The sequence below is a fragment of the Rhineura floridana genome, chromosome 3 (assembly GCF_030035675.1).
Source record: "Rhineura floridana isolate rRhiFlo1 chromosome 3, rRhiFlo1.hap2, whole genome shotgun sequence".
Lineage (NCBI taxonomy): Eukaryota > Metazoa > Chordata > Lepidosauria > Squamata > Rhineuridae > Rhineura > Rhineura floridana.
The window spans coordinates 221,204,567-221,317,840 of NC_084482.1; the positions used below are offsets into that span (position 1 = coordinate 221,204,567).

The 113,274-nt window shown below is 43.8% G+C and overlaps 3 protein-coding genes and 1 long non-coding RNA gene across 5 annotated transcripts; all 4 read left to right on the forward strand.

Moving 5' to 3' along the window:
* The first annotated feature begins 22,531 nt into the window (after positions 1–22,531).
* On the forward strand, positions 22,532–53,244 carry LOC133381716 (zinc finger protein 208-like). Its single transcript, XM_061621123.1, has 4 exons — positions 22,532–22,894; positions 27,083–29,494; positions 41,254–41,262; positions 50,146–53,244. Exons 1-4 carry the CDS (start codon positions 22,813–22,815, stop codon positions 52,206–52,208), a joined length of 4,566 nt encoding a protein of 1,521 aa, XP_061477107.1. The 5' UTR covers positions 22,532–22,812; the 3' UTR covers positions 52,209–53,244.
* A 573-nt stretch (positions 53,245–53,817) lies between these two features.
* LOC133381734 (uncharacterized) lies at positions 53,818–59,203 on the forward strand. 2 transcript variants are annotated; one of them, XR_009761720.1, is made up of 5 exons: positions 53,818–53,973; positions 54,512–54,673; positions 55,636–55,681; positions 55,925–56,024; positions 59,050–59,203. It is a non-coding gene; the product is annotated as an uncharacterized LOC133381734 (long non-coding RNA). The 2 variants fall into 2 exon arrangements; XR_009761721.1 differs by lacking the exons at positions 53,818–53,973; positions 54,512–54,673 and adding an exon at positions 55,344–55,395.
* A 191-nt stretch (positions 59,204–59,394) lies between these two features.
* LOC133379022 (zinc finger protein OZF-like) lies at positions 59,395–69,403 on the forward strand. Its single transcript, XM_061613633.1, has 5 exons — positions 59,395–59,418; positions 60,212–60,356; positions 64,795–64,872; positions 65,503–66,170; positions 68,026–69,403. The coding sequence occupies exons 1-5, from the start codon at positions 59,395–59,397 to the stop codon at positions 68,716–68,718; spliced, it is 1,608 nt and encodes a 535-aa protein (XP_061469617.1). The 3' UTR covers positions 68,719–69,403.
* A 4,628-nt stretch (positions 69,404–74,031) lies between these two features.
* Positions 74,032–85,233, forward strand: LOC133381706 (zinc finger protein 75A-like). The gene is made up of 4 exons (XM_061621110.1): positions 74,032–74,078; positions 80,037–80,207; positions 81,286–81,430; positions 84,471–85,233. Exons 2-4 carry the CDS (start codon positions 80,064–80,066, stop codon positions 84,617–84,619), a joined length of 438 nt encoding a protein of 145 aa, XP_061477094.1. The 5' UTR covers positions 74,032–74,078; positions 80,037–80,063; the 3' UTR covers positions 84,620–85,233.
* The last annotated feature ends 28,041 nt before the right edge of the window (positions 85,234–113,274 follow it).

The window sequence follows — 113,274 nt, forward strand, 5'->3', positions numbered from 1 at the left end:
GAGGCAGCACATAGCCCACCCCAAAAGCCTGCCTGAAGAGCCCGGTCTTCAAGGCCCGGCAGAAGCTCATCATAGAAGGGGCATGGCGGAGATCATTTGGGAGAGAGTTCCACAGGGTGGGGGCCACAATTGAAAAAGCCCTCTCTCCCGTTCTCACCAGTTTGGCTGTTTTGACTGATGGGATGGAGAGAAGGTCTTTTGAGGCTGATCTTGTTGGGCGGCATAGCTGATGTTGCTGGAGGCGCTCCTTTAGATAGACTGGGCCAAAACCGTATAGGGTTTTAAAGGTCAAAACTAACACCTTGAATTGGGCCTGGTAAGCAACTGGTAACCAGTGCAGCTCCTTTAGCACTGGAGTGATATGATCTCGCCAGCAGCTGCCTTTAATCAGGCGCGCCGCAGCGTTCTGTACCAGTTTTGCCATATTTACTCTTCATTATTTTAGCTGGGAAAGACATGCATCTCATAGAGTACACCATCTTTTTTCCTGGGGTATATGATCTGTCCTGGCCCAGAGCAGATTTTGGGGCATGTACCCCCAGTTACTTATTTTTTCCTGTATGTTTTTGTCTGCTTCGGTTTTGGATAGATGCCCTCTTACGTGCCCTGCGCCCAGCAGAAGCTCTGGGCCAGGCGGGACACAGTGGCATCTGGTAGGGGACACCCTCCCCTTTCCTGGAGTATATGATTTGTCCTGGCCCAGAGCAGATTTTGGGGCGTGTACCCCCAGTTACTTATTTTTTCCTGTATGTTTTTGTCTGCTTTGGTTTTGGATAGATGCCCTCCCACATGCCCTGCGCCCAGCAAAAGCTCTGGGCCAGGCGGGACGCAGTGGCATCTCGTAGGGGACACCCTCCCCTTTCCTGGGGCATGTGATTTGTCTGGTCCCAGAGCAGATTTTGGGGTGTGTACCCCCAGTTACTTATTTTTTTCTGCGTGTTTTTGTCCAGTTTGATTTTGCATAGATGCCCTCGTGAGTGCCTGGTGCCCAGCAGAAGCTCTGGGCCAGACAGGACACAGTGGCATCTCGTAGGGGACACCCTCCCCTTTCCTGGGGTATATGATTTTTCCTGGCCCAGAGCAGATTTTGGGGCGTGTACCCCCAGTTACTTATTTTTTCCTGTATGTTTTTGTCTGCTTTGGTTTCGGATAGATGCCCTCCCACGTGCCCTGCGCCCAGCAGAAGCTCTGGGCCGGACGGGACGCAGTGTCATCTCGTAGGAGACACCCTCCCCTCTCCTGGTGTATATGATTTGTCCTGGCCAGAGCAGATTTTGGGGCATGTACCCCCAGTTACTTATTTTTTCCTGTATGTTTTTGTCTGCTTTGGTTTTGGATAGATGCACTGCCATGCGCCCTGCACCCAGCAGAAGCTCTGGGCCAGGCGGGACGCAGTGGCATCTCGTAGGGGACATCCTCCCCTTTCCTGGAGTATATGATTTGTCCTGGCCCAGAGCAGAGTTTGGGGTGTGTACCCCCAGTTACTTATTTTTTTCTGCATGTTTTTGTCCAGTTTGATTTTGAATACATACCCTCGTGAGTGCCTGGTGCCCAGCAGAGGCTCTGGGCAAGGCGGGACACAGTGGCATCTTGTAGGGGACACCCTCCCCTTTCCTGGGGTGTATGATTTGTCCTGGCCCAGAGCAGATTTTGGGGCGTGTACCCCCAGTTACTTATTTTTTTCTGTGTGTTTTTGTCCAGTTTGATTTTGCATAGATGCCCACGTGAGTGCCTGGTGCCCAACAGAGGCTCTGGGCAAGGCGGGACACAGTGGCATCTCGTAGGGGACACCCTCCCCTTTCCTAGGGTATATGATTTGTCCTGGTCCAGAGCAGATTTTGGGGTGTGTACCCCCAGTTACTTATGATTTATGATTTTATGACATCATTATGTATTTATAATATTGGAATCCTGATGATTTTGATTGTATAAATTTATTGTCAGTCTTGACGGGGAGAGTCTCCTGATTACAGCGATATATCATACAGGGTACCCCATTATTCATTTTGGGGTTCAGGGGCATTTTAAATTTGGCTTGATGTTGCTGTAGCTGTCAACTTTTCTTCTTTGTTACTGACTGAAATTTCACACAAATAAGGAACTGGGATAACGGGGGGGGGGGTAGAGGAGGAGAGTGGTGAGAGAGGGAGGGAGACTCGGTCCTCCAGTGGGTAAAGGAACCGACTTCAGGTTCCTAGAGAGGCAGGAAGTGTGTTGGTGGAGAGAATAATGAATGGGGGGAAAGGGGAGACAGGTCTCTATGCTTAATCTGGGAGGAGAAATAGGCCACTAGGAGGAAGAGAAATAATAGAGGTGCAACATGATTGGGGGGTGGGGGAAAAAGGGGCGGCCTTTCTTTTGGGAATCCATAGAAAGGGTGTGGGGGGGCTGATCCATGTATTGTGTCTCCCACCCACCCTTTTGTGATTAAGAGTTCCTGCTGCCGATGGAGGAAGGAGGGAAAATCGGAGGGGGGGGAGGAGTTGCATTTGTACCCCTCCCCCAACAGACAGAAGGGGAAGAGAAAATTTTTGGCTAACAGCGTGGCTTTTGAACGGGGACATTTGAGGTCTGCTGGCCTGTCTGACGCTGTTATTGACATTATATTGGCCTCCAGACAACCATCTACCACTTGTATATATCAACATATTTGGGAGGCATTCTCCAGGTGGTGTCAGTCCCAGCACCTCGATCCTTCCCAGGCCACAATACAACAGGTGCTGCAATTCCTTCATAGGGGCCTCATGATGGGGCTTAGACCCAACACGTCCACTCTGTCGTCCATTCTCTCAGTGTCCTCCGCTGGTGCTACTATTGCCTCGCATCCGTTCATCAAACGTTTTCTGAGGGGAACCGCTCTACGCTCACCGGCTGTATTCCACCGCTTTCCCTCATGGAGTTTGTCGCAGGTCCTGCAGGCTTTACAACGCCCTCCGTTCGAACCCCTTAGGACTGTGCCTTTACGTCTGTTGTCATTCAAGGTCCTGTTCCTGATCGCGATCACCTCTGCGAGATGAGTTTCGGAACTGGGCGCATTGTCTTCTGCCCGCCATCTCTGTGTTTTTCACAAGGACTCTGTTGTGCTGAAGACTGATCCTTCCTTCCGTCCCAAGGTCAATTCAGTTTTCCATTGCAACCAGGACATTGCTCTTCCTTCCTTTTGCCCGAATCCTACCCATCCTCTAGAGAAGGTTTGGCATTCGTTGGATGTTCAGACCCAGGATATACGACGAACTGAGTCTTTCTTTGTATCCTTTCATCCACGTTCTATGGGGCATAAAGTAGCTAATTCCACCTTATCCCGCTGGTTGCGCGCATGTATTACCTTAGCTTATGAGTCCCTTAAGCTTCCTGTTCCATCTAAAATAACGGCTCATTCCACTAGATCAGCGGCCACTACGGCTGCTTTTGCTACCAACGCTCCTGCTGCTGATATTTGCAGAGCTGCTGTTTGGTCTACCCCACATTCGTTTATAAGGCATTACAAAATAGATCGTTATGCCTCTGCCGATGCCTCTTTTGGCAGGCGCGTTTTGCAACAGGTTCTTAATGATGATTAGGATGTGGGTGGTCCCTCCCTGTTATGGGCTGCTTTGGTACATCCCGCTTGATGGCAGTCCTCCTGTGGAAAATGGACCATTGGTCTCACCTGAAGGGTGATTTTCATAGGAGGACTGCCATCACGACCCTCCCAGTTGGAGGATACCCAGATATTTTTCTGGAGTTTTTATATATTCCTGTTACGCTGTTATATTTAACATAGCTCCACCTATCGTCCAAAGGCAAGAATGTTTTGAAGTCAAGACTAGGGGCATCAGGCCCCTCCCACTCTCCAGTTCATTCGCGGTGATGGTTCAGAGAGGAGGAAGCTGGAGCATGCAGAGGACAAAGAGGTGTAATGGGGGGGATTTGGTATTTTTGTTGGGGGGGGTGGGGAAAAGGAGGGAAGAGCCCCCCCTTTCCCTTTGGGGGTCCCTGGTGCATGCAATCCATTTGCAAAGGAGGTCCGAAGTGCCACGGGGTTGGCCTTGTAAGGCTCTCTTGGAAGCCAGAGCCCGGGCAAGGGGATGCAGCTTTGCAGGGGGGCACTTGGGGGGCAGCTGTATGTTGGGGGGTGATGTCCTGTGTTGGTTTTGAGTGCCACAGCTGGGGGAGGGGAGCTGCCTTTGCAATTCCTGGGCCTGATGGGACTGGTGGTGGGAGGGAAAAGAAGGAAGATTTGCTTTGTGGGAGGAGGAGGGGGTTGATGGAAGAGGCCCCCTTCCCTCTGGGAATCCATAGAAAGTGGGGGGAGGCTGATCCACGCAGTCCAACTGCAAAGTGTGGCCAAAACTGTTTCCACTGGAGCTGCCCCCTCCCACATACCCCTTTTGCAGGTCAGCCCAGTCTCCCTAGGGATGAAAGGCAGCTCAGGCAGGGGGGAGCTCTTGATGCAGAGGAAACAACCGTGGAGGGGAGGGTATGCTGGGCTGCTTTTCTGCCCCAGAGCTGGAGGAAGAGCCCCTTTTGGATTTCCTCTACTGGAACAGGGGCTGGCCAGTTTCTCTCCTGCCAGGCAAGGAAAATGGAGGGATGGAGAGAGGAATCTGAAACTGACCAGGCTCTGAATGGGCTTCTAGAAGCTTTCGAGGGAGAGGATGGAGAAAATGGGTGAATAAATGCCCCCTCCTCAGCTGGACTGGAGGGAAAGGGGCTTCTCCAGACATCCCCTTGGGATGGTGTTGGAAGGGAAGATTGAAGCCCCCTTGGAGTGGATCTCAGCTTCTCTTGCAGGATTGGCCCATCTGCGGGGGTGCTGGGGAGCTGTCTCACCTGGCGCAGCCAGCCTCCCCCCCCCGTCCAAAGCACAATAGCTGGGCAGTGGTTGCAACATCCCTGTAAGGTGGTCCAGGATGAGAGCCTGTGGCTAATGTAGTGGTTAGGGAATATTCTTCAACCCAAGGGCCACATTTACGCACAAGCAGCCTTCCAAGGGCCAATTTCCAGTCAACGGCCAGAGTGGGTGGAGCTATGGGTGTGTCACTGACATTTGTATAGTAGAGTCTCTTGTAGCCAGGAACAAGTCAGACATTTCTTCAACACAATTAATTAATTATTAGATTTATATCCTGCCCTTTCTCCCAGTAGGAGCCCAGGAGAGCAATACAGAGCTCTCTAAGGAGCGGGGTCAGAGCACGGGGGGGGGGGGTGGAGAAAAAAACTGCTTTCCCTCCCAAATTTTCCACTTTTGTTATGGGCCTTCACATCTCTACAATAGTTCAGTGGCAAATTCAGAAGTGCAGGGTCCCCTCATGATAGCCATGCCCCCTCCCATCCTGTTTTTTTTCCCTGCTGGGTTGAGAATGTGATTCTTGTTAATGCCTTCTCTTATGACTAGGAGCCAAAAAGCATGGAAGGGCAGAGTGTTACCTACTAAGAAGAGTCTTCTCAGTGGCTGACTCACCTCCTTTCACTCTGGTTCACTCTAATTAGCAGGAAAGAACCATGAAGTATGTTAGAAGACTCTTCTCAGTGGCTAATACACTCTCCTTTCTTGCTGATTGGCTCATACATTGCTGGAGACATGGGGACTCAGCTGAGATACTGCTCCCAAAAAAGTAAGGGGTCTAAGACTTCCCCCTCCCAGAGCTATGCAGGTCCCTGGGTAACCCTGGGCCAGTGACTACTTTTGTTCAGCCCAGCTCACCTCACTGGATGGTTGTGAGGATAAACAGTGCAGAATTTTTATGTGCCACTCTAGATTCAAGACATCCACTCTGTGTGGGACCTTCAACTTCTGTGCAAGTGTGTGTGTCTGTTGTATTGTTGCAATCATAGTTTAATGCTATGTCCACAGGGACCCAGATTCAAATCCCTGCTCAGGAGTGAAATTCAGGTCGTGTCCTGGGCCCAGTGACAGTGTTGCTGTGAATACAAAAGGTGGGGGACAAATTATGTTTCCCATTGTGAGCTCATTAGAGGAAAGCCTGCATAGAAATATAAAAACATATTGAAATGTTTGGATAAACATATAATAAGTAAATCAAGTTATTACCCCAGTTGCTCAACCCTGTGTGGTAAGTGAGTTTCCTGTTAAGCTTTCCACCTTGTGCATCCCATCTGCTGTCTCTCCCCTCCAGGCACTTGAGAGCTACTCCCTACGTGAGAGTCCCAGAGCTGGCCTAGTTTATGTCTCCCTCTCGGGCAGCGCCATGGCCTCAGAGGCACCGTCCGGATTGTCTCTTCTCTGGGATAGAGTGGAAAGAGCAGCTGGGCAGCCCAATCAGGTAAGGGAAGGATCATTGGGGGAAGACAGAGGGGACAGCTGGGGTGGATCTCCCTGTGAGTAGTGGGGAGCGCTCTGGGAGAATACTACCTCTGAGGCTGCATAAGGAGAGCCTGCCGGATCAGACCAATAGCCCGTCTGTTCCAGCAGCCGGTTCTTGCAGTGGCCGACCAGCTGCCTGTGGGAAGCCTGCAAGCAGGACCTGAACATTAGAGCACTCTCTAATGATTGGTGATTTGGTGACACGTGTCTGGCAGAATTTGTGTGTACACACGTGACTCTTAAAATACACTCTTGGAGAGGTGGGATCTTTTTTGACAGTCAGTCAAGCACTGCCCTGAAATTCTGAGCAGTCTAAAATCCAGAAATAATTATCTGCATAATAGCTAAATAAAGAGTAACTATATTAAGGAAATGCAAAGAGAAAGAGGGTGGAACTGGTCCAGTGGCGTGAAACCAAAGTGAAACCGTTTCTGGGATTAAACTTGTCATGAAACGAGAGGGGGTCAATTACGGAGTCATCCCAGTGTGCCCCACTGGTGAGGCTATGAATGAAAGTGTAGCTGCCAAGTGTCCTGCTCTGTTGCCATTCCCAGCATACTGCCTCTGGCAGTGGAGGGAATGCATTGCCATTGTGGCTCGTAGCCACTGATGTCCTGATCCTCCATGGATTTGTCCAATCCTCTTTGAAAGCTGTTCACTTTTTAGGCTGAGCAAATGGTACATGTTGGAGAAACTGCCTCTTCTTCTTTTTCCAGGATCTGTTGCCCTTCCAGGGTCTGGTGACCTTTGAGGAGGTGGCCGTGTATTTCACGGAGGAGGAATGGGCCCTGCTGGATCCCGGCCAAAGAGCTCTGCACAGGGAAGTCATGGAGGAGAATTATGAGACGGTGGCCTCTCTCGGTAAGGGCACTTTTCCCCCTTGACTGATGAATGTTGAAGGTATGGATTTAGCACCTGTGCTATTTAACCTTCCACTGCAGGGATGCTGGCGTGGAAATGGGTGCCTGGGCCCTGGATATTTGGGGAGGGACTGTGTGATGCGTCCTTCCCTGGCTCTCCCTGTCAGGTTCCTACCTGCGCGTGGCTACTGCCTGTCACTAGGCACCACCAGGGACTCCACCAGTCCGGACCGCACTCTCTTATGGTTTACCTATCCACTCTAGCACAGATCTCAACAGATCCCACTGCTAGGCAACCACCAGTAACGTCCTAATACTCGTATTCCCAGAGACTCTGAATACTGGTATTGTTATTCTCTTCACCGCTGCCACCATTTGTTACAGTTCCCCTTCAGCCTTGGTCATTACCTTACCCTCCCTTCTGGTCTGTGAAACCCCAGCCAAGGATCAGGCCTTTGGTAAACCAAATTAAGTATTTATTAAAGATAACAAAGCTAACAAGATTAACAAGATTTCTTCTTAAGGCACATAAGCATATGGTTTTACTCAATACTAATCCGAACTCCACCCCCCTCCTTCTTCACTCTCTCCTGGTAAACAACTCTCTAAACCCCACCAAGCAATCCACTCTTTCTCTTCTCCCCCCAGATTCCACAATTCACCACCTCACATTCACCCAGATTTACCTGTCATCCTTTCATTTATACTGTCAGCCATTTTAAACATTCAGCCAATCATCAAGCATTCTATTGCCCATTCACTCCCCCTCCTCTTTCACTACTTACCATGTATCTTCTAAACAACCAACACTTACCATATATACATTAATATAGGAACATCACATTTCCCCCCCCTTAAACAACGGCAGAGTATTATTTCTGTTCCAGGATTTATACGTCGCGTTAACAATATAAACAAGTCTCTATGGGGAAAATGTCTTTCTTTGTTCCTCCGTCTGGTCACGTCACTGCAGTCCCAGCCACTTGCCTCGAAAGTCCATCGGCCAGTACATTGTCCTTGCCTTTTATGAACTGGAAGTCCACTTGATAGTCCTGTAGGGCCCAGGACCACCTCTGCAGCATAGTGTTATGGTTTTTCATAGTCTGCAACCATAACAAGGCCCGATGATCCGTAGTCACTGTGAATCTTCGTCCCCACACGTACGGGCGCAACTTGTTCAGTCCCCACACGACCGCTAGACACTCCTTCTGGACCGACGAATAGTTTTTCTCCCTCGGCGTCAGCTTGCGACTCAGGTACACCACTGGATGTCTGGTGCCTTCTCTCTCCTGTAGCAAGACGACTCCCAGCGCCAGGTCCGACGCATCTGTAGCCACGATGAATGGTTTCTCATAGTCTGGTGCTATTAATATGGGTCCTTGGCACAAGGCTTGCTTCAGTAGATCAAAAGCCTTCTGACATTCATCCGTCCATACCACACGCTCAGAACACTTCTTCTTTGTTAATTCATGCAAGGGGTTTGCTATTTCCCCAAAATTTCTCACAAACTTCCTATAAAATCCAGCCACACCCAGAAATGCCCTTACTTGTTTTTTGGTTAAGGGGATCGGCCACGCTTGTATTGCCTCCACCTTGCTCCATAAGGGGGTGATTTTCCCACTCCCCACCTTATGTCCTAAATAGATTACTTCCTTTAGTCCAAACTGGCATTTCTTAGCTTTTATTGTGAGGCCTGCTTTTCTTAAGGCCTCCAATACTGTTGTCATGTGTTGGACATGCTCAGGCACCGACTTGCTAAAAATGGCCACGTCATCGATATAGGCCACTGCAAAATCTGACCTGCCTCGCAACACAGTATTGATTAGTCTCTGAAATGAACTTGGTGAGTTCCTTAGTCCCATGGGTAAGGTCACAAACTCATATAACCCATCTGGTGTACTGAAGGCAGTTTTGGCTCTGGATTGCTCGTCTAGTTCCATTTGCCAAAATTCTTTACAGAGATCTAGTGTAGAGATAATGGTTGCTGCCCCCAATAACTCTAACATTGCGTCTACCCTAGGCATAGGATACGCATCTGGGACAGTAATTTTATTGATTAGCCGATAATCAATGCAAAACCAGGTCGTTCCATCTTTTTTCGGAACCAGGACAATACTTGAGGCCCAGGGACTGATGGATTCCCTGATCACTCCTAATTCCAGCATATCTTCCACCTCCTTTTTGATCTCATTCAAAACTTTCCCATTCACACGGTACGGAACAGATCTGATTGGGGCATGATCTCCAGTATCAATGGAATGTATAACTATACTGGTTTGGCCAGGTTTGTTGCTAAAGAGATTCCTATAGGTTTTCAAAACTCTCAGAATCTCTTCTTTTACTTCCTCCTTCACCTCCTCTGACCATTCCACTTGATCTACCCCTCCTTTGTCTTTGCTTTCCTGTACCAAATCTGGAAGTTCAGGCCCACTTCCCTCAGGGAATAAGGTAACTTGCAACACCTGTGCATCCCTGGTATGGTAAGGCTTCAACATATTTACATGAACCACTTTGCTTTTGTTTAATTGGACTGTGGTGATTACATACGTCACTGTGTCAAGCCTTTCTCTGATGGTATATGGTCCTTCCCAGTTAGCCTGTAATTTGTCATGTTTCCTGAGTATGAACGCCATAACCATATCTCCCACATCATACACACGTTCCCTGGCTGTTCTGTCATACCAGTAACGTTGCTTCTCCTGTGCTTGACTCAAATTCTTTTTCACCACCTCCATCATTTGTTTCACTGGTTCACATTCATCCTTTCTCTCAGCAGGCATCCACAGTCTATATAAAATCCCATTCTCACACACAACTTGATTCCTCAGTTTGTCAGTGAAAGGAATCTGTTGGGTCAGAGCTTGTTCCTTTATCTGCTTCAAACTTACAATTGTTATGCAGCTCTTCCCTGAATTGCTCTGCTTCTTTCGTATCAGAGACCACCTGATACAGTTTGTCTCCTTCAGCAGGCCTGCTAGTGGTTGCTATGGTGACCTGAGGCTGGTTAACAGATTCCACCCTGTTTGTTTCAGCCCCCCTTAATATGGCTTCTTTTTCTCTGCCAATTTGCTGTCTGGTCACTACATAGATCTTTCCTTGGGCGCCCATTACATCCCTTCCCAGTATTACTGGTTCCTGTTGCTGGGCATTAATGCCTACTTTATATCGGCCCTCTCGGCCTCTCCAAGTCATTTCCACCAGGGCCACAGGCAAACTTTCTGGTTGACCCCTCACTCCTTGGATAGTCACTGTTTCCTGAGGTAATATTACCTCAGATTTTATTAAATCTGGCCTCAGTAATGTCTGAGCGGCACCAGTATCAAGCAATGCCCAATAATTTGCCCCTTGTACACTCACTTCCTCTCTCAGACTTGAATCAAGGTCTGTTACTTCTGTCCAGTTTATCTGGCAGAACTGAACCTTTTTCGCTGTTTCTAAAGCCTTGGGCTCTGTTTTCACTGCCCTTGTCTGAGCAGGATTACTAATGGGGTTGGCAACCTCACATTGAAAACGTAGGTGCCCCGGTCTACCACATTTGTAGCATAATTTCTCCTCACTTTTAGGGTACACAAATCCACTCTGGGGTGTTCTGTGCCCTTCAGATTTTACTGGAGGACTCACTCGCTGTGGTACCACATCCCTTCTGCCAGCATTATATGGTCTGGGTTTAAAATCTCTTGATGTTTTCCCCACCCAGCCAGTTCTGTTGGAGGCGAAGTGATCCGCCATCTCTGTGGCCTCCTGCACCGATGTAGGGGAACGGTCTTTGACCAGGAGCCTTATTTCTGGTGGTAACTGATGGTATAATTGATCCAATATCATGAGGTTTTTCACCTCCTCCACAGACTGAGCTTTTGCACTTGTCAGCCATTTCCCAAATATGTCCATCAGTTTTGCCCCCAGCTCCACGAAAGACCTCCCTGTCTGTATCTGGCAGTTTCTGCAAAGCTTTCTAAAATAATCAGGCCCCAGTCTGAATCTTCTGTAGACTGCCTCTTTAAACTCAGCATAGGTGACGGGCCTGTCTGAGGGGAAATATTGGTATACCTCTGCCAATTCCCCTTTGATCAGGTTTGATAAATACTGCATGTATTTATCTTCAGGTAGCCCCCACAACTGAGCTGCTTTTTCAAAGGTGCTGAGGTAAATTTGAGGATCTTGACCAGGCTCATAGACAGCAAAGTCCTTTGGAGTAATTTTTATTTTTGCTCCATCTCTGTCTTTCCTTGTCTCATCAGAATGAAACTTCTCTCTATCCAATTTTAATCTTTCTCCTTGTATCTCCGCATCCACTCTCATTCTCTCAGTTTCCATCCTCAATCTCTCAGCCTCCATCCTCAACTTCTCAGTTTCTAACTATCGCTGTTTGTCTTTCCCATCAGCTTCCATCCTCATTTTCTCAGTTTCCATCCTCAACTTTTCTCTCAAATACTCTATATAAGCGGGATTGCTTAAATATCCTTCTGGGGTCTCTTCCCTGACAGGTTCTTTTTGCTGGGCAGTAGCAAATCCTATAAGTGCTACCCTCAATTCATCTACCCCTTTACCTTTGTGAGGTAAATTGAATGTTATGCACTTCTCCACCAGCTCCTCTCTTTTCATTTTTATGTATTCAGCCATGGTGTTTGAGTTCACTCACTCTTTGCCACACACTCTTTGCCAGTCACTCTCACAAGTAATCTTGTTTTGTTATTTCCGCTTGCCACACAACTATTAGGGATTCTCCAGTATGCGTACCACCGCTACAGCCAACACCTGTGATGTAGTCTCCTTTGTTCGTATCTGGATTCTCTGTTGTTCGTATCCCACCGCTACTGCCACCACATGTGATGCGTCCTTCCCTGGCTCTCCCTGTCAGGTTCCTACCTGCGCGTGGCTACTGCCTGTCACTAGGCACCACCAGGGACTCCACCAGTCCGGACCGCACTCTCTTATGGTTTACCTATCCGCTCTAGCACAGATCTCAACAGATCCCACTGCTAGGCAACCACCAGTAACGTCCTAATACTAGTATTCCCAGAGACTCTGAATACTGGTATTGTTATTCTCTTCACCGCTGCCACCATTTGTTACAGTTCCCCTTCAGCCTTGGTCATTACCTTACCCTACCTTCTGGTCTGTGAAACCCCAGTCAAGGATCAGGCCTTTGGTAAACCAAATTAAGTATTTATTAAAGATAACAAAGCTAACAAGATTAACAAGATTTCTTCTTAAGGCACATAAGCATATGGTTTTACTCAATACTAATCCGAACTCCACCCCCTCCTTCTTCACTCTCTCCTGGCAAAACAACTCTCTCAAACCCCACCAAGCAATCCACTCTTTCTCTACTCCCCCCCAGATTCACCACAATTCACCCCCCAGATTTACCTGTCATCCTTTCATTTATACTGTCAGCCATTTTAAACCTTCATTCAATCATCAAGCATTCTATTGCCCATTCACTCCCCCTCCTCTTTCACTACTTACCATGTATCTTCTAAACAACCAACACTTACCATATATACATTAATATAGGAACATCACAGACTGAAGCTCAGAAGGGGAACACCTGCTTTGCATGTAGAAGGTCCGAGGTTTAGTCCCTGGCAGCTCCAAGAGGGGTGAAAGGATCCGGTAGGAGGTGCTGGGAAAGGTCTTTCTCTGCCTGACATCCACAGCTAGTTGCTGTAAGCAGGTGGGACTAGATGGACCAATTCTCTGATCTGGTGGAATGCAACTTCCTCTGTTCTTGGGGCTTTTTGATCATTCAGTGTGAAAAGTGCCCCTCCCTGCCACCTTCCGCTGCCCCATGATGAAAAATCTTACCTTGCAGCAGGAGAAGGAGAGGGCAGGAGCTCCCAAACTCCAGCAGAGCATCTTCTCCTGCATCCTCAACAGATGATTGACACTCTGTGACTTGTACTCTAAACCCCCAGTGGGAAGACAAGCTAGATTAACTAAGCACATAGAAGAACAAGCCTTGCTGAAGCAGAGCCAGCATGGCTTCTGCAAGGGAAAGTCCTGTCTCAGTAACCTATTAGAATTCTTTGAGAGTGTCAACAAGCATATAGATAGAGGTGATCCAGTGGACATAGTGTACTTAGACTTTCAAAAAGCGTTTGACAAGGTACCTCACCAAAGGCTTCTGAGGAAGCTTAGCAGTCATGGAATAAGAGGAGAGGTCCTCTTGTGGATAAGGAATTGGTTAAGAAGCAGAAAGCAGAGAGTAGGAATAAACGGACAGTTTTCCCAATGGAGGGCTGTAGAAAGTGGAGTCCCTCAAGGATCGGTATTGGGACCTGTACTTTTCAACTTGTTCATTAACGACCTAGAATTAGGAGTGAGCAGTGAAGTGGCCAAGTTTGCTGATGACACTAAATTGTTCAGGGTTGTTAAAACAAAAAGGATTGCGAAGAGCTCCAAAAAGACCTCTCCAAACTGAGTGAATGGGCAGAAAAATGGCAAATGCAATTCAATATAAACAAGTGTAAAATTATGCATATTGGAGCAAAAAATCTGAATTTCACATATATGCTCATGGGGTGTGAACTGGCGGTGACCGACCAGGAGAGAGATCTCGGGGTTGTAGTGGACAGCACGATGAAAATGTCGACCCAGTGTGCGGCAGCTGTGAAAAAGGCAAATTCCATGCTAGCGATCATTAGGAAAGGTATTGAAAATAAAACAGCCGATATCATAATGCCATTGTATAAATCTATGGTGCGGCCGCATTTGGAATACTGTGTACAGTTCTGGTCACCTCATCTCAAAAAGGATATTATAGAGTTGGAAAAGGTTCAGAAGAGGGCAACCAGAATGATCAAGGGGATGGAGCGACTCCCTTACGAGGAAAGGTTGCAGCATTTGGGGCTTTTTAGTTTAGAGAAAAGGCGGGTCAGAGGAGACATGATAGAAGTGTATAAAATGATGCATGGCATTGAGAAAGTGGATAGAGAAAAGTTCTTCTCCCTCTCTCATAATACTAGAACTCGTGGACATTCCAAGAAGCTGAATGTTGGAAGATTCAGGACAGACAAAAGGAAGTACTTCTTTACTCAGTGCATAGTTAAACTATGGAATTTGCTCCCACAAGATGCAGTAATGGCCACCAGCTTGGACGGCTTTAAAAGAAGATTAGACAAATTCATGGAGGACAGGGCTATCAATGGCTACTAGCCATGATGGCTGTGCTCTGCCACCCTAGTCAGAGGCAGCATGCTTCTGAAAACCAGTTGCCGGAAGCCTCAGGAGGGGAGAGTGTTCTTGCACTCGGGTCCTGCTTGCGGGCTTCCCCCAGGCACCTGGTTGGCCACTGTGAGAACAGGATGCTGGACTAGATGGGCCACTGGCCTGATCTAGCAGGCTCTTCTTATGTTCTTATGTTCTTATGTTCGTAAGAGATGCTCCCGGGAGCACCTCCTGCCTCCTCCCTCTTCCTTCCTCTGCCCAAAGGTCAGCTTTTGTCTTTGAAGCAGGAAGAAGCGGCAGTGGCAGTTTGGAGAAGAGGAAGCAGAGGTGGAGGCTACAATGTGTAGGGAATGACCTCCAGAAGACAGGACAGAGAGCAAGATTTAGCTTTGCCAGCCCTGGTGGGAAGTCTGGAAGCAGAACTGGAGCACAGAGACTCTTTGACTCAGGCAGGGAAACAGCAAAGGCAGCAGGCAAGAGGGACCCTGAGAAAGGCTCCCTGCCAGGTGGAACAAGTGCCATTCCCTCAGCTAGCAGACATCCCAGGAAAGCTGGAATTGCAGCAGCGCCCTTGACGGGACCTTTGCTGCAGCAGGAAAGGTTCCAGAGAAGGCAGGAACCTGCGGTGATGAATGAAAAGCAGGGGAGGGTGATGGAGTCAGACCCCAGTTGACATCTGGGGCTAAGAGAGATTTCAAGCAGCAAAAGGAACCGCACAAACTGGAACCCAGAGTGGGACCTGTCATGAATCCCTACCGTCAAGGCACAGGGATCATGCGTCAGACTCAGACCCCCACCCTTAGGGAAATGAGACTGGAACCAAAAGACTATTACTTCACCCTTGCCAAGGCTGTGTACGCTCACAACAACCCTGCAAGGTAGAAGGTAGGCTGCCACCACCCCTGTTTACTGGTCCACTCAGAGCCAGGGGATCTCTGAGCCCAGAAGATAGGTAAAACCAAGGTCCTATGGGGCAAGAGTCACAGTTACACTCCTTGCCTGGCACCTCTGGTTCTTACTTCAAATTCAAGCTTTTAACTTCTTAACCCTCTTTGGTAGTTAGTGACTGAGAATGGTCAAGGTACTGAAACCAGAGCCACCCCTTCTCTCAATGAACACACCAGGTTAAATATAAGTAGCTTTATTAAGATATATAAGTGCACATCAAATATAGCAGCAAGTAATCCTTTAAGACCATACACCCAAACAGGGGTTTAGGTACTCATAAGAGAATTCATACACACAACAAGAAAATAACAAACTAGCTTACCTAACTAATTACACAGGGGGTAGTTGGTTGCAGTGGCATCTCTCCTAAGAGAGATGGATGTTCAACATAAAGCAATGGAACCAGGCATAGGTTACCTTCCCATAAGCAACCCCTTGGAACCATAAAAGGTAGAAGGCTTTGGAACTCTGGTGCCAAGGCAGCATAGATCAGAGAACAAAGGCTATGGGTCTCTTGCCCTATACTTAAAGGAAAAGGATCCTAACGGTCCAAGATTAATTGACCAATCAGGAATTGGCTGATGTAACTTTCTTCTCGATGTTTCTCACATTTTCGCGCCTTGCAGGCCCCCCACCCAACTGTGTTTCCCACTGTACAGGCCAAGGATGACCTTGGGTACCAGGCACTTGCTAATCAGCAGAGATAACCAGGTGCAGCTTGTTAAGGCTTCTTCTAACCGTCCTCAGATGAAAAATGCTGCAGTTAGGTCTGACCAGGTGAACCAAGTGGCCAGAGATCCCAGCCAAGAATCTGTTGGAAGCATAAGTAGTGCAGACCTAGTTGCAGAAAGTATAAGTAGCCCTGTAGCCCAGTTGTAGCAATAAGAAGACACCAGATAGACTGCCACAGCTTTATTAAGGAGAAGCTTTACTTGAGACACACGAATAAAGTTCTCTGGATACACAAGATCATACACGAACATAACAGCACCTTCACCATACGACTCCTTCATCCCCCACACATTGCTGCAGCCACCCCCTTTCTTTTATGGGCCATTCCTTAATTACTCTAAGGTCCTGCAGCTGTGAATCTGATGCAACCGGCTCTTTGTTAATCATGGCCTTTAACTCTTTGCTTCCCTGTATAACCTGCCATCTATTGGAAGCACAATAAAATGCAAGTCATGATGACTGCTAACAGAATCTTTTTAGGTCTAGGAATATCGAATGGCCGATCAAGAAAGGAAATCTTTATCAGTGTCTATGTATAATTAACACATCTAATTTGCTATACTTTGTGGACATAGCCACATATCAGAACATAGGTCTTACACAGCACATACAAAGGGGATGTACGCTAACGTGTTGCATTTCAAAGGACAGCATAGGTCACATTGATTTCCATCTGAAAAGGAGTGATCTCACCTTTGCTGCGTGTGGACCTTAACACTCAGAGCAGGTGGTTCTTTCTTCGACCAGTGTCACGGACAACTGGTAAAAATCCCCAAGGCTGTCTGTCTTTTATAGCTCTAGTTTGTATCTATCTAGACCAGGGTTTCCCGACCTTTGAGCCACAGATGTTGTGGGACTACAACTCCCATCAGCCCCATCCAGCATGGCCAATGGTCAGGAATTATGGGAACTGTAGTCCAGCAACATCTGTGGACCAAAGGTTGGGAAACCCTGATCTAGACTCTGTCAGTTCATGCTCATATTACTACTATACTCTTGTTTCCATCATTTGAACTCTCATCCTAACCTGCATCTTGATGCTGATGTTGTATTCTAATAAGTTCTCCGGACTCACCCCTGTACAGCTTCAGCCATATATAGACATGATCATTGGCTGAATGCCCGGACTCCTTATAAAATGTTGATACTTTACGGGAAAGAATTTATTTTGGAACTACTGTAAACAAAACTCAAAGGAAAAAAGACACTTTAACTGGCAGCTTGTCTTTTTACTCATGTTTTGGCTTGTATTGTTTGCGCTACTTTTCCACACATAATTTTATGTAAATCAATTATAAAGAATTGGAGATGGCCAATTTCTATAAATACAGATGGCCTGTGACACAGTGAATTGCATCCACTGTTGCTGACTTTACTAGGTTCTGCCCTAGTAGTTTGCAGCCTACTAAGAAACTGGCTTTACTAGGTTCACCCCCAACATGAAATTAGTTGGTCACTAGCCTTCCACATCTCCTTCTTTCTTGGAAAGTGTCTGTCCTGATTACATAGGTTGTTTTCAAAGTGCACATTTGTTCGACTTTTTGAGATTAAACTTTGTGGTTTCTATCTCCTTTTGGTTATGCTTTTTGTAACCTTCGAGACTTTCTAAACCTCAAATATCAATCATTGGTGACCCAAAGTGACCTGCTCTTTTAAAGCTTTTCCCTAACAAATACTGATGCCATTTTATGATTAATTGAAACCTATAGAAACCCTGAAGTTATAATTTCTGTTTAATCAGTACCTCTATATTGGCATTATAATTGCATTTAAAGCATCTTCCTTTCTTGCATGTGCGTCCCAGGTTACCTTCCTCAGTTTATCCAGGATGTCTCCCTTTCATCTCTGAAATTAGTTGGTCACTAGCCTTCCACATCACCTTCTTTCCAGGTTACCTTCCTCAGTTTAGCTTTCTTGGAGCAAACCAGGATGTCTCCCTTTGCATCCTCCAGCTTGCTACTGTGCTTTGCATAGAGACATTTAAAATTTCTTGTAACGAATTCACTCTTGCTTGCATTCATTTGTAAAATATCCCCTATATATGATGAAGCTTCATCTCCTTTGAAACTAGATTTTATAGAGTTTAAATGATTTGAACATTGACATGAAATCGAGCCTTCAGTGTCATCGGCCCAGTTCTCTGGAAATCTCTGCCAACAGAGGTTCAGCAGGCGTGTTCTGTTTTAACTTCGAAGCGCCTGCTGAAAACCTTTCTGTGCCGCCAGGCAGGCAATTAAGAGCATGCTCTTTTCACAACACTTGACCTTTGTTTTTATTGTATATTTGATGTTTTTAATTTATGGTGGTTGCCTTTTTTTAACGTGTTGTAAACTGCTTTGACGTTTCTAATGAAATAGCGGTATACAAAGAGCCTATAAATGAATAAATAGATGTGATATCTCTGGAATCAGAAAAACAGCTGGAGCAATCAATCAATCAATCAATCTTTATTGATACGGTCATAGACCAAAAGACATTTATAAATAAAACTACATACATTTATAATAAAAGGTTACAAAGTTGCAGTCATGTTAAAACAGTAAAACAATAAAACAACAAGGAAAACAGTTACAGTTGGGTGGCGGAAGCTTCTGAAAGGATAGATGCCTTCCGAATTGATTGAGCCGCAAAAATAAATTTAGCAACTGACAAGATAGTATCCTTATTAGCTGCTGACAAAAGATGTAAAAGTAAACAGTTAAGCGGTTTGTAGGGGTATTTATTTATGATGGGGGTTATGAATTTGGAGCGAATATCGTCATATAGGGCGCACTCAAAGATGACATGAGAGAGAGTTTCTATGGCGCTGACACCACAAAGGCATAATCGGTTTGCATACGGGATACGTTTAAATCTCCCTTCAAGTAAGGCAGAGATAAGACAGTTAAATCTAGCCTTTGTAAAGGCTAGACGATATTTGGGGATCGTAAGAGTTTCCAGATAAGGGGCACTGAGCATAGGCACAAAGCTCAGACCAAAGTGTATAGGAGAGCAGGTCGAGGTGGCTGCAGTTATGGAGCGTTGGAAGTCCATATCGGTGATACGAGTCCGGATAGAATGTTTAACTGTCTCTGGAGCGAGGGACATCAGATGTTCAATTGAGAGGCCAATACTTGCAAGGTAATTTGTAAACGTACGGGCCCATTTCGAGGTAAAAGAGTCTTCCCAGAGTAAAGGGAGATAGCCAGTAGATTTTTCATAAGACATTTTAAACCAGAAATTTAGGGCAGCCAACCACGCTTGAGACTCAAGTGAGACTAGGCCAGATTCTAACCTAAGGACCGCCGCAGGAACGCACCTGGGAACGCCAAAAATTTGTCTGAGAAACAAGGAGAGAACTGCCTCCACAGAAGAGTTGAAGGCACCAATCCATAAAGGTACCCCGTAGAGAAGTTGAGAAATAGTTTTGGATCTAAAAACCTTTAGGGCTGCCGGAATGTATTGTCCTCCTTTAGTGAAGAAGAACCTTCGAATACCACTGGCTGAGTTGCGAGCAGTAGAAATAGCCCCTCGGATATGGGGATTCCAGGACAGAGAGGAATGAAAAAGTATACCAAGGTATTTGAAATGAGAAACCTGTTCTATTTTATGGGTATTAATTGTCCATGCGTGAGCAGGAGAGTGCTTGGCAAAAGCTAAGATCTTAGTTTTGGAAAAGTTTATAGATAGTTTGTTATCATGACAGAAACTCATAAAAGCTTTAGTTAGGCGTTTGAGTCCTACTTTAGAAACAGAAAGGAGAACAGCGTCATCTGCATACAATAACAAGGGACAATGCAGGTTTGCTAACTTAGGGGGGTGGAAGTCCGGGGATTGACAATAAAGGGACAGATCATTCATGAAAAAATTAAATAAAAGTGGGGCTAGTATGCAGCCTTGTCTAACTCCTTTTGTTGTAGTAATGGGGTTTGTGAGATGACCTTCACGACTACATCTAACACGAAAGGATGTGTGGTGGTGCAGACGGCTAATTAAGAAGAGGAGTCTCTTGTCGATCGTAGATTTTGCGAGTTTCGCCCATAGTATCTCCCTAGGGATGGAATCAAAAGCCGATTTCAAGTCGACAAAGGCAACAAACAGGCCGTTACCCCAGCGGTTCTTGTATTTTTCAGCTAAGTGATTTAAAATCACACAGTGTTCTATCCCAGACCTACCTTTCCGGAAAGCTGCCTGCTCCCTCCCAAGGATATTATCCTCCTCCAACCAAGATGAGAGTCTCTCTTTTAAGTAGCAGGCATATAGTTTGCCAATAATGGAAAGGAGGCTAATTGGGCGGTAATTTGCTGGGTCCTCTTTGTTCCCTTTTTTAAATATAGGGATAACTATGGATTCAAGCCAAGACTCAGGGAAGCATCCGGAATTATTGATCAGAGTAAAGAAATTTGCTAGAAGAGGGGCCCACCAAGCTTGGTGCGCCTTCAACATTTCAGAAAGTATGTTATCAGGTCCAGGAGCTTTGCCGGATTTCAAGCTAGCAATCAAATCAATAATTTCTTTTTGGGTTACAGGTGGCCAAGTGGGAAGATTTGTTAAATTAGCAATAAAGGAAACAGCATTTACAGTCTCGTTGTTTGCAGAAAAATATTTCTCCCAGAGGTATGGGGAAATGTGGCAAGGGGCCGGATTTAGTGGGCTCATAGAACCAGAAATCAGCTCCCAAAAACACTTCGAATTATTTGATCTGGAGGCTTGAATTAAGGCTTCCCAATCTTCATGCATCACCTGCCTTTTTTTGATGACTATCATATGCTTGTAGTATTTTTTGATAATAAAATACTCAGGGGGGAGGGTGGTTAAATTTTGGTGTCGATATTGAAGGTATAGCCGTCTCAGCTGTTTCTTAGCATCAAGACAGTCCTTATCAAACCATCTGGGAAAACCAGTGGTAGGAGGAGCCCTGAGGGAAGAAGATGGTGGGATAATAGAGGCTTTAAGTTTAGTAATTAAGGAGTTATACGCTATTGACGCTAAATATGAATCAGAAGCATGCATGATCTCCCTCTGTAAGGACAGGGCAGAGGGGGAAGTGAGAAATAAGGCCACATTAGAGGCTACTGTGGGAGTCCAAAATGACCTTTTATGGGTAGGGTGGATTAGATTTGCCATTGGTTTATGGGTAAGGAGCAAGTGACCGCGTTCTGGTAGATAAAAGGAAAAGGTAAGGGGAAGGTGATCACTATCCTGTCTGGAGCCGACAGAAAAGTCCAAAATAAACCTGAACAGGGAATGCGAGATCAAGGCATAATCGATGACACTGCACCTGAGGCCAGAGATGTAGGTAAATTCCGCACATGAATCTATCTGCTTATGACCGTTCAACATTATTAGGCTGTGTCTAGCAAGGAATCGGTATAAACATATTCCACCATAATTTATCTTGGGGTCCTTGGAAGTCCTAGCATAGCCTGGGAGGTATGGGGCGGTGTCCTCGCCCCCCCAGAGGTTTGAAGCAAATAGCGCATCATTGTGGGGGCCAGACCTGGCGTTGAAATCACCCATAACAATGAGAGGCGCTTTGGGGAATTTAGCCTCGAGTGATGTTAGATAATTGGTAAGAACGTCCCAGTCACAGTCAATTTGTGCCCGAGAGGCATGAGGGGGAATATAAACATTTACTAACAGAAGAGAAAATGTGCTAAAAGATAATAAAACAGCCTGTGCAATGTTTTTACAAGGGGTTAAACTTACAGAGCGAGCTGTTACAGAAGTAGAAATGAGTATGGCTAGGCCTCCTTTGGGTCTGCCTTTGGAACTGGGTTGGGAATAGGTCGCTGGTAAACATGAACAAGAGAAACCATCCACTATTAATTTAAGGGTACACCACGTCTCCTGTAAGAAAATTAAGTCAAATTTGTTCAGAAAAGTAATAAAGTCAGGAATTTTTTGTTTGGCATTCCACCCTGCAATGTTCCAGGAGAGAAGGTGGAATGTAAAATTAGGTGAGAGAACAGAAACCTGGCATGCATTAATAATTGGATTCGTAGGATGAGAAATTTCCTTTGCTGTATAAGATTTGCAGAGTGAGTGCTGTGATGTCCTGAAATGAGGGTTTACCATTTTTTCAGGAGATTCACAGGATAGAATCGGGTTTTTAGAATTTAATAAGGGTTGTCAAGTCAGTTCAGGAACCTCATGTACTATCACATCACATATTGTGCTAGGTCTACAAACATTTGAGTAACAATGTGGCAGTACCTTTAAGGGAACTTTCAGAGGAGAAACTTGAATGCTGGATGGTGAGTTCAGTTCATAGTCCTCCAAGTATCTGGAACATGTCCTTTTTGCCCTTAGATTGTTTAACAGATTCTGCATTTTGTTTATGACCTCACTTTGTTCATTCTCAGTGAATGTATGGAAACTATTTAATAGTTCCTCCTCTCCCTCACAAGCAAAGTCAAATGCAAGATCTTGATTTTCCTTACTGTTTACCAGAGAAGGAGGTGACTGTAACGGAACGAAAATGGGAGCTGGTGGTGGGGAGGAGCTTACTTCATCCAAAATAATAAGATCAGAGTTTATGGAGTTAAGTGTTTCAAAGTTTAATGTTTCTTGTGCTGGGGGAGTCAAAGGGGATAAATTCTTTTCCAGCATAGTTGGTCCTAATGATAGAGAAGAGCAGTTCATGTTTAATGTGCTTTTAAGAGGAAGCTGTTCCAGGAATGGATCCAAGTTTCCAGAGTTTGATATATTTTTGCTGCTGTTCGAGGAAAACTTCCTCCTCTCATGTGAAGAGATAAGGTTTGTTGTTGGAGTTCTCTTTGTGAACAAGGAAATTGGACTAGCCAGGTTTGTGAAATGTCTCTGAACGGATATTCCATGGTAGCTGAGAAGGGATTTATTTGCAATTATCCATGCTGTTGTCTCAGCCGATTTAAAGGTAAGTAAAGCAGACGTTTTTGTTGAGGGGTTGTAAAGGAATTCCACATACGAGATATCGTCAGGCCGTAAATCCATTACACCTAACGACTGGAGGGCGTAACACACTCTTTGCTTCCTGATGTTTACTATTTCTTTGATGTTAAGAAGAGGAAGATTCAGCAGTGCAAGTTTGTTTGAATTATATTTGAGAAGCCAATTCCCATTTGTATTCTCTCGTCGTGAAATCTTGTTATTGGTAGAGCATATTCCGCTATAGGACCTCGGGTTGGGGTGAGTAAGTAGCTCTGGGAGATTTGGACTTTTTTTGCTTTCTGGTAAGGCTTTGCAATAAGATCTAGGGGGTGTTCTTGCTGTAGATGAAGCAGATAAATTCTTTGTTTGCGAAGCTGTTTGCTGTTGAGCTTTAAGTACTTTAAAAAGTTTCTGAAAGTTCATCTTCTTACTCCTTGGCGGTTTGTAATTTTTTATGTTTTTGGATTTTTTCTCCTTAGGTGCAATACGAGGTTTCTTTATGTTTGCACACTTCAGTGTTGTTGTTGTTTTGTGGGGGGGAAGAGTGTAGTTTAGGCTCAAATATAGTTTGGATAGTTCTTCCATAAATGATTTTAGAAGGTTGTTTGTTTCTTCCAAAAAAGCTTTGATGTTTTCAGTCTCTTTTGCCACAATGGCTAATTGTAACTGCAGACATTTTTGGCCAGTTAGAAGTAGTTTTTGGCCAATTTGTGCCAGTTCCGTGGTTTCAGTAACTTCTGTAGAGCAGGCAGAAGATGGCTGTGATTGAGTAAAAATGGGAGTCTGGCTGTCGATGTCTGTAGCATGCACAGTAGACAGAATGTCTAAGGGGGAATGTAAGTCAGTGTCCTTGTACAGAGAGGAAGATGGCGTCTCCTTGCTTTCAGGTACCTGCAGCAGAGAGTTGATCAGACTAGGTGTATGCGTCTGCCCAAAAAGGGGATCTGTGGATGTTCCATACACCAGGCTTTGTATAATTTCTGGGTCATCCCTTGCCTGGAATTCCTCACTCAAGCAGGAACAGAATTGATCTGTTTCGATTTGGGAAGGGGTTTTCTCAATAGATCGTGACGCATTTCTCTTTGTCTTATCCGCTTTGGTTGGTAAAAAGAAGTTTGTAATTTTAAGCTGTTGATCCCCATTCCCAGATTCTTCCAAAACCTGGTCTGATTTATGGTCATGTTCATAACATCTTTTCCTTGTTTGAACCATTTTAAAAACTATAAGGTTTGCCTTTTAAACTCTAAGATGAACGGAGGTATAATTATAAATTGTCGACTCCAAGGCTAAGTAGTTTTATCTTAGGAATCCTTAGATTTTGTTATGGTAAATTATATTCCTTGAGTTAGTAATGCGAAGCAGAGTTGTGACTCACCGGCTGATAAAGAGTCTGTTTTCTTGCTGATAAAATGGTTCCATAGCCTTCAAAAAAATAGGTGTTGTTGATGCTGTTAGGTTCCAGAATAAAAATTTCCAAAGAATATCTCTAAAGATAGCAAAAAAAGAGGCGAGGTGGGTATGAGCTCCAGAGCTCGCTAGTGGACCTGCCTGCCAGCAGCCATCTTCCCCCCGACTCCTCCAACAGCTGGAGCTAAGTGATGCCTTCACGTGCTCCCTGTAGACTTCCCATCTGCATCCACTTTGGCACTGTGAGGATGCTGGAATAGATAGGCCTGTGGTCTGATCCAGCCAGGCTGTTCATATAAGGAGGGGGAATGGCATCCAGGTTGAAGTTTCCTTCCCATCTGCTGAGAAATCCCCCAAATTAAGATAGCTGGATTGGTTTCCACAGTGTCACTGAATTGAGGTTTTTGAACAGTTTCTTGTCCACAAGAGACATTTGGATCTACATGTCCCTGTGCTATTCATCTCCAGGAGATCTAAGATCGTTCTTTGTTTTGGAGAGAGGAGAATAATTTCAGTTCAGAACTAACTAGCTTATAAGTATCTTTGAAAGAAATGTAAAACCTGGGCTTAGTCTCTTGGCTGGAAGAACAAGATCTAATTGTACAGGGCTTTGATGAAGGGGAGAGATCAGTCGGGCATTCCTCTTACAGTTCAGAGCATCATTGCAAACTCGTGTAGTGTTGGTCTTTGGCCATCCCTGTCTTAGCTCAGCAAAGTTTAATCCCTTGAATCTTCAGGTGGAATTTAGAAGTGTCTTTATCTGAAAACCTGCCAGCTTCCCCCACATAGGTGTAGGGTTGGCAATAGCGTGTGCTTTGTGCCTTTGAAGCACTCTCTATTTTCAGCAGTAATCAAAAGTGTGACATCAAATATAAATGCTTTCTTAAAAGAGAAAAGAGGAAAATTACAAGCATGCACATTCACTGACCGGCTCTTTTGACTGCAGTCAAATTATTAAGAATCAAGGAGAAGTGAGCTGTGCCCAGTTTGTCCTGTTCTGCAGTCTCGCTGCCCTTCTCTTCCCCCACACCCCACTTTTCATTGCATATTATTTTAGAAATATATATCACAGTTGTATGGCAGTAGGAGGAAACCCAGACAAATCTGGGCTTATTGACATCAAGTGTTATATGGACCTGAAAGGAATTTATGTTGCTGTGTGAGACTGTAGGATATTCAGGTAACCTTGCTTTCATCTGGCCATGCAAAGATAACGTAAAATCTTTATTACGGTCCAAGACCAGCGGTATAATTACGGATCCTCTGAATATTAGGGTGGAGATAGAATAGAATACAGTATCATTGCAGTGAGAAAGCTAAAAAGCTAAAACCGGGTCCACATAGTAATCTAGCTAAAACCTTGATCTAATAGACATCGCATTAGGTCCCTCCTGCGAGCCATAGCAGCTGTGCAGAACGAGGCGACCTCAGAGTGATCCGTGATTTTGAATCTGCCATTAAATATTGTAAAATCATAGCTTCTGGGCTCAGAGGAAGATTAGATAAAAGTGGGGAGATGAACTTAAGGCGGAGATCTGAATAAAAAGGGCAGCAAAGTAGTACAAGGTTCACTGTCTCCACCGCATCTGCTCCACAGGGGCAAGTTCGATCATAATAATCGACTCCCCTGTATCTACCCTCCATTAGTGCCGAGGGCAGAACATTAAATCGTGCCAGGGTAAAAGCTCTCCTGAGTTTTGGGGTAGATAAACTTGAAATGTAAGTGGCCAAGTTACAGGAATTTACATTAATACTGCATTGTGGATAAGCGGCAACTAGGCTCATGTTGTTCTGATACTCAACATCTTTGAGGCGTTGGATGATTGTTGTTTTAGCGGTTGTATGGCCTAGGGCACCAATCGCTGGGAGCGAAAAACCGAGAGTTCCGAGTTTGTGAATCATTACCCGTTGCCATTGAGATTGGAAGGAATCTTCCAAAGTTAATGGGGGCAATCCAGTGGGTAAAAATAGCAGCTTCATCCAGTAGTTAAATTTTAATATCCAAGCGTGGGTCTCAATCAGAAGGGCACCTAATTCCAAGCGTAAGGTCACATTGGGGACACATCTCGGAGGGCCCAAAACGGACCTCATGAATTTAGATTGTACCATCTCCAACAATGCGTAATTGCCTCCACTACAAATTTGGGTCCCGTAAAGAAGTTGAGGAAGCACCTTGGCATTGAATACCTGGACTGCTGCCGGAATGTACTGACCGCCCTTTGTATAAAAGAAGGTCAGTAAAGCTCTGGCTGATTTCTGTGTGGTCGTAGCAGACTGGACAAAATGCGCATTCCAAGAACCTAAGGGATGGAATGCAATGCCAAGGTAACTGAAGGCGTTGACTTGGTCAATAATATGGTTGTCAATTTTCCAGCGGTGTTTATGTCTACTTTGGCGAAAACTAAAACCTTGCATTTTGCATAGTTAATTCTCAAAAGTTCATCCACACAAAAGGAGGCAAGTTCTCTTAAGTGATGACGTAAGCCCACCTGCGTTTGGCATAACAGGGCAATGTCGTCGGCATATAGAAGACAGGTTAAGTGTCTCCTTGCCAAGACAGGAGGGTGAGAGTTTACTGCCAACAGGCGTTTTGTCAGCGAGTTTATATAGATATTGAATAGGGAGGGAGGGCCATGCAAAGATAAAAGGGGGAGAATTATGGAGATGTAAAAATAGAGAAGCAGATAATTGGGCTTCATCTGTGATGAAATGCTTTGTTTTTGCCTTGAAATTCCAATGTGTTTTTTTCAACCCTCTTCCCCCTCAGCAGGTGACCGGCAGAATGAGAATTATAGAAAACCACAGATGGTGCCACTGGTAATAGCCAAGACTGAGAGTCAAAAAGAGATATTTGGAAATCACAGGGGACCAAAATCGTCTGAAAGAAAGCAGCCAAAGAATGGGAGCAAGAAATCCTCTACTTGTCATAGTTTTCATCAAAGAACACACACCGGAGAAAAACCATTTAAATGCATGGAATGTGGAAAGAGCTTCAGTGTAAAAAATAGCCTTACTTCACATCACAGAACCCACACAGGGGAGAAACCATTTAAATGCAGGGAATGTGGAAAAAGCTTTACTCAGAACGATCATCTTACTTCACATAAAAGAACCCACACAGGAGAGAAACCTTTTAAATGCAGAGAGTGTGGAAAGAGCTTCAGTCCAAGCAGTAGCCTTAAATTACATCACCTTAAACACACAGGGGAGAAACCATTTAAATGCATGGTGTGTGGAAAGAGCTTCAGTCAGAGCAGTGAGCTTACTTTGCATCAAAGAACCCACACAGGGGAGAAGCCATTTAAATGCAGAGAGTGTGGAAAGAGCTTCAGTCAGAGCAGTCACCTTACTTCGCATCAAAGAACACACACAGGGGAGAAACCATTTAAATGCATGGAGTGTGGAAAGAGCTTCAGTCAGAGCGGTCAGCTTACTTTGCATCAAAGAACCCATACAGGGGAGAAGCCATTTAAATGCAGGGAGTGTGGAAAGAGCTTCAGTCAGAGCAGTGAGCTTACTTTGCATCAAAGAACCCACACAGGGGAGAAGCCATTTACATGCAAAGAGTGTGGAAAGAGCTTCAGTCAGAGCAGTCACCTTACTTCGCATCAAAGAACCCATACAGGGGAGAAACCATTTAAATGCAGGGAGTGCGGAAAGAGCTTCAGTGTAAGCAGTAGCCTGAAATTACATCACCGAACACACACAGGGGAGCAACCATTTAAATGCATGGAGTGTGGACAGGGCTTTTGTCAGAGAAGTAAGCTTACTTCACATCAAAGAACACATACAGGGGAGAAACCATTAAAATGCATGGAGTGTGGACAGGGCTTTAGTCAGAGAAGTAAGCTTACTTCACATCAAAGAACCCACACAGGGGAGAAGCCATTTAAATGTAAGGAGTGTGGAAAGAGCTTCAGTCAGAGCGCTCACCTTACTTCGCATCAAAGAACCCATACAGGGGAGAAACCATTTAAATGCATGGAGTGTGGAAAGAGCTTCCGTCAGAGCGGTCACCTTACTTTGCATCAAGGAACCCATACAGGGGAGAAGCCATTTAAATGCAGGGAGTGTGGAAACAGCTTCAGTCAGAGCAGTGAGCTTACTTTGCATCAAAGAACCCACACAGGGGAGAAGCCATTTACATGCAAAGAGTGTGGAAAGAGCTTCAGTCAGAGCAGTCACCTTATTTCGCATCAAAGAACCCATACAGGGGAGAAACCATTTAAATGCAGTGAGTGTGGAAAAAGCTTCAGTGTAAGCAGTAGCCTGAAATTACATCACCGAACACACACAGGGGAGAAACCATTTAAATGCATGGAGTGTGGACAAGGCTTTAGACAGAGAAGTAAGCTTACTTTACATCAAAGAACCCACACAGGGGAGAAGCCATTTAAATGTAAGGAGTGTGGAAAGAGCTTCAGTCAGAGCGCTCACCTTACTTCGCATCAAAGAACCCATACAGGGGAGAAACCATTTAAATGCAGGGAGTGTGGAAAGAGCTTCAGTCAGAGAAATAAGCTTACTTTGCATCAAAGAACCCATACAGGGGATAAACAATTTAAATGCAGGGAGTGTGGAAAGAGCTTCAGTCAGAGCAGTGACCTTACTTTGCATCAAAGAACCCACACAGGGGAGAAGCCATTTAAATGCAAAGAGTGTGGAAAGAGCTTCAGTCAGAGTGGTAGCCTTAGATTACATGAAAGAACACACACAGGGAAGAAACCGTTTGAATGCAATGAGTGCGGAAAGAGCTTCAGTGTACGCATTAGCCTGAAATTACATCACCAAACACACACAGGGGAGAAACTATTTAAATGCAAGGAGTGTGGACAGGGCTTTAGTCAGAGCAGTAACCTTACTTCACATCAAAGAACCCACACAGGGGAGAAACCATTTAAATGTAACGAGTGTGGAAAGAGCTTCAGTCAGAGCGGTCACCTTACTTCACATCAAAGAACCCACACAGGGGAGAAACCATTTAAATGCAGGGAGTGTGGAAAAAGCTTCAGTGTAAGCAGTAGCCTTACTGTACATGAAAGAACCCACACAGGTGAGAAACCATTTAAATGCAGGGAGTGTGGAAAGAGCTTCAGTCAGAGCAGTAGCCTTTCTGTACATGAAAGAACCCATACAGGGGAGAAGCCATTTAAATGCAGGGAGTGTGGAAAAAGCTTCAGTGTAAGCAGTAGCCTTGTTTTACATCACGGAACCCACACGGGAGAAACCATTTAAATGTCGTGAGTGGAAAGAGGTTCAGTCAGAGCACACTTTGCATGAAAAAACACTGTGGAGTAACTTTTTTAATGTACGGAGTATGGAAAGAGATTCAATGAAAGCAGTAGGCTTACATCACAGAAGATACACAGGAGAAACAATTGAAATGTAGGGAGTATGGAAAGAACTTCAATGGGAGCTTTATTCTTCATCTTGCAGGCTACATAGATTAAAGCCCTATACAGGTTGGGGCCAGGATGCTTAAAAAATTATCTCACCTATTATATATGCAGCCCATCACTGAAACCTGCAGAGGATGGCCTCTTACGCATACCATCTCATTAGGAAGTCCACTGTGCATGATAGAGAAACCTGGCCTTTTGTGTGGTGGCATCTACTTTTTTGAACTTCCTCCTGATACATATCAGACAGGTGTTTTTTGTGTGTGGTGCCTATAGAAGACCTTCCTTTTTCAACAAACCTTTTAAGGGCAGAGCTTTATTACTGTTTCTGTGGGATTTTGAAAGGTAAAGGTGTCCCAACACTTATAGTGCGAGTCGTTTCCGACTAATAGGGTGACGTCTTGCGACGTTTACTAGGCAGACCGTATATATGAGGTGGGACTGCCAGTTCCTTCCCCGGTCTTTCTTTACCCCCCAGCATATGCCGGGCACTCATTGTACTGACCACGGATGGATGGGAAGCTGAGTGGACCTCGACCCCTTTTACCGGAGATTCGACTTCCTCCTTCCGTTGGAATCGACCTCCGGCCGTGAGCAGAGCTTCGGCTGCATTACTGCCGCTTACCACTCTGCGTCATGGAGGGTCTGTGTGGGATTTTAAGATGTTTTTAATTGGTTTGCATATGAAATGTTTTTTTTATTGTTGGTATTTTTGAGATACTTTCTGGGAAGTGATTTCTAAATGAAAATAAAATAATACTAGTCCTTGTTTCTAATGGTCTCCTTACTCAGTGTTTTCATATAGTTTAGCATACCTTTAACTGTTGATTTTATTCATTTTTTAGTGTTTGTTAAATGTTGATTTTTATTGATCATTTTAATGTACATTTTATATTCTTTATAAATTTCTTCTGCAGTGTACACATTTTATTAATATAAATAAAATGTATTTTTGTGTATCACATGGTTTTTATTTTGCTTGGATATTTTTTGTATTGGCTATTCTAACATCTTTCATAAAGTAACATGAATTCACTAGTTTTCTGCTGATGTATTTTAAATACATTTTCCAAACTGATTTCACTCCGCAGTCGCATCTGGTCTCAGTGCTATTTCCTAGCAGGCAAATGAAGGACCATACTTTCATTTGGTGCTCACCAAGAAAAGGAGTGAGAATTGTGTTTTGTCAGCGGTCACATAGCCAGAATGGCTTCTCTAGGGCAGAAAGGGGTCTTTAGGAAAGGCAGCAAAGCTGCAGAAAATCTGTGCTTAAGTTATTGTAGTAGGCAGTTTGTTGGGATAGATAGTTCGGGCCAGATATATGAATGGTCTGGTAACTTCAAACTAATCCATGTTGTGTAACTAATCCATGTTATGCAATTGTTAATGATGCTTCCCTGTAGTTTCTCTCTGGGAAGCAGTATGCCTCTGAATGCTATTTGCTGGGAATCACAAGTGTGAAAATTACTGACTGGGAGGTCAGTTGCACAACTGCTGATCTTGGGGACCAGGTTTCTTGAAGGACACCCCGTTCCTGTCCCCTCCTGCCTCTTTCTTGGGATCTAGCCAGTAAAAGTGATTAGACTGGTGAGCTGGTGTTATTGTTGTTGTTCCCAATGTAAATAACAGGTGCACGTCAGGACCCCACTAGGGATCAACTGCCCTGCACCTTCAATTTAGTGTTGCAAAGCTCATCGTGCAATTGTTTGTTGGATGATTGGTATCTCCTCTAGTTTGGCCCTCAGACTGGCAGTGGCTGTCCAAGGTCCTGTTCTCCAGCCTTCTTGCCTGAGAGCCTTTTGACTGGAAAGTTCTTCTGCGTCCACCTCATGCACTCTGCCCAATGAGTAGGAGTCCCTCCCACAGGTTCCAGACTTTAATAACCTTGATTTTGAAAGTAGTTGTGTCAGAAACTCATTTCACAGAAAGCAAACTGGTGAGGTTTGGCCCAGAACTTGAATACAAGGCAGAGGTGGAGTTTGAGCCCAAGCACACAAGAGCACTTCTTTGAACCCAGTATTTTTCCTGTGATAGCACATCTATTTCACTGAAGGCAAACTCTATTTCTCTCCCCCTTCTGCCAGCCGACTTGCCCCTCCAATCTCTCTTTCTCCCTCCCCAATTCACCAGCCATTCGCAACCTGGTAGCAGCACCAATAGTGCTGCTTAGTGGACCTACAAACAGCAAAAAAGGGTATTGCTGATTACCCCAGAGGTTTCCCAACACAAGGAGAGGCAGCAACATGTGTGGTTGGTGAATTTTGGTAGGTCTGGCTGATTGGGAAGTTTCTGTTCTGGGCTGGATTACGTAAAAATGTATTATAGCCCGGAATGGGTATCGGAACGTGGTTTGCATGGACGTTTTGTGTCTTATTGCATGCATCCCATGTAGTCATGTGGGACTGGTGAATTTGGTGGGTCTGGCTCGCTGGGAAGTCGCCGTTCGGGGCTGTTCATTCCGTTCCGGAGGGCATTTTGGTTGTTAAAGGGTTAATAAAAATGCTATCGGAATGGTTTTTGTTCCTAAATGTTGTTCTCATGTGTCTCTAACACATCCTAGTGTTTTTGGCATCAATTTCTTTTCTAAAGAGCCCATTCCGGCGTGTTCCGTTCCAGCTTTTACACCGTCCCTCCTGAACACTTTACTTTTTACACACAAACGTGTATATTGTATATATCACACAGCACACACACCTATCTTGCTGCTGCTTCTGCAGGAGGCAAGAGAGGAAGATGAGCTGCAATATTGGGACAGAAGGCAGGGAGGAAAATGTTGGCAGTGGGGGGGCAGAAGCAGCTCTTGCCACTTAGTCCTCCGATGGGTTAAGGCAAGGAGTTCTGGTTCCTAGAGAGGCAGGAAGTCTTAATCACATGGAGGGGGGAGAGCATATTGAAGGGGAAGTAGGAGGGCTGTCTTCATTGGTATTCAAGGTAAAGAAAGTATTAGGCCCAGAGAGGAGGAAGCGGGAGCGTGCAGAGGGCAAAGAGGTGCAAGGGGGGGGATTTGGTATTTTTGTCGGGGGGTGAGGGAAAAGGAGGGAAGAGCCCCACTCCCCTGCTGCATGCAATCCATTTGCAGAGGGGGGTCCGAAGTGCCGCGGGGTTGGCCTTTCGAGGCCCTCTTGGAAGCCATCGCCCAGGCAAAGGGATGCAGCTGTTGGGGGTTGATGTCCTGTGTTGGTTTTGAGGGCCACCGCTGGGGGAGGGGAGCTGCCTTTGCAATTCCTGGGCCTGACAGGGGACTGGTGGGGGGAGGGGAGAGAGAAGGAAGGTTTGCTTTTGGGAGGGGGAGGGGGTTGATGGAAGTGGCCCCTCTTCCCTCTGGAAATCCCTAGAAAGTGCCCCAGAGCTGGAGGAAGAGCCCCTTTTGGATTTCCTAAACTGGAAGAGGGACTGGTCAGTTTCCTTCCTGCCAGGCAAGACAAATGGAGGGATGGAGAGAGGAATCTGAACCTGACCAGGCTCTGAATTGGCTTCTAGAAGCTTTCAAGGCAAAGGATTGAGGAAATGGGTGAATAAATGCCCCCTCCTCAGCTGGGCTCCAGGGGAAGGGCTTCTCCAGACATCCCCTTGGGAGTGTATTGGAGGGGAAGACTCTAGAGGAGTGGACCTCAGCTTCTCTTGCAGAATTGGTCCATCTGTGGCGTTGCTGGGGGCAGAGTTTGGAAAAGTTACTGTTTTAAACTACAACTCCCATCAGCCCCAGCCAGCATGGCCACTGGACTGGGCTGATGGGAGTTGTAGTTTAAAAAAGTAACTTTTCCAAGCTCTGACTGGGGGTCTGTGTCTCCTGGCGTGGCCAGCCTCCCCCCTGTCCAAAGCACAATATGTTGGCAGTGGTCGCAACAGCCCTGTAATGTGGTGCAGGTTGAGAGCCTGCGGCTAATGTAGTGGTCCAGGATGAGAGCCTGCGGCTAATGTAGTGGTTAGGGAATATTCTTCAACCCAACGGCCACATTTACACACAAGCAGCCTTCCAAGGGCCAATTTCCAGTCAAGGGCCAGAGAGGGTGGAGGTATGGAAGTGTCACTGACATGTGTATAGTAGAGTCTCTTGTAGACAGGAACAAGTCAGACATTTCTTCAGTGCAATTAATTAATTATTAGATTTATATCCTGCCCTTCCTCCCAGTAGGTGCCCAGGGCAGCAATGCAGAGCACTCTAAGGAGCGGGGTCAGAGCACGTGGGGGGGGGGGAAGAAAAAAAAACTGCTTTCCCTCCAAATTTTTCCACTTTTGTTATGGGCCTTCACATCTCTACAGTAGTGTAGTGGCAAATTCGGAAGTGCAGGGTCCCTTCATGATAGCCATGCCCCCTCCCATCCTGTTCCTGCTGGGTTGAGAATGAGATGCATGTTAATGCCTTCTCCCACAGCTAGGAGCCAAAAAGCATGGAAGGGCAAAGTGTTGCCTCCTGAGAAGAGTCTCAGTGGCTGACTTCACCTCCTTTCACTCTGATTCACTCTAATTATCAGGAAAGAACAAGGAAGCATGTTAGAAGACTCTTCTCAGTGGCTAATACACTCTCCTTTCTTGCTGATTGGCTCACAGGTTGCTGGAGACATGGGGACTCTGCTGAGAGCCTGCTCCTGAAAAAGTAAGGGGTCTAAGATCTCCCCCCCCCAGATCTATGCAGGTCCATGGGTGACCCTGGAGCAGTGACCACTTTTGTTCAGCCCAGCCCACCTCACTGGATTGTTGTGAGGATAAACTGTGCAGAATTTTTATGTGCCATTCCAGATTTTGGACATCCACTCTGTGTGGGACCTTCAACGTCTGTGCAGGTGTGTGTGTCTGTTGTATTATTGGAATCATAGTTTAATGCTATGTCCACAGGGACCCAGATTCAAATCCCTCCTCAGGAGTGAAATTCAGGTGGTGTCCTGGGCCCAGTGACAGTGTCGTTGTGAAGACAAAAGGAGGGGGACAAATCATGGTGAGCTCATTAGAGGAAGGCCTGCATAGAAATATAAAAATATAATAAAATGTATCGGTAATAATAATAATAATTAAATCAACTTATTGCCTCAGTTGTTCAACCCTATACAGTAGATGAGTTTGCTGTTCAGCTTTCCACCTCGTGCATCACCTGCTCAACTTGGAGCAGCGTTCTGTAACCTGGTGCCCTCCAGGTATTATTAGACTGCATCTCCCATCAGCCCCAGACAACATGGCCAAATGCCAGGGAAGATGGGGGTTGTAGTCCAGAAATGTCTAAAGGTTAACTTGGATTATACAAGTGGATGGTACTAACAAGGCATCCTGCTGATTTTGACATGGATGTATTGCAAGTAGTTCTTCATATGCTTTTCATTGCCCAGTGAGCTGAACCAGACTGAATGTATCTCACTGTTCCTCTCCGCATATTTCTGATGGAAAGACTGGAGGTGTTTTGCATCCCCAGGAAGCTCCAAGATGGAGTCATTTGACCAAATTCACGCCCAGTATTTCTTTACAATGTGTGCAAAACCTATTTTTATGCCAAGTGTCAGGGGCATGACATGGAATTAATACCTGTGCAGACTAAGTTTTTCATAAGAACATAAGAAGAGCCTGCTGGATCAGGCCAGTGGCCCATCTAGTCCAGCATCCTGTTCTCACAGTGGCCAACCAGGTGCCTGGGGGAAGCCCGCAAGCAGGACCCGAGTGCAAGAACACTCTCCCCTCCTGAGGCTTCCGGCAACTGGTTTTCAGAAGCATGCTGCCTCTGACTAGGGTGGTAGAGCACAGCCATCATGGCTAGTAGCCATTGATAGCCCTGTCCTCCATGAATTTGTCCAATCTTCTTTTAAAGCCATCCAAGCTGGTGGTCATTACTGCGTCTTGTGGGAGCAAATTCCATAGTTTAACTATGCGCGGGGTAAAGAAGTACTTCCTTTTGTCTGTCCTGAATCTTCCAACATTCAGCTTCTTTGAATGTCCACAAGTTCTAGTATTATGAGAGAGGGAGAAGAACTTTTCTCTATCCACTTTCTCAATGCCATGCATCATTTTATACACTTCTATCACGTCTCCTCTGACCCGCCTTTTCTCTAAACTACAAAGCCCCAAATGCTGCAACCTTGCCTCATAAGGGAGTCGCTCTATTCCGTTGATCATTCTGGTTGCCGAGGTCTCTCTACTGGTCGGTCACCGCCAGTTCAGACCCCATGAGCGTATATGTGAAATTCAGATTTTTTGCTCCAATATGCATAATTTTACACTTGTTTATATTGAATTGCATTTGCCATTTTTCCGCCCACTCACTCAGTTTGGAGAGGTCTATTTGGAGTCCTTCGCAATCCCTCTTTGTTTTAACAACCCTGAACAATTTAGTGTCGTCAGCAAACTTGGCCACTTCACTGCTCACTCCTAATTCTAGGTCATTAATGAACAAGTTGAAAAGTACAGGTCCCAATACCGATCCTTGAGGGACTCCACTTTCTACAGCCCTCCTGTGCTGTAATATCTCTTTAAGGTCTTGGAATTGTCAGTTGAGTTCAGTTGGTGTTTCAGCTGAGATGGGTTAAGCACAGCATAAGCAGATGTAAAGACTGTGCCCTGTGGAATGGTGATTAAAGTATACTATTCTTATGTTAAAGAATCAAGATGTGTTTATTGTGAAAAAAAAACACATTATATGGTGTCAGAAGTCCAAAATGGACTCATTCTGGCCTCCACCTCCTCTGGTATTGCAAGGTAATCTGGCTGAGACATGTAAGTGATGGGAGCAAGCTTTTATTTTATATCTTTCTGCAGCTGGAGTTGATAATGTTGCTAAGAATTGACAAATTGCTATTTTGTTACATTGTGTTGGAGAGGAAGCATTGGCAGTTTACAATACTTTTGATTTGCCTGAAGGGGGGCCACAAGATATAGAGGAAGTTCTTGAACAATTTAGGATATATTGTACTCCTCATAAGAATGTGATATTTGAACACCTTGCCTCTGGTATCCATAACTCTGCTGAATCCATAACTTGACAAAGAATCTGATCATGCTGCTCTGAGGTTGCTGCTGCAATAATCATATCATCAGCTATCATATAAACCCCTCTTATATGACCAAAAACTTCCTCATTTTTCTGTTGAAACACTTCACTAGAAGACTTAAGCCCAAATGGCAAACGATTAAAACAATATCGTACCCAAGGAGTATTAAATGTACATAACCATGAAGAATGTGCATCTAGCTTGACTTGCCAATAACCATCCTTTTCATCTAAAATAGTAAAAAACTTCATTCCTGCTAAACGGCTCAAAACATCCTCTGTTGTAGGAATTGTATAATGTTGTCGACGAACTGCTTTATTCAAATCCCGAGGATCAAGTCATATCTGTAACTTTCCATTCTTCTTCTCTGTAATAACAAGACTACTGACCCACTCCGTAGGACCTATAACCCTGAATATCACTCCAGCATTTCTCATTTGTCCCAAAGTCTCTTTCAGTTTATTCAATATGGCAAAAGGAATTTTTCTACATCCATGAATAACAGGAGCCACAGTAGGATCAAGATGTATATGGTGGACACCTTCAAATTCACCAAGCCCATCAAACACATCAGAATATTTCTTAAGTAGCTGTTCTTGCGTTAATGATTGAACTGTAATCACATTATCAGTTTGACGAACTAAATCCAGAGTCTCACAAGCTGCTCGTCCAAGCAATGGAAGAGAGGATCCATCTGTTACGTAAAACATCAGCCTTGCTGCCCCTCTGGAAGTACGACAATCAAGAACAATAGCTCCCACAGGCTTTATACGAGTTCCACCATAAGAGACAAGACAAACATCAGTTTTAAACAACACCTTCTTGTCTGGTAACTCATGAAATATTTGTAGAGGCAAAACATTTGCCTCTGCTCCAAATGAAGAAAATAAAAAAGAACACAAACTCTGGCAAAAGAAATGCAAGAAGACAATAAGGGATGCTAAAAAAGAATTTGAGGAGCACATTGCTAAGAACATAAAAACCAACAACAAAAAATTCTATAAATACATTCAAAGCAGGAGACCATCTAGGGAGACAATTGGACCCTTGGATGATAAGGGAGTCAAAGGTGTACTAAAGAACGATAAGGAGATTGCAGAGAAGCTAAATGAATTCTTTGCATCTGTCTTCACAGTGGAAGATATAGGGCAGATCCCTGAACCTGAACTAACATTTGCAGGAAGGGATTCTGAGGAACTAAGACAAATAGTGGTAACGAGAGAGGAAGTTCTAAGCTTAATGGACAATATAAAAACTGACAAATCACCGGGCCCGGATGGCATCCACCCGAGAGTTCTCAAAGAACTCAAAGGTGAAATTGCTGATCTGCTAACTAAAATATGTAACTTGTCCCTCGGGTCCTCCTCCGTGCCTGAGGACTGGAAAGTGGCAAATGTAACGCCAATCTTCAAAAAGGGATCCAGAGGGGATCCCGGAAATTACAGGCCAGTTAGCTTAACTTCTGTCCCTGGAAAACTGGTAGAAAGTATGATTAAAGCTAGATTAACTAAGCACATAGAAGAACAAGCCTTGCTGAAGCAGAGCCAGCATGGCTTCTGCAAGGGAAAGTCCTGTCTCAGTAACCTATTAGAATTCTTTGAGAGTGTCAACAAGCATATAGATAGAGGTGATCCAGTGGACATAGTGTACTTAGACTTTCAAAAAGCGTTTGACAAGGTACCTCACCAAAGGCTTCTGAGGAAGCTTAGCAGTCATGGAATAAGAGGAGAGGTCCTCTTGTGGATAAGGAATTGGTTAAGAAGCAGAAAGCAGAGAGTAGGAATAAACGGACAGTTCTCCCAATGGAGGGCTGTAGAAAGTGGAGTCCCTCAAGGATCGGTATTGGGACCTGTACTTTTCAACTTGTTCATTAATGACCTAGAATTAGGAGTGAGCAGTGAAGTGGCCAAGTTTTCTGACGACACTAAATTGTTCAGGGTTGTTAAAACAAAAAGGGATTGCAAAGAGCTCCAAAAAGATCTCTCCAAACTGAGTGAATGGGCAGAAAAATGGCAAATGCAATTCAATATAAACAAGTGTAAAATTATGCATATTGGAGCAAAAAATCTGAATTTCACATATATGCTCATGGGGTCTGAACTGGCGGTGACCGACCAGGAGAGAGACCTCGGGGTTGTGGTGGACAGCACGATGAAAATGTCAACCCAGTGTGCGGCAGCTGTGAAAAAGGCAAATTCCATGCTAGCAATAATTAGGAAAGGTATTGAAAATAAAACAGCCGATATCATAATGCCGTTGTATAAATCTATGGTGCGGCCGCATTTGGAATACTGTGTACAGTTCTGGTCGCCTCATCTCAGAAAGGATATTATAGAGTTGGAAAAGGTTCAGAAGAGGGCAACCAGAATGATCAAGGGGATGGAGCGACTCCCTTACGAGGAAAGGTTGTAGCATTTGGGGCTTTTTAGTTTAGAGAAAAGGCGGGTCAGAGGAGACATGATAGAAGTGTATAAAATTATGCATGGCATTGCGAAAGTGGATAAAGAAAAGTTCTTCTCCCTCTCTCATAATACTAGAACTCATGGACATTCCAAGAAGCTGAATGTTGGAAGATTCAGGACAGACAAAAGGAAGTACTTCTTTACTCAGCACATAGTTAAACTATGGAATTTGCTCCCACAAGATGCAGTAATGGCCACCAGCTTGGACGGCTTTAAAAGAAGATTAGACAAATTCATGGAGGACAGGGCTATCAATGGCTACTAGCCATGATGGCTGTGCTCTGCCACCCTAGTCAGAGGCAGCATGCTTCTGAAAACCAGTTGCCGGAAGCATCAGGAGGGGAGAGTGTTCTTGCACTCGGGTCCTGCTTGCAGGCTTCCCCCAGGCACCTGGTAGGCCACTGTGAGAACAGGATGCTGGACTAGATGGGCCACTGGCCTGATCCAGCAGGCTCTTCTTATGTTCTTATGTTCTTATGTTCCTGTATCCAACTTAAACCTTACTGAGAGTCCTTGCAGAACTATATCAACATACCATCCACTCACCAAATCTTCACCAGCTTCATGAGTTAATTCTCCTATAAACAAACTGTTTAAATCTAGCTCATGCATCGAATAATTCTGTTGCCCCTTTTTGGCACTGAGTGAATTTACTTTGCATACTCTAGCAAAATGATTTTTCATATGACATTTATAACAGGTTTTTCCAAACGCTGGACAATTTCGAGGTGGATGCACAGTACCACAACAGGAGCATCTACTATATTTAATCTGCTCATATTTATCTTTAGATTGAAACTAAATTCAATTCTCTGATCTGGTAGAATGCAACTTCCTCTTTTCTTGGGGCTTTTTGATCATTCAGTGCGAAAAGTGCCCCTCCCTGCCACCTTCTGCTGCCCCATGATGAAAAATCTTACCTTGCAGCAGGAGGAGGAGAGGTCAGGAGCTTCCAAACTCCAGCAGAGCATCTTCTCCTGCATCCTCAGCAGATGATTGACACTGTGCCTTATACTCTAAAACTCCCAGTGGGAAGAGATGCTCCCGGGAGCACCTCCTGCCTCCTCCCTCTTCCTTCCTCTGCCCAAAGGTCAGCTTTTGTCTTTGAAGCAGGAAGAAGCGGCAGTTTGGAGAAGAGGAAGCGGAGGTGGAGGCTACAATTTGTAGGGAATGACCTCCAGAAGACAGGACAGAGAGCAAGATTTAGCTTTGCCAGCCCTGGTGGGAAGTCTGGAAGCAGAACTGGAGCACGGAGACTCTTTGACTCAGGCAGGGACACAGCGAAGACAGGAGGCAAGAGGGACCCCGAGAAAGGCTCCTTGGCAGCTAGAACAAGGGCCGTTCCCTCAGCTAGCAGAGATCCCGGGAAAGCAGGAATTGCAGCAGCGCCCTTGACGGGAACTTTGCTCCAGCAGGAAAGGGTCCAGAGAAGGCAGGAAGCTGCGGTGGTGAATGAAAAGCAGGGGAGAGTGATGGAGTCAGACCCCAGTTGACATGTGGGGCTAAGATAGATTTCAAGCAGCAAAAGGAACTGCACAAACTGGAACCCAGAGTGGGACCAGGAGTTCAGTTTTATCCACTTTTGGGAAAGGTTTCAAAGCAGATTCCCACATTGGTTAGCTGAGGGAGTTCTCTCTCCTGACCAGGTCATGTCCTGTGCATACGACTTGCAATGTCATCTCAGCTGAGAAGACCAATTGTACTCCTTAGGCTACTTTTACCCATCAGGCCTCTTTGTTTCTGTTGGAAAGTGACCCATATAGAAGCCATTTTTAAAGCTCATATTGGCAATATTGAGCTGGAGGGTCTCCCAGGCTCATAAAGTAGTAGCCAGCCAACATCACCTTCACCTGTATGAATCTCCCGTGCTTTAAGATCAGCAGATGAGGCCTTCCTGGTGGTCCCTACACGGGATGAGGTACATGGTGATTTTTCAGTAAAGGCTCCTCGACATGGAACATTCTCCCTACGTTGGGCCTCGTTTCTTTATATTTCCATGCCGTCGGTGAAGACATCTTTTTGGGAAGGTGTTCGGAGGAAGACAGACCCGAAATTCCTGCTGCTTCTAATAGTTGTCATTCAGTGTTTTATTGTGTGTTTGGATAGACTGTGGGAGTTTTTTGGGATGTTTATATATTCTTATCTACTTCTTCTTTATTATAAACTGTCCTGTCCAAAAAGGTGACGTATAATTCACCTACATGACAATGAATAAGTAAATATCCACTAATAGCAGAGCTGTAAAAAAATGGAAGAAAATAACGAACTGATAACAGAAACCAGCAATGCGCAATATTGCACCTCATCTTCCTCTCTTCCCTCCTGCAGTAGCAGAAGCAAGACAGGCGTGTGCGTGTGTGATATACATAATAGTTTTTGCCGGCAGTTAGGTCTGACCAGTTGAACCAAGTGGCCAGAGATCCCAGCCAAGAATCTTTTTAGGTCTAGGAATATCTAATGGCCGATCAAGAAAGGAAATCTTTATCAGTGTCTATGTATAATTAAGACGTCTAATTTACTATACTTTGTGGACATAGCCACATATCAGAACATAGGTCTTACACAGCACATACAAAGGGGATGTACGCTAACGTGTTGCATTTCAAAGGACAGCATAGGTCACATTGATTTCCATCTGAAAAGGAGTGATCTCACCTCAGCTGCGTGTGGACCTTAACACTCAGAGCAGGTGGTTCTTTCTTCGACCAGTGTCACGGACAACTGGTAAAAATCCCCAAGGCTGTCTGTCTTTTATAGCTCTAGTTTGTATCTATCTAGACCAGGGTTTCCCGACCTTTGAGCCACAGATGTTGTGGGACTACAACTCCCATCAGCCCCATCCAGCATGGCCAATGGTCAGGAATTATGGGAACTGTAGTCCAGCAACATCTGTGGACCAAAGGTTGGGAAACCCTGATCTAGACTCCGTCAGTTCATGCTCATATTACTACTATACTCTTGTTTCCATCATTTGAACTCTCATCCTAACCTGCATCTTGATGCTGATGTTGTATTCTAATAAGTTCTCCTGACTCACCCCTGTACAGCTTCAGCCATATATAGACATGATCATTGGCTGAATGCCCGGACTCCTTATAAAATGTTGATACTTTACGGGAAAGAATTTATTTTGGAACTATATAAAGAAAACTCAAAGGAAAAAAGACACTTTAACTGGCAGCTTGTCTTTTTACTCATGTTTTGGCTTGTATTGTTTGCGCTACTTTTCCACACATAATTTTATGTAAATCAATTATAAAGAATTGGAGATGGCCAATTTCTATAAATACAGGTGGCCTGTGACACAGTGAATTGCATCCACTGTTGCTGACTTTACTAGGTTCTGCCCTAGTAGTTTGCAGCCTACTAAGAAACTGGCTTTACTAGGTTCACCCCCAACAGGCATTTCAAGATGAGCTTCATGCCCAGTGGACGCATGTTCACAAGTGCCAGACTGACCCTACTTGGTCCACACAACTCTGTTCTATTCACCGAGAGCAGGACTTACCAGATCAAAATTATACCTTTTCTTATCTATAAAAATCTCTGTTTGTAAGGGCTGAATATTTTCTGGTCAAAAGTAACTAGTCTTGTCTATTTCCTTCAAAGAGTCGGACCTCCATTCGTGTTGGGAAGAAAGAAAAGATCCCTTTATCCAATATCCCAAAGATGCGACATCAACAGGTAGATGTTCAGCTGTGTTGAGGCCCCATTTTGGTTTGGAAATTGTAGGATTTTTCTGTTCCTGTGTAATATGATTTGTTGCAGATTAATTGACCCATCAGGGTGTGAGTTCTCCTGGAGAACATCGTTGATGTCTTTAAGAAGAGCCTGCTGGATCAGGCCAATGGCAGCATGCCTATAGGAAGCAAGCAAGCAGGACCTGAGTGCAACCCTTGCCCCGTTGGGAGCACAGTGACTGTCTTAGAGCTGCAAAGTGCTCTCTGAAGCACCCTTCCCTCTGCTTTCATTGAGCAGGGGGGGAGGGAAAAAAGGTGCCTTTCGGATGGGCTGCCTGCCAGAGAAGTCCCATGCACAGCCGATCTTTCTAGAAAGCAGTGGCTTCCGAAAGGGAACAGGCACCCACAGCCAAGCTGAGCCCTTGGCTCGCTACCCCACACTGTTTCTTTCAACTTCAGGAGGTGAATGGGGCTGCTTCACAGAGCAGCGCTGGGAGGGAGAAGTGATTTCCATTCATTGGAAACAGCTTCCCCTACCTTGAGCAAAGACTCATTCAACCACTGATCAGCTGACTGGCAGGTGCAAGTGCACCCCAGTCCAGCAAAGGAGCAATTGGCAACCCATTTCAAGGTCCTGGTGGTTCTTTTGAAGCCTCACCTTTATCTGCCGTACATCTTATGTCAGATCGGAGGGTGGTGCCTTTATGTCCTCCCTATAGACTTCCCATTCGCATCTGATCAGGCACTGTGAGGATGCTGGACTAGATATTTATTTTATTTTATTTATTTATTTAATTTAATTTATATACCGCCCTAAGCCAAAAAGGCTCTCTGGGTGGTGTACATAAGAGATAAAACAAGCACAATATATAAATACAATAAGTATAACAAAATCAAAGATCAAAACAAACAATAACAAAGAACCAACAATGTCAAAATACAACAATAATGAAAATACTGATAAAATACACTATAAAATACAATTTAAAATACACTTTAAAATGCCTGGGAGTATAAAAAGGTTTTCACCTGGTGCCGAAAGGATAGCAGCGTCGGCGCCAGGCGTACCTCATCGGGGAGACTATTCCACAGTTCGGGGGCCACTACCGAAAAGGCCCTAGTTCTAGTCACAACCCTCCAGGCTTCTCGATGGGATGGCACCCGGAGGAGGGCCTTAGATGTTGAGCGCAGTGTACGGGTAGGTTCATATTGGGAGAGGCGTTCCACCAGGTATTGCGGTCCCATGCCGTGTAGGGCTTTATAGGTCAAAACCAGCACTTTGAATTTAGCCCGGAAAAAAATAGGAAGCCAGTGCAGATGAGCCAGAAGAGGTGTTATATGAGCAGACCTTCGGGTCCACGTGAGTAATCTGGCCGCTGCATTCTGGACTAGCTGTGGTTTCCAAACTATCTTCAAGGGCAGCCCAACGTAGAGCGCATTGCAGTAGTCCAGCCTAGATGTTACCAGAGCGTGAACAACTGAGGCGAGGTCATCACTGTCCAGATAGGGACGTAGCTGGGCTACCAGTCGAAGATGGTAGAAAGCATTCCGTGCCACCGAGGCCACCTGGGCCTCAAGAGACAAGGAAGGATCAAAAAGAACCCCCAAGCTACGCACCTGTTCCTTCAAGGGGAGTGTAACCCCATCAAGAACAGGATGAACATCCTCCATCTGGACAATGAAGGCACTCACCAACAGCGTCTCGGTCTTGTCAGGATTGAGCTTCAGTTTGTTAGCCCCCATCCAGTCCATTATCACGGCCAGGCAGCGGTTTAGCACGTTAACAGCCTCACCTGAAGAGGATGAAAAGGAGAAATAGAGTTGTGTGTCATCAGCATACTGATGACAACGCACCCCAAAACTCCTGTTGACCGCACCCAGCGGCTGCATGTAGATGTTGAAAAGCATGTGGGACAGTACCGATCCCTGCAGAACTCCACAACGGAGAGTCCAGGGTGTCGAGCAATGTTCCCCAAGCACTACCTTCTGGTGACGACCCACCAAGTAGGAGCAGAGCCACTGCCAAGCAGTACCCCCAACTCCCAACTCCGTGAGTCTTCCCAGAAGGATACCATGGTCGATGGTATCAAAAGCAGCTGAGAGATCAAGGAGAATCAACAGAGTCACACTCCCCCTGTCCCTCTCCCGACAGAGGTCATCGTACAGGGCGACCAAGGCTGTTTCGGTGCCATAACCGGGCCTAAAACCGGATTGAAATGGATCAAGATAATCAGTGTCATCCAAGAGTGTCTGGAGCTGGCCGGCAACCACCCGCTCCAGGATCTTGCCCAGGAACGGAACATTCGCCACAGGTCTATAGTTGTTCAAGTTATCTGGGTCCAAGGAGGATTTCTTCAGGAGTGGTCTCACCACCGCCTCTTTTAGGCAGTCAGGGACCACTCCCTCTCTTAAAGAGGCATTTATTACCTCCTTGGCCCAGCCGGCGGTTCCGGTCCTGCCAGCTTTCACCAGCCAAGAGGGGCAAGGATCCAATACAGACGTGGTCGCCCGCACCAGTCCAAGGATCCTGTGAACATCCTCAAGCTGCACAGACTGAAACTCATCCAATAAATGAGGACAAGACCGTGATCTGGATACTTCATTAGGTCCAACTGCTATAATATTGGAGTCTAAGTCCCGGCGAATGCATGCGATCTTATCTTGGAAGTGCTCGGCGAACTCATCACAGCGGGCTACAGATGAATCTATAATATCCCGAGGACCAGAATGTAAAAGCCCTCGCACAATTTTAAAGAGCTCCGCTGGGCGGGAGAGTGATGACTTAATAGTATCAGCAAAATATCTCTTTTTTGCTGCCCTCACCGCTACTATATACTGCTTAGAACAAGCACTTACCAAGGTGTAATTGCATTCATCGGGAGTTCGCCTCCATCTGCACTCAAGCCTCCTCCTCTCTTGCTTCATCGCTCTCAGCTCCAAGGTATACCATGGAGCTGTATGAGCTCTGCATAGGAGGGGGCGCATGGGAGCGATCGTGTCAACCGCCCGGGTCATTTCCGTATTCCACAGTTCAACCAGGGCTTCGACAGGAGCGCCAGTCTTCTCAGTCGGAAAAACCCCCAGAGCCCTTTGGAAACCCTCAGGATCCATTAGTCTCCGGGGGCGGACCAATTTAATTGGTCCCCCGCCTTTGCAGAGGGAAAGGGCTGCTGTGAGCCTAAACTTCAGCAAGCGGTGATCTGTCCATGACAAAGGAATAGATGATAAATCCCCAACCTCCAGATCACCATCTCCATGTCCAGTGACGAAGATCAAATCAAGGGTATGTCCCGACACATGCGTCGGGCCAGAAACAAATTGAGACAGCCCCATGGTTGTCATGGAAACCATGAAGTCCTGAGCCGCCCCAGATAAAGCAGATAGGCCTGTGGTCTGATTCCACAGGGCTGTTCTGAGGAAGAGCCGCTAGGTTGAAGTTCCTTTTCTACCTGCTGAGGAATCCCCCAAATTAAGATGGCTGGATTGGTTTCCACAGAGCCCCTGAGTGGAGATTTATGTACACCTCCAGGCAACTGGTCAGGAGGATAACTTGGGTCCCTGTACTAATCAGTTCCAGATCTAAAATCTTGGTTTGCTTTGGGGAGGAGAGGATAATTTGGGAATGTCAAAACTAGGCTTCACCTCTTGGCTGGAAGAGCATGATCCAGTTGTATGTGGCTCTGATGAAAGGGAGAGATCAGTAGGTATGGACTTGAAAGATGACTCAGGGAAGCCGTAGAAGGATTTCACAACACTGAATCTTGGTGGTCTCCAGGAACCCAGAGGGAGTACCCCAACACCTCAAATACCCCACGCTTCCCCCACATAGGTGTAGGGTTGGCAATAGCGTGTGCTATGTGCCTTTGAAGCACTCTCTATTTTCAGCCGTAATCAAAAGTGTGACATCAAATATAAATGCTTTCTTAAAAGAGGAAAGAGGAAAATTACAAGCATGCACATTCACTCTCAAATCAGCAAAGCTTCTCCAATGGATCCTTAGCAGCAATGAAGTAGCTTGTAGGCATGAAAGATCTTCCTTACTCTGTGAGTTGAGGAACTCAACAGAGGGGCACCCCCATGCTCCAAAAGCAATGCCCAGGCTGCTGGGACTAAGTGGTAGCTCAGAGAACATAGGATCCACCTCTGGATGGTCAGGGAGTGATGACGTGTTCTTTATATACCCTCACGGATGTTCCCCCCTCTTACTTAAAGATGTTTTAATGTCAAATCTCTGAAATTAGTTGGTCACTAGCCTGCCACATCTCCTTCTTTCCTGGAAAGTGTCTGCCCCTGACTACATAGGTTGTTTTCAAAGTGCACGCTTGTTCGACTTTTTGAAATTAAACTTTGTGGTTTCTGTCTCCTTTTGGTTCTCCTTTTTGTGACCTTCGAGACTTTCTAAACCTCAAATGTCAATCATTGGTGACCCAAAGTGACCTGCTCTTTTAAAGCTTTTCCCTAACAAATACTGATGCCATTTTATGATTAATTGAAACCTATAGAAACCCTAAAGTTATAATCTCTGTTTAATCAGTACCTCTATATTGGCATTATATTTATTTATTTATTTATTTATTTTATTACATTTTTAGACCGCCCTATAGCAATAAGCTCCCAGGGCGGTGCACAGCATAATAAAACAGGTTAAAATACAAAAACACAATAAAACATAATTAAAAATTTTCAATTTTAAATTCAAATTTTAAAATTTTTAAAATGCCTGGGCGAAGAGATAGGTCTTTACCTGGCGCCGAAAAGATAGCAAAGAAGGCGCCAGGCGTATCTCATCAGGGAGGGCGTTCCATAGTTCGGGGGCCACCACCGAGAAGGCCCTAGCTCTAGTTATCGTTCTCCGTGCCTCCCTATGCGTTGGGACACGGAGAAGGGCCTTTAAATGCTAGTATATTAGCATTTAAAGCATCTTCCTTTCTTGCACGTGCGTCCCAGGTTACCTTCCTCAGTTTATCCAGGATGTCTCCCTTTCATCTCTGAAATTAGTTGGTCACTAGCCTTCCACATCACCTTCTTTCCAGGTTACCTTCCTCAGTTTAGCTTTCTTGGAGCAAACCAGGATGTCTCCCTTTGCATCCTCCAGCTTGCTACTGTGCTTTGCGTAGAGACATTTAAAATTTCTTGTAACGAATTCACTCTTGCTTGCATTCGTTTGTAAAATATCCCCTATATATGATGAAGCTTCATCTCCTTTGAAACTAGATTTTATAGAGTTTAAATGATTTGAACATTGACATGAAATCGAGCCTTCAGTGTCATCGGCCCAGTTCTCTGGAAAGCTCTGCCAACAGAGGTTCAGCAGGCGTCTTCTGTTTAAACTTCGAAGCGCCTGCTGAAAACCGTTCTGTTGCACCAGGCAGGCAATTAAGAGCATGCTCTTTTCACAACACTTGACCTTTGTTTTTATTGTATATTTGATGTTTTTAATTTATGGTGGTTGCCTTTTCTTAACGTGTTGTAAACTGCTTTGACGTTTCTAATGAAATAGCGGTATACAAAGAGCCTATAAATGAATAAATAGATGTGATATCTCTGGAATCAGAAAAACAGCTGGAGCTAAGTGATGCCTTCATGTGCTCCCTGTAGACTTCCCATCTGCATCCACTTTGGCACTGTGAGGATGCTGGAATAGATAGGCCTGTGGTCTGATCCAGCCAGGCTGTTCATATAAGGAGGGGGAATGGCATCCAGGTTGAAGTTTCCTTCCCATCTGCTGAGAAATCCCCCAAATTAAGATAGCTGGATTGGTTTCCACAGTGTCACTGAATTGAGGTTTTTGAACAGTTTCTTGTCCACAACAGACATTTGGATCTACATGTCCCTGTGCTATTCATCTCCAGGAGATCTAAGATCGTTCTTTGTTTTGGAGAGAGGAGAATAATTTCAGTTCAGAACTAACTAGCTTATCTGTATCTTTGAAAGAAATGTCAAACCTGGGCTTAGTCTCTTGGCTGGAAGAACAAGATCTAATTGTACAGGGCTTTGATGAAGGGGAGAGATCAGTCGGGCATTCCCCTTACGCTTCAGAGCATCATTGCAAACTCGTGTAGTGTTGGTCTTTGGCCATCCCTGTCTTAGCTCAGCTACGTTTAATCCCTTGAATCTTCAGGTGGAATTTAGAAGTGTCTTTATCTGAAAACCTGCACCGCAGCTGCCAGCCAGTATTGACAGTACTGAGCTCGAGGAACCAGGGTCTGATTCAGTATATCACAACTTCATTTGTTCCTATATTCCTGTCTGACCGGCTCTTTTGACTGCAGTCAAATTATTAAGAATCAAGGAGAAGTGAGCTGTGCCCAGTTTGTCCTGTTCTGCAGTCTTGCTGCCCTTCTCTTCCCCCACACCCCACTTTTCATTGCATACTATTTTAGAAATATATGTCACAGTTGTATGGCAGTAGGAGGAAACCCAGACAAATCTGGGCTTAGTGACATCAAGTGTTATATGGACCTGAAAGGAATTTGTGTTGCTGTGTGAGACTGTAGGATATTCAGGTAACCTTGCTTTCATCTGGCCATGCAAAGATAACGCAAAATCTTTATTATGGTCCAAGACCATCGGTATAATTACGGATCCTCTGAATATCAGAGTGGAGATAGAATAGAATACAGTATCAGTGCAGTGAGAAAGCTAAAAAGCTAAAACCGGGTCCACATAGTAATCTAGCTAAAACCTTCATCTAATAGACATCGCATTAGGTCCCTCCTGCGAGCCATAGCAGCTGTGCAGAACGAGGCGACCTCAGAGTGATCCGTGATTCTGAATCTGCCATTAAATATTGTAAAATCATAGCTTCTGGGCTCAGAGGAAGATTAGATAAATGTGGGGAGATGAACTTAAGGCGGAGATCTGAATAAAAAGGGCAGCAAAGTAGTACAAGGTTCACTGTCTCCACCGCATCTGCTCCACAGGGGCAAGTTCGATCATAACAATCGACTCCCCTGTATCTACCCTCCAATAATGGAGATGTAAAAATAGAGAAGCAGATAATTGGGCTTCATTTGTGATGAAATGCTTTGTTTTTGCCTTGAAATTCCAGTGTGTTTTTTTCAACCCTCTTCCCCCTCAGCAGGTGACCGGCAGAATGAGAATTATAGAAAACCACAGATGGTGCCACTGGTAATAGCCAAGACTGAGAGTCAAAAAGAGATATTTGGAAATCACAGGGGACCAAAAACGTCTGAAAGAAAGCAGCCAAAGAATGGGAGCAAGAAATCCTCTACTTGTCATAGTTTTCATCAAAGAACATACACCGGAGAAAAACCATTTAAATGCATGGAATGTGGAAAGAGCTTCAGTGTAAAAGATAGCCTTACTTCACATCACAGAACCCACACAGGGGAGAAACCATTTAAATGCAGGGAATGTGGAAAAAGCTTTACTCAGAATGATCATCTTACTTTACATCAAAGAACCCACACAGGAGAGAAACCTTTTAAATGCAGAGAGTGTGGAAAGAGCTTCAGTCTAAGCAGTAGCCTTAAATTACATCACCATAAACACACAGGGGAGAAACCATTTAAATGCATGGTGTGTGGAAAGAGCTTCAGTCAGAGAAGTGAGCTTACTTTGCATCAAAGAACCCACACAGGGGAGAAGCCATTTAAATGCAGAGAGTGTGGAAAGAGCTTCAGTCAGAGCAGTCACCTTACTTCGCATCAAAGAACACACACAGGGGAGAAACCATTTAAATGCATGGAGTGTGGAAAGAGCTTCAGTCAGAGCGGTCAGCTTACTTTGCATCAAAGAACACATACAGGGGAGAAGCCATTTAAATGCAGGGAGTGTGGAAAGAGCTTCAGTCAGAGCAGTGAGCTTACTTTGCATCAAAGAACCCATACAGGGGAGCAACCATTAAAATGCATGGAGTGTGGACAGGGCTTTAGTCAGAGAAGTAAGCTTACTTCACATCAAAGAACCCACACAGGGGAGAAGCCATTTAAATGTAAGGAGTGTGGAAAGAGCTTCAGTCAGAGCGCTCACCTTACTTCGCATCAAAGAACCCACACAGGGGAGAAACCATTTAAATGCATGGAGTGTGGAAAGAGCTTCAGTCAGAGCGGTCACCTTACTTTGCATCAAGGAACCCATACAGGGGAGAAGCCATTTAAATGCAGGGAGTGTGGAAAGAGCTTCAGTCAGAGCAATGAGCTTACTTTGCATCAAAGAACCCACACAGGGGAGAAGCCATTTACATGCAAAGAGTGTGGAAAGAGCTTCAGTCAGAGCAGTCACCTTATTTCGCATCAAAGAACCCATACAGGGGAGAAACCATTTAAATGCAGTGAGTGTGGAAAGAGCTTCAGTGTAAGCAGTACCCTGATATTACATCACCGAACACACACAGGGGAGAAACCATTTAAATGCATGGAGTGTGGACAGGGCTTTAGTCAGAGAAGTAAGCTTACTTCACATCAAAGAACCCACACAGGGGAAAAACCATTTAAATGCATGGTGTGTGGACAGGGCTTTAGTCAGAGAAGTAGGCTTACTTTACATCAAAGAACCCACACAGGGGAGAAGCCATTTAAATGTAAGGAGTGTGGAAAGAGCTTCAGTCAGAGCGCTCACCTTACTTCGCATCAAAGAACCCATACAGGGGAGAAACCATTTAAATGCAGGGAGTGCGGAAAGAGCTTCAGTCAGAGAAGTAAGCTTACTTTGCATCAAAGAACCCATACAGGGGAGAAACAATTTAAATGCAGTGAGTGTGGAAAGAGCTTCAGTCAGAGCAGTGACCTTACTTTGCATCAAAGAACCCACACAGGGGAGAAGCCATTTAAATGCAAAGAGTGTGGAAAGAGCTTCAGTCAGAGTGGTAGCCTTAGATTACATGAAAGAACACACACAGGGGAGAAACCATTTAAATGCAGTGAGTGCGGAAAGAGCTTCAGTGTACGCATTAGCCTGAAATTACATCACCAAACACACACAGGGGAGAAACTATTTAAATGCAAGGAGTGTGGACAGGGCTTTAGTCAGAGCAGTCACCTTACTTCACATCAAAGAACCCACACAGGGGAGAAACCATTTAAATGTAACGAGTGTGGAAAGAGCTTCAGTCAGAGCGGTCACCTTACTTCACATCAAAGAACCCACACAGGGGAGAAACCATTTAAATGCAGGGAGTGTGGAATGAGCTTCAGTATAAGCAGTAGCCTTACTGTACATGAAAGAACCCACACAGGTGAGAAACCATTTAAATGCAGGGAGTGTGGAAAAAGCTTCAGTCAGAGCAGTAGCCTTACTGTACATGAAAGAACCCATACAGGGGAGAAACCATTTAAATGCAGGGAGTGTGGAAAAAGCTTCAGTGTAAGCAGTAGCCTTGTTTTACATCACGGAACCCACAGGGGAGAAACCATTTAAATGTAGTGAGTGGAAAGAGGTTCAGTCAGAGCACACTTTGCATGAAAAAACACTGTGGAGTAACTTTTTTAATGTACGGAGTATGGAAAGAGATTCAATGAAAGCAGTAGGCTTACATCACGGGATACACAGGAGAAACAATTGAAATGTAGGGAGTATGGAAAGAACTTCAATGGGAGCTTTATTCTTCATCTTGCAGGCTACATAGATTAAAGCCCTATACAGGTTGGGGCCAGGATTCTTAAAAGATTATCTCACCTGTTATATATGCAGCCCATCACTGAAGTCTGCAGAAGATGGCCTCTTACGCATACCATCTCATTGGGAAGTCCACTGTGCATGATAGAGAAACCTGGCCTTTTGTGTGGTGGCATCTACTTTTTTGAACTTCCTCCTGTTACATATCAGACAGGTGTGTGTTTTTTGTGTGTGGTGCCTATAGAAGACCTTCCTTTTTCAACAAACCTTTTAAGGGCAGAGCTTTATTACTGTTTCTGTGGGATTTTAAAAGGTAAAGGTGTCCCCATACTTGTAGTGCGAGTCGTTTCCAACTCTCAGGGTGACGTCTTGTGACATTTACTAGGCAGACCGTATATATGAGGTGGGACTGCCAGTTCCTTCCCCAGTCTTTCTTTATCCCCCAGCATATGCCGGGCACTCATTTTACTGACCACGGATGGATGGGAGGCTGAGTGGACCTCGACCCCTTTTACCGGAGATTCGACTTCATTCTTCCCTTGGAATCGAACTGAAGACGTGAGCAGAGCTTCGGCTGCGTTACTGCCGCTTACCACTCTGCGTCACGGAGGGTCTGTGTGGGATTTTAAGATGTTTTTAATTGGTTTGCATATGAAATGTTTTTTTTATTGTTGGTATTTTTGAGATACTTTCTGGGAAGTGATTTATAAATGAAGATAAAATAATACTAGTCCTTGGTTCTAATGGTCTCCTTACTCAGTGTTTTCATATAGTTTAGTTTAGCATACCTTTAACTGTTGATTTTATTGATTTTTAGTGTTTTTTAAATGTTGATTTTTTTATTGACCATTTTAATGTACATTTTATGTTCTTTATAAAGTTCTTCTGCAGTGTACATATTTTATTAATATAAATAACTAAAAAATGTATCTTTGTGTATAACATGGTTTTTATTTTGCTTAGATGTTTTTTGTATTGGCTATTCTAACATCTTTCATAAAGTAAAATGAATTCACTAGTTTTCTGCTGATATATTTTAAATACATTTTCCAAACTGATTTCACTCCACAGTCTCATCTGGTCTCAGTGCTATTTCCTAGCAGGCAAAAGAAGGACCTCACTGTCATCTGGTGCGCATAGAGAAAAGGAGTGAGAATTGGGTTTTGTCAGCGGTCACATAGCCAAATGGCTTCTCCAGGCAATAGAAGGGCCTTTAGGAAAGGCAGCAAAGCTGCAGAAAATCTCTGCTTAAATTATTGGGGGAGGCAGTTTGTTGGGATAGATAGTTCTGGGCCAGATATATGAATGGTCTGGTAACTTCAAACTAATCCATGTTGTGTAACTAATCCATGTTATGCAATTGTTAATGATGCTTCCCTGTAGTTTCTCTCTGGGAAGCAGTATGCCTCTGAATGCCATTTGCTGGGAATCAGAAGTGTGAAGATTACTGACTGGGAGGTCAGTTGCACAACTGCTGATCTTGGGGACCAGGTTTCTTGAAGGACTCCCTGTTCCTGTCCCCTCCTGCCTCTTCCTTGGGATCTAGCCAGTAAAAGTGATTAGACTGGTGAGCTGGTGTTATTGTTGTTCCCAATGTAAATAACAGGTGCATGTCAGGACCCCACTAGGGATCAGCTGCCCTGCACCTTCAATTTAGTGTTGCAAAGCTCATCGTGCAATTGTTTGTTGGATGATTGGTATCTCCTCTAGTTTGGCCCTCAGAGTGGCAGTGGCTGTCCAAGGTCCTGTTCTCCAGCCTTCTTGCCTGAGAGCCTTTTGACTGGAAAGTTCTTCTGCCTCCACCTCTTGCACTCTGCCCAATGAGTAGGAGTCCCTCCCACAGGTTCCAGACTTTAATAACCTTGATTTTGAAAGTAGTTGTGTCAGAAACTCATTTCACAGAAAGCAAACTGGTGAGGTTTGGCCCAGAACTTGAATACAAGGCAGAGGTGGAGTCTGAGCCCAAGCACACAAGAGTACTTCTTTGAACCCAGTTTTTTTCCTGTGATAGCACATCTATTTCACAGAAGGCAAACTCTATTCTCTCCCCCTTCTGCCAGCCGACTTGCCCATCCAATCTCTTTTTTCTCTCCCCAATTCACCAGCCATTCACAACCTGGTAGCAGCACCAATAGTGCTGCTTAGTGGACCTACAAACAGCAAGAAAGGGTATTGCTGATCACCGCAGAGGTTCCTGGGTCATCCTGTGCTATCTCCCATTTCCCAACAAAAGGAGAGGCAGCAACATGTGTGGTTGGTGAATTTTGGTAGGTCTGGCTGATTGGGAAGTCGCCGTTTTGGGCTTTTTTACATAAAAATGTATTATAGCCCGGAACGGGTATCGGAACGTTGTTTGTGTGGACGTTTTGTGTCTTATTGCATGCATCCCATGTAGTCATGTGGGACTGTTGAATTTGGTGGGTCTGGCTCGCTGGGAAGTCGCCGTTCGGGGCTGTTCATTCCGTTCCGGAGGGCATTTTGGTTGTTAAAGGGTTGATAAAAATGCTATCGGAATGGTTTTTGTTCCTAAATGTTGTTCTCATGTGTCTCTAACACATCCTAGTGTTTTTGGCATCAATTTCTTTTCTAAAGAGCCCATTCCAGCGTGTTCCGTTCCAGCTTTTACACCGTCCCTCCTGAACACTTTACTTTTTACACACAAATGTGTATATTGTATATATCACACAGCACACACGCCTATCTTGCCGCTGCTTCGGGAGGCAAGAGAGAAAGATGTGGTGCAATATTGGGACAGAAGGGAGGGAGAAAACTGTTGGCAGTGGGGGGGCAGAAGCAGCTTTTGCCACTTAGTCCTCCGATGGGTTAAGGAAAGGAGTTCTGGTTCCTAGAGAGGCAGGAAGTCTTAATCACATGGAGGGGGGGTGAGCGTATTGAAGGGGAAGTAGGAGGGCTGTCTTCATTGGTATTCCGGGTAAAGAAAGTATTAGGCCCAGAGAGGAGGAAGCGGGAGCGTGCAGAGGGCAAAGAGGTGCAAGGGAAGGGGATTTGGTATTTTTGTTGGGGGGTGAGGGGTCAGAGCAACGGGGTGGAGAAAAAACCTGCTTTCCCTCCAAATTTTTCCACTGTTGTTATGGGCCTTCACATCTCTACAGTAGTGTAGTGGCAAATTCAGAAGTGCACTCTAATTATCAGGAAAGAACAAGGAAGCATGTTAGAAGACTCTTCTCAGTTGCTAATACACTCTCCTTTCTTGCTGATTGGCTCATAGGTTGCTGGAGACATGGGGACTCTGCTGAGAGCCTGCTCCCAAAAAAGTAAGGCGTCTATGATCTCTCCCCCCCCCCCAGATCTATGCAGGTCCCTGGGTGACCCTGGGGCAGTGACCACTTTTGTTCAGCCCAGCCCACCTCACTGGATTGTTGTGAGGATAAACAGTGCAGAATTTTTATGTGCCACTCCAGATTTCGGACATCCACTCTGTGTGGGACCTTCATCGTCTGTGCAGGTGTGTGTGTCTGTTGTATTATTGGAATCATAGTTTAATGCTATGTCCACAGGAACCCAGATTCAAATCCCTGCTCAGGAGTGAAATTCAGGTGGTGTCCTGGGCCCAGTGACAGTGTCGTGGTGAAGACAAAAGGAGGGGGACAAATCATGGTGAGCTCATTAGAGGAAGACCTGCATAGAAATATAAAAATATAATAAAATGTATCAGTAATAATAATAATAATTAAATCCACTTTTTGCCTCAGTTGTTTGTTGGCTATTAAACCGAGAAAGCAGAGGTTAAATTTCCACAAGTGAGCTACGTGACTTAGAAGCGAAAGTTGGCAGAGCTCGAGCCATCTTCAAGGACACGTTGCTAAGCAACCTAGGCTCGGGCAGCTGGCCTTATCTATATAGAGGGCCAGCAGACTCTTGTGAGTGTGGGGGTCGAGGAGTTTGTACAGAGAGAGCTTGTGATATATTGTCAGTAAAGTGACTCTTAAAACTTATTGCTTGTCCGGCTCATTGCTTCAACTGGCATCTAGCCTGTCAATATACTGTTCTGCATCCTGGGCATCTGCTTGCGCCAGATACAACATCCAACATTGTTCAACCCTATACAGTAGATGAGTTTGCTGTTAAGCTTTCAACTTCGTGCATCACCTGCTCAACTTGGAGCAGCGTTCTGTAACCTGGTGCCCTCCAGGTATTGTTGGACTGCATCTCCCATCAGCCCCAGACAACATGGCCAAATGCCAGGGAAGATGGGGGTTGTAGTCCAGAAATGTGTAAAGGTTAACTTGGATTATACGAGTGGATGGTACTAACAAGGCATCCTGCTGATTTTGACATGGATGTATTGCAAGTAATTCTTCATACTCTTTTCATTGGTAAGTGAGCTGAACTAGACTGAATGCAGGTCAGGATTCCTCTCCCCGTATTTCTGATGGAAAGAGTGGAGGCATTTTGCATCCCCAGGAAGCTCCAAGATGGAGTCATTAGACCAAATTCACCCCCACAATTTCTTTACAATGTGTGCAAAACCTATTTTTATGCCAACTGTCAGGGGCATGACAAGGAAATAATACCTGTGCAGATTAGGTTTTTCATGAGAACATAAGAAGAGCCTGCTGGATCAGGCCAGTGGCCCATCCAGTCCAGCATCCTGTTCTCACAGTGGCCAACCAGGTGCCTGGGGGAAGCCCGCAAGGAGAACCCGAGTGCAACAACACTCTCCCCTCCTGAGGCTTCCGGCAACTGGTTTTCACAAGCATGCTGCCTCTGACTAGGGTGGCAGAGCACAGCCATCATGGCTAGTAGCCATTGATAGCCCTGTCCTCCATGAATTGGTCTAATCTTTTAAAGCCATCCAAGCTGGTGGCCATTACTGCATCTTGTGGGAGCAAATTCCATAGTTTAACTATGCGCTGAGTAAAGAAGTACTTCCTTTTGTCTGTCCTGAATCTTCCAACATTCAGCTTCTTTGAATGTCCATGAGTTTTAGTATTCTGAGAGAGGGAGAAGAACTTTTCTCTATCCACTTTCTCAATGCCATGCATCATTTTATACACTTCTATCATGTCTCCTCTGACCCGCCTTTTCTCTAAACTAAAAAGCCCCAACTGTCTTTCCTCGTAAGGGAGTCGCTCCATTCCCTTGATCATTCTGGTTGCCCTCTTCTGAACTTTTTCCAACTCTATAATACCCTTTTTGAGATGAGGCGACCAAAACTGTACACAGTATTCCAAACGCGGCCGCACCATAGATTTATACAACGGCATGATGATATCGGCTGTTTTATTTTCTATACCTTTCCTAATTATCCCTAGCATGGAATTTGCCTTTTTCACAGCTGCCACACACTGGGTCAACATTTTCATTGTGCTGTCCACTACAACCCCGAGGTCTCTCTCCTGTTCTGTCACCGCCAGTTCAGACCGCATGAGCGTATATGTGAAATTCAGATTTTTTGCTACAATATGCATAATTTTACACTTGTTTATATTGAATTGCATTTGCCATTTTTCCGCCCATTCGCTCAGTTTGGAGAGGTCTATTTGGAGTTCTTCGCAATCCCTCTTTGTTTTAACATCCCTGAACAATTTAGTGTCATCAGCAAACTTGGCCACTTCACTGCTCACTCCTAATTCTAGGTCATTAATGAACAAATTGAAAAGTACAGGTCCCAATACCGATCCTTGAGGGTCTCCACTTTCTACAGCCCTCCATTAGGAGAACTGTCCATTTATTCCTACTCTCTGCTTTCTGCTTCTTAACCAATTCCTTATCCACAAGAGGACCTCTCCTCTTATTCCATGACTGCTAAGCTTCCTCAGAAGACTTTGGTGAGGTACCTTGTCAAATGCTTTTTGAAAGTCTAAGTACACTATGTCCACTGGATCACCTCTATCTATATGCTTGTTGACACTATAGGTTACTGAGACAGGACTTTCCCTTGCAGAAGCCATGCTGGCTCTGCTTCAGCAAGGCTTGTTCTTCTATGTGCTTAGTTAATCTAGCTTTAATAATACTTTCTACCAGTTTTCCAGGGACAGAAGTTAAGCTAACTAGCCTGTAATTTCCAGGATCCCCCCCTAGATCCCTTTTTTAATATTGGCGTTACATTTGCCACTTTCCAGTCCTCAGGCATGGAGGAGGACCCGAGGGACAAATTACATATTTTAGTTAGCAGATCAGTAATTTCACATTTGAGTTCTATGAAAACTCTCGGGTGGATGCCATCCGGGCCCGGTGACTTGTCAGTTTTTATATTGTCCATTAAGCCTAGAGCTTCCTCTCTTGTTACCACTATTTGTCACTATTATATCCATGATGAAAAGGGCCCAATAAGAAAAGCCTGAAATGATTCACTGGTGAGCAGGAATTAAGGCTTTGCGGAAGCAGAAGCAGAGATGAGAGGCGAGGGGTCCAAGATGGGTGAAATTCCTGGGGGTGGCTAAAGACACAAGAGGTGCCCAAGCATGGAGAAAAGTCTGGAAGAAACTGGAGAATGTTCTGAGAGAGATTTGGGGCCTTTAAGGCCTTTTGCAGATCAAGCATTGTGGGGGAAAACAACAGAGGAAAGGGACGTGCCATTTATTTATTTGGATTGAGGCTGCTTATAATATTCAAACCTCTGAAACCCAAATTGGCATGAAGAGTGAAATCCCTCCCATCCCTCGTCTCTCCCCTGCAGGCCCTTGAGAGCTGCTCCCTACGAAACGTGCATCGTGGTGAAAGCTGTGGGAGTCCCAGAGCTGGCCTAGTTTACTCCTCCCTCTCAGGCAGCGCCATGGCCTCAGAGGCACCATCCGGATTGTCTCTTCTGTGGGATAGAGTGGAAAGAGCAGCCGGGCAGCCCAATCAGGTAAGGGGAGGATCTTTGGGGGAGACACCGAGGGGACAGCTGGGGTGCGTCTCCCTGAGCATAGCGGAGAGGGCTCTGGGAGAATACTACCTCTGAGGCTGCATAAGGAGAGCCTGCCGGATCAGGCCAATAGCCCGTCTGTTCTTGCACCCTGTTCTTGCAGTGGCCAACCAGATGCCTGTGGGAAGCCTGCAAGCAGTACTTGAACACACGAGCACTCGCCCCACTTGTGTCTGGTAGAACTAGCGTGTACACACGTGACTGTTAAAATACACTCTTAGAGAGATGGGATCTTTTTCAAGAGTCAAGCCGTTTCTGGGATTGAACTCATCACGAAATAACGGGGGGTCAAGAAGAGAGTCACATGGCTTGGGACCAAAATACGTGATGGAACGCCTCACCTGACATGCCTCTCCTCAACAACAAATGCCCTCCTCTGGGTGCCCACTCCGAGGGAAGCTCAGAGGATGGCAACAAGGTAGAAGGCCTTCTCAGTGGTGGCCCCAAAATTATGGAATGATATATGCGATGAGGTGCGCCTGATGCCAACAGTGTTACCTTTTTGACACCAGGTCAAGACTTTCCTCTTCTCCCAGGCATTTTAGCATGTGCTTTTAAATTGCTTTTTAAAATGTTTTTAAAATTTGTATGTCTGTTTTTAATGTTTTTAATTGTTGTAAATCGCCCAGAGAGCATCGGCTATGGGGCGGTATATAAATGCAATAAAATAAATAAATAAATAAATCCCAGTGTGCCTCACTGGTCAGGCTATTAGTCCAATAAGAACCAAAGTGTAGCTGCCAATGTGCTGCTATGCTTCAATTCCCAGCATACTGCCTCTGGCAGCGGAGGCAATGCATTGCCATTGTGGCTCGTAGCCACTGATGTCCTGATCCTCCATGGATTTGTCCAATCTTCTTTGAAAGCTGTTCAAGTTTTAGGCTGGGCAAATGGTGCATGTTGGAGAAACTGCCTCTTCTTATTCTTCCAGGATCTGTTGCCCTTCCAGGGTCTGGTGACCTTTGAGGAGGTGGCCGTGTATTTCACGGAGGAGGAATGGGCCCTGCTGGATCCCGGCCAAAGAGCTCTGCACAGGGAAGTCATGGCGGAGAATTATGAGACGGTGGCCTCTCTCGGTAAGGGCACTTTTCCCCCTTGACTGATGAATGTTGAAGGTATGGATTTAGTACCTGTGCTATTTAACCTTCCACTGCAGGGATGCTGTCGTGGAAATGGGTGCCTGGCCCTGGATATTTGGGGAGGGACTGCAGCTCAGAAGGGGAACACCTGCTTTGCATGTAGAAGGTCCAAGGTTTAGTCCCTGGCAGCTCCAAGAGGGATGAAAGGATCCGGTAGGAGGTGCTGGGAAAGGTCTTTCTCTGCCTGACATCCACAGCTAGTTGCTGTAAGCAGGCGGGACTAGATGGACCAATTCTCTGATCTGGTAGAATACAACTTCCTCTGTTCTTGGGGCTTTTTGATCATTCAGTGCGAAAAGTGCCTCTACCTGGCACCTTCTGCTGCCCCGTGATGAAAAATCTTACCTTGCAGCAGCAGGAAGAGAGGTCAGGAGCTCCCAAACTCCAGCAGAGCATCTTCTCCTGCATCCTCAACAGATGATTGACACTCTGTGCCTTGTACTGTAAACCCCCAGTGGGAAGAGATGCTCCCGGGAGCACCCGCTGCCTCCTCCCTCTTCCTTCCTCTGCCCAAAGGTCAGCTTTTGTCTTTGAAGCAGGAAGATCGGCAGTTTGGAGAAGAGGAAGCGGAGGTGGAGGCTACAATTTGTAGGGAATGACCTCCAGAAGACAGGACAGAGAGCAAGATTTAGCTTTGCCAGCCCTGGTGGGAAGTCTGGAAGCAGAACTGGAGCACAGAGACTCTTTGACTCAGGCAGAGACACAGCAAAGGCAGCAGGCAAGAAGGTCCCCGAGAAAGGCTCCTTGGCAGCTGGAACAAGGGCTGTTCCCTCAGCTAGCAGAGATCCCGGGAAAGCAGGAATTGCAGCAGCGCCCTTGAAAGGGGACGTTTGCTCCGGCAGGAAAGGGTCCAGAGAAGGCAGGAATTCCCATATTGAAATGCCTGGTTGATTTTTAATTAATTTAATAAATTTTGGCTGGGACCCAATGATAATGTGGGACATGTTCAGTAAGAACCAACTGTCATTGTTCTAAAAGCCAGACCCACAGCTGCTGGGCTTGGGTAATCAGGGGGCCACACCCACACCAGACTTGATTTCACTGGAGACAGTCATGGCTTCCCTCAGAGAATCCTGGGAAATGTAGTTAGTGAAGGGTGCTGAGAGTTGCTAGGAGACGCCCTGTTCCCCTCACAGAGCGTCAATCAGAGTGGCTAACTGTTAAACCAGTCTGGCCACTGGAGCTCTCTCAGTGGAATAGGAGTCTCCTCTCAGCACCCTTCACAAACTACAATATGATCTCTGGTGCCTCTTCCCTTTCTAAATCTAGCTTGGATGTCTGGCATTTCTCGCTCCATATATGGTAAGAGCCTTTGTTGTAGAATCTTGAGCATTACTTTACTTGCATGGGATATTAAGGCAATAGTTCGATAATTACTGCATTTCCTGGGATCCCCTTTCTTTGGAATCGGGATGTATATGGAACACTTCCAGCCTGTGGGCCATTGTTTAGTTTTCCATATTTCTTGACAGATGTTTGTCAAAATTTGGACAGATTCAGTCTCAGTAGCTTGTAGCCATCTGTTCCTGGTCATTTGTTTCCTCCAAGTATTTTAAGAGCAGCTTTCACCTCGCATTCTAAAATTTCTGGTTCTTCATCATATGGCTCCTCCGTGAATGAATCTGTCAACTTTGCATCTCTTTTATAGAGTTCTTCAGGGTATTGCTTCCATCTTCCTTTTATTTCATCTTGGTCAGTCAGTGTGTTCCCCTGTTGATTATTCCACATCTCTACTCTTGCTTTAAATTTCCCTTTCATTTCTCTAATCTTTTGGAACAGGGCTCTTGTTTTTCCCTTTTTGTTGTCCTCTTCTATTTCTATACAATAACTATTGAAACAGTTCTCTTTGTCCCTACCTACTAGTCGCTGTATTGTTGCATTTAGGGTTCTGACTGTGTTTCTGTCTCCTTTTGCTTTCCTTTTCTCTTTAACCATTTTAAGAGTTTCTTCAGTCATCCATTGAAGTTTTTCTCTCTTTTGAACTAGAGGTATTGTCTTTTTGCATTCTTCCCTGATAATGTGTCTGAGTTCACTCTATAGTTCTTCTGGTTCTCTGTCAACTAAGTTTAAAGCCTCAAACCTGTTCCTTATTTGATCTTTATATTTTTCTGGGATTTTATTTAAATTGTATTTTGACATTGTGATTACTTTGTTGTTCTTCTTTAGCTTTACTCTGATTTTCGATATGACCAGTTCATGATCTGTACCACAGTCTGCTCCTGGTGTTGTTTTCGCAGAAAGTATGGAACTTCTCCATCTTCTGTTGCCCGTTATATAATCAATTCGATTCCCATATTGACCATCTGGTGATGTCCACGTGTACAGTCGTCTTTTCGGTTGCTCAAAAAATGTGTTTGCAAGAAACAAATTATTGGCTTCACAGAATTCAATAAGTCTGTCTCCTGCTTCATTTCTGTCTCCTAAGCCCCATTTCCCCACAATTCCTAGTTCTTCTCTGTTCCCTGCTTTTGCATTCCAGTCCCCCATGATTATCATCTTATCTTGTTTTGGTGTGTGATCAATTTCCTCCTGTACTTCTGTGTAATATCTCTCCAATTCTTCTTCTTCTACGTTTGACGTTGGAGCATAGACTTGTATGGTGGTTATGTTGATAGGTTTCCCATTTAATCTCATTGATATCACTCGCTCAGACCTTGCGTTGTAGCTCCTAATTGCTCTTGCTACATCACTTCTCACTATTAAAGCAACCCCATTTCTTCTTAATGTTTCATTTCCTGCATAAAATCTTTTGTAGTTGCCTGATTGGAAATGTCCCATTCCTGTCCATTTTAGTTCGCTCACACCAAGTATTGTCATGTTGATGTGCTCCATTTCTTGCTTGACAATTTCTAACTTTCCCTGGTTCATGCTTCTCACATTCCATGTTGCTATCGTGTGCGTCCTACAACTCCGGACTCTACTTTCACATCTGTGCGCATCAGCCTCTGGGCTTCCTTTCAGCTTTGAGCCAGCTGCGTCATTAGTCACAGCGCTGCTCATACTTGTCCTTTGTTCTTCCCCAGTAGCTCGGTGAGTGCCTTCTGACCTGGGGGTCTCATCTTCCAGCAGTATCTCGTATTGCATTTTGGATACTCTGTTCATAGGGTTTTCATGGTAAGAGATATTCAGAGGTGGTTTACCATTGCCTTCCTCTGAGTTTGGATGCATCTTAGTCTGGTGTCTCAGCTTTGACCATTCCGCCATGGGTGCCCCTGCTAGGAGTCTAGCCTCTTGGTCTAGACTCCTGACGGCATTGCTCTCAGCTTCTTCAACACTCTCAAACCCCCTCATCACGTTAAGGTGTGCATCCTAAAGAGGTATGGCTGGAAGAACAAGATCTAATTGTACAGGGGTTGATGAAGCTGGATTGGTTTCCACAGTGTCACTGAACTGAGGTTTTTGAACAGTTTCTTGTCCACAAGAGACATTTGGATCTACACGTCCCTGTGCTATTCATCTCCAGGAGATCTAAGATCTTTCTTTGTTATGGAGAGAGGAGAATAATTTCAGTTCAGAATTAACTAGCTTATCTGTATCTTTGAAAGAAATGTCAAATCTGGGCTTTGTCTCTTGGCTGGAAGAACAAGATCTAATTGTACAGGGCTTAGACGAATGGAAGAGATCAGTTGGTATGAATCTGGAAAATATCTTGTAGAAGGTTATAACGGGAACAAAATGAGGATGCCGTACCTGCGGTTGCCAGTGAAATACACACTCCGCATTCTTGTTACAGTTCAGAACATCTTTGCAAACTCGTGTAGTGTTGGTCTTTGGCCATCCCTGTCTTAGCTCAGCTAAATTTAATCCCTTGAATCTTCAGGTGGTACTTGGAAGGGTCTTTATCTGAAAACCTGCAGAGCAGCTGCCAGCCAGTATAGACAGTATTGAGCTAGAGGGACCAGGGGTCTGATTCAGTATATCACAGTTTCTTTTGTTCTTATATTCCTGTCTGACCGGCTCTTTTGACTGCAGTCAAATTATTAAGAATCAAGGAGAAGTGAGCTGTGCCCAATTTGTCCTCTTCTGCAGATTTGCTGCCCTTCCCTTCCTCCTCACCCCACTGCTTATTGCCTATTATTTTAGAAATGTATATCACAGTTGCATGGCAGTAGGAGGAAATCCAGACAAATCTGGGCTTAGTGACATCAAGTGTTATATGTGTTTTAAATTGTTTGAAGTATTTAAATTGTGTTTTAAATTGTTTTTAAAAGATCTGTTTTAAATTTGTATATTTGTTTTTAATGTTTTTAGGTACTGTAAACCGCCCAGAGAGCTTTGGCTATGGGGCAGTATATAAATACAATCAGTCAATCAATCAATAAATATGGACCTGTTTCTGGTCAAAAGTAACTAGTCTTGTCTATTTCCTTCAAAGAGTCGGACCTCCATTCGTGTTGGGAAGAAAGAGAAGATGCCTTTATCCTGGATCCCAAAGAAGAGGCGACATCAACAGGTAGATGTTCAGCTGCGTTGTGAGGGCCTTTTTGGTTTGGGAATTGTAGGATTGTTCGGTTCCTGTGTGATATCATTCCTTGCAGATTAATTAACCCATCAGGGTGTGAGTTCTCCTGGAGGACGTCTTAGATGTCTTTAAGAACATAAGAAGAGCCTGTTGGATCAGGCCAATGGCCCCTCTAGTGCAGCATGCCTATGGGAAGCAAGCAGACAGGACCTGAATGCAACTGTTGCTCCCTCCTGCAGTTCCCAGCAACTGATATTTAGAAGTATCCTGTCCCTTACTGTCTGGGTCTTTTTGCTTTATGTACAGTTTCCTGTCCACAAGTGACATTTGGATATACATACCCTTGTGCTATTCAACTATAGGAAATCTAAGATCTTTCTTTGTTTTGGAGCAGGGAGAATAATTTCAGTTCAGAATTGATTAGTTTATCTGTATCTTTGAAAGAAATTTCAAAACTGTGCTCAGGTAATCTTGGTTTCATCTGGGAATGCAAAGACACAAGAGGAGGAATAATGGAAATGTAAAAATAAAGAAGCAGATAATTGGGCTTGATCTGTGATGAAATGCTTTGTTTTTGCCTTGAAATTCCAATGCTTTTTTTTCAACTCTCTTCCCCCTCAGCAGGTGATGGGCAGAAGAATGAGAATACTAGAGAACCGCAGATGGTGCCACTGGTAATAGCCAAGACTGAGAGTCAGAAAGAGATGTTTGGAAATCATGGGGGACCAAAAACATCTGAAATAAAGCAGGCAAAGAATGAGAGCAAGAAATCCTCTACTTCTCATACTTTTCATGCCAGAACACACACTGGAGAAAAACCATTTAAATCCATGGAGTGTGGAAAGAGCTTCAGTGTAAGCGGTAACCTTAAAATACATCACAGAACCTACACAGGGAACAAGCCATTTAAATGCAGGGAGTGTGGAAAGAGCTTTAGTCAGAGCAGTAACCTTACATTACATGAAAGAACCCACACAGGGGAGAAACCATTTAAATGCAGGGAGTGTAGAAAGAGCTCCAGTGTAAAAAATAGCCTTACTTTCCATCACAGAACGCACATAGGGGAGCAACCATTTAAAGGCAGGCAATGTGGAAAGAGCTTCAGTGGAAGTGGTAACCTTAAATTACACCACAGAACCCACACAGGGAACAAGTCATTTAAATGCAAGGAGTGTGGAAAGAGCTTCAGTCGGAATGATCACCTTACATTACATGAAAGAAACCTCCCATCTAGGGAGACAATTGGACCCTTGCATGATAAGGGAGTCAAAGGTGTACTAAAGAACGATAAGGAGATTGCAGAGAAGCTAAATGAATTCTTTGCATCTGTCTTCACAGTGGAAGATATAGGGCAGATCCCTGAACCTGAACTAACATTTGCAGGAAGGGATTCTGAGGAACTAAGACAAATAGTGGTAACGAGAGATGAAGTTCTAAGCTTAATGGATAATATAAAAACTGACAAATCACCGGGCCCGGATGGCATCCACCTGAGAGTTCTCAAAGAACTCAAAGGTGAAATTGCTGATCTGCTAACTAAAATATGTAACTTGTCCCTCGGGTCCTCCTCCGTGCCTGAGGACTGGAAAGTGGCAAATGTAACGCCAATCTTCAAAAAGGGATCCAGAGGGGATCCCGGAAATTACAGGCCAGTTAGCGTAACTTCTGTCCCTGGAAAACTGGTAGAAAGTATTATTAAAGCTAGATTAACTAAGCACATAGAAGAACAAGCCTTGCTGAAGCAGAGCCAGCATGGCTTCTGCAAGGGAAAGTCCTGTCTCAGTAACCTATTAGAATTCTTTGAGAGTGTCAACAAGCATATAGATAGAGGTGATCCAGTGGACATAGTGTACTTAGACTTTCAAAAAGCGTTTGACAAGGTACCTCACCAAAGGCTTCTGAGGAAGCTTAGCAGTCATGGAATAAGAGGAGAGGTCCTCTTGTGGATAAGAAATTGGTTAAGAAGCAGAAAGCAGAGAGTAGGAATAAACGGACAGTTCTCCCAATGGAGGGCTGTAGAAAGTGGAGTCCCTCAAGGATCGGTATTGGGACCTGTACTTTTCAACTTGTTCATTAATGACCTAGAATTAGGAGTGAGCAGTGAAGTGGCGAAGTTTGCTGATGACACTAAATTGTTCAGGGTTGTTAAAACAAAAAGGGATTGCGAAGAGCTCCAAAAAGACCTCTCAAAACTGAGTGAATGGGCGGAAAAATGGCAAATGCAATTCAATATAAACAAGTGTAAAATTATGCATATTGGAGCAAAAAATCTAAATTTCACATATACGCTCATGGGGTCTGAACTGGCGGTGACCGACCAGGAGAGGGACCTCGGGGTTGTGGTGGACAGCACAATGAAAATGTCGACCCAGTGTGCGGCAGCTGTGAAAAAGGCAAATTCCATGCTAGCAATAATTAGGAAAGGTATTGAAAATAAAACAGCCGATATCATAATGCCGTTGTATAAATCTATGGTGCGACCGCATTTGGAATACTGTGTACAGTTCTGGTCGCCTCATCTCAGAAAGGATATTATAGAGTTGGAAAAGGTTCAGAAGAGGGCAACCAGAATGATCAAGGGGATGGAGCGACTCCCTTACGAGGAAAGGTTGCAGCATTTGGGGCTTTTTAGTTTAGAGAAAAGGCGGGTCAGAGGAGACATGATAGAAGTGTATAAAATTATGCATGGCATTGAGAAAGTGGATAGAGAAAAGTTCTTCTCCCTCTCTCATAATACTAGAACTCGTGGACATTCCAAGAAGCTGAATGTTGGAAGATTCAGGACAGACAAAAGGAAGTACTTCTTTACTCAGCGCATAGTTAAACTATGGAATTTGCTCCCACAAGATGCAGTAATGGCCACCAGCTTGGATGGCTTTAAAAGAAGATTAGACAAATTCATGGAGGACAGGGCTATCAATGGCTACTAGCCATGATGGCTGTGCTCTGCCACCCTAGTCAGAGGCAGCATGCTTCTGAAAACCAGTTGCCGGAAGCCTCAGGAGGGGAGAGTGTTCTTGCACTCGGGTCCTGCTTGCGGGCTTCCCCCAGGCACCTGGTTGGCCACTGTGAGAACAAGATGCTGGACTAGATGGGCCACTGGCCTGATCCAGCAGGCTCTTCTTATGTTCTTATGTTCTTATGTTCACAGGCGAGAAACCATTTAAATGGAAGGAGTGTGGAAAGAGGTTGAGTCAAAATTGTCACCTTACATTACATGAAAGAACACAAACAGGGGAGAAAATATTGAAATGCAGGGAGTGTGGAAAGAGCTTCAGTCATAGCAGTAAGCTTACTTTACATGAAAGCACCCACACAGGGGAGAAACCATTTAAATACAGAGAGTGTGGAAAGAGCTTCAATCATAGTAGTAACCTTAAAGTACATGAAAGAACCCACATAGGCGAGAAACCATTTAAATGCAGGGAGTGTGGAAAGAGCTTCAGTCGGAGCAGTGACCTTACTTCGCATCAAAGAACCCACACAGGGGAGAAACCATTTAAATGCAGAGAGTGTGGAAAGAGCTTCAGTCAGAGTGGTAACCTTAACGTACATGAAAGAACCTACATAGGCGAGAAACCATTTAAATGCAGGGAGTGTGGAAAGAGCTTCAGTCGGAGCAGTCACCTTACTTTGCATCAAAGAACCCATACAGGGGAGAAACCATTTAAGTGCAGGGAGTGTGGAAAGAGCTTCAATGTAAGCGGTCGCCTTAAATTACATCACAGAACACACACAGGCGAGAAACCCTTTAAATGCATGGAGTGTGGACAGAGCTTTAGTCAGAGAAGTAAGCTTACTTCACATCAAAGAACCCACATGAGAGAAACCATTTAAATACAAGAAGTGTTGAAAGAGCTTCAGTCAAAATCATCAACTTACTTTAAATAAAAGAACACACACAGGGGAGAAGCCATTTAAATGCAAGGGGTGTGGAAAGAGCTTCAGTCAGAGTAGTACGCTTACAGTACATGAAAGAACCCACACAGGGGAGAAACCATTTAAATGCAGGGTGTGGAAACCGCTTCAGTGTAAGCAGTCACCTTATTTTACATCACAGAACACACACAGGTGAGAAACCATTTAAATGCAAGGAGTGTGGAAAGAGGTTCAGTCAGAGCAGTAGCCTTACCTTACATCAAAGAACACACTATGGAATAACTTTTTTAATGCATGGAGTGTGGAAAGCTTCAATGTAAGCAATAGGTTTACATTACACCAGAGAAGATACACAGGAGAAACAATTTAAATGCAGGGAGTATGGAAAGAACTTCAATGGGAGCCTCTCTTCATCTTGCAGGCTACATAGATTAAAGCCCTATACAGGTTGGGGCCAGGATGCTTAAAAAATTATCTCACCTATTATATATGCAGCCCATCACTGAAATCTGCAGAGGATGGCCTCTTACGCATACCATCTCATTAGGAAGTCCACTCTGTATGATAGAGAAACCTGGCCTTTTGTGTGGTGGCATCTACTTTTTTGAACTTCCTCCTGTTACATATCAGACAGGTGTTTTTTTTGTGTGTTGCCTATAGAAGACCTTCCTTTTTCAACAAACCTTTTAAGTGCAGAGCTTTATTACTGTTTCTGTGGGATTTTAAAAGGTAAAGGTGTCCCCGCACTTGTAGTCCGAGTCGTTTCTGACTCTTAGGGTGACGTCTTGCGACATTTACTAGGCAGACCGTATATATGAGGTGGGACTGCCAGTTCCTTCCCCGGTCTTTCTTTACCCCCCAGCATATGCCGGGCACTCATTTTACTGACCACGGATGGATGGGAGGCTGAGTGGACCTCGACCCCTTTTACCGGAGATTCGATTTCCTCCTTCCATTGGAATCGAACTGCAGACGTGAGCAGAGCTTCGGCTGCGTTACTGCCGCTTACCACTCTGCGTCACGGAGGGTCTGTGTGGAATTTTAAAATGTTTTTAATTGGTTTGCATATGAAATGTTTTTTTTATTGTTGGTATTTTTGAGATACTTTCTGGGAAGTGATTTCTAAATGAAAATAAAATAATACTAGTCCTTGTTTCTAATGGTCTCCTTACTGATTGTTTTCATATAGTTTAGTTTAGCATACCTTTAACTGTTGATTTTATTGATTTTTAGTGTTTTTTAAATGTTGATTTTTTTATTGACCATTTTAATGTACATTTTATTTTTTATTTTTTAATAATTTTTATTCAAATTTTTCAAAAGACAAACAAAACAAAGTCAAAAAAACATAACAATACATCAACAAAAAATGAAAATAAAATAGTTGACTTCCAATTTGTCGCAGATCAGCTATAAGTATATAATATACATCAAACCTGTCCCTTAATATATACATACAGAATCCCTTTTCTCCATAGGCTGTCTTAATTAATCATCAAATCCCAGTATTATCATTTTATTTTGATCTTTCAACAAAAAGTCCAAGAGAGGCTTCCATTCCTTAAGAAATGTATCCGTCGATTTTTCTCTAAGTAAACATGTCAATTTATCCATTTCTACTAAGTCCATTAATTTCAATAGCCATTCTTCCATTGTTGGTATTGATTCCATTTTCCACTTTTGTGCATATAATAATCTTGCTGCCGTAATCATATATAATATTATTCTTCCATATTTCTTTTCTATTTGTTTATCCATAAAACCCAATAAAAAAAAATCTGGTTTTGACTGAATATTTATCTTTAGAATTTTTTGCATCTTCCTACCTATCTGTGCCCAAAATGATTTTGCCTTTTTACATAACCACCACATATGATAAAATGATCCTTCTTGTTGTTTACATTTCCAACAAACATTAGAAACATTACTATACATTTTTGACAACTTTTCTGGAGTCATGTACCAACGGTACATCATTTTATAAAAATTTTCTTTAAGATTATAGCATAGTGTAAATTTCAAACCTTTTTTCCACATATATTCCCATTGGTCCATTTGTATGTTATGACCAAAATTTTTTGCCCACTTTACCATACACTCTTTTACTTGTTCTTCCTCCATATCCATTTTCAATAAGAGTTTATACATTTTCGCAATTATATTTTCATCATTTGTACACAATCCTATTTCAAAATCAGATTTACTTATTTCAAACCCATACATTTTCTTGTCCATTTTATATCTTTCTAACAATTGTAAATAGGCAAACCATTGAAAACTATATCCTTCCTTTGTCAGTTGTTCTCTCTCTTTCATTGTATATTCTCCATGTACATTTTCTAATAGTTCTTGATAAGTTAACCATTTCTCTTTTCCAGTCATTTCTCTTCTATAAAACGCTTCTTGACTTGAGACACATAATGGTATTTTCGAATAAAACCTTGGTTTGTATCTATTCCATATTTTCAACAGAGGACGTCTTATAAAATGATTGTTAAAGTCTACATTTACTTTTACTTTGTCATACCATAGATATCCATGCCATCCCCACTTCAAATTATGGCCCTCCAAATCCAATAGTCTTTTATTCCTCAATAAAATCCATTCCTTTATCCAGACTAAACAGCAGGCAGCAAAATAAAGTCTCAGATTTGGTAATCCCAGTCCTCCTCTTTCTTTGGCATCTTGTAGTAGTTTAAATTTAACTCTTGGTTTTTTTCCTTGCCATACAAATTTAGAGATATCTTTTTGCCATTGTTTAAAAGGTAAATCAGAGGATATTACAGGTATTGTTTGAAACAAAAACATCATTCTCGGTAATACATTCATTTTTATCACAGATATTCTACCCATTAATGACAGTTGTAGTTTATCCCATCTTAGCAAGTCTTTCTTAATCTCTGTCCATAATTTTTCATAATTATTATGAAACAACTTTGAGTTTTTATTTGTCATAATGATACCTAAATATTTCAACTTTTTTCTGTTGTAAAATCTGTCTTGTCCATTAACTCTTTCTGTTCCCTTAAAGTTAAATTTTTCACCAACATCTTTGTTTTTTGATTGTTGATCTTAAATCCTGCTAACGGTCCAAATTCTTTTAATTTGTCCATCAATATATGAATTCCTTACAAAGGGTTTTCTAGTAAATTATCAAATTTAATGTACATTTTATATTCTTTATAAAATTCTTCTGCAGTGTACACATTTTATTAATATAAATAACTAAAAAATGTATTTTTGTGTATAACATGGTTTTTATTTTGCTTAGATGTTTTTTGTATTGGCTATTCTAACATCTTTCATAAAGTAAAATGAATTCACTAGTTTTCTGCTGACGTATTTTAAATACATTTTCCAAACTGATTTCACTCCGCAGTCTCATCTGGTCTCAGTGCTATTTCCTAGCAGGCAAATGAAGGACCTCACTGTCATCTGGTGCGCATAGAGAAAAGGAGTGAGAATTGGGTTTTGTCAGCGGTCACATAGCCAAATGGCTTCTCCAGGCAATAGAAGGGCCTTTAGGAATGGCAGTAAAGCTGCAGAAAATCTCTGCTTAAATTATTGAGGGAGGCAGTTTGTTGGGATAGATAGTTCTGGGCCAGATATATGAATGGTCTGGTAACTTCAAACTAATCCATGTTGTGTAACTAATCCATGTTATGCAATTGTTAATGATGCTTCCCTGTAGTTTCTCTCTGGGAAGCAGTATGCCTCTGAATGCCATTTTCTGGGAATCACAAGTGTGAAGATTACTGACTGGGAGGTCAGTTGCACAACTGCTGAACTCGGGGACCATGTTGCTTGAAGCACTTCCTGTTCCTGTCCCCTCCTGCCTCTTCCTTGGGATCTAGCCAGTAAAAGTGATTAGACTGGTGAGCTGGTGTTATTGTTGTTGTTGTTCCCAATGTAAATAACAGGTGCACGTCAGGACCCCACTAGGGATCAGCTGCCCTGCACCTTCAATTTAGTGTTGCAAAGCTCATCGTGCAATTGTTTGTTGCATGATTGGTATCTCCTCTAGTTTGGCCCTCAGACTGGCAGTGGCTGTCCAAGGTCCTGTCCTCCAGCCTTCTTGCCTGAGAGCCTTTTGACTGAAAAGTTCTTCTGCCTCCACCTCGTGCGCTCTGCCCAATGAGTAGGAGTCCCTCCCACAGGTTCCAGACTTTAATAACCTTGATTTCTAAAGTAGTTGTGTCAGAAACTCATTTCACAGAAAGCAAACTGGTGAGGTTTGGCCCAGAACTTGAATACAAGGCAGAGGTGGAGTCTGAGCCCAAGCACACAAGAGCACTTCTTTGAACCCAGTTTTTTTCCTGTGATAGCACGTCTATTTCACAGAAGGCAAACTCTATTTCTCTCCCCCTTCTGGCAGCCGACTTGCCCCTCCAATCTCTCTTTCTCTCTCCCTCCCCAATTCACCAGCCATTCGCAACCTGATAGCAGCACCAATAGTGCTGCTTAGTGGACCTACAAACAGCAAGAAAGGGTATTGCTGATCACCCCAGAGGTTCCTGGGTCATCCTGTGCTATCTCCCATTTCCCAACAAAAGGAGAGGCAGCAACATGTGTGGTTGGTGAATTTTGGTAGGTCTGGCTGATTGGGAAGTCGTCGTTTCGGGCTTTTTTACGTAAAAATGTATTATAGCCCGGAACGGGTATCGGAACGTGGTTTGCGTGGACGTTTTGTGTCTTACTGCATGCATCCCATGTAGTCATGTGGGACTGGTGAATTTCAGAGGTCTGGCTTGCTGGGAAGTCCCCGTTCGGGGCTGTTCATTCCGTTCCGGAGGGCATTTTGGATGTTAAAGGGTTGATAAAAATGCTATCGGAATGGTTTTTGTTCCTAAACGTTGTTCTCATGTGTCTCTAACACATCCTAGTGTTTTGGGCATCAATTTCTTTTCTAAAGAGCCCATTCCGGCGTGTTCCGTTCCAGCTTTTACACCGTCCCTCCTGAACACTTTACTTATTACACACAAATGTGTATATTGTATATATCACACAGCACACACGCACACACCTATCTTGCCACTGCTTCTGCTGGAGGCAAGAGAGGAAGAAGAGGTGCAATATTGGGACAGAAGGCAGGGAGGAAACTGTTGGCAGTGGGGGGGCAGAAGCAGCTTTTGCCACTTAGTCCTCCGATCGGTTAAGGAAAGGAGTTCTGGTTCCTAGAGAGGCAGGAAGTCTTAATCACATGGAGGGGGGGAGAGCATATTGAAGGGGAAGTAGGAGGGCTGTCTTCATTGGTATTCCGGGTAAAGAAAGTATTAGGCCCAGAGAGGAGGAAGCGGGAGCGTGCAGAGGGCAAAGAGGTGCAAGGGGGGGGATTTGGTATTTTTGTTGGGGGGTGAGGGAAAAGGAGGGAAGAGCCCCACTCCCCCCTTTTCCTCAGGGGGACCCCTGCTGCATGCAATCCATCTGCAGAGGGGGGTCCGAAGTGCCGCGGGGTTGGCCTTTCGAGGCCCTCTTGGAAGCCATCGCCCAGGCAAAGGGATGCAGCTGTTGGGGGTTGATGTCCTGCGTTGGTTTTGAAAGCCACAGCTGGGGGAGGGGAGCTGCCTTTGCAATTCCTGGGCCTGACAGGGGACTGGTGGGGGGAGGGGAGAGAAGGAAGGTTTGCTTTTTGGGAGGGGGAGGGGATGATGGAAGAGCCCCCCCCTTCCCTCTGGGAACCCATAGAAAGTGTGTGGAGGGGGCCTGATCCATGCAGTCCAGAGGCAAAGTGTGGCCAAAACTGTTTCCACTGAAGCTGCCCCCCAACCCTTTTGCAGGTCAGCCCATTCCCCCCAAGGATGGAACGCAGCTCAGGCAGGGGGGGAAAGGGGGACCTCTTGATGCAGCCTTGTTGGGGGGCACATTGGAGGGGAGGGGAGAATGCTGTGCTGCTTTTCTGCCCCACAGCTGGAGGTAGAGCCCCTTTTGGATTTCCTCCACTGGAAGAGGGGCTGGTCAGTTTCCCTCCTGTCAGGCAAGGAAGATGGAGGGATGGAGAGAGGAATCTGAAACTGACCAGGCTCTGAATGGGCTTTTAGAAGCTTTCAAGGCAGAGGATGGAGGAAATGGGTGAATAAATGTCCCCTCCTCAGCTGGGCTCCAGAGGAAGAGGCTTCTCCAGACATCCCCTTGGGAGTGTGTTGGAGGGGAACATCGAAGCCCCCTTGGGGTGGATCTCAGCTTCTCTTGCAGGATTGGCCCATCTGTGGGGGTGCTGGCAGCCAGCGTCCCCCCTGTCCAAAGCACAATAGCTGGGCAGTGGTCGCAAGAGACCTGTAAGGTCTGTGGCTAATGTAGTGGTTAGGGAATATTTTTCAACCCGAGGGCCACATTTACACACAAGCAGCAGTCCAAGGGCCAATTTACTGTCAAATGCCAGAGTGGGTAGAGCTATGGATGTGTCACTGACATTTGTATAGTAGAGTCTCTTGTAGCCAGGAACAAGTCAGACATTTCTTCAGCACAATTAATTAATTATTAGATTTATATCCTGCCCTTCCTCCCAGTAGGAGCCCAGGACAGCAACACAGAGCTCTCTAAGGAGCGGGGTCAGAGCACGGGGGGGAACTGCTTTCCCTCCCTAATGTTCCACTTTTGTTATGGGCCTTCACATCTCTACAGTAGTGTAGTGGCAAATTCAGAAGTGCAGGGTCCATTCATGATAGGCATGCCCCCTCCCATCCTGTTCCTGCTGGGTTGAGAATGAGATGCATGGTAATGCCTTCTCCCACAGCTAGGAGCCAAAAAACATGGAAGGGCAAAGTGTTGCCTCCTGAGAAGAGTCTCAGTGGCTGACTTCACCTCCTTTCACTCTGATTCACTCTAATTATCAGGAAAGAACAAGGAAGCATGTTAGAAGACTCTTCTCAGTGGCTGATACACTCTCCTTTCTTGCTGATTGGCTCATAGGTTGCTGGAGACATGGGGACTCTGCTGAGAGCCTGTTCCCAAAAAAGTAAGGGGTCTAAGACCTCCCCCCCCAGATCTATGCAGGTCTCTGGGTCTACTTTTGTTCAGCCCAGCCCACCTCACTGGATTGTTGTGAGGATGAACTTTTATGTGCCACTCTAGATTTCAGACATCCACTCTGTGTGGGACCTTCCACATCTGTGGAAGTGTGTGTGTCTATTGTATTGGAATCATAGTTTAATGCTGAACTATGTCCACAGAGACCCAGGTTCATATCCCTGCTCAGGAGTGAAATTCAGGTGGTGTCCTGGGCCCAGTGACAGTGTTGTTGTGAAGACAAAAGGAGGGGGACAAATTATGTTTCCCACGGTGAGCTCATTAGAGGAAAGCCTGCATAGAAATATAAAAATATATTGAAATGTTTGGATAAACATATAATAAGCAAATCAACTTATTACCCCAGTTGCTCAACCCTGTGCGGTGAGTTTGCTGTTAAGCTTTCCACCTTGTGCATCACCTCTCCAACTTGGAGTAGTGTTCTGTAACTTGGTGCCCTCCAGGTATGGTTGGACCAACTCCCATCAGCCCTGGACAACATGGCAAAACGCCAGGGATGATGGGAGTTGTAGTCCAGAAATGTCTAAAGGTTAACTCAGATTATACAAGTGGATGGTACCAAATAACGTGTCCTGCTGATCTTGAAATGGGTGTATTGCAAGTAGTTCTTCATACTCTTTTCATTGCCCAGTGAGCTGAACCAGACTGAATGCATCTCACTTTTCCTCTCCCCATATTTCTGATGGAAAGACTGGAGGTGTTTTGCATCCCCAGGAAGCTCCAAGATAAGAACATAAGAACATAAGAAGAGCCTGCTGGATCAGGCCAGTGGCCCATCTAGTCCAGCATCCTGTTCTCACAGTGGCCAACCAGGTGCCTGGGGGAAGCCGGCAAGCAGGACCCGAGTGCAAGAACACTCTCCCCTCCTGAGGCTTCCGGCAACTGGTTTTCAGAAGCATGCTGCCTCTGACTAGGGTGGCAGAGCACAGCCATCATGGCTAGTAGCCATTGATAGCCCTGTCCTCCATGAATTTGTCTAATCTTCTTTTAAAGCCATCCAAGCTGGTGGCCATTACTGCATCTTGTGGGAGCAAATTCCATAGTTTAACTATGCGCTGAGTAAAGAAGTACTTCCTTTTGTCTGTCCTGAATCTTCCAACATTCAGCTTCTTGGAATGTCCACGAGTTCTAGTATTATGAGAGAGGGAGAAGAACTTTTCTCTATCCACTTTCTCAATGCCATGCATAATTTTATACACTTCTATCATGTCTCCTCTGACCCGCCTTTTCTCTAAACTAAAAAGCCCCAAATGCTGCAACCTTTCCTCGTAAGGGAGTCGCTCCATCCCCTTGATCATTCTGGTTGCCCTCTTCTGAACCTTTTCCAACTCTATAATATCCTTTTTGAGATGAGGCGACCAGAACTGTACACAGTATTCCAAATGCGGCCGCACCATAGATTTATACAACGGCATTATGATATCGGCTGTTTTATTTTCAATACCTTTCCTAATTATTGCTAGCATGGAATTTGCCTTTTTCACAGCTGCCGCACACTGGGTCGACATTTTCATCGTGCTGTCCACTACAACCCCGAGGTCTCTCTCCTGGTCGGTCACCGCCAGTTCAGACCCCATGAGCGTATATGTGAAATTAAGATTTTTTGCTCCAATATGCATAATTTTACACTTGTTTATATTGAATTGCATTTGCCATTTTTCTGCCCATTCACTCAGTTTGGAGAGGTCTTTTTGGAGCTCTTCGCAATCCCTTTTTGTTTTAACAACCCTGAACAATTTAGTGTCATCAGCAAACTTGGCCACTTCACTGCTCACTCCTAATTCTAGGTCATTAATGAAGAAGTTGAAAAGTACAGGTCCCAATACCGATCCTTGAGGGACTCCACTTTCTACAGCCCTCCATTGGGAGAACTGTCCGTTTATTCCTACTCTCTGCTTTCTGCTTCTTAACCAATTTCTTATCCACAAGAGGACCTCGCCTCTTATTCCATGACTGCTAAGCTTCCTCAGAAGCCTTTGGTGAGGTACCTTGTGAAATGGTTTTTGAAAGTCTAAGTACACTATGTCCACTGGATCACCTCTATCTATATGCTTGTTGACACTCTCAAAGAATTCTAATAGGTTACTGAGACAGGACTTTCCCTTGCAGAAGCCATGCTGGCTCTGCTTCAGCAGGGCTTGTTCTTCTATGTGCTTAGTTAATCTAGCTTTAATTCTACCAGTTTTCCTGGGACAGAAGTTAAGCTAACTGGCCTGTAATTTCCGGGATCCCCTCTGGATCCCTTTTTGAAGATTGGCATTACATTGGCCACTTTCCAGTCCTCAGGCACGGAGGAGGACCCTAGGGACAAGTTACATATTTTAGTTAGCAGATCAGCAATTTCACATTTGAGTTCTTTGAGAACTCTCGGGTGGATGCCATCCGGGCCCGGTGATTTGTCAGTTTTTATATTGTCCATTAAGCTTAGAACTTCCTCTCTCGTTACCACTATTTGTCTCAGTTCCTCAGAATCCCTTCCTGCAAATGTTAGTTCAGGTTCAGGGATCTGCCCTATATCTTCCACTGTGAAGACAGATGCAAAGAATTCATTTAGCTTCTCTGCAATCTCCTTATCGTTCTTTAGTACACCTTTGACTCCCTTATCATCCAAGGGTCCAATCGTCTCCCTAGATGGTCTCCTGCTTTGAATGTATTGATAGAATTTTTTGTTGTTGGTTTTTATGTTCTTAGCAATGTGCTCCTCAAATTCTTTTTTAGCATCCCTTATTGTCTTCTTGCATTTCTTTTGCCAGAGTTTGTGTTCTTTTTTATTTTCTTCATTTGGACAAGACTTCCATTTTTTGAAGGAAGACTTTTTGCCTCTAAGAGCTTATTTGACTTTGCTCGTTAACCATGCTGGGATCATCTTGGCCCTGGCGGTACCTTTTCTGATCTGCGGTATGCACTCCAGTTGAGCTTCTAATATAGTGTTTTTAAACAACTTCCAAGCATTTTCGAGTGATGTGACCCTCTGGACTTTGTTTTTCAGCTTTCTTTTTACCAATCCCCTCATTTTTGTGAAGTTTCCTCTTTTGAAGTCAAATGTGACCGTGTTGGATTTTCTTGGCAATTGGCCAGTTACATGTATGTTTAATTTAATAGCACTGTGGTCACTGCTCCCAATTGGTTCAACACCACTTACATCTTGCACCAGGTCCCGGTCCCCACTGAGGATTAAGTCCAGGGTTGCCGTCCCTCTGGTCGGTTCCATGACCAACTGGTCTAGGGAATAGTCATTTAGAATATCTAGAAACTTTGCTTCTTTGTCATGACTGGAACACATATGCAGCCAGTCTATGTCCGGGTAGTTGAAGTCACCCATTACTACCACATTTCCTAGTTTGGATGCTTCCTCAATTTCATATCTCATCTCAAGGTCTCCCTGAGCATTTTGATCAGGGGGACGATAGATCGTTCCCAGTATTAAGTCCCTCCTGGGGCATGGTATCACCACCCACAACAATTCTGTGGAGGAGTCTGCCTCTTTTGGGGTTTCGAGCTTGCTGGATTCAATGCCTTCTTTCATGTATAGAGCGACTCCGCCACCAATACGTCCTTCCCTGTCCTTCCGATATAGTTTATATCCAGGGATAACCGTATCCCACTGGTTTCCTCCATTCCACCAGGTCTCCGTTATGCTCACTATATCAGTGCTCTCCTCTAAGACCAAGCACTCCAGTTCTCCCATTGGTTCGCAGGCTCCTAGCATTAGCGTACAGGCACTTGTAAGCAGGCCTGGGGTAATTTGACCAAATTCACCCCCAGTATTTCTTTACAATGTGTGCAAAACCTATTTTTTTGCCAACTGTCATGGAGATGACATGGAATTAATATCTGTGCAGATTAAATTTTTAATTATATCCCTGATGAAAAGGGCCCAATAATAAAGCCTGAAATGGTTCACAAGGTGACGAAGAAACTCTGTGGGGCTCAGGAATTAAAGACTTTGCGGAAGCAGAAGCAGAGATGAGAGGTGAGGGGTCTGAGATGGGTGAAATTCCTGAGGGTAGTAAAGGACAGAAGAGGTGCCCAAGCATGGAGAAAAGTCTGGAAGAAACTGGAGAATGTTCTGAGAGAGATTTGGGGCCTTTAAGGCCTTTTGCAGATCAAGCATTGTGGGGGAAAACAACAGAGGAAAGGGATGTGCCATTTATTGATTTGGATTGAGGCTGCTTGTAACATTCAAACCTCTGGAACCCAAATTTGCATGAAGAGTGAAATCCCTCCCATCCTCCGTCTCTCCCCTGCAGGCCCTTGAGAGCTGCTCCCTACAAAACATGTATTGTGGCGAAAGGTGTGGGAGTCCCAGAACTGGCCTAGTTTACTCCTCCCTCTCAGGCAGCGCCATGGCCTCAGAGGCACCATCCGGATTGTCTCTTCTGTGGGATAGAGTGGAAAGAGCAGCAGGGCAGCCCAATCAGGTAAGGGGAGGATCATTGGGGGAGAGACCGAGGGGACAGCTGGGGTGGATCTCCCTGAGCGTAGTGGGGAGGGCTCTGGGAGAATACTACCTCTGAGGCTGCATAAGGAGAGCCTGCCGGATCAGGCCAATAGCCCGTCTGTTCCAGCAGCCGGTTCTTGCAGTGGCCGACCAGATGCCTGTGGGAAGCCTGCAAGCAGGACCTGAACACATGAGCACTCGCCCCACTTGTGATTCGGTGACACGTGTCTGGCAGAACTCTGGCAAAACTCCTAAAATACACTCTTGGAGAGGTGGGATCTTTTTTGAGAGTCAATCAAGCTCTGCCCTGCAATTGTGTCTAAGCAGTGTAAAATCCAGAAATACTCACCCCCACAAAAGCTAAATAAAAAGGAACTGTACTAAAGAAATGCAAAGAAAAAGAGAGTGGGACAGCTTCAAGAGAGTCACACGGCTTGGTACCAAAATACCTGATGGAACGCCTCTCCTGACACGAACCCACTCGTACACTAGGCTTAACATCTAAGGCCCTCCTCCGGGTGCCCACTCCGAGGGAAACTCGGAGTCTGGCAACAAGGGAGAGGGCCTTCTGAGTGGTGGCCCCCAAATTATGGAATGATTTCTGTGATGAGGTGAGCCTGGCGCCAACACTGTTATCTTTTTGGCACCAGGTCAAGACTTTCCTCTTCTCCCAAGCATTTTAGCATGTGCTTTTAAATTGCTTTTTAAAATGTATTTTTAGATTTCTATATTGCTTTTGTGGTAAACCACCCAGAGAGCTTCGGCTATGGGGTTGTATATGAATGCAATAAAATTAATTAATTAATGAATTAATCCCAGCGTGCCCCACTGGTCAGGCTATTAGTACGATATGAACCAAAGTGTAGCTGCCAAGTGTCCTGCTCTGTTGCCATTCCCAGCATACTGCCTCTGGCAGTGGAGGGAATGCATTGCCATTGTGGCTCGTAGCCACTGATGTCCTGATCCTCCATGGATTTGTCCAATCTTCTTTGAAAGCTATTCAAGTTTTTGGCTGAGCAAATGGTACATGTTGGAGAAACTGCCTCTTCTTTTTCCAGGATCTGTTGCCCTTCCAGGGTCTGGTGACCTTTGAGGAGGTGGCCGTGTATTTCACAGAGGAGGAATGGGCCCTGCTGGATCCCGGCCAAAGAGCTCTGCACAGGGAAGTCATGGCGGAGAATTATGAGACGGTGGCCTCTCTCGGTAAGGGCACTTTTCCCCCTTGACTGATGAATGCTGAAGATATGAATTTAGTACCTGTGCTATTTAACCTTCCCCAGCAGGGATGTTGTTAGAGAAATGGGTGGCTGAGCCCCAGATATTTGGGGAGGGACTGCAGCTCAGAGGGGGAACACCTGCTTTTCTTGTAGAAGGTCCGAGGTTCAGTCCCTGGTAGGTCCAAGAAGGGTGAAATGATCCTGTAGGAGTTGCTGGAAAAGAGGTGCTTTCTCTGCCTGAGATCCTGGAGATCCATTGCTAGTTCTAGTAGCCAAGGCTGGGCTAGATGGACAAATTCTCTGATCTGGTGTAATGCAACTTCCTCTGTTCTTGGGGCTTTTTGATCATTAAATGTGAGGAAGGAGCTCCAAAACCCCAGCAGAGCATCTTTTCCTGCATCCCCAGCAGGTAATTGACATTCTGTGACTTATACTCTAAACTCCCAGTGGGAAAAGATGCTCCTGGGAGCATCCAGTGCCTCCTCCCTTCCTCTGCCCAAAGGTCAGCTTTTGTCTTTGAAGCAGGAAGAAGCGGCAGTTTGGAGAAGAGGAAGCGGAGGTGGAGGCTACAGTTTGTAGGGAATGACCTCCAGAAGACAGGACAGAGAGCAAGATTTAGCTTTGCCAGCCCTGGTGGGAAGTCTGGAAACAGAAATGGAGCACAGAGACTCTTTGACTCAGGCAGGGACACAGCGAAGACAGGAGGCAAGAGGGACCCCGAGAAAGGCTCCTTGGCAGCTAGAACAAGGGCCGTTCCCTCAGCTAGCAGAGATCCCGGGAAAGCAGGAATTGCAGCAGCGCCCTTCAAAGGGGACGTTTGCTCCGGCAGGAAAGGGTCCAGAGAAGGCAGGAACCTGCGGTGATGAATGAAAAGCAGGGGAGGGTGATGGAGTCAGACCCCAGTTGACATCTGGGGCTAAGAGAGATTTCAAGCAGCAAAAGGAACCGCACAAACTGGAACCCAGAGTGGGACCAGGAGTTCAGTTTTATCCACTTTTGGGAAAGGTTTCAAAGCAGATTCCCACATTGGTTAGCTGAGGGAGTTGTCTCTCCTGACCAGGTCATGTCCTGTGCATACGACTTGCAATGTCATCTCAGCTGAGAAGACCAATTTTAATCCTTAGGCTACTTTTTCCCATCAGGCCTCTTTGTTTCTGTTGCAAAGTGACCCATATAGAAGCCATTTTTAAAGCTCATATTATCAATATTGAGCTGGAGGGTCTCCCAGGCTCATAAAGTAGTAGCCAGCCAACATCACCTTCACCTGTATAAATCTCCTGTGCTTTAAGATCAGCAGATGAGGCCTTCCTGGTGGTCCCTACACGGGATGAGTTACATTGTGATTTTTCAGTAAAGGCTCCTTGACATAGAACATTCTCCCTACGTTGGGCCTCGTCTCTTTATACTTCCATGCTGTCGGTCAAGACACATCTTTTGGGGAAGGTGTTCGGAGGAAGACAGACCCGAAATTCCTGCTGCTTCTAATAGTTGTCATTCAGTGTTTTATTGTGTGTTTGGATAGACTGTGGGAGATTTTTGGGATGTTTATATATTCTTATCTACTTCTTCTTTATTATAAACTGTCCTGTCCAAAAAGGTGACATATACTTCACCTACATGACAATGAATAAGTAAATATCCACTAATAGCAGAGCTGTAAAAAAATGGAAGAAAATAACGAACTGATAACAGAAACCAGCAATGCGCAATATTGCACCTCATCTTCGTCTCTTCCCTCCTGCAGTAGCAGAAGCAAGACAGGCGTGTCCGTGTGTGATATACATAATAGTTTTTGCCGGCAGTTAGGTCTGACCAGGTGAACCAAGTGGCCAGAGATCCCAGCCAAGAATCTTTTTACGTCTAGGAATATCTAATCGACGATCAGCAAAGGAAATCTTTATCAGTGTCTATGTATAATTAACACATCTAATTTACTATACTTTGTGGACATAGCCACATATCAGAACATAGGTCTTACACAGCACATACAAAGGGGATGTACGCTAACGTGTTGCATTTCAAAGGACAGCATAGGTCACATTGATTTCCATCTGAAAAGGAGTGATCTCACCTTTGCTGCGTGTGGACCTTAACACTCAGAGCAGGTGGTTCTTTCTTCGACCAGTGTCACGGACAACTGGTAAAAATCCCCAAGGCTGTTTGTCTTTTATAGCTCTAGTTTGTATCTATCTAGACCAGGGTTTCCCGACCTTTGAGCCACAGATGTTGTGGGACTACAACTCCCATCAGCCCCATCCAGCATGGCCAATGGTCAGGAATTATGGGAACTGTAGTCCAGCAACATCTGTGGACCAAAGGTTGGGAAACCCTGATCTAGACTCTGTCAGTTCATGCTCATATTACTACTATACTCTTGTTTCCATCATTTGAACTCTCATCCTAACCTGCATCTTGATGCTGATGTTGTTTTCTGATAAGTTCTCCTGACTCACCCCTGTACAGCTTCAGCCATATATAGACATGATCATTGGCTGAATGCCCGGACTCCTTATAAAATGTTGATACTTTACGGGAAAGAATTTATTTTGGAACTACTGTAAACAAAACTCAAAGGAAAAAAGACACTTTAACTGGCAGCTTGTCTTTTTACTCATGTTTTGGCTTGTATTGTTTGCGCTACTTTTCCACACATAATTCTATGTAAATCAATTATAAAGAATTGGAGATGGCCAATTTCTATAAATACAGGTGGCCTGTGACACAGTGAATTGCATCCGCTGTTGCTGACTTTACTAGGTTCTGCCCTAGTAGTTTGCAGCCTACTAAGAAGCTGGCTTTACTAGGTTCACCCCCAACAGGCATTTCAAGATGAGCTTCATGCCCAGTGGACGCATGTTCACAAGTGCCAGACTGACCCTACTTGGTCCACACAACTCTGTTCTATTCACCGAGAGCAGGACTTACCAGATCAAAATTATACCTTTTCTTATCTATAAAAATCTCTGTTTGTAAGGGCTGAATATTTTCTGGTCAAAAGTAACTAGTCTTGTCTATTTCCTTCAAAGAGTCGGACCTCCATTCGTGTTGGGAAGAAAGAAAAGATCCCTTTATCCAGTATCCCAAAGATGCGACATCAACAGGTAGATGTTCAGCTGCGTTGAGGCCCCATTTTGGTTTGGAAAATGTAGGATTTTTCAGTTCCTGTGTAATATGATTCGTTGCAGATTAATTGACCCATCAGGGTGTGAGTTCTCCTGGAGAACATCTTAGATGTCTTTAAGAAGAGCCTGCTGGATCAGGCCAATGGCAGCATGCCTATAGGAAGCAAGCAAGCAGGACCTGAGTGCAACCCTTGCCCCGTTGGGAGCACAGTGACTGTCTTAAAGCTGCAAAGTGCTCTCTGAAGTACCCTTCCCCCTCCTTTCATTGAGCAGGGGGGGAAGGAAAAAAGGTGCCTTTCGGATGGGCTGCCTGCCAGAGAAGTCCCATGCACAACCGATCTTTCTAAAAAGCAGTGGCTTCTGAAAGGGAACAGGCACCCACAGCCAAGCTGAGCCCTTGGCTTGCCACCCCACACTGCTTCTTTCAACTTCAGGAGCTGAATGGGGCTGCTTCACAGAGCAGTGCTGGGAGGGAGAAGTGATTTCCATCCAATGGAAACAGCTTCCCCTTCCTTGAGCAAAGCCCCCTCCAACCGCTGATCAGCTGACTGGCAGGTGCAAGTGCGCCCCACTCCAGCAAAGGAGCAATTGGCAGCCCGTTTCAAGGTCCTGGTGGTTCTTTTGAAGCCTCATCTTATGTCAGATCGGAGGGTGGTGCCTTTATGTCCTCCCTGTAGACTTCCCATTCGCATCTGATCAGGCACTGTGAGGATGCTGGACTAGATAGGCCTGTGGTCTGATTCCACAGGGCTGTTCTGAGGAAGAGCCGCTAGGCTGAAGTTCCTTTTCTACCTGCTGAGGAATCCCCCAAATTAAGATGGCTGGATTGGTTTCCACAGAGCCCCTGAGTGGAGATTTATGTACACCTCCAGGCAACTGGTCAGGAGGATAACTTGGGTCCCTGTACTAATCAGTTCCAGATCTAAAATCTTGGTTTGCTTTGGGGAGGAGAGGATAATTTGGGAATGTCAAAACTAGGCTTCACCTCTTGGCTGGAAGAGCATGATCCAGTTGTATGTGGCTCTGATGAAAGGGAGAGATCAGTAGGTATGGACTTGAAAGATGACTCAGGGAAGCCGTAGAAGGATTTCACAACACCGAATCTTGGTGGTCTCCAGGAACCCAGAGGGAGTACCCCAACACCTCAAATACCCCACGCTTCCCCCACATAGGTGTAGGGTTGGCAATAGCGTGTGCTATGTGCCTTTGAAGCACTCTCTATTTTCAGCAGTAATCAAAAGTGTGACATCAAATATAAATGCTTTATTAAAAGAGGAAAGAGGAAAATTACAAGCATGCACACTTGCTCTCAGATCAGCAAAGCTTCTCCAATGGATCCTTAGCAGCAATGAAGTAGCTTGTAGGCATGAAAAATCTTCCTTACTCTGCCAGCTCAGCAGAGGGGCACCCCCATGCTCCAAAAGCAATGCCCAGGCTGCTGGGACTAAGTGGTAGCTCAGAGAACATAGGATCCGTCTCTGGATGGTCAGGGAGTGATGACGTGTTCTTTATATACCCTCACCGATGTTCCCCCCTCTTACTTAAAGATGTTTTAATGTCAAATCTCTGAAATTAGTTGGTCACTAGCCTTCCACATCTCCTTCTTTCCTGGAAAGTGTCTGCCCCTGACTACATAAGTTGTTTTCAAAGTGCACACTTGTTTGACTTTTTGAAATTAAACTTTGTGCTTTCTGTCTCCTTTTGGTTCTGCTATTTGTGACCTTCGGGACTTTCTAAACCTCAAATATCAATCATTGGTGACCCAAAGTGACCTGCTCTTTTAAAGCTTTTCCCTAACAAATACTGATGCCATTTTATGATTAATTGAAACCTATAGAAACCCTAAAGTTATAATCTCTGTTTAATCAGTACCACTATATTGGCATTATATTAGCATTTAAAGCATCTTCCTTTCTTGCACGTGCGTCCCAGGTTACCTTCCTCAGTTTATCCAGGATGTCTCCCTTTCATCTCTGAAATTAGTTGGTCACTAGCCTTCCACATCACCTTCTTTCCAGGTTACCTTCCTCAATTTAGCTTTCTTGGAGCAAACCAGGATGTCTCCCTTTGCATCCTCCAGCTTGCTATTGTGCTTTGCGTAGAGACATTTAAAATTTCTTGTAACGACTTCACTCTTGCTTGCATTCATTTGTAAAATATCCCCTATATATGATGAAGCTTCATCTCCTTTGAAACTAGATTTTATAGACTTTAAATGATTTGAACATTGACATGAAATCGAGCCTTCAGTGTCATCGGCCCAGTTCTCTGGAAAGCTCTGCCAACAGAGGTTCAGCAGGCGTCTTCTGTTTTAACTTTGAAGCGCCTGCTGAAAACCGTTCTGTTGCACCAGGCAGGCAATTAAGAGCATGCTCTTTTCACAACACTTGACCTTTGTTTTTATTGTATATTTGATGTTTTTAATTTATGGTGGTTGCCTTTTCTTAACGTGTTGTAAACTGCTTTGACGTTTCTAATGAAATAGCAGTATACAAAGAGCCTATAAATGAATAAATTGATGTGATATCTCTGGAATCAGAAAAACAGCTGGAGCTAAGTGATGCCTTCATGTGCTCCCTGTAGACTTCCCATCTGCATCCACTTTGGCACTGTGAGGATGCTGGAATAGATAGGCCTGTGGTCTGATCCAGCCAGGCTGTTCATATAAGGAGGGAGAATGGCATCCAGGTTGAAGTTTCCTTCCCATCTGCTGAGAAATCCCCCAAATTAAGATAGCTGGATTGGTTTCCACAGTGTCACTGAATTGAGATTTTTGAACAGTTTCTTGTCCACAAGAGACATTTGGATCTACATGTCCCTGTGCTATTCATCTCCAGGAGATCTAAGATCGTTCTTTGTTTTGGAGAGAGGAGAATAATTTCAGTTCAGAATTAATTAGCTTATCTGTATCTTTGAAAGAAATGTCAAACCTGGGCTTAGTCTCTTGGCTGGAAGAACAAGATCTAATTAGACAGGGCTTTGATGAAGGCGAGAGATCAGTCGGGCATTCCCCTTACGGTTCAGAGCATCATTGCAAACTCGTGTAGTGTTGGTCTTTGGCCATCCCTGTCTTAGGTCAGCTAAGTTTAATCCCTTGAATCTTCAGGTGGAATTTAGAAGTGTCTTTATCTGAAAACCTGCAGCGCAGCTGCCAGCCAGTATTGACAGTACTGAGCTCGAGGGACCAGGGTCTGAGTTAGTATATCACAACTTCATTTGTTCCTATATTTCTGTCTGACCGGCTCTTTTGACTGCAGTCAAATTATTAAGAATCAAGGAGAAGTGAGCTGTGCCCAGTTTGTCCTGTTCTGCAGAGTTGCTGCCCTTCTCTTCCCCCACACCCCACTTTTCATTGCATATTATTTTAGAAATATATATCACTGTTGTATGGCAGTAGGAGGAAACCCAGACAAATCTGGGCTTAGTGACATCAAGTGTTATATGGACCTGAAAGGAACTTATGTTGCTGTGTGAGACTGTAGGATATTCAGGTAACCTTGCTTTCATCTGGCCATGCAAAGATAACGTAAAATCTTTATTACGGTCCAAGACCAGCGGTATAATTACGGATCCTCTGAATATCAGAGTGGAGATAGAATACAATACAGTGTCATTGCAGTGAGAAAGCTAAAAAGCTAAAACCGGGTCCACATAGTAATCTAGCTAAAACCTTCATCTAATAGACATCGCATTAGGTCCCTCCTGCGAGCCATAGCAGCTGTGCAGAACGAGGCGACCTCAGAGTGATCCGTGATTTTGAATCTGCCATTAAATATTGTAAAATCATAGCTTCTGGGCTCAGAGGAAGATTAGATGAAAGTGGGGAGATGAACTTAAGGCGGAGATCTAAATAAAACGGGCAGCAAAGTAGTACAAGGTTCACTGTCTCCACCGCATCTGCTCCACAGGGGCAAGTTCGATCATAATAATCGACTCCCCTGTATCTACCCTCCATTAGTGCCGAGGGCAGAACATTGAATCGTGCCAGGGTAAAACCTCTCCTGAGTTTCGGGGTAGATAAACTTGAAATGTAAGTGGCCAAGTTACAGGAATTTACATTAATACTGCATTGTGAATAAGCGGCAACTAGGCTCATGTTGTTCTGATACTCAACATCTTTGAGGCGTTGGATAATTGTTGTTTTAGCGGTCGTATGGCCTTGGGCACCAATCGCTGGGAGCGAACAACCGAGAGTTCCGAATTTGTGAATCATTACCCGTTGCCATTGAGATTGGAAGGAATCTTCCAAAGTTAATGGGGGCAATCCAGTGGGTAAAAATAGCGGCTTCATCCAGTAGTTAAATTTTAATATCCAAGTGTGGGTCTCAATCAGAAGGGCACCTAATTCCAAGCATAAGGTCACACTGGGGATACATCTCGGAGTGCCCAAAATGGACCTCATGAATTTAGATTGTACCATCTCCAACAATGCGTAATTGCCTGCACTACAAATTTGGGTCCCGTAAAGACGTTGAGGAAGCACCTTGGCGTTGAATACCTGGACTGCTGCCGGAATGTACTGACCGCCCTTTGTATAAAAGAAGGTGAGTAAAGCTCTGGCTGATTTCAGTGCGGTCGCAGCAGACTGGACAAAATGCTCATTCCAAGAACCTAAGGGATGGAATGCAATGCCAAGGTAACTGAAGGCGTTGACTTGGTCAATAATATGGTTGTCAATTTCCCAGCGGTGTTTATGTCTACTTTTGGCGAAGACTAAAACCTTGCATTTCGCATAGTTAATTCTCAAAAGTTCATCCACACAAAAGGAGGCAAGTTCTCTTAAGAGACGACGTAAGCCCACCTGCGTTTGGCATAACAGGGCAATGTCGTCGGCATATAGAAGACAGGTTAAGTGTCTCCTTGCCAAGACAGGAGGGTGAGAGTTTACTGCCGACAGGCGTTTTGTCAGCGAGTTTATATAGATATTGAATAGGGAGGGAGGGCCATGCAAAGATAAAAGGGGGAGAATTATGGAGATGCAAAAATAGAGAAGCAGATAATTGGGCTTCATCTAGTGTAAGTCACTTTATTTGCGGTCAAAGACCCATAATACAAGGTAAAATACAAGAGAAAAAAATAAAATACATGGTTAAACTGTTTTGTACTATATACAGAAATCAGAGTGGAAATAATTCGCAGGCTAGACAGACTACAGCTTTGGAGTGGGCCAACGTGACATGAGATGGATTAAAGCCTGTCCGAGGGTTGGAATTGGGCATTGGACTGTTTGTTTTGGTTATTACTTTTGACTAAGGCCATGGACATGGAACAATAATATGTATTTCTGGGTATAGGGTACTGACATTGGAAATTACTCCAGGAACTTGTGCTGTTCTGGGGGAGGAATTTGGTTTTATCTTCCGACTTGTGGTCGGAGAGCCCAATTCTTCGGGTTGCAGGAAGCGCATCTCAAGCCAAGAAGAGCTAGTTGATGGCTTGGATACACCCGGAATCGGATCATAATGTTGGGGTCTAAGTATCTTCCTTCCTTTATCTGGGGTTAGGGGTCTATTAATATTGCTTGATAGCAAACTGTGTGAAAGAGATTGGTTTGTCATAGTTCTAGACGGAGATTTGTTAAAATTATCTGAAACTAAAGGGAAGGCTTGGGGGGAATCAGCTCTGTTTGATTCGGAGCATCGCTTTGTTAAGCTTTGGATAAGATAAGCCAATCTCTTAGTAATTCCTTCCTGATCTGGTTTAGGTAGACGGTCATAAGATTCCATAAGGAGGAGCTCTTCATGATCTAGTCCCTCCTGCCAGTGAAGTTGAAGTTGGCATTGGGCCGGGGGGTTAGTCCGAATGGGGAGCTCCTGACTATTCTGACTAGTAGGGGGTGTCTGGGGCCGAGATCTTTCTTCCCTTGATTGCAGGAGGGAGCGGTTAAGCAGTGAATTAAATGGAGCCTTATTTACAAAGTAGCGATGAATCCGGATACCATGGGTATAGAGGTCTTCTCTAATTTTGTAAATCTGTTCGGCGATAAATATCAATTGGAAGGTGAAAATGACACGTTTTTCGGGAAATTGTGAATAGAGATAAGACACATGCTTAACGCAGTTCTTGTATGGAATGTTCGGAGAGTAAAGTCTAAGGCAGGACTTACATGTTTTATCCATGTAGTCGATCTCTGCTCCAATTGCATAGGTAAGAATGTTACTGCTAATTTGTCTCTCGCCAATTGCAAGTTCCAGTTTGAGGCGTTGCAGAATCTGTCCGGAAGTAGGTGGGCATCGGTAGATTCATTGATATCTGAAATCCTGGATCCATTCTCTGACGTTTCTGTGCTGGGCTCTATTAAGGATTTAGTTTTCTTTTCTTTTTTTTAATAATTTTTATTCAAATTTTTCAAAAAACAAACAAAACAAAGTCAAAAAAACATAACAATACAACAGAAAATAAAAATAAAATAGTTGACTTCCGATTTGTCGCAGATCAGCTATAGGTATATAGTATACATCAAACCTGTCCCTTAATGTATACATACAGAATCCCTTAAGATTCCTTAAGAAATGTATCTGTCGATTTTTCTCTAAGTAAACACGTCAATTTATCCATTTCTACTAAGTCCATTAATTTCAATAGCCATTCTTCCATTGTTGGTGTTGATTCCATTTTCCACTTTTGTGCATATAATAATCTTGCTGCCGTAATCATATATAATATTATTCTTCCATATTTCTTTTCTATTTGTTTATCCATAAAACCCAATAAAAAAAATTCTGGTTTTGACTGAATATTTATCTTTAGAATTTTTTGCATCTTCCTACCTATCTGTGCCCAAAATGATTTTGCCTTTTTACACAGCCACCACATATGATAAAATGATCCTTCTTGTTGTTTACATTTCCAACAAACATTAGAAACATTACTATACATTTTTGACAACTTTTCTGGAGTCATGTACCAACGGTACATCATTTTATAGAAATTTTCTTTAAGATTATAGCATAGTGTAAATTTCAAGCCTTTTTTCCACATATTTTCCCATTGATCCATTTGTATGTTATAACCAAAAATTTTTGCCCACTTTACCATACACTCTTTTACTTGTTCTTCCTCCATATCCATTTTCAGTAAGAGTTTATACATTTTCGCAATTATATTTTCATCATTTGTACACAATCCTATTTCAAAATCAGATTTACTTATTTCAAACCCATACATTTTCTTGTCCATTTTATATCTTTCTAACAATTGTAAGTAGGCAAACCATTGAAAACTATATCCTTCCTTTGTCAGTTGTTCTCTCTCTTTCATTATATATTCTCCATGTACATTTTCTAATAGTTCTTGATAAGTTAACCATTTCTCTTTTCCAGCCATTTCTCTTCTGTAAAACGCTTCTTGACTTGAGACACATAATGGTATTTTCGAATAAAACCTTGGTTTATATCTATTCCATATTTTCAACAGAGGACGTCTTATAAAATGATTGTTAAAGTCTACATTTACTTTTACTTTGTCATACCATAGATATCCATGCCATCCCCACTTCAAATTATGGCCCTCCAAATCCAATAGTCTTTTATTCCTCAATAAGATCCATTCCTTTATCCAGACTAGACAGCAGGCAGCAAAATAAAGTCTCAAATTTGGTAATCCCAGTCCTCCTCTTTCTTTGGCATCTTGTAGTAGTTTAAATTTAACTCTTGGTTTTTTTCCTTGCCATACAAATTTAGAGATATCTTTTTGCCATTGTTTAAAAGGTAAATCAGAGGATATTACAGGTATTGTTTGAAACAAAAACATCATTCTCGGTAATACATTCATTTTTATCACAGATATTCTACCCATTAATGACAGTTGTAGTTTATCCCATCTTAGCAAATCTTTCTTAATCTCTGTCCATAATTTTTCATAATTATTATGAAACAACTTTGAGTTTTTATTTGTCATAATGATACCTAAATATTTCAACTTTTTCTCTATTGTAAAATCTGTCTTGTCCATTAACTCTTTCTGTTCCCTTAAAGTTAAATTTTTCACCAACATCTTTGTTTCTTGATTGTTGATCTTAAATCCTGCTAACAGTCCAAATTCTTTTAATTTGTCCATCAATACATTAATTCCTTCCAGAGGGTTTTCTAGTACAATTATCAAATCATCAGCAAATGCTCTCAATTTATATTCTTCTTTTTTTATCTTTAATCCTGAAATTCTTTTATCTTGCCTTATATCTCTAAGCAGCACTTCTAAGACCAGAATAAATAAAAGGGGAGATAAAGGACATCCCTGTCTTGTACCCTTTTGTATTTCACATGAATCCGTTAAATCTCCGTTAACAATTATCTGAGCCTTCTGAGATGTATAAATCGATCTAATCCATTTTATAAAATTGTCTCCAAAATCCATTTGCTCCAAAACTTGAAACATAAATTTCCAATTCAAATTATCAAATGCTTTTTCAGCATCTAAAAAAATCAAAGCTGCTTGTTTATCATTTCGTTGTTCTAAATATTCCAACACATTCAAGACATTCCTGACGTTGTCACGTAATTGTCTTTTAGGTAAAAACCCTGATTGATCTTCCTGAATAAATTGTTGCAATATTATTTTCAATCTTTCCGCCAAGATCATTGTAAAAATTTTATAGTCATTGTTCAATAGAGATATTGGTCGATAGTTTTTTGTTTTAGTTAAATCTTGCTCCTCTTTAGGTATTAATGTTATATTAGCATTTTTCCAACTATCCGGTATCTTTCCCTCTTGCAGAATAAAATTCATTGTAGACTGTAAAGGTAGTAAGAGTTCTTCCTCCAAACATTTATAATACATTACAGATAACCCATCTGGTCCTGGTGCCTTTCCTAATTTAATTTTGTTTATAGCTTCAGATATCTCTCTTAACGTGATAGGGCCATTAATAGCTTGTCTCTGAAAGTCTGTAATTTTAGGCAAATTCTGTTTAGATATATACTCTTCTATTTTTTCAGATGGAATTTCCTGACATTTGTACAATGTTGAGTAATATTGATGAAAAATCTTTTTGATTTTTACATTATCTGTCAACGTCTCATCTCCTTCTTGTATCTTTAAAATAATATTTTTTGACGTTCTTTTCTTAATTTATATGCTAACCATTTCCCAGGTTTATTTGCAAATTCAAAAGTCGTTTGTTTAGCAAAATTTAGTTTTCTTTCAATTTCTCTAACTGTCAGCATTGATACTTGCTTCTGTAACATTTTAATTTGATTTACAATAGAAACTTTAGTTGGATTCTTTTTCAATTCTTCCTCTTTCTGTTTTATTTCTTCCAAAATTAATTGCATTTTCTGTTGTTTCTTTTTTTTAATTCAGAGTTACATTTAATAAAATATCCCCTCATCAATGCCTTACTTGTATCCCAAACGATATTTTCACTTGTTCCTTTATGTAAATTATGTTCAAAAAACTCTTTTAATTTCTTCTTACATTCTTGTACTACTTTGTCATTCTGTAATAAAGATTCATTTAGTCTCCATCTAAATCCAATATTTTTTTTTCACGTTAATATCACAGGATTATGATCCGAAAAAGTTTTTGGTAATATATCCATTTTAAAAGTATCCTTCGCTAAAATTTTAGACATCCAAATCATATCAATCCTTGAGAATGTTTTGTGTCTTTCTGAAAAATAAGTAAATTCCTTTGCATTATCATTTATATATCTCCAGGTATCCACCAATTCTAAATGTTCCATCAGTTCAAAGCAAATCTTCGGTAATTTACCCTGTGTCTCTTTGATATTTTTTTCAGAAAGCCTATCAATTTTTGGTGAGATTACCCCATTCCAATCACCCATGACACACCAATGATCATATGAAAACTCTGACAATTTTTCCATAAGTCCTGTGTAAAACCTTGTTTTATCTTCATTGGGGGCATAGATACCCACTATCAAAATGTTTGTACCCTGTAGAGTAATTTCAACCCCCACAAATCTACCACTATCATCCAGTAATACCAATTTAGGAAGCAATTGTGGGTTAATGTAGAGAACAACTCCATTTTTTTTTTTTGGTCCAGCCGAAATAAATTCTTCACCCAAATTTTTACAAATCAGATATTTGGAATCTTTCTTCTTAATATGAGTTTCTTGTAAACAAATTATATCCAATTTTAATTTTTTCAAATAATGAAACACTTTCTTTCTCTTCTGCGCCGTGTTAGCTCCATTTATATTCCAAGTTAGATATTTGTAATCCATCTTTAAGCGTGTAATTTAAAATGTGCCTGATGCTCCTTTTAATCCATCATCTTCCTTCCCTTCCTCTGCATATCTTTGTTGACTTTGTTCCCCAGGAATTATATCCAGATCTTTGAGTTTATCTTCATCCATATCTTTTGAAGCTTTTCTCAAGAAGTCCCTTGCTTTTTGAACAGTATTCAGTCTATATTTCTGTTGTCTGAATGTAAAGATCACTCCTTCTGGAACATCCCATCTAAATTGAATTTTACGTTGCTTAAGTTTCTCTGTAAGGAAAGCATATTCTTTTCTCTTACGTAAAAGTCTAATAGGAATTTCTTTCATCACCAGTATTTCCTTACCATCAATTTTAAAGGTATTTTTAAAGTGTTGCTGTAATACCATATCTCTGGTCGTCTTCTTTATAAAATGAACAAGCACATCTCTTGGAATTTTATTCATTGTTGCATATCTGGAATTAATTCTATACACTTTGTCTATTTCAAATTCCATCCGATCTTCATTCAAATCCAGAAATTTTGCTAGAGCATTAACAATTTTATCTCTGATGTCTTCACCTGTTTCCTCAGGGATTGCACGGAATCTCAAACAATGTTCTTTATTTCTAAATTCAGTCACAGCCATATAGTCCAAGTTTTTTTCTAATTCCAGATTTAATATATCTGTTCTATTCTCCAAGATTTGTACCTTTTCTTTAGTGTTTTTTGCATCCTCCTTTATTTGCCCAATTGTCCCTTTAATCTCATCCACTTGTGTTTTAATATAGTCTTTTATATCTGTCAGTTCAGTTTTCATTTCCTGTTTTATATCATTAATCCCTTCCATTATTTTTTGAAACAAATCTGGGGGTATAGCCCCTTCCTGTGGATCAGTAGAACCTCTTCGCTCCTGGGCCTTAGTTGCTTTTTTAGTTGTCATTTTCAAGAAAAGCCTTTAATTTCTGATATTAATCACTGTTCCAAAACCTAGAGGCAGTCTATTTCTTTTTTTTTTCCTCCACCAACAAAAGAGTTAATATTCCAGGCCTGTTATTATAGTCCAGCCAGCACAGCACAGTTCTTATCTACGTCCAAGAATGCAAAACAATTCTGGTTTCCAACACCAAACGATTAGTAACATATACGAGCAGCAGATTCGTCCAAAAAGAAATAGTCCAAGGAGAAAAATAGTCCAAAATATATTTCCATCAAATAATAATTACCTCTCATCCGTTTTTAAACTTTAAAACTCCAAATTCAGGCCAGCTTTTTGTCGTAAAAAAAGTATATAAGTTGTTTACATTTTCTTTCTTCCTTAATTATATTTAAAAGAGAAAAAGTATGACTCACCCAGGTTTCTCAGTTGCTGATTCGTAAACAAATCCCTTTTATTGTAGTAATTTAAGCCGAATGATAAGATTTAGACAGAAGTGGGCTCACTGGTTAAGGACGTTTTTTTAAGAAGAAAAAAAAAACGCTTCGCTTTTTTCCAGTACAGCTTGCATGGAAATCCTGACTCCGTCTTCAGCCGCTTGGCATGCCTTCTTATCTCAGGGATTTCCTGATCAATTCCAGCCGCCGACAGCTCAACGAAGTCTTGTGGAAAATCTGATCGGTTCTCCTATACCTTGGAGAACATTTAAGCCAGTCAAAGTTTCCTCTTGACTGGCTTTTAACCTGAAAAAAGCTTCCTCTGAGGCAGAGATCTCTCAGAGACAGTCACCAGCTGAGCACTCACTTCCGGGAAGTCAAGGATTTAGTTTTCTCCAACAAGGGACTTAGCTTATTTAAATGTTGAGGGCTGGTTTTGGGGGGTATTTTTGTTTTGCAAGCTTGCATGGAAGTTAGCTGAGTTTTAATTGGTGCGTTCAATAGCTTGAATAAAGGGTTAAAATTCATTCTCTTTGTTAAAACAGGTTTAAAATTCTTTATATTCTTTGGTTTCTTCATTTTGTTAGCCCTCCGGTAAGCCCGATGCAAAGACGTAGCGTTTTTTGCTTTCAGTTCTGACTTCCGTGTCGAGCATTCTCGAATAGCTGGGGTAGCAGAGGTGGAGTCAGGGGGGTTTAGTTCCTCCGACAAAAGCGGCCCCAAAGACTTAATCAGAGTACTGAGTAGACTATTTGTTTCAGCTAGGTAGGCTTTTATCAAACTCAGTTCTTCGGTAACAGCTATTCCCCAGCCTAATGACGGCAGGTTCAGTCCTGTCATACTCTGCTGTGTTGAAAATTTATTTGTGGACTGATTCTCTGGATGGGCACACCTAGGTTCTTGTGATTCATTTATATCATCTATGGTTAATATTTCTGAAGGAATCTCCTCATCCCTCAGAGTTAGATTGCAATTAAAGCCTGCATCCTGTAATTCTTCACCCAGGCTTTTACTATGATTATCCTCCTTAGGTAGCTTGATTGTTAGTTGATGGTCTAATGACCAATCATGTTGGAATAGCGGCTGGGGGTCATCGTTTGCATTGTTTGTTGATAAGGACTGGGAATAGTGAATAGTAAAGTTTGGTGGAAAGAATTATCAGAGCTTGAGATAGTTGAGATGGTTCAGGGGGGGTTCCCTTCCCCCAAGGAGATACCTAGGGGGGTCTTCCGGTTCTGGTCCCGGTAAGACGCTTTCTTCTTCAGCTCTAATCTCAGCTCCCTTAGTTTACAACTTGTAATCTTTTAATTCCTACCTGCCTTCTGGCAATAGAGATGGCAGGATGCTTAAAGACTTGGCGATTAGCCCAACATTGTTAATTCTACTTCAAAGCTAATGGGTAGCAGTAATTAAGATAACAACCTGACTCCCTCCACAGAGCGTATGCTAAAGGAGCAGGAGAAATAGGACATCAAAGCAAAATACTTATGTCCCTGCTACATGACCCCTGAATAAGAACATAAGAATATAAGAACATAAGAAGAGCCTGCTGGATCAGGCCAGTGGCCCATCTAGTCCAGCATCTTGTTCTCACAGTGGCCAACCAGGTGCCTGGGGGAAGTCCGCAAGCAGGACCCGAGTGCAAGAACACTTTCCCCTCCTGAGGCTTCCGGCAACTGGTTTTCAGAAGCATGCTGCCTCTGACTAGGGTGGCAGAGCACAGCCATCATGGCTAGTAGCCATTGATAGCCCTGTCCTCCATGAATTTGTCCAATCTTCTTTTAAAGCCATCCAAGCTGGTGGCCATTACTGCGTCTTGTGGGAGCAAATTCCATAGTTTAACTATGCGCGGGGTAAAGAAGTACTTCCTTTTGTCTGTCCTGAATCTTCCAACATTCAGCTTCTTTGAATGTCCACAAGTTCTAGTATTATGAGAGAGGGAGAAGAACTTTTCTCTATCCACATTCTCAATGCCATGCATCATTTTATACACTTCTATCACGTCTCCTCTGACCCGCCTTTTCTCTAAACTACAAAGCCCCAAATTCTGCAACCTTGCCTCGTAAGGGAGTCGCTCCATTCCCTTGATCATTCTGGTTGCCCTCTTCTGAACCTTTTCCAACTCTATAATACCCTTTTGGAGATGAGGCGACCAGAACGGTACACAGTATTCCAAATGCAGGCGCACCATAGATTTATACAACAGTATTATGATATCGGCTGTTTTATTTTCAATACCTTTCCTAATTATCCCTAGCATGGAATCTGCCTTTTTCACAGCTGCCGCACACTGGGTCGACATTTTCATCATGCTGTCCACTACAACCCCGAGGTCTCTCTCCTGGTCGGTCACCGCCAGTTAAGACCGCATGAGCGTATATGTGAAATTCAGATTTTTTGCTCCAATATGCATAATTTTACACTTGTTTATATTGAATTGCATTTGCCATTTTTCCACCCATTCACTCAGTTTGGAGAGGTCTATTTGGAGTTCTTCGCAATCCCTCTTTGTTTTAACAACCCTGAACAATTTAGTGTCATCAGCAAACTTGGCCACTTGACTGCTCACTCCTAATTCTAGGTCATTAATGGGACTTCCCAGGAGGATCCCTATGCCTGTGCAGCCTCCGAAATGGGCTCCTGTCTTGGATGAAACTTATTGAGCTTTAAATCCAGTCAAAAGGGTCTTTTTTGACTGGGGATAACTTCTTCCAGATAAGGAAGAAACGTGAGATTTTCCACATAGCTTTGTTGTGAGTATTGGAGACTGGAATTCGTCAGAAAGAAGGTCTTTCAGCAGCTCGGACGGAGAGAGGATTTCTAGCTAGCTCAGCTGAATAAGTGATCCATTTTTTTTCTTTTTAAAGAAAACGGACTAACAGGCAAATATTCTCCTGTCTATGCTCATTATTTTCTTATCTATACAGCTAAAGAGATTTGTCAGAGGATCAGTAATTAAGAAAACCTGGGTGAGCCAAAACTTTCCTTCTCTTTACTCACGGAATTAAGGGGGAAGAAAATAAAAATAGCCTATCTTTTTTTTATTGCAAAAAGCTGACTTGGAAAATAGCATTATAAAGATTACAACGGATGAGGGGTTTCTGACTGGAAGAGATAAGAAAAATCTTTTTGATCTATAAGATTTTTGTGTAATATAAGTCTGGGACTATTTTTCCTGTTCTACTTTTTTTTTTTTGACGAATCTGCACATTCTTTCTGTTACTAGTCATTTGGACGCTGTGAACTAAAGCTGTTTTTGTACTTCTGGACATATAAGAGATAAGGGCTGTTTAGAGTGTGACGCCAGTTGGTTTGAAAGATTAACTCCTTTGTAACTGGATAAAGAAATAAACTGCTCTTTGCTTGGGACATTGAAAATTGAAAGAGTTTTGTTCCTTTGGCTTTAAGAATGACAATTAAGAAGATCATGGATGTACAAGAAGGGACTTTATCTTTAGACATGTTTCAGAAAATAATGAATGGGATTAAGTCAATAAAACAAGAACTGAGAAATAATAGTCAAGAGTTGAGAACTGAATTTGACGAAATGAGATAGGTGCTGAAAGAAATTCAGGATTCTATGAGAAAGGAGAATAAAGATAGCTCTGGAAAACCAAAAAAAGATGAAAGAGAAATTAAAGGCAAGGTTCAAACGATGGAGATTGGATTAAATATGGACATGGAAAAAGATTTGGATTTCCTGGCTGTGATGGATCCTGGAGATAAATATTATGCTTTGGAACTCAGCTCTGTCCCTGAAGGAATTGAAGAGATTGGAGATAAAGATATTATTGGTTCAAAAAAATTCCTGGACTGGAAGGACTTGATGGAACTTGAAATGGAGAAAGTTAACAGAATTAATCCCTGCTCTGTGTCAATGGAAAAATCTTCAAGAGATATGCTAGTGTATCATGTAAAAAAGAGGAACAGAGATGCGGCTTTGCAACAATACTTCAGTGATACGTTCGGAATTGATGGCAAGAAAATATCTGTGATAAAGGAAATTCCTATCAGACTCTTATTATATGACTATGACAGCAAGATTACTGGGTGCATAAAGATGGAAGATGGAAGATGGAATCAATACGGATAATGGAAGAAGAGCGATTTGAAATTACTGGACTAAGTAGACTTGATGAGTTGGATTAATTGACATGTTTATCTAGAAAAAAAATTGATGGACATATATCTCAAGGATTGGAAACTTCTCTTTGACTTTTTGTGGAAGAATAAAATGATATGATGTTAATGAGATTTGAAACCAATTAAGATAACCGTTGGAGGAAGGTGATTTTATAATCTATTAAGAGACAGGCTTTTTATATATTATAGATTTATAGCTGAACTATGATAAATCGGAAGTCAATATTTTTATACATATATATATATTTTATTGTATAAGTTTATGATTTGTGTTTCTTCTTTTTGTATTGTCTTGGTTTTGAAAATTTGAATAAAAATTAATTGAAAAAAAACAAATTCTAGGTCATTAATGAACAAATTGAAAAGTACAGGTCCCAATACTGATCCTTGAGGGACTCTACTTTCTACAGCCCTCCTGTGCTGTAATATCTCTTTAAGGTCTTGGAATTGTCAGTTGAGTTCAGTTGGTGTTTCAGCTGAGATGGGTTAAGCACAGCATAAGCAGATGTAAAGACTGTGCCCTGTGGAATGGTGATTAAAGTATACTATTCTTACGTTAAAGAATCAAGATGTGTTTATTGTGAAAAAAGCACATTATATGGTGTCAGAAGTCCAAAATAGACTCATTCCGGCCTCCACCTCCTCTGTTATTGCAAGGTAATCTGGCTGAGACATGGAAGTGATGGGAGCAAGCTTTTATTTTATATCTTTCTGCAGCTGGAGTTGATAATGTTGCTAAGAATCAACAAATTGCTATTTTGTTACATTGTGTTGGAGAGGAAGCGTTGGCAGTTTACAATACTTTTGATTTGCCTGAAGGGGGTCCACAAGATAAAGAGGAAGTTCTTGAACAATTTAGGATATATTGTACTCCTCGTAAGAATGTGATATTTGAACACCTTGCCTCTGGTATCCATAACTCTGCTGAATCCATAACTTGACAAAGAATCTGATCATGCTGCTCTGAGGTTGCTGCTGCAATAATCATATCATCAGCTATCATATAAACCCCTCTTATATGACCAAAAACTTCCTCATTTTTCTGTTGAAACACTTACTAGAAGACTTAAGCCCAAATGGCAAACAATTAAAACATTATCGTACCCAAGGTGTATTAAATGTACATAACCGTGAAGAATGTGCATCTAGCTTGACTTGCCAATAACCATCCTTTTCATCTAAAATAGTAAAAAACTTCATTCCTGCTAGACGGCTCAAAACATCCTCTGTTGTAGGAATTGTATAATGTTGTCGACGAACTGCTTTATTCAAATCCCGAGGATCAAGACATATCCGTAACTTTCCATTCTTCTTCTCTGTAATAACAAGACTACTGACCCACTCCGTAGGACCTATAACCCTGAATATCACTCCAGCATTTCTCATTTGTCCCAAAGTCTCTTTCAGTTTATTCAATATGGCAAAAGGAATTTTTCTACATCCATGAATAACAGGAGCCACAGTAGGATCAAGATGTATATGGTGGACACCTTCAAATTCACCAAGCCCATCAAACACATCAGAATTTTTCTTAAGTAGCTGTTCTTGCGTTAATGATTGAACTGTAATCACATTATCAGTTTGACGAACTAAATCCAGAGTCTCACAAGCTGCTCGTCCAAGCAATGGAAGAGAGGATCCATCTGTTACATAAAACATCAGCCTTGCTGCCCCTCTGGAAGTACGACAATCAAGAACAATAGCTCCCACAGGCTTTATACGAGTTCCACCATAAGACACAAGACAAACATCAGTTTTAAACAACACCTTCTTGTCTGGTAACTCATGAAATATTTGTAGAGGCAAAACATTTGCCTCAGCTCCTGTATCCAACTTAAACCTTACTGAGAGTCCTTGCAGAACTATATCAACATACCATCCACTCACCAAATCTTCACCAGCTTCATGAGTTAATTCTCCTATAAACAAACTGTTTAAATCTAGCTCATGCATCGAATAATTCTGTTGCCCCTTTTTGGCACTGAGTAACTTTACTTTGCATACTCTAGCAAAATGATTTTTCATATGACATTTATAACAGGTTTTTCCAAACGCTGGACAATTTCGAGGTGGATGCACAGTACCACAACAGGAGCATCTACTATATTTAATCTGCTCATATTTATCTTTAGATTGAAACTTATCAGATCCAAAAGCCTGTACTGGACTTTGTCCATGGGTCTTATCAACCACAGATACTGTATGTAACTCTTGGCCATCTCTTGAGGGAGTTGACATAGCTTGTAGTTGAACTCTTGTTATTTCCTCTAAACGACATATTTCAATCGCCTTCTCCAAAGTAAGCTCAGGTTCCGCAATCAATCTTTTCTTCAATTTTTCATCTTTAACGCTGAACGCAATCTTATCTCGTATCATATCATTAACTGTTGCACCAAACTCACACTTACTAGCCTTAAGCTTAAGCTCAGTCACAAACTGTTCACTGGTTTCTTGATATCTCTGTGAGTGGTTCCAAAAAGCATAGCGTTCAAATATCATGTTCTTACGAGGAGTGCTTATTGGCATGAGGCCTGGTAGTTTTCCATCAAGTCTGAAAGTTCTGAAAAACTGTAGTTAAGGGGGAGTTATGTCTTTGCCCAGTCTGGGAATGGACTGCCAGGGCCGTTGCTATGGTAATCATCTGATAGCGACTGGGAAAGTTCTAACAGAGTCTGTGAGTTTTGTCTTCTGTATCATGCCTCTGAACTGAGAGGTTGTGTTCTATGTTTACCTTTGGAGAGAGATGTACCAGAAGGGGGGGGTGACAGAAGAAATTCTACATGTATTTACTCTTAAGCCTTAAGCCATAATGTCTTAATAAAAGACTCTTAACATGCTCTACTGCTCTGAAGAAGTTTCTTGCTCAACTTAACTCCAACGTAACGTATGCTGTTTCACACAACAACGCACACACACCAACAGGGGTTATGGCCCAGATCCACAGCATATTACATGGGAGTAAGTTGCTGGTCTGAACGGCAGATGGAGTTCCAGAGGGCAGCTTGATTGATTGTACTAGACAGAGGTGAGCAACATGGCTGTAAACCTGTCTGGGGGAGGCTTGCCGATGGAACGGCTTAATGAAAAGAATTATGGCAGCTGGAAGCCGAGAATGCGGGCTTTGCTAGTAAAAGAAGATTTATGGGAAGCTATTGAAGGTACACCCCCTGCACCCCTTACAGCGGCTTGGACTAGGAACAATGAGCGAGCTCAAGCTTTTATACTTCTGGCTCTATCAGACTCTCAACTGCTACATGAGAGGGATGCTACAAACGCCAAACAGATGTGGGACCGGTTGGAAGGCATTCATGTGCAACAGACCGTGGGATCTAGATTGTGTTTGGCACGGAAGCTGTATCAGATGCGCTTCACGGGTGAGTGCGACTTGAGTGAGCATCTCACGGAATTCAGACGCCTGTTTGCTGAGCTGACAGACCGAGGCGTCGAACACTCTGAGCTTCAGAAGACCTATCTGATCCTGGCTTCGCTCGATGGGACTTGGAATAATATGGTCATGGCTTTTGAAGCCATGCCTGACGGAGGTTTGAACGTTGCATTTATTGAGGAAAAGCTGACCCAAGAATGGCAGCGGAGACAGGAGGCGAAAGGAGCCGAGTCGATGGAAGCTGTCAGGAGGCAAGAGGTGAAATATGCCGTGCCGAAGGATTATAAACAGGAGCAGCAACAGAGGCTGAAGTCTTGTTTTGTTTGCGGAGATCGTAGGCATCTACAGCGGGACTGTCCAGTCAAGCGAAACTCCAGGGATGGAGGCTTGAAGCAGGGCAGTGTGAACTTTGTTTGTAAACAGAAGTCTCAAGATTTAGGACCTGTTACCTGGATTATTGACAGCGGGGCAAGCCATATATTAATTAAAGACAGACGTTTGTTTTACATTTCAGAAAAAGTGCAAGACTTTGTTTACCTGGCAGATGGATCACGTAAATCTGTGGAAGCTAAAGGTCTGGTGAAATTTGACAAGCTTGGAATAATGTCAGACTGTTTGTTTGTTCCGGAATTGGCTCATAATATTTTATCAGTTAGCAAACTGGTGAGTTGTAATTATTCAATTTTGTTTCACAAAGACCAATGTTTTGTAATGAGGGGAGATCAAGTGTGCATGCAGGGAAGCCTGAATGATTCAGTTTGTAATAAAGAGCAGTCAAGCAGGGTGTGCTGTGTTAAACGCTGAGGCACAGGTACATCAGGGCTGCGTCCATGAATGGCATCAAAGGCTGGGGCATGCAAACCTTGACACGATTAAGAAAACCCCAATGCATAGTGAAGACATGCATTTAAGAGATTGTGGTCAGTTAATGGATTGTGATTCTTGTCATAAAGCTAAAATGACTATTGCACCAATAAACCGGGAGGCTGAAAGAACCACAACAGCTCCCTACCAGCTAGTTCATGTTGATTTATCAGGGCCAATAAATGCTTCACGAGGAGGTGCGAAATTCTTCATGGTACTGGTAGATGATTTTTCAAGATTTTCTCATGTTTTTCTGTTAAAGCATAAAAGTGAAGCTGAGCAGAAGCTGAAACTGTTCATTAAGAGAATCGAAACTCAACATGGCACCACAGTGGGGGCCATACGCTCGGACCAGGGAGGGGAATTCACGAATAAGGCATTGAGTGACTTTCTGGAGAGTAAGGGAATAAACCAGAATTTCATTGCTCCATTTAGCCCGTTTTCCAATGGAACTGCTGAGAGAAAAAATAGGGTGCTGCAGGAAGCAATGAGAGCCATGCTGATGGATTGCAGTTTAGGGAATTCTTTCTGGGCAGAAGCAATTCTTTATGTGAATTATATTCACAACAGGGTGTTACATAGTGCACTTGGAATGTCTCCTTATGAGCAACTTACTGGCAGAAAGCCTAAAATAGAACACATTCAAAAATTCGGAGCTAGATGCTGGGTACACATACCACAACACAAGAGAAGAGGCAAGCTTGCACCTCGAGCACAGCAATGTTTTGTTTTGGGTTTTCAGAATGCATATTTCAGAGTGTGGTGTCCAGAAACACAGCAGTTAATTCTGAGCAGAAGCATTCAAGTCTCAGAGAAACCTTGGGATCAAAAGCAGACAGTCATTCTTACAGGAACAGATGACACACAAACACGAACACAAGCACAGACATTTAAGCGAAATCTTGACATTAAAGTGGAAGGCACACAAATTCCTCTCAAAGATGCATTAAATGAGCTCATTTGTGGGAAACGCAGATCGAAGAAACGAAAAGCTGAGGAAATGGAATCTCCTGGGCACGCGGTGCCAAGCACAAGCACAAGCGCAAGTACAAATGGGGGGGCAGAGAGAGCCGAAGCCCTGGTTCCTTTAAGACGCTCTACAAGAGCGAATTTAGGCAAACCGCCTGAAAGATTTACCGTGGGATTAATAACAAGTCCTGGAATGAATAAAGTTGTAGAAATGGATCCTGAGCCACTTTATTTGACTTGTGTTCCACCAAAGTTTGATTGAATAAAGTTCTAGCTAAATGTACAGAGATGTTCTGAAATGTACTGTAATGTACTGAGATGTCATTTTAAACTGTACTGAAATGTATTACTGTATGACTATGTATTGTGGAGATGTATTGTTGAGATTTATTTGTAATTGACAGACATGATGGGAAAAAGGGGGGCTTGTTGGCATGAGGCCTGGTAGTTTTCCATCAAGTCTGAAAGTTCTGAAAAACTGTAGTTAAGGGGGAGTTATGTCTTTGCCCAGTCTGGGAACGGACTGCCAGGGCCGTTGCTATGGTAACCATCTGATAGCGACTGGGAAAGTTCTAACAGAGTCTGTGAGTTTTGTCTTCTGTATCATGCCTCTGAACTGAGAGGTTGTGTTCTATGTTTACCTTTGGAGAGAGATGTACCAGAAGGGGGGGGTGACTGAAGAAATTCTACATGTATTTACTCTTAAGCCTTAAGCCATAATGTCTTAATAAAAGACTCTTAACATGCTCTACTGCTCTGAAGAAGTTTCTTGCTCAACTTAACTCCAACGTAACGTATGCTGTTTCACGCAACAACGCACACACACCAACAGTACAATATATCCTAAATTGTTCAAGAACTTCCTCTATGTCTTGTGGCCCCCCTTCAGGCAAATCAAAAGTATTGTAAATGGGGCTGCTTCACAGAGCAGTGCTGGGAGGGAGAAGTGATTTCCATCCAATGGAAACAGCTTCCCCTTCCTTGAGCAAAGCCCCCTCCAACCGCTGATCAGCTGACTGGCAGAAGTGCGCCCCAGTCCAGCAAAGGCGCAATTGGCAGCCCGTTTCAAGGTCCTGGTGGTTCTTTTGAAGCCTCACCTTTATCTGCCGCACATCTGATGTCAGATCGGAGGGTGGTGCCTTTGTCCTCCCTGTAGACTTCCCATTCGCATCTGATCAGGCACTGTGAGGATGCTGGACTAGATATTTATTTTATTTATTTATTTATTTTATTTAATTGATATACCGCCCTAAGCCAAAAAGGCTCTCTGGGCGGTGTACATAAGAGATAAAACAAGCACAATATATAAATACAATAAGTATAACAAAATCAAAGATCAAAACAAACAATAACAAAGAACCAACAACGTCAAAATACAACAATAATGAAAATACTGATAAAATACACTATAAAATACAATTTAAAATACACTTTAAAATGCCTGGGAGTATAAAAAGGTTTTCACCTGGTGCCGAAAGTATAGCAGCGTCGGCGCCAGGCATACCTCATCGGGGAGACTATTCCACAGTTCGGGGGCCACTACCGAAAAGGCCCTAGTTCTAGTCACAACCCTCCGGGCTTCTCGATGGGATGGCACCCGGAGGAGGGCCTTAGATGTTGAGCGCAGTGTATGGGTAGGTTCATATTGGGAGAGGCGTTCCACCAGGTATTGCGGTCCCATGCCGTGTAGGGCTTTATAGGTCAAAACCAGCACTTTGAATTTAGCCCGGAAACAAATAGGAAGCCAGTGCAGATGAGCCAGAACAGGTGTTATATGAGCAGACCTTCTGGTCCACGTCAGTAATCTGGCCGCTGCATTCTGGACTAGCTTTAGTTTCCGAACTATCTTCAAGGGCAGCCTAACGTAGAGCGCATTGCAGTAGTCCAGCCTAGATGTTACCAGAGCGTGAACAACTGAGGCGAGGTCGTCACTGTCCAGATAGGGACGTAGCTGGGCTACCAGTCGAAGATGGTAGAAAGCATTCCATGCGACCGAGGCCACCTGGGCCTCAAGTGACAAGGAAGGATCAAAAAGAACCCCCAAGCTACGCACCTGTTCCTTCAAGGGGAGTGTAACCCCATCAAGAACAGGATGAACATCCTCCATCTGGGCAGTGAAGGCACTCACCAACAGCATCTCGGTCTTGTCAGGATTGAGCTTCAGTTTGTTAGCCCCCATCCAGTCCATTATCACGGCCAGGCAGCGGTTTAGCACGTTAACAGCCTCACCTGAAGAGGATGAAAAGGAGAAATAGAGCTGGGTGTCATCAGCATACTGATGACAACGCACCCCAAAACTCCTGTTGACCGCACCCAGCGGCTGCATGGAGACGTTGAAAAGCATGGGGGACAGTACCGATCCCTGCAGAACTGCACAACGGAGAGTCCAGGGTGTCGAGCAATGTTCCCCAAGCACTACCCTCTGGTGATGACCCACCAAGTAGGAGCGGAGCCACTGCCAAGCAGTACCCCCAACTCCCAACTCCGTGAGTCTTCCCAGAAGGATACCATGGTCGATGGTATCAAAAGCAGCTGAGAGATCAAGGAGAATCAACAGGGTCACACTCCCCCTGTCCCTCTCCCGACAGAGGTCATCGTACAGGGCGACCAAGGCTGTTTCGGTGCCATAACCGGGCCTAAAACCGGATTGAAATGGATCAAGATAATCAGTGTCATCCAAGAGCCCCTGGAGCTGGCCGGCAACCACCCGCTCCAGGATCTTGCCCAGGAACGGAACATTCGCCACAGGTCTATAGTTGTTCAAGGTATCTGGGTCCAAGGAGGATTTCTTCAGGAGCGGTCTCACCACCGCCTCTTTTAGGCAGTCAGGGACCACTCCCTCTCTTAAAGAGGCATTTATTACCTCCTTGGCCCAGCCGGCGGTTCCGGTCCTGCCAGCTTTCACCAGCCAAGAGGGGCAAGGATCCAGTACAGATGTGGTCGCCCGCACCAGTCCAAGGATCCTGTCAACATCCTCAAGCTGCACAGACTGAAACTCATCCAATAAATGAGGACAAGACCGTGATCTGGATACTTCATTAGGTCCAACTGCTATAATATTGGAGTCTAAGTCCCGGCAAATGCATGCGATCTTATCTTGGAAGTGCTCGGCGAACTCATCACAGCGGGCTACAGATGAATCTATAATATCCCGAGGACCAGAATGTAAAAGCCCTCGCACAATTTTAAAGAGCTCCGCTGGGCGGGAGAGTGATGACTTAATAGTATCAGCAAAATATCTCTTTTTTGCTGCCCTCACCGCTACTATATACTGCTTAGAACAAGCACTTACCAAGGTGTAATTGCATTCATCGGGAGTTCGCTTCCATCTGCACTCAAGCCTCCTCCTCTCTTGCTTCATCGCTCTCAGCTCCAAGGTATACCATGGAGCTGTATGAGCTCTGCATAGGAGGGGGCGCATGGGAGCGATCGTGTCAACCGCCCGGGTCATTTCCGTATTCCACAGTTCAACCAGGGCTTCGACAGGAGCGCCAGTCTTCTCAGTCGGAAAAACCCCCAGAGCCCTTTGGAAACCCTCAGGATCCATTAGTCTCCGGGGGCGGACCAATTTAATTGGTCCCCCGCCTTTGCAGAGGGAAAGGGCTGCTGTGAGCCTAAACTTCAGCAAGCGGTGATCTGTCCATGACAAAGGAATAGATGATAAATCCCCAACCTCCAGATCACCATCTCCATGTCCAGTGACGAAGATCAAATCAAGGGTATGTCCCGACACATGCGTCGGGCCAGAAACAAATTGAGACAGCCCCATGGTTGTCATGGAAACCATGAAGTCCTGAGCCGCCCCAGATAAAGCAGATAGGCCTGTGGTCTGATTCCACAGGGCTGTTCTGAGGAAGAGCCGCTAGGCTGAAGTTCCTTTTCTACCTGCTGAGGAATCCCCCAAATTAAGATGGCTGGATTGGTTTCCACAGAGCCCCTGAGTGGAGATTTATGTACACCTCCAGGCAACTGGTCAGGAGGATAACTTGGGTCCCTGTACTAATCAGTTCCAGATCTAAAATCTTGGTTTGCTTTGGGGAGGAGAGGATAATTTGGGAATGTCAAAACTAGGCTTCACCTCTTGGCTGGAAGAGCATGATCCAGTTGTATGTGGCTCTGATGAAAGGGAGAGATCAGTAGGTATGGACTTGAAAGATGACTCAGGGAAGCCGTAGAAGGATTTCACAACACTGAATCTTGGTGGTCTCCAGGAACCTAGAGGGAGTACCCCAACACCTCAAATACCCCACGCTTCCCCCACATAGGTGTAGGGTTGGCAATAGCGTGTGCTATGTGCCTTTGAAGCACTCTCTATTTTCAGCAGTAATCAAAAGTGTGACATCAAATATAAATGCTTTCTTAAAAGAGGAAAGAGGAAAATTACAAGCATGCACATTCACTCTCAAATCAGCAAAGCTTCTCCAATGGATCCTTAGCAGCAATGAAGTAGCTTGTAGGCATGAAAGATCTTCCTTACTCTGTGAGTTGAGGAACTCAACAGAGGGGCACCCCTATGCTCCAAAAGCAATGCCCAGGCTGCTGGGACTAAGTGGTAGCTCAGAGAACATAGGATCCGCCTCTGGATGGTCAGGGAGTGATGACGTGTTCTTTATATACCCTCACGGATGTTCCCCCCTCTTACTTAAAGATGTTTTAATGTCAAATCTCTGAAATTAGTTGGTCACTAGCCTTCCACATCTCCTTCTTTCCTGGAAAGTGTCTGCCCCTGACTACATAGGTTATTTTCAAAGTGCACACTTGTTTGACTTTTTGAAATTAAACTTTGTGGTTTCTGTCTCCTTTTGGTTCTGCTATTTGTGACCTTCGGGACTTTCTAAACCTCAAATATCAATCATTGGTGACCCAAAGTGACCTGCTCTTTTAAAGCTTTTCCCTAACAAATACTGATGCCATTTTATGATTAATTGAAACCTATAGAAACCCTAAAGTTATAATCTCTGTTTAATCAGTACCTGTATATTGGCATTATAATTGCATTTAAAGCATCTTCCTTTCTTGCACGTGCGTCCCAGGTTACCTTCCTCAGTTTATCCAGGATGTCTCCCTTTCATCTCTGAAATTAGTTGGTCACTAGCCTTCCACATTACCTTCTTTCCAGGTTACCTTCCTCAGTTTAGCTTTCTTGGAGCAAACCAGGATGTCTCCCTTTGCATCCTCCAGCTTGCTATTGTGCTTTGCATAGAGACATTTAAAATTTCTTGTAACGAATTCACTCTTGCTTGCATTCATTTGTAAATTACTCCCTATACATGATGAAGCTTCATCTCCTTTGAAACTAGATTTCATAGAGTTTAAATGATTTGAACATTGACATGAAATCTAGCCTTCAGTGTCATCGGCCCAGTTCTCTGGAAAGCTCTGCCAACAGAGGTTCAGCAGGCGTCTTCTGTTTTAACTTCGAAGCGCCTGCTGAAAACCTTTCTGTGCCACCAGGCAGGCAATTAAGAGCATGCTCTTTTCACAACACTTGACCTTTGTTTTTATTGTATATTTGATGTTTTTAATTTTTGGTGGTTGCCTTTTCTTAACGTGTTGTAAACTGCTTTGACATTTCTAATGAAATAGCGGTATACAAAGAGCCTATAAATAAATAAATAGATGTGATATCTCTGGAATCAGAAAAACAGCTGGAGCTAAGTGATGCCTTCATGTGCTCCCTGTAGACTTCCCATCTGCATCCACTTTGGCACTGTGAGGATGCTGGAATAGATAGGCCTGTGGTCTGATCCAGCCAGGCTGTTCATATAAAGAGGGGGAATGGCATCCAGGTTGAAGTTTCCTTCCCATCTGCTGAGAAATCCCCCAAATTAAGATAGGTGGATTGGTTTCCACAGTGTCACTGAATTGAGGTTTTTGAACAGTTTCTTGTCCACAAGAGACATTTGGATCTACATGTCCCTGTGCTATTCATCTCCAGGAGATCTAAGATCGTTCTTTGTTTTGGAGAGAGGAGAATAATTTCAGTTCAGAATTAATTAGCTTATCTGTATCTTTGAAAGAAATGTCAAACCTGGGCTTAGTCTCTTGGCTGGAAGAACAAGATCTAATTGTACAGGGCTTTGATGAAGGTGAGAGATCAGTCGGGCATTCCCCTTACGGTTCAGAGCATCATTGCAAACTCGTGTAGTGTTGGTCTTTGGCCATCCCTGTCTTAGCTCAGCTAAGTTTAATCCCTTGAATCTTCAGGTGGAATTTAGAAGTGTCTTTATCTGAAAACCTGCAGCGCAGCTGCCAGCCAGTATTGACAGTACTGACCTCGAGGGACCAGGGTCTGATTCAGTATATCACAACTTCATTTGTTCCTATATTTCTGTCTGACCGGCTCTTTTGACTGCAGTCAAATTATTAAGAATCAAGGAGAAGTGAGCTGTGCCCAATTTGTCCTGTTCTGCAGACTTGCTGCCCTTCTCTTCCCCCACACCCCACTTTTCATTGCATATTATTTTAGAAATATATATCACAGTTGTATGGCAGTAGGAGGAAACCCAGACAAATCTGGGCTTAGTGACATCAAGTGTTATATGGACCTGAAAGGAATTTATGTTGCTGTGTGAGACTGCAGGATATTCAGGTAACCTTGCTTTCATCTGGCCACGCAAAGATAACGTAAAATCTTTATTACGGTCCAAGACCAGCGGTATAATTACGGATCCTCTGAATATCAGAGTGGAGATAGAATAGAATACAGTATCAGTGCAGTGAGAAAGCTAAAAAGCTAAAACCGGGTCCACATAGTAATCTAGCTAAAACCTTGATCTAATAGACATCGCATTAGGTCCCTCCTGCAAGCCATAGCAGCTGTGCAGAACGAGGCGACCTCAGAGTGATCCGTGATTCTGAATCTGCCATTAAATATTGTAAAATCATAGCTTCTGGGCTCAGAGGAAGATTAGATAAAAGTGGGGAGATGAACTTAAGGCGGAGATCTGAATAAAAAGGGCAGCAAAGTAGTACAAGGTTCACTGTCTCCACCGCATCTGCTCCACAGGGGCAAGTTCGATCATAACAATCGACTCCCCTGTATCTACCCTCCATTAGTGCCGAGGGCAGAACATTGAATCGTGCCAGGGTAAAAGCTCTCCTGAGTTTCGGGGTAGATAAACTTGAAATGTAAGTGGCCAAGATACAGGGATTTACATTAATACTGCATTCTGAATAAGCGGCAACTAGGCTTATGTTGTTCTGATACTCAACATCTTTGAGGCGTTGGATGATTGTTGTTTTAGCGGTCGTATGGCCTAGGGCACCAATCGCTGGGAGCGAAAAACCGAGAGTTCCGAGTTTGTGAATCGTTACCCGATGCCATTGAGATTGGAAGGAATCTTCCAAAGTTAAGGGGGGCAATCCAGTGGGTAAAAATAGCAGCTTCATCCAGTAGTTAAATTTTAATATCCAAGCGTGCGTCTCAATCAGAAGGGCACCTAATTCCAAGCGTAAGGTCACATTGGGGACACATCTCGGAGCACCCAAAATGGACCTCATGAATTTAGATTGTACCCTCTCCAACAATGCGTAATTGCCTCCACTACAAATTTGGGTCCCGTAAAGAAGTTGAGGAAGCACCTTGGCGTTGAATACCTGGACTGCTGCCGGAATGTACTGACCGCCCTTTGTATAAAAGAAGGTCAGTAAAGCTCTGGCTGATTTCTGTGCGGTCGTAGCAGACTGGACAAAATGCGCATTCCAAGAACCTAAGGGATGGAATGCAATGCCAAGGTAACTGAAGGCGTTGACTTGGTCAATAATATGGTTGTCAATTTGCCAGCGGTGTTTATGTCTACTTTCGGC

Bases quoted from the DNA above. Each gene is read 5' to 3' on its own strand.
- LOC133381716 (XM_061621123.1), top strand. From the start codon at position 22,813: ATGTCTCTGAACGGATATTCCATGGTAGCTGAGAAGGGATTTATTTGC. The intron at 22,895-27,082 runs GTAAGTAAAGCA...CTTCCCCCTCAG, and splicing joins TTGTCTCAGCCGATTTAAAG to CAGGTGACCGGCAGAATGAG.
- LOC133379022 (XM_061613633.1), top strand. From the start codon at position 59,395: ATGCCTGTGGGAAGCCTGCAAGCA. The intron at 59,419-60,211 runs GTACTTGAACAC...TTATTCTTCCAG, and splicing joins CTGTGGGAAGCCTGCAAGCA to GATCTGTTGCCCTTCCAGGG. The intron at 60,357-64,794 runs GTAAGGGCACTT...TTTCCTTCAAAG, and splicing joins TGAGACGGTGGCCTCTCTCG to AGTCGGACCTCCATTCGTGT.
- LOC133381706 (XM_061621110.1), top strand. From the start codon at position 80,064: ATGTATTGTGGCGAAAGGTGTGGGAGTCCCAGAACTGGCCTAGTTTAC. The intron at 80,208-81,285 runs GTAAGGGGAGGA...TTCTTTTTCCAG, and splicing joins CAGCAGGGCAGCCCAATCAG to GATCTGTTGCCCTTCCAGGG. The intron at 81,431-84,470 runs GTAAGGGCACTT...TTTCCTTCAAAG, and splicing joins TGAGACGGTGGCCTCTCTCG to AGTCGGACCTCCATTCGTGT.